This window comes from Stylophora pistillata, chromosome 3, assembly GCF_964205215.1.
Source record: "Stylophora pistillata chromosome 3, jaStyPist1.2, whole genome shotgun sequence".
Lineage (NCBI taxonomy): Eukaryota > Metazoa > Cnidaria > Anthozoa > Scleractinia > Pocilloporidae > Stylophora > Stylophora pistillata.
In genome coordinates, this window is record NC_142521.1 from 34370510 (window position 1) to 34508464 (window position 137955).

Genomic DNA, 137955 nt, shown 5'->3' on the forward strand with positions numbered 1-137955 from the left:
TGTAAATAGTGCTTCACCTGAGCCAAAGCCTTCCTTTCACGTGGTTTCAATTTATGCGACTCAAACGTTTTAGCATTTATTTCAACCAAAAGGGCCAGTGCTTCATCTGTAATAACCTTGATATTTCTCGGAGACGGGTCATAAGACCTATATTTTGCTCGTATTTCAGCTGGAGACACGTTCGGCTTGGTGGAGATTCTATTTGGATGAAGCCGGTAGTAGCTATCTTGTACTTTCTGGAGGAACTTGTCCAACCCTTTGGTAATGGCCTCCTCAGAGTAGGAACATCTCTCTGCTTTGTTGGAGATATTCTACCCGGGCATGATGCATCACCTTTGCTTAGGAGTACGATTCCAGCAATGAGGAAAGCCAGGCCAGTAATGGCCAGAAATCCTGTCAAAACCAGCAAGTAGACAGTGCGCATGGTCTGGCAGGGCGGAATACCTCTTAACCAAACAGAGTGTCACAGTAAGTGAGTATTCTGATAAGATAACAGAAATCCAGTGTCCAGTGATAAGGAAAATAAATATCTTCAGAATCCTAATGCATTTATTAACAATAATTTGTTTAGAATGTATTTCTGAATAAGACATACAGGCCTCTACTCATGGCCACCTTCAAAAGTAAGCCTAGGTCACCATGAAAAAAACTTGTGTTCTGGAAATTTCCTAAACTCATTCCTTTGGGAAATTCCTAAATGTTATGTGTGCATTTCCAGCGAAAGAATCAAGTAAAAACCCCAAAAGGACATTAAATTCAAGCTTATTCACTAGCGAAGGGTTATGATTAATTCTAAGCCTGGGATGTGCATTTCAAGAGTTTCGCTTGCTATATTCAAACATGTATTCAACTCTGATTATCAACTTGTTTACTCATCAGATACGATGAAATATATGAAGTTCATATGTTTTGAACTGCGGTATTAGATACGTATGATGAACGATCCTCGCAGTAGATAGCGCTATTAAAGCAATAGCGAAAATCAGACCTGAAAAAAATCAGGCCTGTACGGGATTCGAACCACTGACCTCTGCGATACTAGTGCAGCGCTCTACCAATTGAGCTAACAAGCCAACTGGGAGCAGGCCGTTAAGTTGATTCGTAATAAACCCGTGAAAGTGATAAATCAGATACAATGAAATATATGAAGTTCATATATTTTGAACTGAGGTATTAGATACGTATGATGCACGATCCTCGCAGTAGATAGCGCAGTTCAAAATATATGAACTTCATATATTTCATTGTATCTGATTTATCACTTTCACGGGTTTATTACGAATCAACTTAACGGCCTGCTCCCAGTTGGCTTGTTAGCTCAATTGGTAGAGCGCTGCACTAGTATCGCAGAGGTCAGTGGTTCGAATCCCGTACAGGCCTGATTTTTTTCAGGTCTGATTTTCGCTATTGCTTAAATAGCGCTATCTACTGCGAGGATCGTGCATCATATGTATCTACTACCGCAGTACAAATATATATGAACTTCATATATTTCATTGTATTACAAGTTAATCATGCGTGTTTCCTTCTAGTCACTTAATGTTATATACCGCTCTACACAAATGTGTATTGAGCCCTTTTTAACAGAGCTGGCTACAATTCACAACTAGTACTTACAAGTTATATATTGAATCCAAGATTAGTGGTTCTGAAGACAATAATGGTGCATTCTCATCTATATCCCTTGAAATCAGGAATATTGGATATCAACGACAAATGTCCCAGGTTAAACGCTACTGGCGACCAACTTGATGATGATGGTGATAATGTGGGTTACCTTTGTGACAACTGTCCAAAAGACTACAATGCCTTGCACAATGGAGACCAGGTACGGCCAGCAAGACCTTTTGCAGGACGCTTAGATCTCTTACTACCAAAATCGATAATTTTTCCGTTCCATTTGGATTCTGTAAAAACCATTTTATTTATTTTTTGAATGAGACGATAATGCGCTCACCTTCTCGAGTCTTTCGTAAGTCTGCACTGAACGATTACCTGGCAGACTTACTGGGTCAAATTTGCTCTAAATTGCTTACTCGCTGATATTTATAAAATCAAGCCAACAAAACTGTGTTATAGAGGCACCTCAACGGAATTTAGTCTTTGAGACGAATATAAAAGGCAATAGAAACTCCCAACCGTTTAATTTGCATGCCACGGCAAAACAAGCTGAGTTTATAGCACAACACTTCACTATCACTGCTATGGTTGATAGTATTCTTGTAATAAGAACCGAAATATCACGTTTAATTTTCTGTTACTTGTAATTTCTTTCTATACTTACAAGTAGGTAATCAGTTCTTCGGTGTTGTTATCTCATTATGTTTTGTAGTCTCAAGATATAACTATAGTTATGGTGCAATTCATCCTTTAGCCGGACAATAACGAAAACGGGTACGGAGATGTATACGTCACTACCATATCTTGCTCTTTTATCAAATCAAAACAAATAAAGTCCATGTTGCCTTGGGTCTGTACAGTAATAGATCATAGCAGACGACTGAATGTGACATGAACATATTTATCACACTCGAACGTGCCTTGTGTGCCACTTTTTTTTGTTCTTGCCTCCTCACATTTCCACGTCATCAATGAATCTATTTATTAAATATACTGTAACCGCCACGTGTCAGAACCGATTTGTCAAGGAGCTGAAATACAAATATTTAAGTCACAGTGAAGACGTCCACATAGGATCGGTATGTTTAGCCACATACATCAACGATGTCATCTTGTTTTCAGCACTCCCTGTGGGTGACGCATGCGTTGAAGATTATGATGGTGATGGTGTCCCGGATGTTGAAGACACTTTTCCCAATGTTAAACATATCAGCTAAACAAGCTTCCTGGATTATTTCACAATTGATTTGTACCCGGGACTAAGTGACCCCGTCCCGCAGTGGAAGGTGGCAAAAATTGTAAAGAAAAAAGTTTAAAAAAGTCTCGGTTGTGAGGTTTTACCTTTTTTTTTTCCTCTTTGTCTTTAAAGCTTTCTTCGCGTTGAAGGAAGGCACAATATATTTGCATAGGAAGACTGAAAAATGGTAATAACATTGATAACGCAAAAAGGCAAGCAATTAATGAAAGACATAGAAGAAAACATGGATGGCCAAGGAATAATTGTAAGATAGTATCATCAATAAGATTATCTCAATCGTTATCATTATTATTATCATCATTAACATTATCATAATCATAAAAGTCTTAGCTTGGATCAACCCTAACCCTAAGCAATAAAAAGAGAAAGAAAACTTTACATTTTCATAAAATGATTTTGTTCGTCTCTTTTTCCTCCTCAAAGATTTAAGATTATCTAGGCAATCACGGAATTCTCTCAGAATGACGCTGCAATAATTCCAAGCTGGATGATCTGACAGTTTCATTGAAGCTGTCATATGTGGGGAAGAATATTACAAAACATCATTATCTTTCTAAATTATCTATAATTTCCAGGGCGTCGATGTTGAGCACCTGACCGACACAAATCACCCAGGGATGCTCATATGTAAGTTCCTTGTCTGTCAATTCTCTTCTGGCACATTGTTCTTAGACAGCGTACAGTATATAAATTTTGGCGAGCACAATTTTAGGTTGGGATCTCGTTTGTATAATCGTAGTTTCTAAATTTGAATTGCACCTGGTGCCGCTTTTCACTCAGTAACCACTGTAAACAGCATTACCTAGTGTGCCTTCCTTCGAGTACCACCTCTAACTTTATTGTTGAAATATCTTAGGTTCTACACGCTACGGACCCGTTGATTATAGTGGAACAGTTTATGTCAAAGATCGCGAGAGTTCTGATTATTTGGGCGTGGTGTTTGGGTATCAGTCGAATCGAAAGTTCTATGTTGTGATGTGGAGAAGAGAAAACATCAACTTCGGCCAAGGTGATATCCACGCTGGTATAAAGGGACTGCAACTGAAGGTAAGAGTTAATAATTAATCCATAACTAAAATACAAACTGTCACCGTGATATAACGCAACACTACTCCCTTAGTAAAAAAATACTGCAACACTATTCAAAACGAAGCACTGAAATAGAAAAGGAAATTTCTTTCCATGGAATATCACAGCTTCTGAGTTCTGACTGATATGCAAAAGATTTTGAGACATTACGTTAGAATGCTTACATCAGAAAAAGGAAAAAAGATGATTCCATTGGCAACTTTATGGTATGTTTTATTCAACGCAAGCTCATTGGATATTTGTTAAATGCGACGATCTGAAAATCGGAAATTCTGGGTTCGAATCCGTTCATATTCCTTCTTTGTCTTACTCACTTGAAATAATGCTCGATGTGTCTCTTTGATTTCTTTGTTTCGTTCTTCCGTTATTATTTGGATGGATGTAATGGAGCTGTGAAGTGGTTAAATTTGGTTTGATTTTTAAGGCGTGTCTTATACATCTAGCTTGTAGATTCAAACACTGGATTAGGTCCAAACTTAGCGAAAGCATTGTGGTACTCAGGAGATACTCCAAATCAGGCAATTTTGATTTTTTTCTAGCATAAGGTATATCACTGGAACTTCCATAGAAAAAGAGAAGGGATTTGAATTGCAGTAACTACATGATTTTATTACGGGGTAGCAGAGTGAATAGACAGCCACGGCACAACTCACATTGAACTTACTGGTTGCATAGGCATCGACAAAATTGTTGGAATTTTCAGATACAAATGATTGAAAGGCTCTATATAAGGAGGTACAGTACTGATATCCTTCTATTTGTAATTTCTTGATGAATAGTACCGGTGTAGCTCTCACTGTGTTGAAGTTCATAATCAGTCTCTGACACATTTAAAAGTGTGGGTAATTCTGTCTGCATTTAAAATGATTGTCTGGTTAACTGAAACAAACATGAATACAACTGATTTCCAATGCTCATTATTGACACGAGATCATTAGCAGCACTGATTCCTCGTTTGTTATTGTAAATCAAAGAGCCTAAACTCATTGCAACAAATTGTTGTCCTGAATTTTTGTCCAAATATCAATTCACCAGCTTGGCTACATGGTGCCATTATTGTTTTGCTAAGGTCAATGTTCATTGGAGTAGGACCAGAATTTTTCTCAACATCTGAACTCAGTTGAAATTTACAACAGTTTGATGCGTGTGTCTGACTCATATAAAGACACAAGGGTCTGTTGCAAGAAAACATTGATAAATACCACCTTGCTCTATATTTCAATTTCATTATTCTCTGATATATCCTCACTGAACAATTCAACAAATACTTCTCATCATGTTTTGAAAATTTATTTAATCTTACCCTCTTCGTATTAAGCTTACACAATATTCTTTGTAACTCTTTTGACCTTCACATAACGACGTAGCCAAGAGGACTTCGGTATGTTTGGACGAATACGCTCACAAACAAATTCCTTCAGTTTTCTGTCCTTTCTTCTGAGACGTTACTGCAGTCTCGATCACGTCTAAATACACAGTTGTGTTTACATGTAAACGTAATATGACATGACTCGTTTGATATAGCGGGTTTCGCTTGATATTTCGCGATAAAGGTTCACTCGTAAAGGATCGCTCGTAAATTGATCTCTCGTAAAGTTCGCAGAACGACCCGTTCTCAAATCTACGGAGCCCTATAAGGGACACACATCTTTTTTTATTTTAATGCCACTTTCAGTGCCACTTTCAGTGCCACTTTCAGTGCCACTTTTAGTGCCACTTTTTGTGCCTGGGAACAACATGGCGGAGAGAGCGGAAACGCTGAAAACATGTAGCGATCTTTTGAAGGTAAGTTCGTGAATATTCATAATATCGTATGGTATCTTCATAAATATTCAAGTTCTAAGAGTTGGCTGAGCGGAGTGGAATGAGTTAATTGTTCTGCATGTAACGTTTAATAAACCTCCTTTAATACAATTAGCGGTGGCGACACTACATCAACACAACAAGATAGCCGACCCGATTTTCCCGCTCTCTTCCTTTTTGTCCTGGGGCGAGACTAGCCTCGTTTTCTAGCAACGTTTCATGCATTTCTGAATCACGTAGCTATTTGTTTCTGTCAACACTCGTGGTCACTGCGCGAACTGTACTTGTTGCGTTGCAGTAAGGATCAAATAAGCTAACCAAACCGTGCGAATGAAAACAAAATCAGCCCGTCTTGAAATGTATTAGGCGTCCCGCTTTCATTGTTGTATAAATTAATGTTGTGCTCACTTCCTTAACAAACATTTTGTGTATAATATCAGCAACTGCTGGTTTTGTGCCGTGCGGTATCAGTCAAATCTTGGGGCGTCCATCCCCCACAGGCAAACCACTTGGCATTTGAATAACTTCCCCCCCACCCCTCAAAAAAAACCAAAAAAAAAAGAAAATGGTCAATAATATTATTAATCCCGACTTTACTGCCATTTTACAAGTTACTCTTATTTTTTATCAATGGCCTGATTTTTTTCCGGCAGGTATGATTACTGTAATTTTTGGGGGCTTCCATTCCATTATGTATAATCCAAGCATAGTTGACAGATTTCTTCATTATTCTGCAGGTTGGTAATTTCTTACAAACACGAGAAGTGACGCAAGACATTGAAAGTCTTAAATATGAAAAGGTGAGTAATGCTTTGTCTGTGGGTATAAGAGGGATAGTTGTAACCGCAATAACAAATTGGCCACAATTTTCATGCTTCTAGCTTGTAGAGCAACCAGAATTCCGTTGGCAGGGTATGGGAATATATCCCTTGCCTTTTCTGCATTGGGGCTATAAGATATTCTTACTAGGTATTAAATGCTATTAATGCCCACAAAGAGAAATAGAATGGGCCATATATCACTGGAATGACTCTCTTCCTATATCATATATTAATACCTTTTTAAGTCATGAATGCATGCTTGATAGTGCCTGCTCACCAGCACAATTATTACCTTGTTTGCTTGCTTTCCTGCTGACATTAAAATAAATTATGCTTTCAGAAATACAAAAATAGTGTACTAGAATTGACCATTTAAGTTCAGTAATTCCTGCTCAATGTTGTAATCAATGGTAAACAATTGATTAATGTCTCCCTAATGAAATAGTAATAAAAATATTTTAAAGGTGGAAAGAAGACATTTAAAGGATACCATAGGTGGGTATACATAAAGTTAGAATACCAAATAATTATTTTCAATTAAAATGTCATTAGTATTGAAGGTAAGCAAACAAATAGTAAACCTCGGTCAATAATAATTTATTTAACCATCAAGTAACATTTTCAGATGGATGTGGAAGCCATAATGCAAGCAAAGGACAATTAGTTGTTCCATCTTGGACTTGACAAGAAAGGAGACATTCTGAGCTTGAGAAATTTTGTACAGAAATTGTCCAAAGAGTCCTCAAATGACGAGAAAAGATCTAAAAAAATGTCACGGTTGCATGAACTTATGGAAAATGGTAAACAGAAAAAAGGCCTTAAACAGCAAAAAGATGGGAAAGTTCTACCAAAGATGCGAAAGGTGCAACTAGGATGGCTGCATTTTGATGCCGAGAAGCAGAGTTTTGTTTCTGTGAGAATGGCCAAGGGAGGTGGTACACGAGAGGTTGAAATTGAGCTAAATGCAGACAAAGACGACATCATTGGCATTGCCAAATCCATATTTTTCACTGATGGTAACAGTAACTTTGGGCCTGAGCAGCTGATGACGTTTGGACTGGCCAATTTCCAGCACGAAGACATTTCAATAATAAAGGTTTCTGGTGTTCATTTGGCATTTACACTGCAGCGCTTTGTAGGTAAATGCAAGACGTCTAGAGTCAGGCTGTACTTGACTTGAGAGATCAACATTTTAGATGATGTGTCCCTTCTAAAACCAGCAGATCACATTGAAACAATATCTACCAGTAAACTAGAGAGAAAGGAAGCAGGCTTAAATGATGACGAGACCAAGTCACGGACACTGAATGATGAATGATGACGAGACCAAGTCACAGACACTGACAAGATTAGATGAACGGCAGAAAATCATTACTGAGCAAGCTGCTGCCTATGAAGAGTCATTGGCTACTGGCAAGGCTAAAAGGGAAAAGTTGACGAAAGAGGTAAAATTATGGTCTGTTAAACAATAGTATTCAGAGTGGCCTTCTGCTCATATCCAGAGACAACCTAGTATGTAATAATCATGGTATAGCTCTCCAGGAGCTACGATAACAACATTGACTCTCCATCCACTTTGTGTGACATTTCTTCAATGTTTTAACTGATTTTACAACCAGGTGGTTTGTTAAAACAAAGAAATGGGTTTGTTGTAAAAAATAACTCATTGCATCTAAGCCTGGAAAAAGGCTTGTTCATCATATCATTCTGTATTTCATTACTTTTTGTTCTGAAACTATGGCTTTCCACAAGGAGGATTGCTTAACCGTTGTACTGTGTTGATTCAGGTACAAGATGTACAGCGACAAAACAAGTTGCAGCAAGCCAGGCTCGTGAGGATACCTCAGGAGCCAAAGGAGAGTGAAGAAAGTATATCGGTAGCAATTAAAGTTCCCCATGTATCTCTGGGTATTGTGAGGCGCAATTTTCGTGAATCCGATTGCATGGCTTGTGTTTATGACTGGGTGGGCTCCTTGAGTATTATTCCTGAACACTTCCAACTATTAGACTATGCAGGAAGAATGTTGTTACCTTCACAGCCAGTAAAGCAAGCAAAAAACACTACACTGTACATGAGTGAGGCTATGTCAACACCACATCTTGACTTCCAGAAATCCACCCATTTTAATATTATTGATGTCTGGTTTTCTTGGGATTGCAGTTGGTAATAAGAATTTGTGACGAGGGTGAAGGGTTGTTTACACTTGCATACATACATACATGTATTAATTGACCACCTCCCCATGGGGCTTTTCAGGCCATTTTTACAACACTGTACCCCACCCATCCCACCCCAGGGGAGGACATCCCCCACACAGTAATCTCATGCGTGGGAAGTCAACGTCTCCTACCCCTTAACTCTGCAGGAGACGGGACCTACGGTTTATTCGTCCTTATCCGAGAAGACTAGAATCTATCCCTTTGTTTATATTATAGAAAGGTATCAAATTCCCCTCAGTTATTTTAAGACCATGAGTGTAACTGACACTCCGTTACAGTTTGAAATACGTACCCTGTTTTTAATCTCGACGATTCACTTGAACATAACACACAAAAAAAATACAGAATTAACAATGCGAACTTAAACCCAACGAAACTAAAATACAACGAAAGGAATACGAGAAACTACAGGAAAATACAAACGAAAGCGTAAATACTTACAAGATCTGTACGGCACTCCGGAATAACAACGACTGAATGAAAATTACAACTACGATGTTATATAGCGGATAAAGGCTAAAACAATAGACTAAACAAGGCTACACAATACTCAAAGGCGATTACATGAAACAACGCTGAAAAAATTAATTTACATTTTGACAGCACGAAAAAATACAAATAAATACAGAACTGAACTATCGAGACGAGAACTATTTACGCTAATTACAATTAACAAAGACGAATGACAGAACTGATAAAAAAAATAACCCTCGTGGTTACAATGAGTATTGGTTCGGCCGGGGCTTGAACCCTCGACCTCCCGCACAACACAATCCAGCACTCTAACCAGTTGAGCTAACGGGGGGGGGGGGGGGGGGCGGTCACTTAAGTATGTTATTTATAACCCTTCTTGTGACTCAGATCTGAATCCATTCTCAGACTTATTTTGTTTTGCTGAGTACATGCATGTTTATCTTTCAGTGTCATTGGTGGAAATTAACAAGAATCCCACGTTCAGCAACAGCTAACCAAGGTTTGTTACTTTTGCTGTGTTTTGACAATATATTAGACTTAGTTACAAGACAGATATAAACCTTAACAAAAAACTGACAGATGCATAGCACACAAGTTTTCTTTGTTTACACGACTGCCTGTTGTTTTGCCACATTTATGCAGATCTGAACTGCAGCAATCATTAGACAAGTGCTGAGGGTAATTGCCTTGAAGGTAACTAAAGAACACTTGTTTTTGCAGACTGGTGGAAGAAAGAGGACAGCTGATGGAGGACGCCTTTTTCGCCAACATTACCTGCCATTATTGCCAAGGCAACAGGTTAAATACAGCCAAAAAATTAAGCTGTCAGTAATGCGTATGCATTCTAATCTATATATCTAGATATCTATATACTTAGTTATAAATTTGCGTTTCCTTGGAAATTCATTTCCCATTGAAAAAATTTGACGAAAAATTTGTGACAGAACATCTCTTAAAAGCATTCAACGACTTAAAAACCTAATTTTCAATAGGTGATGAAAATAATTACAAAAATTACAAGTTAAACAAAACAATTCACAAGTATGGAGTCTGTTTAGATATTCAAATTAGGAATGTCAATCACAGTTAAGATTAGAGGGACTAAGAACAAATCATATGCCAATGTGTCTGGTTGTCTGTCGCCATAAATTGGGCAAAATGAGCAGTGGTGGAAGTAGTGGCAGCGGAAGCAGCGGTGCAAGCAGTGGCGGAAGTGATGGTAACGAAAACAACGGCGGAAGCAGTGGTGATAGCAGCAGTGGAAGTAGAGCAGCTGATGTCACTAAAAGGCTGAGGTACAAATTCAATTTTTAAAATATCTTGCTTTTACTTAGTATACTATAAAGCACAACCACAATCATAGAGAAATTAGGTTATTCAGCAGAAAGGTGTATCATACTTTACTGCCAGTGAATATTCTTACAGGTTTACCCTATTCTGTTTTGGGAAGGGGGGATAGTCCTTGGGTAGTGCTTGTTAAATTAAATGCATCTGACACGACCAATTCCCAATAAACAGAATATTCAATTTTTCATTGAATTTTTTTTTCTAGAATAACCAGTTATCAATGGGTTTTCTCATTTCTTAATTTTTCTTTGTAAACTTATTTCGTGTACCATGTCCTGTTCCTTGTTATAGAAGATAAACGATGAACCTCTCAGATTTAGTGGTACCTAAGTTCTTTAACTTTATCACCAGAACTTTAAGGGTGAAGCGATCGCTTGTCCTTCAAGACCTTCTAACAGAATTCCTTGATGGCGATATTATGACTTTCGAACTGAAGGTCATTATGGTAGACGGACACGGGAAACCCGAAAGAGAGGAAGACTTGAAAGGAATTTACCGAGACGCCCTGTCAAGTTTTTGGCAAGAATTCTTTGTTTCCTGTACGCTCGGAGAAAGGGGGAGGGTTCCTTCCATAAGGCACGATTTTTAGAGCGACACCTGGACTGCCATTGCACGCATTATCGTCAAAGGTTACGAAGATCTGGGGTATTTTCCAGTGATGCTAAGCAAAGCATTTGTGATCAGTACTATGCTTGGTGAAAAGGCAGTTTCTGATGACATTCTCCTTCACTCATTCAAACAATACCTTTCCAAAAGTGAAGAACAAGTTGTGTGCGAGGCATTGGGTAGACCCGTGGAGGAATGGGACAGTGACGACAAAGATGTTGAAGACCTTCTTGAACTGCTGGATCGCTTTGGAGGCAGAAGTCTTCCAACCAAAGAGAACATTAAGAGTCTGATACTAGAAGTAGCTCATAAGGAAATCATTCAAAAGCCACAATATGTGGTTGATTGCTGGCATTACATTTTTAGAGGGTCGCTGGCAGAGGGTACATTATCAACTCTAGAGGGAGTATGTAGTATTTACCAGTCGTTAGAGCCAACTACAAAGAAAGTGTTTGGCATGCTCTGTGCTTTACCGGGCACTAATGCAGAGCGCTCGGCGTTAGATTACTTGAAACGCTTCATAAGAGGATTAGAGATCTCACAACTTAAGTCCTTCTTAATGCTTACAACTGGAGCAGATGCCATGTGTGTTTCATGTATTAATGTTGATTTTACAAAACTAGAGGGATTGGGAAGGCGCCCAATCGCTCACACATGTGCTTGCGTTCTTGAATTGCCTTCTATTTATGATACTTATTCAGAGTTCCGCCCAGAGTTTACAAATGTTTTGGCCAAAGAAAAGGGGCAAAATGATATTATGCAATGATTTTGGTGTTAAACGTAGCTTGCTTTGTACTGCGTCTTCTTAACTTGCACATATTTATTGTTTTGTTAAGTTATTTTCCTTAGCGAACCTTAACATTAGAAAACCGAGACAGTCATCTGTCAGGTTGCATTGTTAACTGACGAAAGTCCAATAAAATTTATCGTGTTCAAATTGAATATAGTTATCTGCCATGGTGAAAAGATAGACAAACATTTACCTCCATGGGGTTAGATGTGCCACGGCCCGCTCTTGAAAGCGTCATCTGGAGATCTCAGCGAGACTTCACAGGTAACATAGCCCTGATTTTTAATTGTCAAGGCCCCGATTGTTCAAAGAGCGTATAACTCTATCCAGTGGATGATTCGCCAACCAGCGGATGAAGTGTGGAAGTTGTAATGCATTTATGTCAGCTGGACGGCGACTTACCCGCTCTTTGAACAACTAGGACCTGACCGCTCTAAAAACGACAATGATCTTGGCAATTGGTTCGAATTCTAAGGAAACATTGGTCAGACGAGCTATGAGAGCAGACCCACAACGCCCAATGCTTTGCCAACTTGTTCTAATATAATAAGTCATTCCCCCCAACGCCCAAACTCTTTACAGGAGAGGTGAGAGGAGAACGAAAAATAAGCAGGCACGGAGAGTATCGCCGCGGGGAGGTGGGATAGTCGTCAATCCTTCGGCAATCCGCGAGAAGACAGACTACGCGCGAACTGAGAAACTCGGTTAATGTTATGCTTGTGGTTAGCGGCATTACTTGTAATCGCCCTAATTGTCACTGGGTCGATAGCGTTTAAAGTCAGGGAGTTTCTTAAACTGTTATGAGATAAAGTCGAATTTCCCATCAAAAATTTGATGGTAAATTCGACTTTATCTCATAACAATGTATCCTTTAATCTAGGAGCCATTTCTTCTTTCCAAAATTATTTGTAGTCTTGGATTCATTTCTTTTATTCAACACATTGTAGGTAGTTAAAAACAGACTGAATTCTTTTTCTTAGGTTTTTTTATGTCTGACGTGGTTAACCCAACGTAAGGTATGTGGTTGACCACGAATATCATCTAACGGCTTGAATCCATACATTTAGACCAAAAATAAGAAATTAAGAGTAACTCTTCAGCTTGATTCAGTCGACTTCTGTAATTGAAAGTAAAAGTAATTTTAACCAACCAAAGTGCAGCGTCTAAGAATGTTCCGCAAGTGGAACACTCAAGTGACTTATTACGTAGCTCCCATGAGTTTCGAGTTATCTTAAGAACATTGCGCAATATGCCAATGCCTAAGCGCTGTAGATAACGTTCTGTGCTATTCTGTCAGACGCAGAGTCAATAACAACACTGAAAAAAAAGGATAGTTTGACTTCTTTCCATTACTTGACAGCTCATTAAGTTTTCGCGCTTAAGTGTGTCATCATTATAAGTCATCAATAAGGTCCAAGAGAGCAAAGTATAGTTGCGAAGCCTCGTAGATGGTAGTGGGCGTGTCTAGTCGCTCGTCTTCCATTATCATCTCTGCCAGATCCTTGAAGGCAGGACAACATCCTTTTGCTTGTGGTCGCGTTGCGCACATATCCTCTGCAATTTAAATTTCGTCTACATCGCTCGGGGTGCAATAACCTTGCGCACCTCTCAGCTCCGGAAGAAAGTAAAGGATATCTGACTTTCCAGAAGGGGATTCCAGATTGGCAGATGGTCTAATTCTATGAATATTGCACTCCAGGACAACTCTGGGTAGCTCTTCTTGCATCAAATCCATAAAACAGAATTTCAAGCACTCTCGATGTATAACGTTCTCATCATTGTAAAAATCAGAATCTCTTAAATTCTTAAAATACTCTATCCACCAGTCTGCGCATCCCTGTCTCAAACGTCCCCACCATGCTTCTATTCTTTGATTTGAGGTCAATTTTCCGTAGATAAAACTCTTTTCTCCGGTGAAATTATCCTCAGAGGACCTGCGAAAGAATCGTTGAATAGCTGCCACGTTCACATTCTCAGTTCCCCTGTCTCCCCGAATAATGCGTGCAGTAGCTTCTAACTGCCTAACACAGTCAAGATAAAACTGAGCTACTATTTTGGGGTCGTTATTTGAAGATGCTACCTCAAGCCAGAAGATTCTTCTACTGAAACCATCTATGGCACCGTGGACACAGAAACCAAAAGGTTTCAATTTTTCATAACCGTCAATATGCCATAAATAGTTTGGCCCTTTAGATCGGTAGACCCTTCTTCGAAGTCTATGCCTTTATCACTGTTCCACTCCATCAGGGTCAAAGACCTTCAATACATGCCGAACAACTTCTTTCATAGTAACCAGTCCGTGATGATTTACGAGTCTCTGGTGCATTGCTCTGTACCCAAGAAGACTACCGCTTCCCCTTAATTCCCCTTGCACTACCTGTACTATTTCATCTAGGTCGCTTTTAAAGCGACGTCTTCTACAACCCAGCCTCCTTAGAATCCTTTTCAAATGTCTCAGACTAATACATAAACCATGCACAATTGCAAGGAACAAAACAATTTCTTGAGCAGCAAATCCAAGGTTAAAGTATGTTTCAATTAGTTCGTCTCGAGCGAGAGCTTTACCTCTGGTTGCAGGGAAATAATTCGGTAGCACAGCCCTCGACGTTGTGCAAATAGTTGCTATAAGGAATATTGAGCAAACCTTCATAGCGACAGTGACTGTCGAACATATAGGGGAGGATAAAACAAGAACTGCTCGAGGAAGACGTTGGCGTAAAAGACATGAGTGGGGCGCCTGCAATTTGTACCACGCTGACAGTGAAAATCGCACTAAAAACAAAACCGTACTAAATGTAGCACCAAAAGTGGCACAAAAGGTAACACTAAAAGTGGCTGTAATAGTGGCACTAGAAGTGGAACTAAAAGTGGTACTAAAAGTGGCACTAAAAAAGTGGCACTAAAAGTGGCACTAAAAGTGGCACTAAAAGTGGCTCTAAAAGTGACACTAAAAGTGGCACTAAAAGTGGCACAAAAAGTGGCACTAAAAGTGGAACTAAAAGTGGCACTAAAATAAAAAAGATGTGTGTCCCTTATAGGGCTTCGTACAAATCGCCCCACAAGTTTTAGTGCGGTTCTACCGCAAACGGTGTGGCTTTGTATATACATTGGGCGTAATAGCCATCGAATTTCTTTCGGATACATCAAGCAAGGAATTGTGCACGAAGGCAGCCATTGCTTTCTTGCTTCAAACCATGCGCTCTACGGCTCATTCTACGCATGCGCCTACAATTTACGCATGCGCCTACAATTTACTCATGCACTGTAGTGGAACTGCGTTTTGTGATTGAACGCCAAAAAAAAAAAAAAAGAAACATAGCCGAATTTATACCTTCGGAAGCCCAAGTAATAAATAGCAGACTGACCAAGGCATTGCTATATTTTCTTTGCACCATTTTAATGAATAATCGAGATCCGATTAAAGGGACGCTGACCATGTTAACCTATAATTTGACGAATGATTTGCTGTTTGTTATTTAGTTTCACGGCCGTTAAAAAATAGATAAGTTAATAATTAAAAATAACAAAAGATGAAATAAAAAAAAGTCGATAGAAAACAAATGAAGCCGGGGACTCGATTGTTCCTCGAGGATCTCCGGGTAACTTCGGAGACCCTCGGAGAGTTTTCGGTTAATCATCGGAGTATATTCGGAGCTCGTACACTCTTCTGAAAATCATTGGAGTCGTTTTGAATTAAAAAAAACATTCGTTGAAATATTTCGGCGGAATTCCGGATTCCGGCTTTTCCATACTACCAATGCGAAACCTCGATGCCATTATTCGTGTTTCGAATTATGTTCGTCTTAATCCGGGTCTTCGAAGAGCTCGACCGCTGTGGTCTGGCGCGAGTGATAAATTAAGAGCCACTTACCATAAATATCAAGAATCCGTCGACAGTTGCAAAACTTCGTAATTCGTTTTATTTTTTCTAAAGGACCCTTTTAATGAACCTTTTCCGAAAATTATATCAAAAAGTTCTATCGTGTTTTTTTTTCTCCGAAAAATCGAAAATTTCGAAATACGCCTAAACGACCGTGGTCCCCTCCGTACAGCAATAATTATGCAACTTCGGCAACTTCGTACGCTACAGCGCGATTCAATTCCTCTTTTAAATTTTGTATGCTAGCAGATGGTCCGTTTTTCTCTGAGAAAATATTAATTTCTTGTTATTTTGTTGCGTTTAAGTCTGAATAGTAACCCGTTGAAATAACGCGTCTCTTTCGCAGAGGTAAAATGAAGGTCAACTTCAGTGGCCTATGAACAGGTCTGCCATATGTCGATCGGCTTTCCAATTTCGAATTTGGCTCATTGAAACAGTTGTGGACCCGTTCGCTGATCGCACAGTATATCGGGTAACAAATATAAGCCCGGCGAGGGTAGCCAGCGGCCTGCCGACTAGGGGAGCTAACTGGTTTGTTTGTTTGTCGACTGCAGGCCGCTGGCTATCCTCGCCGGGCTTATTTTTGTTACCCGACATACTGTGCGATCGGCGAACGGGTCCACAACTGTTTCAGCCAAATTCGAAATTGGAAAGCCGATCTATCTGGAGATAAAAGCATCGCTAGTGAAAGATCTGTGGGAGCAATTGGAAATCGAGTGAATGGAAATGGAACTGCAACATCTCTGCTTTGATTTTCTGGAGGAATCGAGACTGGTGGTAATTTTTTGGCGGAATTATTCGCTTCGAGCGACGGACACTTCTAAAATCGGTTTCCGGCCTTGTCGTTTTTTTAGCAGTTGAACACCAAAATAGCGCTAACTCGCCGAAAACGCTTCAAAAGGGCCTGAGACGCTGGTAATCAACAAAGAAAACAACAAGGCAACAAGGTAAGTCCAGTTTATTTCAAAACAAGACATTTTTTTCTCTCTTTTAAGGCAAACCGATAACATCCCATACAAACCTTTATAAATATAAAACGTTGCGCAACACTGTAAGGGGGTGTGGACAAAACCTGGCCTGGGCCATGGCCTACCCTGTGGCCTACCCTATGGCCTACCCTATGGCCCACCCTATGGCCTACCGGTGGTCAGATTTTTAAGAACATAAAAATAAAATCAGTAAGAGTCGAACGAATACGCTGGTGTACAATTATCTGTCTCTGAAAAGGGTCGCTAACACGATTTTCAACCTCCGAGGGAACGAAACACTGCAAATATCACAGCACTCAACCATAACGGTAGGTTAAGGGGGAGGGGAGAGGAGGGGCCAATATTGCATGGTCGCAGAGGATAAACAAAATGGCGGCTTTATGATGCAGGCTGTCAGTTGGTGGTAACATATAGTGGAGTGCTGGTGTAAAAATGTAATGAACGGCGTTATATTGGAGAGCATACATATCCAGGTAAGAAAACGCAAACATTAAGTGCCAGGCCAATTTTTCAAGTGCCCTCAAGTGCTGTAGAGTATTGAATTTGCAACGAGCACCCCGGGACACGCACGCATCGCCGTCGTAAACATTTCGCAAAGTTTACTTGCTTTTCTAAAGAAACGGCCAGTATTGCACTAATTTAAAAGGAGAGCTGATATGATGATGTTTGCCCAAAAGTTGCGTTTAACCGGCTCTGTTCCTCGATTTCCTTATTCTATTCTTTGTTTGCACGTGACGTCGGCATAAATTAAAAAACCGGGATCAGCCATAGGGGGAGGGGGGGATAACCACGCGTTACAATCCCTGTAACATAGCTGTCTGAATTGTAAGTTGAAGGTGTTACGCATATACTTGTCAATGTCATGCATTCTAAATAGCTGTCAATACTTGAAGTTGAAGTTTGAAGTTCATTAATTTGTTTAAGCAGGTTGATTAATTTGGCAGCTGTAATAGCTGATGTGGACCTGCTGTCCTAACCCACCCATCCCATCCCAGGGGAGGACATCCATCACACAGTAATCTCGTGTGTGGGAAATTAACGTCTCCTGCCCCAACCCTGTAGGAGACGGGACCTCCATTTATTCGTCCCTATCCGAGAAGACTAGAATATCTAACCATTTCTTGATGTTATAGAAAGGTAGCAAATTTTTCTCAATTATTTCAAGACCTTTAGTGTTGGTCCGGCCGGGGCTCGAACCCTCGACCTCCAGCGCTGTATCCATTGAGCTAACCGGGAGGCGGTTAGGTATGCCAATGTAGACTATTTTAAGACTTGTGCTGTAGTTTGGATTGTAAGACCTTTATTTTGTGTGAACGGTAAATTTTTTTTGTTGGATACTACACCGCCCACGTGCTTTGCGGAAGCCGGTATGATCGTTTTACAGTTTTAGTTTCCCCTCTTATCATACCACAACTCTGTGTTGTCTTTGGTTATTTTGAATTTGGTTGTGTTACAGGTATGAACAAGCAAGCAATTGACAAGTGGTTATTGTTTAAGCTTTCAAGGCTGTATGTTTCTTTTGTAATAAATATTTTCCAAACTTAGCGCATACGTATATAGTTTAGTTTGAGATTCAGATAATTACTGATACTTTTGGGATTGATGCTGTGTTTTCTAAATAGTGATAATAACAACACAAACTGGGGGATAACCACGCACATACTTTGCGGAAGCCGGTATTGTTTCGTTGGTAAAGACAAAGCCAGGTGAGTCTCTGGCTCCTATTGACAAAGCTGCCATGGTGTGCTATGCACTCACCAATTTATCAGAGTCCATGCATTGTACCATTTGATCGAGGTGAACTTACAACCAGTTTGATTCCAAGTACTTCATGTACGATTTTTCATATAGAGAACTTCAGTAATTCTCAAGTTGACAAAAACATAGCTTTAAGGTACACCATTGACAAGCAACATTTGTTTAGTTTGTGTCAAAGATGCTAGTCCTTAATAGATACCTATACGACAAGCAACCATAAAGTTCAGTTAGTATTTTGACAAAGAAAGGAGCACCCTCAAAGTAATATTTTGGTGGGTGTGGTACAATTGAATAACCTTGACATTTCAATCATGATTGCTCAGCTAATTTTTTTCTCTAAAAAGTTGCACAGATCTAGTTTCCTAAAGGCTCTTCTTTCAACTTCAAACATAACATATGATACATATTATCTTGCACAAATCATTGTGACAGCCAATTAATGTGCTGCCCTCCAGATCTTGTTGACAATAGCACCGCAGCCTTTCCTCTTCTTCATCACCAGATGATGTTGAAGAAGATAGGATGGCTGGAGCTTCACACCCTTGGCATGTATATTACTTCCCTACAATTTCAGGGAAAATGCACTTGCTTAAGAAATCAGATGAAACAGAGCATGCATTTTCCCAAAACTCTTGGTCAGGAAGAATTTCTGAACAAAGCGATCTACTGTTGTTCACATCACAAAATCACAATATTCAACCTCACAGATAAAGATCTGGACATGAACTTGGTAGTAGGCATGACTTTTGTCAAGATGAACTTTACCAAACTCATCTTTCTTTAAACAAAAGTTGGTTTGGCCAGCAGCCTCAGCGATTGTGGAATCCTTGGGTGCATATGGACATTTTATTCACACACACCCATCCCACAGCATTTGCTGTTAATAATCCCATCAGGAGAAGCTCTCAAGTATGGTCCCCTTGGATCAATATTGAGACCACTGTCAGAAATTGTCAAAGACTCATGGTCAGAAATTGTCAGACTGGTAAGCTTTGTGAGCCCTACCCTCGTTTTCACAACCCCACCTCGTGGCCGCAGTTGAAAACTTGTGGGCCTCAGGGTAGCATATGGACTTAACAAGACTCTTAGCAGGCTTAGCTGTATTTGTTTTGCAAGCAGTTTTTAGATTGGAAGCAGTAATACGACCTGCCTGCCTGCCATTTGGTACCAAACTTTAAATTGTGACTGCTTTCTAGTTGAAGCTTCTATTGCTCCACACTCATCAGGTGTAATCTCAAGCAATATTTGTTGACACTGCTGCAACAACTCTATGTACCGGTAATCTAACTGCAAACACTCTTCTCTAAAAAAAAGCTATTGGGCAAGGGCTTGGGTATATTAACGATTTATTTACAAGTATACTGCTCATTTAAAGGTGCAACAAGGCACAAGACTGCTGGATTTACTTTACAGCCAGAAATACTTCTAAAAATAGTTTTCTGCTCTTCTGGGTTTGGGTTAGGTGTCCTGGTTGTTCAGATCCCAGGGTTAGATCTAGTAGCCATAGGACTAACCAGTGTTTCTCCATCATCAATTCATGCTTCCTTCAGGCAGAGGTAAAATCCATCTCACTTACAGGTAATGGGGATTTCTTTCATATGACTAGAGAGAAGCCATTTGTTCTTTTCCTGTGTGCATGTGGTAGAATCTCTAATTCTAACACCAGCCTCCACAGGAAAAAGCTCTGCCCCAACATAAGACCACCCCTCACATAACCCTGCTATGCAATAGCAATGGGAAGCAATTACACTTCCATATTTTTCTGCCAGAAACCATGTTCAAAGTGGGATGTCCCGGGCTCTCTGTGAGCGATTCGCCAAGTGAGAGTACACAAAACGTCTTAATTCTAAGTCCAAAATTTAGATCCTTGAAATACGCCATATCACTCGCTAATGTGAGTACTATGAGTGATATGTGTTCTGAATTTGCAGCTGTCGTGTCAAGATTGACTAGATCGCTCTGACAAAGGGCTAACACTCGAAACGTCAGCTTTTTAACAATTAACGGTGGCCAATTTACAATTTCAACTCAGTTGAAGTAACCAAATTACCTAGTAAATCAAGAGTTGTTAGCCGAAGTCGATAAAAAATGAGTCCTTTAATTTGCTCTGTTTGCTTCTCTCCGAGATCATCAGAAAAAAAAGACACTACCGTGAGTAACTCTGACGAGCACAACAACTTCATTTGGGTTTTTGTAAGTAGTTCACAATATCTGGATATTGAACGTCCAGAAGGAGCTCGATGTTTTCGGAGAAGTCACTTTTTCTCAACGCATATCGGTCGAAGCCTTAAACAGTTATTTTTTCGTGGTACCTTGACTTCGTAGGACCCTCTAAACCCGCAAAGTAATCCGAATACTGAAGGTTCACATCGGGCACGCCTACGGAAGAAGCCATTTTGAAAGCTTAGTTATCCCCCAACATGGCGGCCGCGTATGACGTAGCAAATTTTTGTCGCGTGGTTGAAAATAAAGAATCAGAAGGTTAAGAAATTTTGATCGGAATGTGGCCGCTAAAACAGCAGAAGAAAGTGGTTGGTAAGACAGTACTCAGGAAAACGTTGAAAGATTTCCAACAATGCTATCCTTTTCAAATCACCGGTAGGTCATAGGGTAGGCCACAGGGTAGGCCACAGGGTAGGCCATGGCCTAGGCCAGGTTTTGTCCACACCCCTGTAAGGGTCACGTCCGCTTTTCTAGTAGTGAGCTTGGGCTGCCTGTGAAACGAAGACCGATCACGAACACGAAGACACATTACTAAAACACAATGACTCCGTGTGGTTTTCTCCGGCAAAGAATTCCGGTGTCTTGTTTCTGTATTGCTTTATTGTTTTCATTTTTTCGGTAATGGGTCTTCGTTTTCGTAATGGGTCTTCGTTTTCGTAGTGGGTCTTCGTTTTCGTAGGGGGTCTTCGTTTTCGTAATGAATCTTCGTTTTCGTAGAGGGTCTTGGGTCTTCGTTTTCGGGGTCTTCGTTTTCGTAACTACCGTAATATAATACTTTACACTTCACGCGTTTCTTCAAATTATTATACTGCCAGTACTACTGGCCCGTCTTCTCTATTCTGTTTCGCTATGCGAGCCAATTTGGTGTTGATATTCTCGAGGGTTTCCTCGGCTAAACTTACCACGCATATTACCCTGGAACAGCAGGCAGAATTCGAACGCTAGCTGCCTTTGATTTATAGTTCGCATTGCGTGACAGAATAACAAAGAAGGCGTTCTGTACAGGAAATGACTCTTGGGTTCTGTCAATAAATAATATGTCTACTGTATTCGTATCTAAAATAGATTCTGACGGTTGTTAAGCCTTCTCTGCTGGAAAATTCTCGTTAAAAAGTAAGCAATTCTTTTGGCTAATGCAGGGTCTTCGTTTTCGTAGTACGAAAACGAAGACCCTTTATTAAGAGCGGAAAATCCTTTGAAAGTACGATTGTAGACGTACCCTGAACACTAGTAATTGTTATTTCAGCTTTCGATATGTTAAGACAGTTCGCGCGTGATTTTTCTTGTTCCTTCTTCAGCCACCACTGCTTTCGGTTCTTGGATTTGTTTTTCTATGAAATGAGTCCAACTTCGGAACAGATCAATGTTTATCTTTGGTTCAAAGTGAGTAATGTTTCATTTGTGGCTTTCCTGAAATTGTAGTTTCTAGTATGGTAAAGCAGAATAGTTTGCATGCAAACTGTTTCTCTGGAGTAAGTTTGACTTTTAAGGTTGCTTGAGATAGATGTAAACATTGAAATTACCAGTTCATCAGAGTATACCCATTAAAACACTGAAAGCTTTCTCAATGGCACATCAAAGGTTAATTGGTAGCTGGCAAAATGGCACATCTTGCCAGTCAGTGCTTCTCTGGTGTTCGGAAGTGAGTATAATGTTTCATTTGTGGCTTTCCTGAAATTGAAATTTCTAGTATGGGAAACCTACGGTGCCCAGTAATACGGGTACCCAGTAAGGGACATCAGATGAAAAACTCTTTTTGTAACAAGCAGTGCTACTTATTTATCTGGCACTGCCACTTAATAAGTGGCAGTGCTACTTATTTATCTGGCACTGCCACTTATTTATCTGGCACTGCTACTTAATAAGTGGCAGTGCTACTTATTTATCTAGCACTGCCACTTATTTATCTGGCACTGCCACTTATTTATCTGGCACTGCCACTTAGAACTGGCACTGCTACTTACTAAGTGGCTTTGTAACCACCTGATTCGATGGCATGTACTTTGTCAAATTAGAATGGCGGGCGAGTCAGATGATCAGGATTTCGGAGTGGACGAGGTAAATGTATTTATTATATCATTCATTAGCATAACAATTTATCATTGTGTGGCATTTTGCGTTAGCATGACTGGCTGACCACACTTGCAACGTAAAGTGTTTCGTGACAAAAGTGAAGTGAACAAGAGGAGAGCCAGTTGAATGTTCTTCACGCATTGTTTTGCTTCTCCTCCGTTGCAGTGTTTCTTTCCTCATCTTTCTGGTAATCAGTAATAGATAAATCTAATCAGCTTGCTGTTGAGTTTAAAAGACAAATTAAAAACCCCAAGCATTTGATTTATTATGCATGCAGTAATCTCATCTCATTTCACATAACAACATATTATATGTTAAGTTAATAACATGCATGCCCAGTTCATCGAATTTCACTCGTGCAAATCTATAAACTAAGACTTACATGGCTTAAACGTCAAAGGTAAAGCATAGGACCGTTTGTACCTCAAACTGTGCCCAACAAGAACCAGGAAAGTATCTCAAAACTTAACGGTGTTTCTTTTTTAGCCTTTTTTTTTACAGCACTGCTCTAATGCATAATTAAGTACGATGATCTTCGTTAGATGTATTTCTTTACCAGCAGTTCAAATTTTTATTTAACTCCAATAGTATATGAATGTAGCGTGTACACTGTATACACACATTTGTGACAAATATTTTAGGACTGTAGTATGTAATACAATGGATTCAAATGAACAGCAATCAATAATGTCACTCTGTTTATTTAAAAGCATAAGCTAAGATTTTGCAGTGCTTTTCAGTGGTTTAGTTTTTGTTCGTCTGTACTCATTTTGTAGGTATGCCAGTTTTTGAGAGACCGTGTGATGTTTGGACCATGTTTGCAGAAGATAAAAGAAGAAAGGGTATGTTGAAGCTCATCTCTTTAAAGTTTTAAATTATTGACCTTCAATTGACCAATGATTTGACCCTTATTAAGGGAGATAGCGCAAAGTTCCCCTGATCAGTAACTTTGCATTAGAAAACAGAATTGAAATACATGACAGATGCCACATGGTTAGGAAGCTTTCAAAAATTAGAGAAAGAAGAATAATTCTAATGAACATTATTTAATTTTTTAAATCTCTCACTTTTCCCTTAGATGGATGGCAGGGCCATACAGTCAGCGTCAGATGAACAGTGTTGCTATGATAAGGCTTGCAACCAACATGACGTCACGCAAAGTCTAGTTCGGTACCAGTGCCGTGCAACAGTTTTAGGGAAACTGCGTTCAAAAATCGTCAAATTTTGTAGGTAAAGACTAAATTGAAGACAATAAAACTGCATGCTGCTTAAGGTAATATTGCACTATCAAAAACGCCCAAAAAAGTTTTCATGTCATAGGCACTTTAAAGATGTTGGTCTTGCTCTTAGGGACATTCTTACCCTGACGGCATATTGTCATAGCAAGCTCTGCTCGGGTGGAAGTGAGCAGGAAATTCTTAAGCATCAGCTCTATGGGAAACTTTTTGGAAAGAGGTCTAAAAGTGAAACAGAAAAATTACCTCTCAAGAAAAAGAGAACCCCTAATAATAGTGCAAGCAATGCAGCAAAGACCATCAAGATTTACCTCAGTTGGCAACACTACTTCGGTGATGAGGGACGTTTCAAACAGGTGCGCTTGTCTAAAGGAGGAGGAATTAGAGAAGGTTTTCCACCACTATCTGCGACATACATTACAATTTTACAACATGCTACAGCAACCTTCTTTCCAAAAGGCATCAGCCACCTTGGAACAGCAGAATATATGATAATGAATCTGGGAAACTTTCAAGGACATGAAATATGCGAGGAAGAGATCTCCACCTTCTCTGTAGAAGCTTATAAAGAAGTATACAACATGCCCAGGGTTAAGATTTAAGATATACCTTCTTACCAAGGAGAAGTCCAAGTAAGCCGACAATTGATGATGTTTATTTTCACTGTTGAATTTTGGTGTCTGTCAGTATGTTTTATTGTGAATGGATACTTTGCTTTTATGCATGTCTCTGTTGAGAAAATGAAACAAATCATCACTATAGCATGCCCTCCACCAAGTCCCTGGAACAATGATAAGGTCTGTTGGACGTTTTAGACCTGTCTTGTGCATATTAATTTTGGCAAGTCGTCACTGGCATTTGTAACAATGCAATGGAACCCTGCCCCACGGCCACCTCAGTAATACAGTCACCTCAGTATTATGGTCACTTTTTGTTTGCGGCTCAGAAAAACAGCCATACAGTTTCTTATAAATAACCCTTGTTAATGAGGTCACCCATTAATAAGGCTATAATTTTTTGGTCCACTAGTGAGCATATTAATGGGGTTCCACTATATTCCCAGAATTCAAGGTGCTTTCCAAAGGACTTGAAGGAAACCTAAGTGTTTAATTATCTCAGTGATGGTTACCACGAGATCGCTTGTACCAATCAGCCCTTCTCCCTGTCACCTGTCCTGTGCAGAGTCCTGGAGAGTATTGTCCACAAAAAGGTTGTCAGTTCTTCTGACTTTAAACAATACACTGTCTGCTCATCAAAGAAGAACAATAAGCTGTTGCATTGCACAGAAACTCTTGGAGTACTCTTTACCAGTCATTTTCATCATGGCTTTGACTACAAAAAGATTACAGGTGTTCTCTTGCTTGCGATCTTACATAGGTGGCAACTGAGTTATCATTTTACAGGCTGACATGCAGTTGTTGTTTGCATTCGGAAATTCTCTTCCAGAATACCATTTGATTTTTATTCTCCATAATCAAACCAGGAATTAAAAGGTCATTTACAAGCAACAAATTTATTTGCAATTTATGATTATTCATTATTACTTTGAAGCTGCTAGTATGCATTATATTTGACAGTACTACAGCATGCGTTACATGTCAGAATTTGATGTAGTAATTAATATAAGTATTGTTGTTCTTTTTTTCTCCTCGGGCAATGCATACCAACAGTTGACAACAAGTCACAGTCTAAACACGCAGTGATATCCAGCCACACTCTTACTACTTCCAGGGCCTCAAGGGTACCTCCTGAACCTGATGAGACAGAATCCAGGGTTGTAGTACATGTTCAACACCCAAGCTTAGGAGATGTTGAGAGGAAGTTTCACCAATCCAGTAGGATGATTGAAGTTTATGACTGAGTTGGTTCCCTTTCTGATGTTCCAAACTACTTCACTCTTTCTACTTCTTCCCAAGGAGAAGTGTTATATCCCAGTCATTTTGTCACCAATGCTGAACGTATCAAACTCTTTGTCCACCAAGAAGATGAACCTGTGAGACTGTTTGAGGATGAGAATGAAGTGTCATTCCTTGGATTTGGCCCAGTGACTAAAGACTGTGATGAAACAGTAATCGATGAAAAATCCACTCCAAATATGTTTTGCTGTGGAGACACAAATTTTTTACCAGATACAGCAAAAGCAATGCCATCAAAGATTATGACAGATGATGACAGGTAAAAAATTAATGAGGTTGCTTGTGTGTGTATTGTTGGAAGTCCAATTCCTACTCCATCCAAGGCATCCGCTGCCAAGATCCGTTTTTAATAGTTTTAGCTCATAAATATACCGTGTTGATAAAACTAGGGTATTATTTTTAAGGCTTGCTATCACACAACTTAAGACTTCATTTGTTTAAAAAAGAGGCTTAAGTCGTCCGTGTTTGAGCCTATTTAAACCTTACAAAGCTACACCTTGCATTCCCTTTACCCAAAAGTTTTTTGGATTTAAACAGTCCAGATTGTTTGGGTTTTGGAGCTAGCTGGAACAACAGTCTGATATAACATTGATCTGTACGGATTATTGCAAACTTACTGGATTGGTTTGTAATGGAATGAAAAATCGAATTACAGATTGCAAAATCCAGATTTTGATTGGTCAAAAGGAACGCAATCACAGTCTAGTTGCATCTGCTTTATTACCAAGGCAACACAATAACTCTCATGATTCAACCGAACAGTGCTATCACCTGAGAATTACTTTCATGAACATAGATGTTCATTTAACATCAGTCATACTTGATTTACCTAAGGTCATTTATGGACGAAGCTAATGATATGTGAAGATCTAAGGCCTCATTAGCAGTTCTTGGTGTACTAAGCCTCTCATCTTCCATTATGAGCCTCGCCAGTTTGGCAAAGTCCGTGCGTCGTTCATCAGATCTATTGGGATGCTGATTTACCATCTCTTGAATTTCTTCTATTTCATCCAAAATTACATGCTGTCCTCGGTTGCTATTTTGATAAAGTTCAGGCAAAAAATACAAAATGTCCGGTCGGCCTGAGGATGACTCATCGTTTGAACTAGGTCGAATCTTGTGCAAGTTCCAATGCATAGTCACCTGATCTAATTCGTCTTGAATTAACGGAATAAAAGCGAATTTTAAGTACTCAACTTGCACTGGATCATCATCTAAGTATATTTCTTGCTCTCTTAAATCTTTGAAAAAATTTATCCACCAATTAGTTTCAGTCTTCCACAGAAAGCTCCACCAGGCCTCTATTCTTTGGTTAGAGACGGAACGCCCGTAAAGGAAGCTTCTCTCATCTGCGAAAGAGTCATTGTGACTTTCCCTCAGATGTTGCTGAATGCGGGCAACAAATGCATCTACGGTACCACAATTTCCTCGAACAATAGTCGCGGTTCTTTCACGCAATCGGATGCGTTATAGGTAGAGATCTGCAATGATCCATGGGCAAAGCTGGAGCCACAAAATGCGACAGTTGTATCCATCAATTGCGCCATGTATGCACAACCCAAATGGTTTGAGTTTATCATAGCCATCTATATGCCATATAAAATCAGGACCTTTGGAACGATATTTTCGCCGCTGTAATCTTCGTCTTGACGGTGTCTCCACTCCATCTGGATCCAGGGCTTTCGAAATATGTCCAACGGTTTCTCTGTCAACCTGTAGATGATAATCAATTTGTAGTCTCTGGTGCATCTGTCTATAACCAATTGAGCTGCCAGAGCCGCTAAGTTCTTGTTCTATGGCTGCAAAGACATCCCAGTCATCACTAGGCCGACCTCCCCTCCCTAATGATCGTTGACGTTCGATTCTCTTTAAGTGCCTTAAACTCAAAAGTATACCATGTCTAAGAGCCAGAAAAGCTATGATCTCGATGTAATTGAAATTTAGATAAAAATATCTCTCGATAAGTTCTTCTCTGTCTTGCATCCCAGCAGTACATTCTACCGGAAGGTATCGAGAATTAATACAGTACGTAGAATTTACAAAAACGGTCAATAGAAGTAAAACCGTGGCTCTCTTCTGGAGATACATCTTGTCTGCCATGTTTTTTTACCATGTGGTTACAAAGGATGATTTAAATAGCAGTGCCGGATAAATAAGTGACAACTAGTGCCAGATAAATAAGTAGCACTGCCACTTATTAAGTGGCAGTGACAGATAAATAAGTGGCAGTCCCAGATAAAATAAGTAGCACTGCCACTTATTAAGTAGCGGTGCCAGATAAATAAGTGGCAGTGCCAGATAAATAAGTAGCACTGCCACTTAGTAAGTAGCAGTGCTAGATAAATAAGTGGCAGTGCCAGAAAAATAAGTGGCAGTGCCAGAAAAATAAGTGGCAGTGCTAGATAAATAAGTAGCACTGCTGTTACAAAAAGTGTTTTTCATCTGATGTCCCTTACTGGGCACCATAGAAACCAGAATAGTTTGAAAGGTTAATTGAGGTAGATAAACCTTGAAACTACTAGTTCATTGGAGCATATACCTATGGAAGCACATTGCATTGCAGTGTCGTGGGGACTTGTAGACAAGTCAGTGCATAGTGGAATTAAAAATTTATATAGCTTTGGTAGGGAGTGAGCCCTGCCAGTCTTGTGTGTGGTTTATTTCATTCAGGGGCAGAATTTGTCGTACCAGAATACCTCCTGTTTTTTTTTTTGTTTTGTTTTCTATTTGGGGTTGTGTTTCCATGCATTTCCCATAAATATCAATGCAATGACTGTGTATTTTACTGAAAAACTTAGTTATTGGGAGTTTACTGATGAATTATTATTGTTATTGGGAGCAGTATTGATGGGTGTGACTTCTATTTTTTAGGAACTGTGTAATTTGGGCACTAGCAAATGGTGGTGTAACCCAGTGTCTTCTTAGAGGCAACACACAGGCTGCGAAAAAAAAAAACCTACTGGCAGTGCTCCTTGAGCTGTTGCAAAGGGGCTGCTCTTAATGTGACACACTTGAGTGCAATGTAGCCCCATTTTTCTGGGTAATTACAGTGAGGATCCAACTATTTTGCTCTTTGAGGAAGGGGTTGGTGATTCATTTTGGCGAGGATTTTTCCCTAAACTTCTTGTTGGGTCATTATATTGGGTTGATGTGTAACCCAATGTTTCCTTTTTAACCTGATATATTAAGGGTCCACCCATGAGTGTATTAAACCTGAGTGATTTCCTAGAGCTGGTTTATCACTTATAGTGATGTATCTGGTCCACAAACATTGATGTCAAATTTCTTTTGATGTTCCATCAAATTTTTCCAACCCTTGAACAAAAGAAGTCATTGTTTCAAGAGCTAACCATGCGGTAAAGCAGTGAGAAAAATCACTATACGAGTTAGCGTCACTGTATCAAGGAAATCCAGTTCAGTTGAAAATATACCCATTTCGAGGGAGTAAAACCATCAAACAATTTTGGATTGTAGGTTGTCAAAGCACTTACAATTGATCTTCTAAAGGATTTGCAGCCAGCTAGTATTATTGGGAAGCAATACAGGGTACTTTTTGGCCAGGAATTCATGGCCTAAAATTTCGTCTGCAAAGTCTAAAAGAGACGAAACTTTGAAAACTGTCTTCATATACATTCTAATTGGAATTACGATAATTACGTTTCTCTGACATCGTCAGTAGAATTTGTTCGTTGCCTACCCCTAACGTAGCCTGTACTTTCAGAGTCGAGGACCAAATAGATTTTCACGCCATTATTTTAATGAAGTATCTTAGAATGGTTGTGTGAACGTTACCAATTTGTTGTGGCAACAAACATGATGGAGATGATAACATTTGATCCGCAGCAAAATATGAGTAACTTTACTTATGCTCTGATGGCAAAAAAGAGGAAAATTAGCGCAAATTTTCATATTTGCATGTCTTGAAAATAAGATCCAACATCACTGCAAACAACTCTTTTTGCCACATGTTTATTTGCATTTGCAGTTAAAGCCAAACTGCTTTCATTGCGAAGAAAGCAAAGTTGAGCAAATCCATATGAGAGTAATAGATTTAAATAAGTCGCAAATGTAAACAAAAGTTAGCAAACCAATACATTTACGCAACATTTGCTCACAAATTCTAATCAAGCAAATGTGCGAGTTTGCACCCACTTTACTCGCCAGTGCAAATTCAGTTCAAGTATGGTGCTCTAAATTTGCAATACATTTGCTCCGTTTGCAAACATGAATAAATCCATTTTTCGTCCAATGTATTTGTTAAGCGAATGTTTGACTATGTTAAAATTTATCTAGTTTGTTATTGCTCTTTCTATCTCAGCAATGTATATCAGTTAATCTCCAAAACCGTAGCCGTAAAACAAGTAGGCACAACACCATCCATATAGACTACGAGCAGTCCCTCCTTTAAGTCGAAGTCCTTCACGCGCGTCAAAAGGAATAATTTTAAGAAAAATTGATGTTAGCGCGCTACGAGGAACTCTGGGAGCGTATTTACATCATATCGTTCTGAATATGTAAAAATTAAGCTGGAGATCAGTGGTGGACTGTTTAAGGTGATTCATCAGAAAAGAAAAAGTTATCGAACAAATTTTTTTAAACTTTCCTTGAATGTTTTCTACCAATGTCTGTTCTTAAAACTACATTGAACTAGATAGGTCACTTTGTTGCTTTAGAGATATGATATGGGCCAATCTCACCTCTTTTAAGCCTGTGCAGGTACATATCACGAGCGACATTTCACCGATTCACGGTACATTTTGTGGTTGTTGGAAGCAAGCGTTTTAAAGCAAAACTTGAAATAAATACTTGATGGGTAGAAAGTCTTGAGCGATGGAATAATGAAATACATAAATCAATGCGTAAAAATGACGTAATTTCAAATGAAATCGACTGAAAACAACTCGAGTCGTTGCTTTCGTGGTTACAATGTACATCATCGAGTTTCGTGCACGCTCTTAACCCTTTTTTTCTCTCCAATAGATTTTTTTAAATTCTCAAATTGAAGAGGAACAAAAGACTATTGCACCTGTTTACTTCCTCCATCGCTTGAAATAAAACAATACCATGTTCTCGACTTGTGCGCGTGCTTATTTGCCTGATTAAGTGATTTTAATGTGCAGCACAGGATGTGCCGTGCAATACAGAAGAATCACTTATAAGTTTATTCAATTATATATTCATTCGTTCGTTCGATTGGAGGCTCGGAGTTGTAATACTTTGAATCATTGCCAACAGAGTGATTCATGATTACCAAATTTGTCACTTGCCTTTTTTATCGGAGATTTGCCTTGTCTTTATCATAACAACGTTGCACTATTGCCATAACCCCCCTTATCAGATCTTTTCACACAAAATGAATGAATAAATAAATACAGAATAAATCAATCAAAAATTAATAAGACATGTGTTAAAGTGGGCAGTGTTGTTTTCGGAAAGAACATCGCTGATTGACTAATCAGGCGATTCCGTAACACTTAAATTTTCCTAGGGTATGGTAGCCCTGCTCGTCATAGTTTCCTGGGACAAAATAACCTGTATCTCCAAACCTCAGCTGCATAACTGGAAGATGAATCTTGTTGGTAAGGAAACCACTATCTTCACGCCATTTTTGTCATTCACATCACAGTTATAGTACACTGGGCGGTGTGCTGAGCCACTTGGTTGTGCGCATGTGTTGTCCATTCCGCATGCGCACTTATGACTTCCGGGTGTTGCACCGCTCCAGTAGGTCATTTTCTCAAAATGGCGTGAGACCCAAAAGGCATCTTTCATTGAAGAACCAAAGCACTCGTTCTTTATGAACTGCTCGCACTGCTTGGAAATGTCCTCGAGGCTCACCAGCTGAGAAATGTTTGCTCCTTTGTAGTGTATGTCACGTGAATATGATCCCATTCCATCATATTCGTCTACCAGTGTCCGACTCTCGCTGTCGTGACTTATAACGGTCACACCAACACCGTTCTTGTCACTCATGTCACAGGTGACATTAAATGGCGGCAATCCTCCTTCGCCGTCAGGATCAATCAGGCATGATCCAAGTTTTGCAGTAGGATCGAGCCTTTTTAAGTCGCTGCACGATTTTGGAAGCGCTGAAGAGACTAAGAAATGAAAATTGCAATGAAGGGACTGATAACTCCCACAAAATTTTTGAGGTTGTTGTTGTTGTCAGACAAAAAGAGGCGCAGCAAGGGAGATCTGCACGACAATTTTGTTTTCGTCAACCCTCCATGTCCCCAGCGTTGATCAAATTTATTCTTATAAGGACATGGCATGCCAAATATAAACAGGTTTATTTTAGAGTTTTTTTTTTTTTTAACAGAATAAAGATAACTCTATATTAGCGCACGGGTTTATTACGAATCAACTTAACGGCCTGTTCCCAGTTGGCTTGTTAGCTCAATTGGTAGAGCGCTGCACTAGTATCGCAGAGGTTGATTTTCGCTATCATAAATAGCGCTCTCTACTGCCAGGATCGTCCATCATACGTATCTAATACCACAGTTCAAAATATATGAACTCCAAATATACATTGCAAAGAGTCTCCCCTCGTTCATGTTAAAACGTTACTCTATGAGAAGTTTCTGGTAAATCTCAAGCTATTTCAAGTTAATAAAACAAAAATGTGGTTTACGGAATTTTGATGATACAGACTAAAAAGTGGGAGTTAGATGTAAATTTCACGTCAGCACGGGTAATGAAATCAGTTGCCCCAAAATTTTATTACTGATTTTGGAAGTTAAGTGATGACTTTCACTGCCCATGTAGGAATAATGATCAGAAGTGGTTGGTCATCGGAGATATTGAGCCTAAAAATACCTTATTTTTGGACTTTGTCAAAACCAGAAAAAATCGTCTTTACTTAAAGGAGATGTAAGGGAAGAAATGAAATGAAAAAATTAAAAAGCTCAATTTTCTTAAACCCTGATAGATATAGAACATAACCCAGTTGATTGAATTTGTTGATGGCTTTTCGACTTGTCACAGCAGCAAACGGAGTTAGTTTATTAATTATGCAAAAAATGCAGGAAAAGGAGGTTTTCTTAGGGGGACCCTGAATCTCCTAGGAAATTATATATTTTGACCTGTTATTTTTAGACATTTGTTAACTCATGATACTTAGCATCTGTGCCAAGTTTGAGCCAAATCGGTAATTTGAGCTTTATCGGTTATGCCCGGTTTTCTCGTGGACACGCTCTTAAAAACTGAAATAAGGAAAGTTGTCGTCTTGTATATCAGCTACCACATTCAATGCTTCTTGGGAAAATGAAAATAAATGAGCAAGCACAAAGAAATTTGCTCAAGTGATGCTTCGAGAGTTGAGTAAAGGAAAAAAGCATATTTTCTGTCTGTGAAATGCGTTTGTATGTTTTCTTCTTTTTTTTTTTTCCTGAAGTGTTCGAGCCATCACCCTTAAGCAAAAGATTCTCCTCCGAAAAAATTCTTGCTTGCACTCGACAGTTGCCGAGTACGATTTAAACCATCCGATGAGAAGGTCCCGGAGGATAACCAACAGTAGCCCCTTTGTCTTAAAACGAATCAAACCATAACAACAGGGAAAGTTTGAGGAAGACTACAGAAGGAGTGGCGCCACTGCAATTAACTTTTGCTTAAATCGTTTACACAACAGTGACGACAGACCACAAATTACTTGCGTCTCAGTTTATTTCATTTAATTGGAACGGTCTTTTGAAAGTTTGAAATTTGATGCTCTTTTTTTTTAACAAAATTGAAAACTTGGCATATCCACCCATTCAAAATATTAACTCTTGCATGCGTAGCATGTCTATGTTTTTTTAAGATGCATGCTTTCCCCAGACCGAAAGACCAGTAACTCAAAGTGTCCCATCTCAACCCACCCATCCAAACTGTTGACTTTTGCATGCGAAGTATGCCTATGTTTTCTAAGATGCATGCTTTACCCAGACTCCTAAGGCCGTGGGTACGCCTTGAAATTTACATATCCCCATAATACTGGTTCCTTCGCTTGGCATACCCACGAGTAAAAAGTACATATCATGTTGTCACAGCCGTCACAATTAAATTTTACCAAATTCAGCACTAACCGGTACAATTTTTTCCATCACCTCGGTATGCACATTTGTAGGTGCAGGTATAACTTCCGTCAGTGTTAGTACACAGGGCGTGCACGTGGCAGTCGTTGGCGTAGTTAGCACACTCATCTATATCTGAACAATAAAAAAGAATTGAGAGCTTACCAAATTGAAAATAAGTATGTATCATCTCAGGAAATTGTGTAGTTTCGTCGACTGACTGGATTCTGCCTAAGAGGCCCATAACAGACAACCTCGTTCAGTCCCATCTTATTTGAGTCCTGTAAAATACTGAAAGCTAGTCTTCAATGTAACATCACGTAAAAGATATTTACCTTTTTCGCAATTTTCTCCCGTGTAACCAGCTTGACACATGCAAATGTATCTCTTATCTGTAAATCCACTAAAACAGGTTGCACCATGGAGACAGGGGTTACTAGAACATGGATTCTAAAGAGATATAAAAACATTTTGAGCGATGCATAGTCTAGTAAAATCAAAATGGATAGAAGAGTATTTTATCGTATAAACTGCGGTTTTCAACAAGGATTTCCAGCCCTGAGAAAAGTTGTAACCACACATATGTAAAATTGCGACAATTTTACGTATGTTTGATATCACCAATGAGCTGATAGCACGTCACTCGCCTTTTTCGTCGCTCTGTCAAGCTGATGAATGACTGGAAATGCGTTCATTATTCTCAATTAAGGATTAATGTATCATTCTTTATGTATTAAAGCTGTAATTTTATACCGTAGTGGCCCAGTAGAGAAAGTCCTTTTTCGGTTTGAGATCATCAGGATGTTGGGTGTGGTCAGAGTCACTACGCTGGCAGATCCTCATGCTGTCGTTTTTCGATAGACCGATGTTCACCGACACATAAGAGCTGTCCTGGAGGCACTGGTGTCTACAATCATCGTTTAGCTCCATTTCCGTGGTTAAGTTAATTTCTTTAATGACGTGATCCTGCAAAGCGAGACTTCCAATCGGCTTCAAAAAATTTAGACTTCGGCAACCAAAAACTGAAAATAATTTGATTCAAAATGAACAGTGTTATTAAAACTACAGATAAACAAAACAACTATTTGGTGGGGAAATATGCGGCACTAATACTCATCCTCGGACATTCCCTGTTTCGCGATGTGAACAGTGAACTTCGAGGAACAGATAATGTCCAGTGACAGTTACACGACATGTGCGAGCATAGTTTCTCACCAAATGGACACCATTGTGGTTATTATCCTCAAAATATTTCGTAACTTGTAGGAAAAATGTTTACGAACAGGTTGATACCGTTTATTGCGTGGGATACTCACTTTTCAGTGTTCTCTGGTACACTTTATGGAAAATAAACATGTCCCCTCTTCTGTAACACTTAAATAAAGTTGTTACTTACTTACTTACTTACTATCGAAGTGAGCGTCAAGTTTGGGGAATAGCACTCGAGGTATATCCTCGAATATTCCCAGTTGCAGTCGGGGCTGATTTGGTCGTGTGATTCGTTTAGACCCGACAATACTGCGCGAACAGAAATAGTTGATGGATTATAATAAACAATTATTCGCAGAAGTTTTGGAGAATATCCACTGACACTGAGGTAAAAAGTTGTTTAAGCATATATCAAAACAGTGGGATAATATAGCACAAAAAATATAATTTTAACTTATCTATTCCAGCAACGATTATGATATCTTCGGGCGCATTCCCGAGCGAGCTACTTGGAGGTGAATGGCAAAGGATATTCGATGTTTGATCCTTTAGTATCTGACTAACACCAATCGGTAAAAAACTGGAGCACGGCTATTGAATTTCTAGCCATCTGATTGGCTGAACTGAGCCATGTTATGGGCTTTTATAACCCTTCCATTAATCTTGGCGCGATTTTATTGGTTACTTTACGTCACGTGCTACAAAATCAAAGGACAGTTATCACGCAATAACCCCCGTTCGCGTCGATATTTGTCCTACGACTTTTTCCGTGAAAAAGAAACATAGTCAACACAAGAGTTTCAACTTTTCCGTTCTCCTATTTACAGGGAAGGAAACCAAACTGTTTTTTTTTTTTTATTTGCTTGCTTGCGTCAGCCACGCGCATTCGCCATCAGATCAGCACTGGCTTTTTTACTGTGTTTACGCGCAGATTAATTGCACTGTGAAAATTAATGGGAGGGTTATAAAATAAATAAACCCCGTTCTGGCTTGCTGGTATGTCAGGCTGATAATGTCCTCAAAATTTCATATTTGCCCTCGAAGCTTCGCTTCTCGGCCAAATATTCATTTTTCGGAAAATCTCTCAGCCGCGGACATTATCAGCCGACATACCAGCCGCCATAAGGGGTTTATTTACTAAATAACCTACGTGCTCTCAACTCATAACCTAACTTCGACAAATATGGTCAATGAATTCGTCAGCGAAGTCAAAGAAAAGGTGTGTGGGTGACCTGTGAAGCAATGGCGGAGAAAATCGTTTTGCTCGAGAGCTTACAAGTAAAAAAATAACAGAACTACAATAGAACACGTGAGTCCCAGATCATCGAGGAGAAAGACAATAGATTCTATAGTGAAATATTTCAACGTGCGTAACGGAAATTTAGGTCGTTTTTATTTGCTAATATGATTCGTAAACTCTTTCACACGTCCGCGAGAAAACAAACAACTTGCCGAATATGAGATCATCATAACCTCAAATTCGGCAAGCTTGAGCAGAATAATTGATAAATTTTGGCTAAACGCCGAAGGATCAATCCAGATATCCCATGATAGTCAGTAGGCACTAGTTTTCATTTTCACACAACAACTCAGAGTGTCAAGCGATGAGCACTGGCTGGTTATGTCATGAAATTTTAAAAACAAACAATTTCTGTCAAAAGAGTTCCGCTATATCAAACGAGAGCCCGCTGTCATCGACTGTTATGCTCCGTTTGAGGGTTGGCCTTGGTTTTGCTTCTAGTCAGTTTGAGTCATGCCGAGGAAACTGGGATACAAGTTCGGCTGGATGGACCACTTAGTTGGATACAGATTTTATTTTACCTACAGTGGTCAGGAAATGGTCGGGAAAAAAAGATTCGTTAAAGAAAGATTCGTCAAGGTGAGAAAGTCTGGGAATTTCACTTCAAGTCAGGAAAAAAAATTTTTCCGAGAAGTTAGGGAATTTTTTTTTTTTGTTAATTCACGTACTTTTCTGGGTTTTTATAGACATGAAATTTAAACAAACTAAATTGGGTTTCAGTGAATAAAAATAAGGTCTTATTGGGAGCACATGCGCTTAGTGGCTCTTCATCTATCAAATTCAAGATTTAACCGTAACTTAGAAAAGGTACGTACATAAAAATGTTCTGGATTTTCTAAATGTTGTTTTGTCAAGCGAGGACTATCAGCTAATTTGCCTTGCATGAGACTTACTAATAGCATAAATGGAGGTCATTACTTGAGCTAATTATGGAATTTGTAAATTTGGTCTAAGAAGTTTTACATTTGTCAAGGAATTCATAAAGCCATGACTGTAGCAACCATGTTGAATATACTTCTGTCTCAAAGCTAACTAAAAAACGTTATCTGTTATACAAAGTGTCATCATATCACGTTATTTTTTCGGATTTTCTAGGCTTTTTGTCTGTTCAAATTTGTTAACAATTCAGAACTGATAACAATGACTTGAACACGCGATAAATTTGCATAAACGGTGGAAGACTTTTGAAAAATTACAATTTACGCACCGCGGGTTTAAAAACATTTGAATCACTGATGTAAACGACGATTAAATAATCAAATGGGAAACTGAGGTAATAATTCGTGAACGTTAGTACTAAAATTTTCAAAACGTTCGTGCCTACACGTTTTTAAATATTTGTCATCTAATTCATAGCTGGTTGTTTGGAAATGAAAAGGAAACTCCTCCACAATTTGTTGAAATGAAATTTCTTAGTGATAAAAATGAAATAGAGATATTGTCATCTGTCTGCTGAAGTGTCAAAAAACAACATCAACGAGACGTTTCGATCAAAACTGGACTTTCGCATCTCTAAAAAACTATGGCCTGGCAACGTATCTAAGCTAGTTTCTCTTCAGAAAAGCGCAGTATCCATGTCATCCTTAACTGCATTTCAGTTTTCTACAAGTTTTCAGGAAATAGTGGAATATCTTTCTCTGTTTGTGAAAATGTTTTTTACTTCCGAAAACGCTTCCTTCTTCATAGTTCTTCTACATTTGAAAGAAACACATTTCTTTAACTATAATAAATTATGATAGACAATTCAAAGGCCGAAAGCACTCGGAAATTACGGGAGACCAACATTTTCGGCATTCGTTTTCATACCTGTTTTCTCCGATGAAGTTTATTTTTGCATTCCCAATGCTTAATGTGACAAATGACGCTCACTATACTAAACTTAAGTTCTCAACTTGTTATCAAATATTTATCATCCCTTGCAGGATTGCAGGATTCAATCAATTTTTCTTGTAAATATGTTCACCTTACGGATAAAGTTGAAGTTTCCTAATAAACCAACTTGAAAGTGTTATAAATATTTCATCTTAGCTCGAGCAGCTGGCAAGACATAATTCGTTAAGCAAGAAATTATAGCCGAAGTGTGGAGTTTAATCATGAATTCCGGTCACAGGTTTTTTATTTCTTCATCTATCGTTTTCTCTCACTTCACTGATTTAAAAGTTCTGATGGTTCACAAGTTTAAACACTTCAAGAGCAGATCCTTTACAGTTCCTTTAAAATTTGCTCGTGATGAAAATAAATTACAAAGCTTGGATTCGTGCGCTGACGTGTCATACAGCAACAGCGTTCGATCATAAATTACAAGGATTTTAATGAAATATCGTGTGTTGTTTTGTATGACACTGCCAGAAAAAGTAAAGGGAAGTTTTTTGAAGTGGATAGGCTTATTGAGAAGAGGAAAGTTGGGATCATTCAAGGTTTCCGGGAAACGAGCCCAAAAGCCCCTGATCAAAAACGACCTCGATTCCTCGTTTTGCCAAGCTTCGACATACGAGCCTCGTTTTTCCAATCGAGCCTCGATTTTTCAATCGTGCCTCGATTTTGCAATCGAGCCTCGATTTTGCAATCGTGCCTCGATTTTCCAATCGAGCCTCGATTTTCCAATCGAGCCTCGATTTTCCAATCGAGCCTCGATTTTCCAATCGAGCCTCGATTTTCCAATTGAGCCTCGATTTTCCAATCGAGCCTCGATTTTGCAATCGTGCCTCGATTTGGGAAGGAGCCTGGGGCGAGCGAGAGCGGTCATGTTCTGGAAAAATTGTCGAGTTTAATTTGTGAACTCGGGAAGTTTTCGAGGAAAGAAATAAAGAAAAAAGGGAGAAAGAAAGAAGGAGAGTAAGAAAGAGAAAAAGAATGAAACACCATATTCTGGTCGAACTGCAAATTTCCTAAAATTCCAGAGATTATGTGGTTCGCGCCATACGAAAAAGACAAGAAATAAAAAAACAAGAAAATAACAAGATCAATGAGAGTTCTTATCAGTTAAAGAAAAAATTATAGTCTGCCTTTCGTAGACATTCCATCTTTTTTTTAAAAAAAAAAAAAAAGCGAAAAGAATGCGAACGAGAAATAGCCCGGCATCAAAACTGGATTTTTGGGTGGTCACTAACACTTCGCCTTTTTTTTTCTTTTTTCCACAGTTTAGGTATATTTGAGTGATTCAGCTTTCTTTCAGTTTTCGTTCATCTTTCTTTCCTTCGTTTATCATTAACACAGTACGTTTCATTTTATAGTTCAACAACTAAAAGAAGTCGTGAAGCTCTATTTCATGCTATCATTATTGTTATTTCTTTCGTGGCACAGATTAAAAACAACGTTGGGGTTTAGCTTTAATAGCATTAGTATAACGTAATGTGTTTGCAGATCTGTTTTCTTTTCTCCTAAATCTTTAGGTTATAGCAGCATCCTTTTCCGATCGCGTGTCGCTAAAGTGCCTTCTACAAGAACCTTCTACAGTCCTCCAACCCACGGTAAGTTCTTCTACAAGCTCCAAGCAATCTTGGACGATCTTTGGTTGAAAATATTCAACATTATGATCATGGATGACTTTGACTCCAATATCAAAACAAGTATGGGGAAGCGCTTGTTAAAAGTGGCTACACATTTTGGTTTAGAGAATGTGATTGAAGAACCGAGTGGGATTACGGAATCTTCAAACACAACCATAGACCTGATCTTTACATCCAACAAATCCAAGGTGAAACTTGCAAGCGGTCATGACCCAGGGATTTCTGATCTCCATCTTGAATATGCTTTGGTGAATTTGCGAAGGCAAAAGTCAAGTCCTGTGATTAAATAAGTGACTTATTTTAAGAGCCTTAACTCTGACCATCTCAGACAGGACCTCGATACATCACCCTGGAGTATTTGTGGAACTTTTGATGATGTGGGTTATGTTGCTTGGGCCTGTGAGTATTTGTATAAATACATAATGAATGAGCGTTTAAAATCCTGTAAAGTAAAGGTTCGCACCAATGGACTGAAGTGGATGAATAGCAATATCATCAAGGAGATGAATAGGAGATATGTCTTGTTAAGAAAAGTTCAAAGGAACCCAAGTGATACAGATGCATGGAAACGGTATAGCAAAAAACGTAATCTTGTAACTAAGATCACGAGAGAAGCTGAAGCTGAATATTGGAAAGTTAAATTTTAAAGTGCAAAGAGCTCAGGTGACTTTTGGAGGTTGGTACGCCGGTGAAATGCATGGCAAATCAAAAGGCAATGTGAGTGCAATTAAAAATGAGGATGGAATTATTACAATAAATTTTAAACACAAGGCTAACAGTTTCAATGACTTCTTCTCTAAAGTTGGTGAGAGGCTTGCAAATGATATTCTAACAGATACCAGTGGTAATGAACATCAGCACATTTACCAAATTACACCTACTATTGAGCCAGTACAACTTAATGTCCACAAGATTAAAAGGGTGATCGATAAAAGAGTTAAGCCTGGAAAAGAATGTGGCCCTTACAACATTACCTCAAGGGGACTCAAACTTGAAGGAGATGCTGTAGCAGTTAGCCTGTCTTATGTGATGGAAGTAAGTTTAAAATCCCCAATTTACCCTCCTCGATGGAAGCTGAGTAAAGGGAAAGCTGTACCCAAAAAGTTACATAGCTCTTAAAGAGGTGACTTTAGGCCTATTTCTCTATTGTTTATTCCTAGCAAAGTGTACGAGGGCATAACAGGAGATTCCATTGACTGCCATTTTAATAAGTCCAACAAAAGCCAGTGGATTTTTAAAACTGGCAGGTCAACAGAACTCTTAATGCTGCACCTGACTGAAGTTTGGAGACACGAACTGGATAAAAACAAAACTGTGGGGGTACTGTTTATAGACTTTAAAAAAGGCATTTGATTACATTTGTCATAACACGATGGCCCTCAAACTCCAAGCCTTTAGATTATCAGGGAACCAAAACAATCTGATTGAAAATTACTTATCTGAGAGAAAACAGTTTGTTGAGGTTAAGGGGCAAAGATCTAATGAAGTGACCGTCAAGTTTGGCGTACCCCAGGGACAGTACTTGGCCCCAGGCTTTTTAGTATTTACGTCGATGATCTGCCTGAAGTGCCTAGTTGTGGAAAGATGGAAATGTTTACTGATGACACAACTCTATATTGTATAGGCAATTCCATTGATGATGTCAGCCTTAAGATCCAAACTTATTTAACTGATATAGCTAAGTGGTGTAGCAGGAACGTTTAACAATTCATCCCGATAAAACTGAGGTTATGCTTCTTACCCGTAATGCTTTCATTGGTCCTTTAAGACCAGTCAAACTGGTTGGTCATGCCATTAACTTTGACAACAAGTCATACTATCTTGGGTTTATGATTTACAAGAAGTTAAGCTTGGACCCCACATCAAAGATCTATCAATATCTATGGTCAAGAAGGTAAAGCAACTGCGCAGGTTCAAAAGCCCTCTCTCTCATATCTTGGAGTCCATATATTTTAAGGGAATTTTACCAAGCATCACTTATGGAATTTTTTGTATGGGGTAAGCAAAGTTAGGTGTTTTAGAGAAAATTCACCTGAGGGCTGCCAAGGTTATCTTCAAACAACACGGAGGTACTAATTCCCAATCAGTGATACCGTCTTCTTAGAAATCCATAAGTTATTTCTATAAGATGAGGCTCCTTTCTCTGACACACAAAGCTTTTTATGGGATCAATCCTGAGCAGGTTGTAACAATTATTAGGAAAAGTCCAAATATACGAAATATGAGGGACAATTTAAAACTAACTCTGGAGCTACCAAACTCTAATGTTGGAAGACTGTCTTTTAGACATAGGTCTGCAATAGCGTGGAATTCTTTGCCTCGTTCAGTTAAGAACGTAGAGGATAATAAGAGATTTAAGAACAAACTCCGTTCTCTTTCAACAATTATTGAAAAGATATCTTTTAATCAAACTGCTCTAGTTGGCAACAAGGATTTGGTAAATTGTAAATATTTTTAGGAATTTTATCTTACTACCTCTATTGAAATTTATGCTAAGATTATAAACCAGTTTGAATCACTACTCACATTTTAATTTATGCTAGGATTTTTCTACTTTTTTTTGTAATTACTTTACTTAAATAGAAGCTAGATTTGTCGTAGGTCCACATCAGCTTAATGCTGCCAGTAACCAACCTGCGTTACCAAATAAATTATCTATGTATGTATGTAGGTATGTATCAACTATTGTGTTTTCACACTTGTGTTCTCGTCTCTTGAGTATTAAGGCTCTAGAAGAATCCTTTTTCAATTTATTGATCTTGCAGCATGCCGCTAAATTGCCTTTTGTAAGATTTGTTTCGCAAAACAGTATTTTATACACAAAGTTTTTGTCACTATCACCTAATGTTTTTCTCACTTGAGTTCCTTTTCCTTGAGTCTTTAGGCTCTAGCAGAATCTTTCAGTTTCAATGTATTGATCTTGCAGCGTGCCGCTAAAGTGCCTTTTGTATGATTAATTTTTGTTGGAAAACAGTATTTTGAATGCACAAAGCCTTTGTTACTATGACCCATTGTGTTTTCTCACTTAAGTTCTTTTTCCTTGAGTCTTTAGGCTCTGGCAGAATCCTTTTTCAATTTATTGATTTTGCCACTAAAGAAGACAGTAATTTTAAATAAACAAATCTTTGAAATAGGTCGATCTGCAAACTTCCTTAGGTTATAGCAGCATCCTTTTCCGAGTTATTGATTTTGCAGCGTGTCGCTAAGTTCCTTTTGTAAGATTTGTTTTTGAAAACAGTAGTTTTTAAAACAAAAAGCCTTTGTTACTATCAACTCGTGTGTTTCCACACTTCTGTTCTTTTCCCTTGAGTATTTAGGCTGTAGCAAAATCCTTTTCAATTTATTGATCTTGCAGCGTGCCGCTAAAGTGCCTTTTGTAAGATAAATTTGTGTTGGAAAACAGTATTTTTTAATACACAAAGCCTTTGTTACTATCACCTAGTGTGCTTTCTCACTTGAGTTCTTTTTCCTTGAGTCTTAATTAAGGCTCTTTCAGACTCCTTTTTCAATTTATTGATTTTGCCTCTAAAGGGCCTTTTGTAGCTTTTATTTTGGAAGACAGTATTTTTCAATAAACGAATCTTTGTTTTAGCATCATTTTTTTTTGGGGGGCTTGAGTCCTAAGGCTCTTCCAGAACCCTTTATCAATTCGCACTTTGGCGGCATACTTTCAATTCTGTTTGCCGCTAAAGTGCCTTTTGTAATATTTATCTTTTCATTGTTAATTAATTAAAAGCTTTGTTGTTATTACTTTGTGTGTTTGGAGACCTATGTTAATAAAGACATGTCTGTTTCAATTCATTTTTTTAGCATCTTGTCACTACTGTGCCATTTTAGTCTCCCATTTCCCTCTTCATTTTGAGGACACCGTTTCTTTAGGAAAACTGAAGACTGACCTTATATTATCAGCATCTTTTTTTTGCTCGAGTCTCTAAGCACTAGCAGAATCCTTTCTCTCTTATTTAAAAGCTTGCCGCTAAAGCGCCTATTGTAATTGTTATCTTTTCAAAGCAGCATATTTTAATTAAAAGCTTTATTATTACTTGTTGTGTTTGCAGATCTACGATTATAAAGACAATTCTTTTTCAATTCATTGTTTTAGTATTGTGTCCCCAGTGCCTTTTTAACTTAAACAATTGTTTTCAAAATTAGGTTTTCTCTGGCAGGGGTACACACCTAAGAAGCAGAATCCGCGTGGGCCAATTTGAAGGCTCCAATTAAGGCACGGCGTGGCATAGCACGTGATGACCTTCAGTCGTACCTTGATGATAGGATGTGGAGGCAATGGCGAGGTCTAGATAATGTGATTGGTAATTTTTTGCCTGTTTAAGCCTCGCAATATAGTAACTACGTAATTTAGGTTAATTTAGTTTTTGAGGCCAGGAACAAGGCGATAAAGAGTACAGTGGAATTCCGATTTCTTAAACTTCTAATAAACATAAGAGCAAGTTAAATCAATCAAAGTCATCAAAGGCTGCGAAAAAATCGGACAAAGAATTCAGTGCAGTTCGTCTTGGGGTAAAGAAACCACTTTCGGTAAAGTTATCGGGAGGCTCGAGAATTTGAAGGATCGGGGAATATACAAATGCCTCAGAAACTACTTTCAGAAAATTATTCTACCTAATAAATTATAATCACCAAACTCAAACTCCTTGAAATTTGTTGTGATAGCAGGCTAGCTCCTGAATCGCGAGTGTGTGATTAATTTTTTAATTTTCATTTTTTTTTGTAATGCCTGTCTCATTGACTGGTCCTTAGCCTAGTATTTTATCAGCACTTTGAGTACTACTCAAGGGGTGGGAAGACGATGGCTATGCTATCACTGTTTTACCTGTTTTAAAACGACTTTACAAAGCAAGGCAAAAACTGCAGAAATCACCAAAAACCACGTCGGACATACTAGGAGTGACTAAGTTTTGTCATTCTCATGTTTAACATGTTCGTATTTCGGAATACTTAGTGTTGTAAATCGACCATATTTCGTTCCCCATTCCTTATAACGCATTCAAATTCTCAACGGTTCCTCGAATAACTTAACACCGGGTCACACAACGGGTGACGTTTCCATGAAATAATAATACATTTCTCCTCTAGACGTGAGCTTTACTACTTTGGACGCCCATGTCCCAACTGTCTTCTTTTTCCAAACCCCTGCGGTTTCTTTTTGTTGCGCACTCCGTGAACACACTTAAACCCTTAACTAACGCAACTTCTAGAGTAGTTTGGAAAAGTTTCGAGTATTTCTATCGCTCTTAACCTTTACTATATACAATAGTGATGTGATAGCGGAAATAGTGTTTTAGTATAACATCCCACTGGGGCCCCCCTCCCTTCCGACAATGAAGTTGATTGGTATCAGCTTTCTTATTCATTTTATTGAGCGATGGCTGGTTGATTTTTCCACCTCCCACCTTCTTCCTTTTCCAAACCACTGCCAGCGGTTTTTTCTTCTTTTGCGTAATCGAAATGTAAGGAATAAAGAGCTGTGCGAATAGACTTAAACCCCTAACTAACGCCACTTCTTGAGTGGTTCGGGAAGGCTCAAAACCTTTACTTTACACAAAAGTGATGTGTAATAGCGGAAATAGTCTTTTGGTATATTACTCCACTGGGCCCCCCCAACAATGAAGTTGATTGGTTTCGGTTTTCTTATTCACGTGCCGGACTCGTGCTTTTAAGGCAGAACAAAAAAGGGCCTGTTCGTTTGGATTTCATCAATAAATCACTTGACTGAATTGACCAAGGATATACTAACATGGGAGATTCAGGCGATTCCTGCTCTGGAAGCGATTGCGGGTCACCTCAGCCGATAGGAAAGTCAACGAGTAAAGTGTTCGTATGGCTGAAGGGAAAGGCGAAGTGTACACCGCGTGGAAATCCGTGGGTACTGCTGAATCGCGAGGGTAGAGTGAAAGACATTAAAATTGGAGGCAACTATTCGAGTGCAAAGATAAAAGAGCTGGTCAAGGAAAATTTTGCTGGACTTGCGGCTGTTGACTTGGATAGGTAGGTTAAGTACCAAAGCACTTCATCCCGCATGCAGGTTGTTTGAATTGAATACTAAATGTAAACTCAGAAGTGTGTGGTCACGTAAAACCCAGGTAGAGCAAAACAATTCAAATTTTAGCCACGCGACAAAGGATTCAAAATTTACCACTTATACTTTAGCTATTTGCTTCGGATCATTCATTAAAACCAAAGTATGAGCAGTGAACTTGCTACGAATGTAAGGCCTGCAATGGAGTTAAATGTGCACGTAATATATAAAAACAGCACCTTTTATAACACGTGTAAGGTTGGGCCGAAATTTAGCCTGATCCACCCCATTTAGAGTCATTTCACGCAACGTCATCAAAATTAAAAAAGAAAGGAATTATCAGTCGTTACTCGAAGACTTACATTTAAACGGATTTTCAGTTTGATCAGAATACTTATCGCTCTAAACTACGCACAGATCTGAATCTTACCGAGACTGTTTCGATATTTAACTTTTTTTATCTCTTCTATTCTTGACTTTACCTGTGCAATGGTTACACAGTGAAAACAGGCAATTGGTAAAATTATTTAAGGAAAGCAGGAATCTCAACTAGAATTTCCAGATTGACAGGAGGCTAATCATTGAGGCAGGCGGAGTGGGTAAAGGAGTAGAGGGGAATATGGACTGGAATAATACATGCCAAACAAGTCTAGAAACTTATCATTGATCATCTCTATTTAGATTTGCCCCATACTTTATTTACTATTTAGTGAATTGAAATGTTATTTCATATAGCCACTGTAAACTGTACGTAGTGTCGATGTTGAACTTTCCTTTCCATAGAATTCGTCTATACAAGTCTACGAGCCGTGGGAGCAAAATGGAAAAAGTTTACAGAGGCATACCAGACGCCAAGGAAATATTTAGAATTTATGGCAAGGGGAGTTCCAATTCCAGGCGCATATACATGGTTTTGCAACACCCGAGAAATGGAGGTTAGTGTAAACTTTAATAATCAATCAAGGGTTTGTGTCATTGCAGTCAGCACCAAAAGATCGCATTGAGTGCATACACATCTGTGTCATGTGACCCATAAGTAAAGATAGTAAAAGCCAATTTTGGCAAAGCCACAAGATAACTGTGCTGCAAAGGCTGGTCTTTAGCAAATTTGCATGTTGACATGAATATAACTGTAGTGGAGTAAAATATATGGCTGCAGTACCCACAAATGCCTGTTCGAATTGCAATAACAGCGTTCTGGAAATAACAGCCTCCTTGAAGTGGAAATACATTTTCGCTGCAACTAAAAAGAAAATCACCAGTGGTCTTTGAAAGACAAAAGCAACAACATAACCCAATTAATCTGCTGAGAAATAAAAACTTTGATATTTAAATTCTGACTTTTCCAATATTTACCCTTTTAATGTTCATTACCATTGATTGGCCGACTGGCAATAAGGATCTTTGCCTCTTAAAAATTTTCAATATTTGTTTGTCATAGATTTATCAATAAAAAACAAGTAATTCTTGCATCTTTCCACTATTTTAATGGTAATTCAAATGGCTGATTTAAATTCTTTGTTTTATTTCTCATCTCAGGATCTAACCCTAACCCTGAGTCCATACCAACACCAGGAGTTACCAATCCCAACCATCCTTCTCTCTCTCTTCAAATGAATCTCACTTCCAATGCTGCCTCCCTCCATTCTTCCACAAACCAATCACAAGCCTTCCTTCCTTCTGCTCAGCCCAATCCCAAGTGTGACAAACTCAGTCATCCAGCCAGGGACTTCCAGTGATGAAGCAAGGGTGGCAAGTGGTGTTGTTCATCCTACATTGTCCCCTCGATTAACTATGCTACAAGTGAATGTAAGTGTTTGATTGATTTCCACACTAGTTATAAACTTAGTTAATGTTTTTTATTCAATCTTCCATTTGCATCTTGACTGGAAGCAGGTGACCCATCTGCCTGTATATGATTATGATGTGACACAATTCAAAACTGTGTTGTGTTTTTTTTTGAACAGATGGTGTTTCTGCTTTTGATGACATGGCTACCAGTGACCTCGACAGGAGCTATTTAGCTAGTAACCCAGTAAATGTTGACTCAGGTAATACCATGGTGAATGATTAAAGAGCATCAAAATGCTGGTTTTTTTATTTTTCCTCTATGACCCCCCCCCCCCCAAAAAAAAAAGATCATGATCTTTGGCTATTGCAGACCAAAAACCCAATCCTGATTGGAATATCTAATAGTTATCTCCGGGGTGGGTAAGGATATTTTCTGAAAAAAGCATGCACATTACACTAGAAATCAAGTTTAAAACTGCAGATAGTTTACATAGATGATTTCAAATTGTATCATGTAATACCATTTATAAGACAAATTTACAGAGCACTATTAAAAGCCAGTGTTTTAAGTCTTAACACTGAGAAAGTGCCCTAACAAAGTAAGCCAAGTCAGATTTACACATTAGGTATGATGTAAATCAACAATATTTATGTGAGACTGATCAAGAAATTAAATCAAAAAGGAGGAAATTTTTACACCATATATTTTTTTACATTTATTATAGCATGTCATTTAACTGGCATAGAACAGTGGGAAACAGGTATGTTTCTATAAAATGGATTAAAAAACAGATACACTTAAAAAAGCCAAAGTGGGATTAGCTTGAACATAATTTTATTTACTCAATAATTTAATTGAAAAACAAGAGAGATGAACAATTGGGTCTCCTGTTGATGAAGAATAGGATAATCTTCAGTATTATGGTAGAGTACAGTGTGATATAGACAGATACACTGACTGACTCGTGCAGTTTTGTAGCATGAAGTAATGCACAATAAGTAATGTTCTTGAAATTCATTCAATTTTGTGCCATTACATTTAAGCTGGGGTTGTAGAAGAGGATATGAGTTCCTTAGGAGTTCTGGATCTGAATACTCGAGGTATGTTGGAAATATTGTCAATAATTCAATAATATTTTCAATAATTTATGAGTTCCTTAGGAGTTCTGGATCTGAATAATCAAGGTATGTTGGAATTATTGTCAATAATTTAATGCAATTACATGCAGGGCTCTCCCTGGATGATGACATTAGATAAATTTCCACCAGATACAAAACAATATTCATGCCAAAAGTAGCATTTGAACCTAAAATAGAAAGCTTAACCTTGCTTATACCCTATGTAGTTGTCTGATTCATATTTCAAACTTCAGCAAGAGTTGGGGAATGGAAACAAAACAAAAAAAAAACAACAACCCTTAGAAGATTTTGGCACAGGTCCTTAATGGTGACAGTTCAATTGAACACCGTTACTATTTGTCAATAATAATATTGCATAAAACAAATAACAAAAGTGCTAGAAATCTGGAATTGGAGTCTAAAATATACTTGTCATTTCAAGAAGGAAAATGGAAGAAGAGTTTGGAAAAAACCCAACCCTTAGAAGATTTTGACACAGATGTCCTTAAAGGATGACAGTTTGATTGAATACCACTACTATTTGTAGACCACAATATAATAATTTTGTAGTGCAATGGAGTGTGGACAGAGCATGGGATGTGCTTTACTGTGAACAAGTGTTGATGGAGGTGGCATCAGCCCATGAGGATATTCTCCTACCAATCTTTTTGAACTTAACATATGAGGAGGTTTGTGTTAAATAGCGATGTTATGTTTGCCCGGATGGCTTGCAATTTTCAAGGAAACTGTTGTAAATAAATACAGTTAGCATGCCTAGGTGTCAATGTGTTGAGTTAATGAGAAGTAAAATATATTAGCAGTCACATTTGAAATAAAAATAGCCTGTAAACTTTTGTGAAGCCACATTTGTCATATGTCAATTTCACTTGCTGAGGAACAGACCCATTTGGAAAAGTATACTACAGTTACTGTCTGTCAACTTTAATTTCTCTAGGTGACATATAGTCCTAATGCATGCATTGCAACAATGCACTGTGTTGCATCATAACACCAAAAGAAATAACATTAAATCTAACTCTACTTTAATTTATAAATTTGTGTATCTAGATGTGTCACCAGGCCAGGTCTGACCAGAGAAGCATGGTTATGGTGATCCTACAAGAAGGTGACAACATACCTGATGTGATAAGGTGACTATCAATAGTTAATAAAAGGTTATTTTTATCTCTAAAAGCAGGCTGCACTCTGCAGAAACAGCTTCCGATTACACTAAGTCACAGTGACAAAATAAATAATAGTTAATTTTTCATAATAGTTAATTTTTCTTATTGAGAGACATATGCATGAACCGTGCCTTTAAACTTTTCTGTGTATATAACTTAAAAACACATGGAGACATCAAAAGTGACCATGCTTACCTGGTGCAATGTGTACCCACATGACAATTTTTTTGTACATAGAAGGTTACTCCAACTGACTGGTTTCTGTGTTTTCAAACATAAATTACATTCAACAACAAACATATGAAACATATGTGTGAACTGCGGTTATGAGACGTATATGAGAACGATCCTTCGCAGTAAAGCACTATTTGAGCAATAGTGAAAATCAGACCTGAAAAAAATTTCAGGCCTGTACGGGACTCGAACCACTGCGAAGGATCGTTCTCATATACGTCTCATAACCGCAGTTCACACATATGTTTCATATGTTTGTTGTTGTTTGATTTATCATCTACGGGTTTATATCGAATTAATTTGATGGCCTGCTCCCAGTTGGCTTGTTAGCTCAATTGGTAGAGCGCTGCACTAGTATCGCAGAGGTCAGTGGTTCGAGTCCCGTACAGGCCTGAAATTTTTTTCAGGTCTGATTTTCACTATTGCTCAAATAGTGCTTTACTGCGAAGGATCGTTCTCATATACATAAATTACATTATAAGATGCAATGAATATATAAAGTTCATATATTTTTGAACTGCGGTATTAGATACGTGTGATGTGCGATCCTCGCAGTAGATAGCGCTACTGCGAGGATTGCGCTACTGCAAGGATCGCACATCACACGTATCTAATACCGCAGTTCAAAAATATATGAAATTTATATATTCATTGCATCTCATTTATCACTTTCACGGGTTTATTACGAATCAACTTAACGGCCTGCTCCCAGTTGGCTTGTTAGCTCAATTGGTAGAGCGCTGCACTAGTATCGCAGAGGTCAGTGGTTTGAGTCCCGTACAGGCCTGATTTTTTTCAGGTCTGATTTTCGCTATTGCATAAATAGCGCTATCTACTGCGAGGATCGCACATCACACGTAAATTACATTATAATTTGAAATACAAACATCACGCACAAACATCACTCACAAACATCACAAAGGGTATTCAAGATTTTTAATATCCACTGTATGATGCATGCATGCTATATTTCACATTAAGTAGTAAATAATTTTAATTAGTAATCAAATATGTTTATCTCTCTCTTAAATCATCAGGATTCTGAGAATTCTACATGGAGTCAATCATGGAAACTTATACTTTTGGATAACTAAAGAAAAATCCAGATCTGGGAGAGAAGGTATTGAATTACTATCCGTGTTTTGGATGTTTACTAAGATACGAGACAAAAAGGTCAAAGTTAAAAAAGTTTCCTAAGTCTTAATGGCTAAACATCAAGATTGTAATGTAATTCTCACACTTTACTAATATTTAAAAATGGATACATCTGAAGTACTGATATTGTGTACTGTAAAGAGTGTGTGCATAGATATGTTTCTTCATTATTAAGGGATGTTGACATCTCCTGTTCCCTTCCAGGATGTACTTATAATAGGGTGTTTTACTTTCTGTAGTACTGAGCATATCAAAATATCCTCTTATCTTCTAGTCTATGTTGTGTTTCCTTATGCTATATTTAGTGCCCCATAACAACCTCTACGCTCCAATAATAGATGCAATAATGCCCATAATTGTCAATGTTCTCAAACTCTTCTTACCATTTTATGTTATTTTTTATGACAGTGAAAAGAAAATTTGGAAGTGCTGGGTCCGATTTACTCATAATGGCACCCACAACTTCTCAGCCTATCCTCATAGAGCGCTTTTGTGGTGAGCATTTTAAGAATGTAAATAGCCTCAAAATACAATTTGTTGAAAAGGTTGGTAAATGTTAATGAAAGGAATTTTATATTGATAATAGTAATAAGCTTTTCTTGGCAAATAACGTTCAGTTTGGAATGTTTGAAAAGGATCCCATGCCTGCAAGTCAGTCTGTACTCATTCAATTTTAATGTCATCACTATGTGTAGGCACAAGTCAAAACAGACAATAAACATAAGGAAGTTTGAGGAAAAACTCCCATCGCTTTAAAAGCGCTTCCCTTACCTTAAGTCTTATATTAATTTAAAGATAATGTACTCTTTAATTTTAAGGTTGACTTGCAGTCATGTACAATATCCCAAGCCATCATCAGGCACCAGTATACTACCTACATACCAGTTTGACCTTGCATAAATGTTGCCACTTTTTGGTAAATTGTTTTAATATGTCTTTTTGGCCCCTTTTTAAAAATTGAACATCATAGGTTAATATTGATCTGATTTGACTTAAAGATGGCTGGAAACAAAATTGTTGTATTTTGGATTCTTATAACAAGGAGACAACCTAAAATTGGCAACAAAGGAAGATGTGGTGGATGCAGTAAAAAGGGCAGCAGATGCTGTGGATGCATTCACAAGGGAATGGTAAGAGGTCTTTAATATTCGATAAGATAAAGGTAGAAATAATTATTTCCAGCTTGTTACCCATTGACAACCTTATGATCTTACAGAAAATTTTCATAAACTCATATAGCTCAAGTCTGATGTGTTATTCATACATCAGATACTAAGCTGTTTCAAACAATGTCTTGTTCGCAATTAACAAACATTAAAAAACCCTAGGTGTATGCAAATTATGTGGTTAATATGTTTTGATTATCCAGACAGATGCAGCAAATCAAAGTGAACACTGGTGAGATTCACCATAAGTTATTCATTGTTTCCAATAGGGAGAGGTTAGAGCAGGATCGTTCACCTAAGAAGGAGCAGGAGAGTGCATTGCAAAAGGCAATAGAGGATGACAAGGTAAATAGCTTTTCCCAAATACTTACATAGCACAAATAATGCCAATATCAATTATGTCAATCGTGGCATGATTACCTGTTGGAAATAAACAAAAATAAAGAACACATTAGGAGAAAGTCAGGCAATGAAATGAGGATTATTTTTAGAAGGCTTCCTTTAAGACTTCAGGAGCCAAAACAAGCACCAGCCATCAAAGTATGGCCCAAGTTTCAGAGACATATCCCCAAACAGGAAAGGAAATGAGTGAAATGAAGTGATTCAACATAAATAATACTTGTTACCAAAAAAACTGCTATAATTACCACTTTCTCTTTTAAGACTTAGCAGCAGAAATTTCAAGATCTTTTTTCTACATTATCAAAGAAATATTACTGAGGTTGTCATGTATTTATTCTGTCAGATTAAAGAATCAAGCAAGATAAGGAAAGCCCGACAAGCCAGAGTTACAGATGTCAGTCGGGAAGAAAAAAAAAGAGAAAGTGAAAATCATCCTCCGCCACTCAAACGGCAAGGAAGAGCGCCAGTTCATCAAAGGTGCCTTCTTCCAGGTACATATAAACAATGATACAAATTATTAAACTGTAAATAGCACTTTGGTAAAATTATGTAGACATACAGTGATTGGCAGATAGCTTTTTACAAAAAGAAATCTAACCTTTTTTCCTGTTTAAATGATGTAGGAAGTATATGACTGGGCAGGCTCCAACAATGCTCTCCCATTACACTTCTCTATCCAAAGAGGTAGGGAAGTGGTAAAACATGGAGACCTCTTGGAGAGACCAGAGGTGCTTCATATTCATGAGAGAGTAAGTAAATAATAATATTGCATAAAACAAATAACAACTACAGTACTAGAAATCTGGAGTTGGAGTCTAAAATATACTTGTGTTATTTCAAGAAGGCAAATGGAATGCCTTTGGTGAATTCAAATTTGTTCAAAATACCCTTTTAATCCTGATTTTTAGAGGTGGTGGAAAAAATATGGCAAATGATATGCTATCTCCTGGTATTTCTTAGCACACAAAATTAATCATTATGAGATACATAATACAAGTATGAATTTTGAGGGGATTTTTGCTTGCATATTCACCAATGTGCCTGTATGAGGTTTGAAAGTCACAGTTGTAAAGTGTTCAAACAGCTACCCTGGTAAATACTGTGGAATTTATGTATTAAACCTTATCTTTGATTCTGTTAACTTGTTTTTTTTTTTTTTTTAATCCAGGATGAGGCAGAGATTAAATCCCTTCTGGGATCAGAGGTTAGAAAAAAGTGAATACACATAGTAACAACTTATCTTTGAATGTATGATACAACACCACATATTAAGTAAAGTGTATGCTCGGACTGGTCAATTTGCTGCAAATTATCTGCCTATGAGTGTGTGACATGAAGCAAAATGGCACAAGTGATCAAAACAGAAAAAAAGAATGTGTATTATTGAAGAAGTAAACTGGAAAGCTCTTATCACCATAGCCAGTCTTTAGTATAAACCGTTTCTTTCTCCACACAGCCTAATTTTTCAGTTTGATTATTATTAAAAGACAAAATCATCTTTTTTGACTATTCATTTTGTATACCCAGGTTGAAAGTTTGGGTTATGACCTGAGGTTTATTCATAGAGTTAAGCATAAATTTTGAAATTGTTAATGGTAAGGAAATAAGAAATGTTAATTCTGGGTCACATGATGGCTTTCCTCATTTTGCCTGCAGGTGACATTCCAAGGAAATATTCCCGATTTGCAGTTGGAGGGTGACCCTTCATCCACAATACTAGGTGAGGAATACAAATATTATGTATTAAACTAGTAATTACCAAAAAATGAAAAAAACAATGTAAAGAATAAAAATGAAGTACCTTCAAATGATACTGAACATGCATGAAAAGCAGACCCAGTCTTAGCAAAGGTAATGCAACCCAACAAGAAAATTACAGGTAATCTGCCTTGCTCAGTGATAATAAGCAGAAAATAAGGACAAACATTAGGACTACATGATGTTCCTAAAAACAGAGATAACATCTTTCTTTAAAAAATTTCAGAAGAAATTGCCTTAATGCCAAAAATCAACACTGGTCATATGTTAAGTTATGTGTTGAGGGCTTATTAATTTCATATTTGTTACCTGATAAACAATGAGAGTCGCCACACAATTCTGTAATTTACTGGATAAATCATCATCACCTGTATTACTTGAGCAATTATAGTAAAATATAGGTATATTAAATTGTGTATTTTTACATACTGAGACTAGTTCTCCTCCTGACAGATGAAGATTCGAACACAAGCAAAACAAATGAGGTAAGGGAAGTAGTGCACATTAAAATGTCACGTAAAATTATTGGTAGTATGCTACATTATGAAAACCCTACCATAACATATTGCATTGTATGTTCCATAGATCATTGACCAAAAAAAGTTGACTTAAACTTAAAAAACTCGCATGTCCCTTGGGACGAGGTTCTTTGTGGGCCGTGACACTTAGGCAGACTGACGGGTCCCTTGGGACAAGGTTCTTCGTGAGCCGCGACACTTGGGGCAGACTGAAAGGTCCCTTGGGACGAGGTTCTTCGTGAGCCGCGACACTTGGGGCAGACTTAAAGGTCCCTTGGGACGAGGTTCTTCGTGAGCCGCAACACTTGGGGCAGACTGACGGGTCCCTTGGGACAAGGTTCTTTGCGAGAAGCATTATTTTGTGCAGACTTACTTAATGATCTTCATGTGATCTAGTTCTCATTTTAACCAAAATAATTTAAGATATGTCAATATACATACAACTGAACAAAATGAACTGTCATGGCTTCCTCCTGCATAACACTAACATCAACACCTGACCAAATAATATTAACAACAGCAAGGTGGAACAACTGACAGTATCTATTATCACTATAGTTTTAAATAAGGGTCATGCTATAATGTAAACAACTTATCAACCTAAATAACTAAGTAAATAGAGATCATGTTAGTAACATCATTTTCCAAGTGTGTTTAGTAAAGGTATTGAATGCCCTATTTTAATTTGCCATTGAAATATGAGGTCATGTAATTAGATTAGTTCATGTACATTTCATTAGTGACTATTTAATTTTATAATACCATATCTATGTTATAATAGTCATGGTTATAAAGGAAAGTAAGAGATTGAGGCAGTGGCATCTTGGTTTTTGCCATTGTCCCTTGTTGTTAAAAGTAAGTTACACGTGACTCTTGTGGATGGCATACTTCCCTTTACTTTTTATCTTGTTTCAGGAACCACTACCAGGTACATCTGGAATTATTTTTGCACAAGCAGGTGAGAAGCATATTATCTAATAAGTAAAATAACCAGTATTTTACCAACCAGTAAGGATACTGATTTTAATGTTGGTAAAAGTGGCCATCTCTGATGATAGTTGATCCACTGGCATCCTACTGCATTTTAGAGGATAACATGGCATAAGGATGTCATTAGAGCTACAAAAGAATTTAATCAGAAGGTTGAACAAAATGATTAGACTCTATTAGAAGATATTGAAAGAACATGGAAATGTATATTCTTGACCTGGAGACCATGGATTATGGAAATTTCCTACTGACCCTTTTAACTAAGGCCCCTACTTAACCTGGCAATCTATAAAGCATTTCCCTCCAAACTGGGACAATATAATTATCAGAGAAATATATGATTGTGAGTCAACAGCAAGAAAAAGAAAATTACTGGTCAGCCTACAATGTCTAAAATTATAACTTTTTCCCCAGAAGAAGGACAAGAAATAGAGGAAAGTTGTGTAGACATCAACAAGGAGGAGAAGAAAGTAGAAGAGAAAAAGGAGCAAAAGAAAGAAGAGGAAGTGAGGGAGCACACAGAAGAAGAGAAAAAGAGGGAACATAAAGATGAAGAGGGGAACGAACATGTTAAACATGAAAGGAAAAGGAAAAAGAAGGACAGGAGAACAACCTCAAAAAGAAAAAAGCCAATGGTGGAAAATCACCCAGAATGTTAAAAGTTTAAAAAGACTTTAAAAGGACCCTTGTCAGCCACACCTTTGTTTCTGTTTACCTGTGGATGTTTTCATATTTTATTTCATGTAGAGCAGATCCAAATATAAAAATGTACAATCAAACTGCTTAGGGTAATTTAAAAGACTTCCAGAAACACAACTTGGGACAATGCAATAAAATTTCACTTTCCCATACATTTCACATATTTTCATGGTCATCAAAAATGGTAGAGGCTGGCTAGAGTCCTTCAAAATTTGTTCAATAGAGGCTGCTATAAAGCAACAAGTTAAAAATGTTCTTTGTTTTGATGATAAACAACAAGTGTAGAGCCCAAAACTTCAGTTCCTAATGTAAATATGGTTGGTGTTATAAGGAACTAAAAGTGTTCAGTTTAGAATTTAGTCAAAGTGGGTCATATGTATTGCATGACATTTTATATTGGGTCATTTGAAAAACAAATGGTCTGGGTCAAACTATGATCTTCAAACTTCCAAGAACTGACATCATTCAAACCATCACCAGTATGTCAGAGTCTTTATGCTTTTCAAGGTTTTAGTTGTTTATTGTGGTAAACAATTCATCATAAAGTGGAATCCTTATTTTAAAAAATTACAGACCAATCTTGAATATACGATGTCAAAAAACAGCAAAATATATTTTTCATTTCATGCTTTCTGACCCCAAGTAACTGATTCAACTTCAAATCATGTTTTCAGGTTCAACTGCCATTCTCTTTTGCTTGAAAAACACTAAGCTTTTGTCCTTGTTTCATAACAAAACATAAACACAAGAACAAAGACAACAAATGAAGCATCAAACGATCAGTAAATCAACATATGCAAAATGTCTAAGTAGGCTCATACTAAAATTGTACTCATACCCACGTAATCTGAAATGCTAGTCATCTTAATATTGTGCCCTCATCTAAGGATAGTAAGCACATTTTTTTTTTTTTTTTTGGTTTTCTTTAATTATTGCCAGCTGCTTTGGAAGTACTTAATATATATGAGGTAACTTGCTTTTTGTTTGTTTCTTTGTTTTTTAGTCTGTTTTTACATCAGTAAGAGTCCACAACCATTTCATTTAGTGTCAGAATAGAATATTCCAAATAAATGAAACAAAAACATGAACTAGATCGAATACTGGAACTAGTTATGATTTGAATTTAATAGTTGATGTTGCACATGCAATATAGAAGACTTCTAAAAGAGTGCAAAAATTTAGGCTTCTATGAAACTATAAACCTTAACCACAACCATGCTTACTTTACTGAAAGGTGTGAAATTGGCTTCCTTGGGTGAGAGCACAGTGATTTAATATCTAGAGTAGGGACCCCTTGGCTTAATTCTTGCCTTGCACTGAAGAGTAGGCAAAGTTAAAATTACATTATACAGTACATACATATATATGTATATATAAAAAATTGTGGCAAGAAGTTAAAACTTGTTCATATTTTGAAGATGATCCATAAGCATGCAAACCAAAAAAATGTCCCTAGTTAGTCACACCTTTATTTTAATTTACCCGTGGATATTTTGATATTTTATTTCATGTAGAGCAGGTTCAACTTAAACAACAAACATGGCAGATTTGATGTTAAGTTTATTATTTACTATGGTAAAATCAACTTGTATTTATTAAATTAATAGGTATTAAAATATTCAATTCAGTTACTAATATCAAAAATGTCTTGCTTTTTTTTTTTAGTCATGATCGCAGATAAGGATTAAGGTTTTTTTTTCAGTCAATAAAGTGCGCTAGGTCAGGCTATATGAAAATTAAGGTCAGCTCAACAAGCACTTGATTATTTTGTTAAAAGTGAACTGTTGCAGTTGTGTCATAGCTTTTACAGTTGATTAGTTTGGTGGATCTATTACAAAGTTAATATTTAACATTTTAGGAATCTTATTTGTTCTGAACTATCAAATTAATTCATAAGAATTAATTTCTTTTAACTTAATTGTCAAGTCCATGTTAATCTTACTAGTCAAAATTTAATTTGGTTATATCAACTAAGTTGAAATTATAAATTAGCCACTGTACTTTAGAGAGTCAAAAAGCTGAAGTTTCAAGTATTGGCCCTTAACTCTGACAAAGGGTTAATGCTCAAAACGTCAGCTTTTTGAATCTTCAGGGTGGCCAGTTTACAATTTCATCTTAATTAATCTACCCCTACTGACACAGCACCACAGTTTCTTTAAAAACCTCCAACGTTCATTCATTTGTGAACATTTAGTCAATTTTGATTTAAAATAGATTCCTCTGCTATAAAAAATATCACAGTATGATTGTGTTTCACAAAATTATCTGAATAGAATGAGTGAAACACAAAATTGGATAACAAATTTAGCTTCAAAAAAATTATAGTATCCCACCACACTTTCACATGTTCCATGAAATGCTGCTGAGCTATTATGGTCTTGGAAAAGGGACATAAGTATAGTTAACATTATTCTTCTTACCATTTGTTTGCAAGATGAGAAAATTTTGCTTTTGTCTTTTTCCATTCCCACTAATATGAATGTCAGCTGGTAGCTATGCATACGCGTGACTGTCTTGAATTCTGGTGCCGGAATGTTAGTTTTACTCATCCTCTACTCAGCCTTTTTTGTCCAAACCATTTTAACATTTCCTAAGAGTTATGTTCCTTTTTTGGCTAAAAATGACCAATTAAAATAGGAACGCGAAAATCTATCGAGCTTACGTAACCGAAAACTATGAAGCAGCAAGTAGGAACAAACACCCTCCGGTAAAACAATGTACCAGAAGAAACCAATGCTTACCTTAGGACCATTTCCTCCATCTCTTTAGCAGTGTACAAATATTCTTTCTCCCTCTCGCGTTCTTTTTAAAATTTCAAAAAAGTCCTGAGTTTGCGACGACAAGTTTGCCAGAACATGACCACTCTCACTCGCCCCAGGCTCCCTCCCGTATTTAGCCTCGATTAGAAAATCGAGCCTCGATTGGAAAATCGAGGCACGATTGGAAAATCGAGGCTCGATTGGAAAATCGAGGCTCGATTGGAAAATCGAGGCTCGATTGCAAAATCGAGGCACGATTGCAAAATCGAGGCTCGATTGGATAATCGAGGCTCGTATGTCGAAGCTTGGCAAAACGAGGAATCGTGGTCGTTTTTGATCAGGTGCTTTTGGGCTCGTTTCCCGGAAACCGTGAATGATCCAAATAACTTAAGTCCATAGCACAAAGTTTCCTACACTGAAGCGAATGCAATGTAGTCTGATCTGAAAGGAGAGCAAAGACACGGCGCATGGATTTTAAGATAGTTAATCTGGATCACATTTGGTATCTGGGCAACCGAGCTCGGTGTATGTTCACCGTACTCGAATAGCGATTCGAGTACCAGTTCAAACCAACCTCGGATCAACGAGCTCGAAATGCGGTCAATTCTATTCGAGCTCGATCCAACTATATCGTGCTCGATCAAAAAGACGAGCTCGACAAACTCAATCTGTTCTAATCGAGCTCGGTTTCTTATCGAGCTCGGTTTGCCTCGATTTCTATCGTCCTCGGTTTGCCTTGCGGTGTTGGTTTCATATCGAGCTCGATTTCTGATCGAGCTCGGTTTGGTATCGAGCTGAGTTTAATCTTCTTTCAGCAATTGAGAGGTAATCTGGTACCAAGACTTGGGAGGGAGCATGGGACGAGCGAGAATGGCCATAATTCTGGCAAACTTATTGAGTTTAGTTCGTTAATTTGGGACTTTGTAGAAGTATGTTTTCGGTGGAATTCGAAAGAGAAAACACAACAGGAGCAAATAATGATTTATTTCTGCAAAGGAGACGAAGGGAAGGACACTAAGGTGATTACTGGCTCTTTCTACTACATTGTTTTAGGGGAGGGTGTAGCTACTCGCTGGTTCATAGTTTTTAATAACGTTTTGTTCAGTTTCAAACTTAAGCTCAATCCCGGAGTGAACATTTCTCGGTTATTTTTAATCTCAGTACTGTAACAAGAAACTGTTTCTCTCCATTTTTCCAACCCTGAGTTTACCACACAAAAAAGTATACATAACAGCATGCAGCAATACAAACAATCTATTTTTATTGTAGAAGCTCAATACACTTTAGTGTTTCTGTTTTAATTGGTCATTTGTAGCTAGGAAAAGGAACACAAATCCTATGTAACATTAAAGTGTTTTGGAGAATATGGCCAAAAAAGTCTGAAAAGAAATGTCTGCATTGAGTTGAGATTGATTGAGAAACCATGTTCTTTATTACCTAAATAACGGTAGCTAATGCAGATTAGAAAAATACTTTATGAGAACTGTATCAGGCTAGGTTTTAAGCATATATGGTGAACAATAATATTCGGTTGTAAGTTGTATTATTTTTATAAATAAGCCATGAAGGTGAACACTAACATTCGGTTGTAAGTTATATTAGTTTGATAAATAAGCCATGAAGGTGGGAAGACCAAAATATTTGCATAAAACAGTCAAAACAAATAAACAAACAAACAAGTAAACTAACAAGCTGTTCCAGCAAGGATGACAAATGGTATTGTGTAGCAGTTTGTACTGTAACCAATGAATTTCAGTATTATCATATTTTTAGTGATTAAGGCATAGTAAAGGCAGGTCTTAATAACTATTTCTAGCGTTTGTTAATTTGGCTTTTCGGTGATGGTTTGCACTTAAAACAAAACAAAACAGCCACACTTCTTCTTAGCTGTCTGCAGATATCTACAGTAAAGGAAATGGACTAAAACAAAGAGTTATAATTCATCTCTTGCAAACAAACAGTAAGAAGAATAATATCAAAATAATATACTTAATATATACATCATCGGAGACCATGGTGGATTTACAACATTTCATGAAAGTTAAGAAAGTTTGGCAGGCTACTATAATTGTTAAAAGCTAACTTTTGAAATATAAAATTAATATACAGTTGAAGTTGTGTTTGTTTGACTCATTCTATTCAGATATTGCATAACACAAATCGCACTGATATTATTGATACCAGTGAGAGAAATTCATCTTTGAATCCAGATTAAATGTTAACTAAATAAATGCAGATTTGATTATTTTGTTCAAAAGTGAGTAATTTTTAGGAAATAGTTTGTTAATTGAGAACAAAGAGGTGTCACTAACAGGTCTAATTCAGTTAAGAATGTTTCCACAGATCCACTGATCTAATCAAGTGTAGAAGCTATTACACAACTGCAACAGTTCACTTTCAACAAAATAATCAATGCTTGTCAATATAACCTTAGCTATTAAACCTGTAGCCTGACCTAGCCCTCTGTATAGACTGCAAAAACCATACTCTTAATTTGCGATCATGAGTGAAGAGGTAGCTGCAGTCTTGACATGAAAGTAATGGAAAGCTGATGTTAAAGTAAAATTAATGTTGTTTATTTGTTCCTACTCTAAGGAAGCACTCACTCCTTCTACTACATCCAGGATCTCGCGCCCCTGTAGCCGATCACTGTGGCGCACCACTTGCTGCCTTCTCCTTATTATGAAGTGTCCTGGCAGGTCATCATGAGATCCTGCCCAGTCGTAGACTTCCTGCATAGTTACATAGACAAAATATTTGTATCATTTACATGCTAAGTAACAGCTGGAGTTGTGGTCACCATGGTACTGTTATGGCAGTGGCTTTTGTCAGAGTTCAATGCACTCAGGATCATGACCCAGCCATAAGGAAAATCCATGAGTGTATAAGTGAACATCTGCGTTTGCCCCTTATTGAGACCTTGCTTAGGGGATTGCCTAATTTAGTCAAGTGAATTAATAAAACTTGCAAATGGTAATAATTTCAACTGTAATCAGTTGTAATATGTGCAGGTGTATAAATAATTATAAGTACTCCAATGTACCTGGAAAAAAGCATTTGACCTAAACCGCCTGCCAATTTTCTTGTTACCGGTGCAGCGGAGGATAATTTTGGTGTACTCCTCGCCTGGTAGAGGAGATTTCACCCTTTCTTTCCTCTTCTGTCTGACCTATCAAAAATAAAAAAATTCAAACATTTCTTAATGTAAAATAGTAAAAGGATTTTTCTACTAACACCCCTCTCCTCCATCTGGAAATTCCAACTGGAAGTAGTTCTCAGTGAAATCACCCTTGCTGTTGATTAAACCTGGTTTTTATCTGATTGAACCTCAGCCAAGTGTTTTCAAGATTTAATAATTGTAATTCAACTGCAAAAGTTTGACTCACAAAAGCCTGTAATATGTCTAGTTGAATCTAAGTTGTGATTTGTCCCTCCTCTAAGTTCTTGTACTCTCCTTTGGAAATTCAGTTGAATTAAGTTCCTTTCCTGTTTGGTTGACACAGGTGACAAAATAAGTAAACTGATGTATTTACTTAATTTTCCATGAAAATGATGCCTTAAGGTTATACTTCTGCTGCATCTCCTTCATCTTTCCTTTTATTTTCTTTTCTTTTCCCATCTGTCCTCGGTTCTCGCCAGAGGGCAAGTTGTTCCCTGTGTAAACAGAGTAACATGGTTAATGTGAAGTATCTAACAGTTTTGTGGTGCATTACTCTGTAAGATTTCATTAATAGTTATTATACAACAAAATTATTACCTTTCCAACACAAGTGATTGGATCATCATGGTTACCCTTTCACACACACTTCCGAGGCCAGTGTTGTTTGCATCCGATGCTAAGAATGATTCAAGAGAGTTTTAATTATAGACCAAATTTATTCTGGATATTCACTTTATGCAAAGTCTCCCATGAAAATAAGTTTGACATTCCTGCTCCTAGGCTGCATGACATAATTTAACTGCAATCATCAAAAATAAGGCTTATACAAATATTTGATAGTAGAAGACAGAGGATGAAATTTGCTTAACAATGAAAAAAAAAACGGCATTCGTAGGCATTTGCAGATTGTACTCATTTTTATGGCAGTTTTGGTTCATCATCACCAAATATGTTGTTGTCCTAAAAGCCACTGAAAAAAGTGATTTAATGAAATATCTGATCTGAAATAATCTCTTAACCAGGTTATTACCTTGTATGCGTTCTACAAATACTGGATTTTGACGAGGAGAGGGCACCAAGAAGATGATCTGGTCCTCATTCAGTCTTCCATGTACGTATAGCGCAAGGATTGTTTCATGAAAACAAAATGTGATCCTGAAATTAGAGTCATATTGCCACTTATGGGTAGTTGAGTTTTTATTTTTTTTGATAATTTAATCACTTGGAAGTGAATTGTAAGCTACACTTTAAGCAGTTTCACATTGTGTGTAGCTGGTTAAAGGCCAGAAGTGGTAATTTAATTAGCTTTTAGCAATAGTGTACCTAATTAATAAACTTAATGAAATGAATTGTTAAGCCTTAGGTTTTGACTATACAGATAATGAACTCTTTGACCCTACCTTTCCTTCCTTCTTCTGATGAGGTTTCAGCTCCCCAATAGAGCCATTCTGCCTCATTGATGGAACCAGCCACCATCATCCTTTGAAGAGCCCTTGCCAAAATAGTAATAACAAATGGAGGATTTCATTTTCGTGCATTAGTGATCAATGTCAATGTAAGCAGCCCTAGTAAAATTCTCTTTAACCACTTGGCCTGTTACAGGCCTGCCTGCCTGGTCTATCTTATTTGTACAGATTATCAGTACCTCAGCATGTCCACCCTTAGATCATTTTGGCCATTTGGGTTCAGAAGGACAGCTACTATTGGGGGCCTAGCCTCTCCTGCTTGCCAGTATAACTATACCCAAAAAAACCATATAATGCAATGATCAGTCAATTTTTAAATGGTTAAAAAATAAACGAACATAATGTTTTTTGTCATTTGACAGGAATTAATTTAAAATCCATTTAAGTGCTCTATTCCAGAGATAAATTAGGAATTTGGTATAAATTTAATTATGAATAAATCAGAATTGAATATTGGCCTTTAAGATCACCACAATTGCATTATAGTCTATAATTAATGTACTTGATTCTTTTTAATAATTGCATTTAGTGACCTCCTCAAAAGAATGATTCAGGAGTGGCAGCATGGGCAGTTCAACGTTGTTGCAAGCTAACTCCAGTATGTTCTCGCACCTCCAAACCTCACTAGTTCTGCTTGGAGCATTGTAGGGAGCTCCTAAAATAAAAGTTAATAATAATTGGTGATCAAGTGTCCAGAAGGAAACACAACTGGATGAGTGTTGTAAGAGAGGTGCAGTAGGTTTTAATGAAATCTATTATAAAGCATGTTAAACATACTTAGAAATTAAAGTCTTATCTATGTGTAAGTGAACTTCAAAACCATGCCAAAAAAATTTGCATTTAGTAAATAAAACTTTATCGGATGAGTGCCACACATTGTAAACAAAATGAAAATACAAAGTTAAATACCCAGTTGATAGGTTCATGTTCTCAAACTCATGCTCTAGTTTACGACATATTTTGCACTCTGAAAAGAGTTCTGCAAATAAACTGGTTTCACTTCATTAAGGCAATTTAACTGTGTACAGTGTATCATTTGGCATGACTGTAATTGCAGTTGTATTTTTACATGTGACTCCTGACTTTTCACTTTGGATCTAGCTTGTATATTTGAGTGTAGTGTGAATATAATGTCACATGTGCTTTTTTTCCTTTCATAAATATATGACCCAGTTGCTTGCAATGTGCTGGAAAGATCAGTTGTGAACATTTCCTTCATTTTGTAGATAATAATCCTTCAATTTAATTGTGTACAGTGTATCATTTGGCGTGTAGTTGCAGTTGTATTATTACATGTTCTGACTTTTCACTTTGGTGGTTGATTCCGTCAAATGGACGTTCATGTCCTTCCTTTTTACAATTTTTTTGCACCCAGGTACTTGGCACATTAAAGCTTTCTCTGGGCATTGGTGAAGATGTAGGTTGATGTTCCTTCTAAAATTCAAAGAGGTATGTGATAGTTCAAGATCTTCCATTTTTACTGGTGTTATATATTCAAACAGTTGATGTGATAAAAAAAAAAAGTGAAAAAGAAAAAGTGGGAAAAGCGTGACACCCTTAGGGTGGTTCTGTAGACAAATTGACTTTGATGTAAACTTTGGGGAGATCTAGAGCAGGGCGGCGTAGCTAGCATGAGGCAAGACGAGGCAATTGCCTCGTCTTAACTTTGGCCTTTTTAATTTTTTTCTTAAAGATTGACTTTTCTTAACAAAAATGCCACGGAAAATCCTTAAAATAGCATTTCTAAACCTCTAGATTTGAAAGTTTTCTGGGGGGCATGCCCCCAGACCCCGCTAGCGGCTCGCGCCTTCGGCGCTCGAAACTTGCCTCGTCTTGTCCTGAAATCTGGCTACAGCCCTGTAGAGGGGATGGTTGGGGGGGGGGATGGGGGACTTAAAGTCATTTGGGAGTATCACTTTGCCCTTCCCCTAGATCCCCATTGAATGATAGGCATTATATCTGTTTCTCAAATCGTTTCTTGATCATGAAATATAACTCTTCTCTTTCAGTTATATTTGAGGAATGCAGCTGAGTCACAACGTTCCGTAATGTGTGACACCAGACACAAATTAGGACTGCCCGTGATCTTAGATTTGAACGGAGAAAATACAGGGATACTGCTATTCATGTTAAAAATTTCCTCACTTAAAACTATTGCCAACACTAAAACATCGCAATGCTCAATTATCCGAATCAGTGCAACGTACCGTGGTAATGACGCTCCACATCTCAAGGGGCATAGAGCTGCAGAATCTCTGCACAAAGATCTACGGTGGAATTGTAGTTTTTCCCTCGTTACGCGCAGTTGGCATCCTGAACATGCGATCCTTTCTTTAGGGCAAGCATGTGCTGTCATTTCTTCCCGTGCCGCTACGTGCTGGCATCCTTCGTTGGGGCACCTCTCTCGTACTTTTGGGCAATGTTTTAGATGATCGTTGGCATCGCTATAGTTTCCCTTCCACTGGCAGCCTTGGCTGTTACATTTAACAGGCAAATCTCGGGTGGCCTTGTCCATCGTCACATTGATCTTCAGCTCTTCTTTTCGAAACTTTGCCCGACACTGGGGACATACCGGTGTGACTTTCGATTCCGCCCAAGTTTCCATGCAATTTTGGCAGCCAGAGTGCCCACAGGCAAGGGTAACGGGCCTTAACACGATGTTATAACTGAAAAGGAAAATGGCAATATAGTCGCACTGGAAATGCGACGGCGATATGAAAGCCGGCAATGATATTCAACTCACCAAATACAGCATTCCAGATCCACTTTTCGCAGAAAAGTTAATTCGTTGGACTTGGAAACCACTTCGGCCTTTTGATGAGACATTTCTATGGAATAAGGATCTTCGATAACTGTCTTTAACATTAAAGTCTCCTTGTTAGTGTAAGCTGCTCAAATAGCCTCTAATTACGAGAGTGTGATGTTATTTTTAAAGTCAACATTTCCGTTGCGGTGTCAATAAATTAATTTCCTTTGTTTAGGTTCCGGTATTGACGGTAGTGGGTACGCTTATTATTGAATTCTTCAGTCAGGTCGTGAATTTAATGGAATGCTTTGTCTAGTTGGCTCAGCCCTTAATATTTATGTCCTTTCATAAAGGGGTTCCCTAGTATCTTACCTTAACCTACTCCATCAGCGAGGTCTGTCCTTTGTAATAATGACATTCTCACGGAGGGGATGCCACGCTAAAGGCTCGAAAGAGTTTCATTCGCGAGCGCGCTTTATCTGGTTTTGAAGTGACATCATCAAAATTAGAAAATAAGGAATTACCCTTTTGATGAGGCATTTTACAAAGTTTGGGATCTTCGGTCACGGCCTGAAACGGTAAAGTTTCCTTGTTAGTATAAGCTGCTCAAATAACCTCAGATTACAAGCAGAGTATGCTAAGATTTTCGAAGGTCATTTTTACCTTTGTGCGGTTAATAAATTCATTTCCTTTGTTCAAGTTCTGGTATTGGCAGTAATTGGTACATTTATCGTCAAATAATTCAGCAAGGTCTTGAATTTAATGTATTACTTTGTTTAGTCGGTTTACCCCCTTTTTATTGAGGTCGTCACGTAAAGGGGTTTCCCAGTTTATTGCCAAGTCCCTTAGGACCTTTCTGAGAACCACAGTGATGTGATGAGATTTTCTCCATAAAAGGTTATTGGTTATAATTAACCCACTCCATTATCAATGCCTTTCCTTTGTAATAATGACGTTCTCACGAAGGGGATGCCACGCTGAAGGCTAGAAAGAGTTTCAGTCGCAGGCGCGCTTTGTCTGGTTTTGAAGATTAATCTTTTTAAATTTTTCTGTATGAAAGGGTGTTTCGTCTTTTGACAAAGCAAGATTGAATTTCAAAGGTTTCGCGCGACGCGACATTAAAATGGCGGCCAGTAATGATGTCACGTAGGTTAAAAATGTGACATCCGCTTAGGCATTATTTACACGGGGGAAGGGAGGGTACATGTTCCCTTGATCCCTTAATCATTTTGGATTTCATTACTTTTTCCCCATTAACAAAACCCCTTGTTCCCAAAAATGTTTTTAGCTCATGTTCCCTTGATCCCGAAAATTTTTGTATTGTTCCCTTTATCCCCAAAAATTTTTATCGTTGTTCCCCATATTTGTTTTATATTTTAGAGGCTCGGAAAGTTAAAAAAAAATTATTATTGAAAGTAGATCGATTTTCGCTTGTTCCCAACAATCTACTCAAGAGTTCCCTTGTTCCGTGAAAGTAATTTGATAAATGTTCCAGTTCCCTTGTTCCTAAAACCCCTGGGAGGGGCTCCTTAATGTTCGGACCGGACGGCAAAATATTTGGCTGACGGTCACGAGACACGGACCTTTGTGCACTCGGTCCAAGCGTCATTACCTCGAACCAAATAGTTTCCTATCCGGCCCTCCCACTCAGTAAGTACAAAGTACTGATTTAGTTTTCGATTCTGGAGGCACGGCTTGTTTGTTGTAGTGTAGTAGTAGTACTAGCAGCAGCAGCAGCAGCAGCAGCAGCAGCAGCAGTAGTAGTAGTAGCAGTAGCAGTAGCAGTAGCAGTAGCAGTAGCAGTAGCAGTACTAGTAGTACTAGCAGCAGCAGCAGCAGCAGCAGCAGTAGTAGTAGTAGTAGTAGTAGTAGTAGTAGTAGTAGTAGCAGTAGCAGTAGCAGTAGCAGTAGCAGTAGCAGTAGCAGTAGCAGGATTCGTAATAAACCCATGATGATAAATCAGATACAATGAATATATGAAGTTCATATATTTTGAACTGCGGTTGTAGATACGTATGATGCATGATCCTCGCAGTAGAGAGCTCTATTTATGCAATAGCGAAAATCAGACCTGAAAAAAATCATGCCTTTACGGGATTCGAACCACTGACCTCTGCGATACTAGTGCAGCGCTCTCTCAATTGAGCTAAAAAGCCAACTGGGATAGGACCGCGTCATGACCTCGAACCAAATAGTTTCCTATCCAGTAAGTACATAGTACTGATTTAGTTTTCGATTCTGGAGGCACGGCTTGTTTGTAGTAGTAGTAGAAGTAGTAGCAGCAGCAGCAGCAGCAGCAGCAGCAGTAGTAGTAGTAGTAGTAGTAGTAGTAGTAGTAGTAGTAGTAGTAGCAGTAGCAGTAGCAGTAGCAGTAGCAGTAGCATTCGTAATAAACCCATGATGATAAATCAGATACAATGAATATATGAAGTTCATATATTTTGAACTGCGGTTGTAGATACGTATGATGCATGATCCTCGCAGTAGAGAGCTCTATGCAATAGCAAAAATCAGACCTGAAAAAAAGTCAGGCCTGAAAGGGATTCGAACCACTGACATCTGCGAGACTAGTGCAGCGCTCTACCAATTGAGCTAACAAGCCAACTGGGAGCAGGCCGTTAAGTTGATTCGTAATAAACCCGTGATGATAAATCATACAATGAATATATGAATTTCATATATTTTGAACTGCGGTTGTAGATACGTATGATGCACGATCCTCGCAGTAGAGAGCGCTATTTATGCAATAGCGAAAATCAGACCTGAAAAAAATCATGCCTTTACGGGATTCGAACCACTGACCTCTGCGATACTAGTGCAGCGCTCGATCAATTGAGCTAACAAGCCAACTGGGATAGGACCGTTAAGTAAATATATGAAGTTCATATATTTTAAATAAATTTTAGGCGACCGGTATCGTGAAAAAATGTTATTGTGCCAGCCTTTGCGCGCATAGTTCCATGTCTTAGCGGCAAAATAACGAAATGACTTAAGACCATGCTTGGTACTGTTAATCTTAGGTAAGGAAAGCTTGTTATTGCCTCTTAAATTGTAATCATTCCTCCTTTGTTGAACTAAGTCAGCAATAGGTCTGGGAGCCTTATTTTGAAAGCAGTTATCGACCGTTAGCAACATGTCTTGAGTCCTCCGACGACTCTTCAGTGTCGTATTCAAGGCGATACAATCGAGCAATTCTTCATATGAAATAACCTTATCTTTATATACATATCTAAGCGCACGTTGATTTACCCTTTGCATTTTCGTTGTATTCCTTTCCCCACAGTGGTGCCATATCTGGCTACAATAATCAAAGTGAGGTAAAATAAATGCGCGATAAAGTGCTTCCTTGGTTTTAAGAGGCAGGATATTTTTGAGCCTATTTAAAGCATTAACCTGACCCGCCATCTTTCTACAGATTGATGCTACATGAGCATCAAATTTCAGCTTGTCATCCGATGTTACACCTAATAATTTTATCTCACTGGAAATAGGTATTGGCCTCCCTGCGCATTCTAACTGGAAATCCCAATCAGTGTTTCATCAGTTAATCAGCTAACAGCAAATCAGCTAACACCAAACCCTGATCTTTGTATGGATTTGCTACCATCCCATTCTATCGAAACCATTGTGTTGTACTGGCTAAGTCTCGGTTTAAGGCTTCCTCCAATGCTCGGGGATCATGCTTTGATAAATAGAGTTTAGTGTCGTCTGCATAACTAAGAAGTCTACAATTCTCAACCGCGAGTATGAGGTCATTCATGAAGATGTTAAACAATAGCGGTCCTAGTAATGACCCTTGTGGTACTCCGGTATGCACACCCATCCACGTGGAGAAAGTATTCCTCAGTAACCCGTTGATATCGGGAAGATAAATAACTCCGTAAAAGTGAAACGGAATTTTTTTCAAGTCCACAAAAATTAACTTTGTCAAGGAGCAGATCGTGGAGTAGGCAATCAAACGCCTTGCTAAGGTCGATCGCTACCGTTGCAATAATGTTGTGCTTGTCAAGTTCAGATCTCCAGTCCTCTGTTAAGGCTAAAAGAGCCGTGGGACAACTGTGAAATTTGCGATAAGCAAACAAATACTCATGAAAGATTGATTCAAAATGCTCAGTCAACTGCATGTTGCGCCCTATAGTTTCCTCAATGAAAGCTTCTTTTTTTTTTTACAACTTATTTTCTACATGGTCCAACAAGGTTGCAGCTTTAAACCTCACCATGTTTAAATATTGTATATGCATTGTATTGTAACTTATCTGGGGGAAAATGAAACGCAATACACTTCGTCGAGAGAAAAATATCATGATACTAACAAACATAAACAGTTTTTTCAATAATACCGGCACCTGATACCCAGAGCTCTAGCGGGTGTCCTGTCCTGAATCATCGAAGTAAATTTATTCTGGTGTTTGTAAGCTAGAGACATCTGAGCTCGCAAAGAAAGCCTCCGACTTAAAATCTTATAGCGCGTTACCACTCGCGTTGCATGCAAACTTATTGGAATTAAAGAAAGTGTTCACTCAAGAAAAGAGTTCAACTTTGGAACACCAGCATGGCCGCCGTTGTATTATTTTGGAACACCAATAAGCGATTGGGTTGGGGAGAGTTTATCATCCTTCTAAGTTACTACTGTGTTTAGCGATCAATACTAAAAGGCTTCTTGTTGTTGTATTCATAGCACTTCTGGCGTGGGAACGGGCAGCTGATGAAACGCTCGCGGCAGACACAGAGGAGACATCTTGTTATCATCAACGGGTTTTTAGACTTGAAAAGCAATTTTACAAACTCAGTGGAACCAGGGGAAACATAAAGGCTGCAAAAGGTTCGGGATGACAGCAAACTAAACTGCAGAGACGTTGAGCAACCAAGGGTTCCATTAAATGGTTTACACGTGAGAAACAAGTTCATAAACTTTGATCTTTAACCTTTTTCTCTTAAAATGATCCTTTCTTCAAATATATCTGTGCAAATTTTATTCATTTTTGTTATCTTGGCTAACTCTGAGCATACGCCTCTATGGGCAAAACTCATTAAATGCCCTTCAGGAGCAATCCATAGCTCTGCGCTAATTTGAGAAACTTGTTGTTTTTAAGAATAGTGTGCCTTAAAACCAATTACAGCAATGGCATAGCTTTTCAGGCTGACAATATATTGTCATCAGGCACTAAAAAATGTATTTCGTACCTTTTAAAATAGTCAGCTAAGCTTATTCACCGTTACATTCGGGCAAGGAGCAGAGTCATCCAACTTTAAAAGAATTTCAACTTTTCGTTATACACCCTTATTTAAGGAAGTATATTTTCGTTCATTAGCTTTAGCCGAGAGTCTATGACCTAGATCACGGTCTCTTGGCTTGAGCTTAATCACCAATTTAATTTTTGAGAGCTATGGTATAACTACTGTGATTTGCATGGAAGACTTCACTGTGATTCGAGATGGCATTTTCCTGAATATCCTTTGTATTCAAGACTTACTCGTGCTCGGTCAGAAAAACCTTTTGCTCGCATGACCATTCGAAACCGCACTCACCACGACACGAAAAAAATATATATCCCTTCCCATTAGACCCCTACACCATACCGTGGAGTTCTGTAAGTAACAACCCCCCCGTAATTTTCGGATTTAGCAAGCAAAGGAGGCTGTTAGTTTTGGGCGGCCGTTTCTTTCAGGAAGCTGTCATATTCGGGTCATTAAAAACCGTCGTTTCTAACGAAGCGAACACGTAACACATGAAATTAAAAGTTCCATTGATATGTGTTACTAACCACTCACATCAGAACAAAGCAGCTTGTACGGTATGGAAATAACTTGAAAGGAACTATAAATTTTGGTACCGTAGGGGGACAGTTATGGACACATTGTATAGCAGTGTAACTAATTACATGGAATCATTTGACTCTGCTGTCAGACAGCTTAAATAAATTTTCGAAATAAAATCACAAATAACTTTACGTCGTTCAGTCTCGCAGTCATCAGCATTCGCTTGAGATCAGAGAGTTTCTAACCTATAAATCTGGAAGGCCTTATTTCAAAAACAAAGGAAAAAAAACTAAAAGCAAGAAATTTCCAGTCCCTTCGGGAAACAGTTATTTTCGGGGAAGCCGTTTCCTTTAGGATTCCGCGTTATCTTCATATCCAGCTCGTTTTTTAAGTTCCTCCTAAGGCCATCCATCGAGGAACAGCGCTTTGGATATGACCTTATGTAAACGTACAAGGAGGCTACATTTGCTTTTTTAGATTTTATTAAACATGGAATAGTCGTAAGTATAACATTTAACATTTACTGGAATAATGAATATCATAATTTAATTGAGCGACAATGAAAAGCAAATTTATTAGTTAGTGAGGAAATGAACAAACGCAGTCTTTTGTAATATTATTTTACATTTGTCTTTTCCATTGGTCAAAGGAAAGATGCGAAAACGTAATAAAATCAAATTTAACATGGGAATCTCGCTCGAATTATAAACATGTTATGATATGTCGCCAACATTATTTTTGGTCCACCTACACTCAAATTCTGCATGAACTCTTCATGCGAAAATCTAGAGCAGCTGAAAGGTTAGTTTTTCTTGACAGGAACGGAATTCTAAGAGAGCGCTTTTGGAAAAAAATTAAAAGGGTTTAAAGCACTGGCGGATTTCCAACTACAAATTTTAGCGATTATAACTTCTGGCAAACTTTGAACTTAAAAAACTCTGCTTCTGTTTTGGTGATTGTTATCATACAAAATCATCTTTCTAAACACGATGTTCATAAACTTCCATCAGTCGGTTATGTCTTTAAAATTTTCGCTAAATCGCATAGAAAGCAGCTAAGGTAAAAAATTTTTAAAAGATGTAGTAGAAGAAAAATGTTTCTTTACGATTTTTTTCAAGGTTAAGTATCAGCCGTGGCCTTAAAACTAACAAATTAAAGTGCTGCGTCGGTAATTGCATACTGAAGGGGCAAAATTTCTAGAAAATTTTGCATAATTTGCCTGTGAGGCCCCCCTCTCCACTGACGCCACATCTGTTCGTCCAGGTATGATTGAAGATCTTCTTTTTTCATACCTCTTCTTATTTTTTGCCCCAACTTAAGATTATTCCAGCAGGACTCTACCTCCTGAGTGTGGACGCCAGTAACAGGATCAACGAAGTGTCGGGCATGTACGACAATTCGGTGCGCGGCGACGTTGTTTATACGGTGTTCCATACCTCTGTATGAGGCCCAGTCATCGGTGTAGACTTCTGTTTCTGGTCGGATACACTTCGAGATTATGGGATCCAGTGTCGCGATATCCCGCCTCTCTACAACTTGGAAGTAACCACGAGCTGGACTAAAGTCGGTAGTGACTATGCCAAATACCCAAGCATCTCTGGCTGCTCTCCTTCCTCGGTTAAACTGAAAAAGAGGCGAACGGATTTGCTACTGCACAGAAAGTCTTAAGAACACATAACAATGCCTTTTAGTATAATTTCAGAGCTGAGCAAAGAGTTTCCAGCAATCTGATTGGTCGAGCGGTTCCTTATATGACGCAATATAAACCGCTCCACGCGGTTTATATAAAATGCTAAAATAAAATGTTAATAAATGTTACTAAAATGTTATGATTTTAGAAATTTCTCTGTTGTTCAGCTCTGAAATTATACTAAAACAATTATTCGCCTCAGGTTCGGTCAATATTGTCGAATAATCCCCTCGACTTCGTCTCGGGGATTATTCGACGATATTCACCTCGCCTTCGGCGAATAATTGTTAAATAGCTGAGCATTCTCCTTTACCGTTTTGATAAATGAAACTGGTGTTAGGTTTACTTTGCGTTTGATTATATTAGTCCATTAGCCCGGCGGTTACCCCAGTTAAATAACTTAGAATACTTCTACTCCCATTGGAAGGAATGCATGTTAGGCCACTAAGCATAACGTCAAAATGTTTGGTAACCAAGCGATGTGTGATCATGTTTGGTCACCAATCATCTTCCGGCTAAACAACTTGGGATCATCTCTGCATTATGTGCGCGCGCTACATATAAAATCTCGCGCGTGCAGTTGACGCGCACTTACGCGGATGATAATCTAATCATGCTGAACGTTATGAGTTATGTTGTATCAATACTTTCGCTTTTGCTTGTTTGATATTGTAATTTTTAGGTTAAAATCAAAGTCAGTTGGCTCATTTTTTACACTTACGTAGGTAAGGAAAAATAAGAAAGCTGTAGAAAGCAATAGTGGCGAAGGAGATTTTTTCTGCTTGTCATCTGACCAACAGAATTTTTCTACCCGAAAGATTTTGAATATTCTTGCGTACAGAATGAGGATATTTTACCTCACTGTTCTTTCAATACAGCACCAGTAACCAATTAGGGGACCAAGTGAATGTTACATGGTCGCCTTAGTAACGGAATTTCAGGGAAAAAAAAAAAAACTAATTAACACTGGTTCGATCAGTCAAACTGTATTTAGGTTATAATTTGTAGAGTTTGTTTTGAGCCAACTTAGATTTCCTCTAGAATCTTCGATAAACTAGTGAAGGTTCACTTCGCTTTCTTCTTAGTGTTTCTTGGAGTTCTTGGCTTTCATTTTTCGTTCTTACCTTAGCTTTGTGATTGAACTTGCTCTCGTCACACTTAACGGCGGCTCCTGGTCCTCCAAATGGTATGAAAGGCCTCTCGTCCAGATCTCTGGAACACACATCTTGCAGCCGTCGGTATATTTTTGACACCAGGCCTGGGTTGAGGTTTAATCTCCGCGCTGTTTGTCGCTGGAATCTTCATAGACAAAATGGTGGATTGCAAGGAGCAGCGTTCCCAGTGGTACGCGGGGAAACTCTTCAAAAAAACTATTGGTACGCAAGCTTCTTTTCTTTTTACAGCTGCTGCAGCGCCTATTAATAGGGAAAAAGAAGAAGACGTAATTCGAAATGTATACGGGCATAACAGACCTTCCCACTGGATATGATTCGTGTTGGAGTGGAACATAAATGGCCGTATTTTTATAAGCAACACTGCGATTACCCTGTACAAAGTTCTGCAGATAGATTTTTCCTTAATACCAATCACGAGAGATTGGAGGGAGACAATAGAATGAACGAGGTAAGACAGACTGTAGAACCTTTATTGACTTACCAAAGGTGTCCATCAACATGATTTCTGTTCCTCTGTATCAGGACCATGTCCTCGTTACATTGGGCACACCGAAGCGTATCGGCCAGCAGAGACCGCCGTTGAAGCCATTGAATCAAGTTAATACGGGGACCCCGTTGCAGATCTATAAATTCATTTAGATTCATGACTTCTCAATTACGAGAGCGTGATTCACAGTCAACGCGAAGTTCAACTAACACACTGTTAGAGCAGCTTTTTTGGGGCTCGTCATCGGCGCAAGACCTGCGAAATTCACAAGTCACAAAAAAACAAAGAACGCAAATCCGAAACAAAGATCTCAACACAGTGAGGAACAGGAAAACAATAGCTCCAAAGGAAAGTAAAAAGTTATCACACCTTGTTTTGTATCATCTTTTGACTTACTCATTAAAGTTACAAAGCAAAGCGGAAAACAACCCAAATTCCTTCCGCGAGACTCTAAATGCAGCCGTTATTCCAAAAAAACAAGTAAAAAAAAAAAAAAAGGAAAAAGAAAAACGCACAAAAAAGACAAAAAGATCGTACTTTCTTTCCGACAAGCTACTACATCGAATAAGTTAAAAAAAAAAATTCAAAAATAGACGAAACTCTTTTTCTGTTGGTTGATCGGCTTTTCACCTTCGTGGCAAACGGGAAACATTGATCGTGTGTTGGCTGCGAACTAGCCTGTGTGCAGGCGTCTACTGTTTCCCTTTCCTTCTGGGAGGAAAATACAGTCACGCAAGCCAGCCGCGAACAGGCACCTTGTGAAACGCGCGCTTATTAAGATTATATAAACCGCGATGTTTGGCGGAACGACCGGTTACCGATGCATCATGCATCGAGCGTTTTGCTAGTACGATTTATAGGCCAGAACGAACGACTGCTTAAAGAGTCGCCTGAAGACTGCCATATGTCGTTACAGTTTTCAGCACAGTTATTAAGCGATTTCACTCACTTACTTGCGATAAAAATCTTTTGTATTTGTCTCCTTTAAAACACGCCTTACCGAAAACCACAAAAGGCGTTCAAGTTACTAATTAAGTGGCATCAATTCTCTACATTTTCGCACATTGACTTCACGCTTTCGAAGCGTTGCCACACACGGATTACTCGTTGGTTCATGTAGTTCTTCGTTGGTAATATACAAAGCAAGATCGTTAATATGAGCCACGCGACTCGTTCCCTATCAAGAACTTTTGTCCTTTTGGATAAAAGGTTAACTGCTGTACCAAGCAAAGCTGAGTTGGGAAGAATGGTGACTGCGGGAAAAGTAAGAGATATCTCATTCACCAAGAGCCAGGACGCAGATGCCATCGGCACCAACCTGACCGCCGCTTTTCCATACCTGGCGGGGAAAGACTTATCAAGGTACGCATAGTTCTTCACAGTACTCTATTAAAAATGGTTTGTAAATAGCAGTCGCATTAAGTAAAATACCGTGGGTTCGGTTAAGAGTAAGCACCTTTCTTGTGAACGACAAAAACGCGCAATGGGAATACCTCTCGTTTAGCAGGAACACAACAGCTTTCTCGGCTTAAATTATTACAATTGCTGCTTGCAGTATAACCAAGGCATAGGATGGCCAGCAAATTAGTGAGGAAAAGGCCTAAAACCGGTTAAAGAAACAACACAGAATTTAAGATTTCCAAATCATATATTTGACACTTTTAATGGAACAGAAGTTTACTAATAATAGATTGCAGCTAACTCGTTCCACAGTCGTCTTCTTGCGAGGCTCGAATGGTGAGATGGGTGGGACCCTTTGCTGACATTGCCCGTCATACCTAATCTTTGCTGATGTTGTATTTTAACACTGTACTAGTACCTCCGAAATGTAAAAAGAATTACTTTGACCCATTTAAATATCTCCTTGTGTCATCATTCCACTGTTATGCCACTCAAGTTATACTGACCGCTCAGACTGAATTTACAGTTTCTATCCCTTTTCTTTTCCTTACACAGTCTTGAAGTTATTAAATCTTATGCTCGTGGCCATGCCATGATGAAGGTAGCCGACGGCCTTCTCAGTGGTGCCCAGATCTTAGAGCACTTTGGCGGAAATCGAAAGAAGAGAGTATTTTTGTACCTTCCTCCCGGTAGTTCTTTAACTGCTATTTACATAATTATTATAATAACTATGGTCTATGAGCTACATGAAATGATTAAGTCATACTTTGAATACTAATACAAAAGGCTGGACCATGCATGGTTTTGATATAAAACACACAAGTAAGTGACAACAGCAGAAAAGTCAAAAAGTCAAAAAGCAAAAGAAAAATCAGCCACGAGTGAGTGTTTCTCCCTACACTTCTTCACACGCTCCAGGCACTTCTTTTTGTAGTTCATAACCCAAGAAGGTTCTTTCGAGCCATTGATATTATTTGATCTGCGAAAAAGTTTACATTTCATTTCTATAGAAAGTGGCTCATGACTTCAAGCAATTTTGTTGAGTACATTGCTCATAAAATTGTGATAGAAATTATGTATTTTCATAAGTTTCCCTCTTAAATAGCATAGCTACTCCTTCAATTCCTTATCCTGGAGATATGCTTCTTTTAATAAGCCTTTTTCCTTTTGGCTTGCAAAAAATGCAAGCTGAACTGTGGCCTTGCAGCAGCCTGCGGGGTAATGGTGCAGAGTTTCCATCTTCACACAAGGAAAGCAAATTTTGATTCCTGTATTGAAGGCATGCCATATTCATCAATTAATAAGCATGGGGCCAAAGAATATCTGAGTTTCAAACCAATGAAGCAATGCAATACAATACTGGAATAACTACTGACATCTGACGTAAAAAAAACACAATTATTATTTAGTAGTTATTTCTGATGATGTTATTTCAATTCATCCACAGCCAATGCTTTTAATGCCAACATCCAAGCAAATACTGATTCAGCCTCTTCTAATGGATGTGAGTTGACTTAACATTCCATAAACATGCAAACAACAACCCAATGAAGCTAATTAATACAATACTGGAATAACTATTGACATCTGACGTAAAAAAACACAATTATTACAGCTACCTCTGATATTGTTAGTTCGATTCATCCACAGCCAATGCTGTTAATTCCAACAGCCAAGCAAGAACCAGTTCAGCCTCTTCTAGTGGATGTAAGTTAACTTAACTTTCCATCTGACATAAAAAACACAATTATTATTCAATAACTCTTTCTGATGTTGTTATTTCAATTCATTCACAGCCAATACTGTTCATTCCAACTACCAAACAAATACTAGTTCAGCCTCTTCTAGTGGATGTGAGTTCATTTAACACCCCATTAACATGCAAACAACAACCCAGTGAAGCTATTATTTTAATACAATATACCTGAATAACTATTGGCATCTGACTTAAAGACCACAATTATTATAGTTACCTCTGATGTTATTACTTTATTTCATCCACAGCCAATGCTGTTTATTCCCACAGCCAAGCAAATACTAGTTCAGCCTCTTCTAGTGGATGTAAGTTAACTTAACATTCCATAAACATACAAATAACAACCCAATAAAGCTAATTAATACAATACTGGTCAGGAATAGCTATTGACATCTGACATAGAAAACACAATTATTACAACTACCTCTGATGTTATTGTTTTTATTCACCAACAGCCAATGCATTTCATTCAAACAGCCAAGCAAATACTAGTTCAGCCTCTTCCAGTGGATGTAAGTTGACTTACCGTAACATTCCATAACCACGCAAACAACTATGGACATCAATTGCTGAGGACCATTCCATTTAATAGACATGCACCCCTAATTAATCAGAAAAGTCACAATTTATACCCAAAGAAAAAATATCAAAGGCCAACTGATGCCCCACCACCTCAGAAATAACACAATATAACGTTCTTAGCCCCTTTAAAGAAAGATCAATTTATATCCCAACCTTTCAGGAAATAATTATTATAAAGATAAAAGATGCCACCATAGCAACCCCACCACCCCCAAAATTTTATTTTCTTTCATCCACAGCCCAAGACAATCCCATTGATAATTGATGGAGGGTTAAAGCGGGTCTCTATTTACCTTCTACTTTCATAAGCAGATAAGAGAGGTGGGGCCTGTAGAGTTCCCAGCTTTACAGGAAGAAAACTAGAATCACTTTTCCTTGATTTCAATGCCTGAATCATACAGCCATTGACTGCTATTATTGACCACTTACCTTTGATCTTAACATCCACAGCCAACATTGCAGCCTCTTCAACTGCCACTCTTGTGACTAATGCAAGGTCTGGAAGGCCAATAATGACCCCAGCTGTGCCAAGCTTACATCTTCCAACAAGTATAAATGGATGTGAGTTAAACATTAAATAATGTTAGGGCAGTTGCAGTAAAACAAAAGCAACTAACCTCATCGACATAGGGTAAACAGACTTTTCGAGTATTGTTATGAGCTATTGCAGTTTGAGCATTTGACATATTAGTCCAGTGTGAAATGTTGAAAAGTTGCTTAGATGAATTGATAAAATGAGAAATGACTTTGTTCTTCAATTAGTAAATTTGCAAACACAAACTAACAGAGTACAATTGAAGGAAAGGACATATTGAGTCCAGATCTGCATATTCAAAAGGCCACACTTAAGTCAGTTAAATTTTCTTACACCAGAATAGATTTTGGGAGGCAATGTGACCAGGCAAATTAATTCTTGGGCAATTGATGTATGATTCCATCCCCAGCTAAAAGTGTTTGCATAGTGGGGTGAAGTTCACTGGTAAAACAAAATTGAACAAAATTTTTCAATAACACACTATTTCAACATAAAAATTGCTTAGAAAAAATTAACTATCGATGGAACTCTCTCACAGGTGTGGTGGCCGCATGGCTGAGTGGTTAAGTGTTCTAGATTTGAAATCTAGTGGTCCTTGGTTCCACTCCCCTAGCTATCTGGATTTGTTCTCTGTAGTTTGTGAGCTGAACCCCTTAACCCCATAGTGTAAATACTAAGCCAAATGGTCAGCCTCCTACCAGTTAGGGTTCCTAATAGTTTATGCTTTACCTCTGAAATTTGTTTATTTATGTACAGCACAACAGCAAAACAATTCAAGCTCGAGAAGGCCTCTAATTACCCCAGCTATATCCAGTTTATCACTACCTTCAACTGGATGTGAGTTAAATATAATAAAAAATGAACTATCAACACATTAACCAAAGATAAATACTTGAAGTAGTGTGAACAAGCTTTTTTTTCGACAAATAAAGAAAGCTAGCAATTTCTCAGGCCACCAGTTTGAGCATCTTACATATTAGTCTCAAACTTGAGTATTTCATCCAGGAAAAATCATGTTATCTATTTATTTTTCTTGAAAGTTGTAACTTTTGTCATCTCCCACACCTCCCAAAAGAAGTTCCAATAAGGAACCTTGTTGGGTTGGTTTAGAAAAAAAAAGGAGAAAAAAACTGGTTATGATGACCACAAGATAGAAATACATTTTAACCCAGCAGAGAAACATCAGCCTATAGAATATTACCGTCTAAAAGATCAGATATCATCAGTGTCAACAAAGTGTCCATTATTTCCTCACAATTCATCAAGACTTAGGGGAGGTGGGGCCCATAGAGTTTCAAGCTTTATGTCAAGAAATCCATTATTCCTTGATATCAACACCTGAATCAAGTGACTAATGACTCCTATCATAGACTACTTACCTCTGAAGTTATCACTTCAATCATCCATAGTCAATGCTGCATCCCCATCAATGGCAACTCTTGTAACCAATGCAAGTTCCAGACAGCCAACAGTGACTCCAGCTGTATCCAGCTTATCTCTACCAACAAATGGACGTGAGTTAAACATAGCAATGATTTCACAACAAATACTGAAAACCCCCAAAAAAATTTGAACCAAGAAATTGTCAGTGGTCACTTGCAAAGTAAAAATCCAAAAGACAAAATTAATGCTTATGTGTGAGTGGTGTAAGTTTTGCTTTACGTATTTTCTCCCAAAAAAGTTAACAATTTTAGAACTGACTGGTAATAATTCTTAAATGCTGTTGTGTATTTAGAAAGGGATTTTTGTCTGACAATATGATTTTCAATCGACATAAATTTAGCATTCTTAAGTTACATTATTTTGCCTGAGGTGGTAAGATAATTATTGCAACAATTTTGTGCAATTAGCTTTAACAAATTTCTACATGTACTTTTTTTTAAGGAGAAACTAGAAGGTACATTACCCAGTTGGCCAGAAACTCAATCAGGACTGGTGAGCTTTCCAACTTTACCCACAAATTTATATTCTATATTCTTTGTGAGATAGAAAAGAAAAAAAGGATGCCAGTGATTGAACAAAGAATGAATGATCATTAGACAGACTTTCACACACAGTGTGTAGCATTTACTGAGCTAAATGTTTAGTATTTTGTTTTGTCTTCTACATTTAGATGAACATGAACTCCAAATTGATGACTCAGATGGTAAGATTATAGACTATGAATCTGGTTGTGATGTTTTAAATGTGGCTTTACAAATAACACTTGCCAATTCAATTGGATATAATCATAAAATTTTCATAAGGGGTTCCAAGGGAGATTTTTAAGACAAAAATTTTGAAAGGAGCTGAGAAAACACATTTAACAAAGAAAGGAAACTTCAACATAGGGAATGGCATAAAAATGACCACTATATGCAATGAGATTAAAAGGCAAAGAACTTCTTTCTTCCGTGGTGTACAGATTGGTAGCCTTAAGACATAACATAGTACTAAGTGACCTTGCTTACCTCAAACTCCACATAGTTTAGTGGTTATAGCATCCTTCCAGAGTGCAAATGGTAACAAGCTCTGCTGTCATCAGGAATCAGATTTTTTCTTTGTCCCATGCTGCTAACGATGAATATACTTACATTCAAAGATATGATACAAAAAGTAATGTATTTTCACTGAACTTCACTTTTAACACAACACTGTTTGTCAACCTACCACAGATGAGGAATTGCTACAGAGTCCTTTTAGAGACAATGGAGACACTAACATAATTATACCTTCTCCCCAAGGTAAGTGTGAAAATCAAATCAAAAAATCTGTTTATTACCAGAATGAGGTTATTTTTATTTTATTCCCCACCTGAATCTCCAAAAAGAGGTGCCCAAGTAACAGTCAGGCTGTAACCACAATAATTTACAATGATGTTCCCTTACATTTTCATGCAAGTGCCCCAGAAACAGGCAAGGCAAAGGAGAACCAGACCTGCGGTAACTTCAACCACGACAAGGCCAACTAGTTGTAGCACGTCAGGTAATATTTATAAAGTAAGAGTAAGTTAATAACTACATCTTGGGAGTCAAAGGGATAAACATTATAAACTTGGCTTAGTGAAATGCATTTGTGCAACTCCATGAATACAAAGGCTAGAAAATTATGTTTACACAAATGCAAGTGAAATAAACTCTTGATCTAGTATACATTTCAATTCAAGGTAGAAGACTTGCTGTTCAGAATAGAAAAAAGAATGCCAGTTTTTACCAAAGTAAATGCATGTGGAGGAGACTGGTCCCAATGTGAGGACATCATTGTCACCTGCCTCTTACATATTTTTCAAAGCTGATTTGAAAATGGTCCAAAATCCTATGTTTGTGTCATGATTTACCCGAAAACAAAGTGACAAGTAAATTGAGTGGACAATTCAAATATACCTCTGAGTGGCTCGAAAGCAGTGATATCACTGTTTCTCAGGGTTCCATGGCTCACCATTTTATGGAGATGGAATGCAAGGTATGATGATACTATTATGACTTTTGTTTGAATTCTTTTTCTCTTTTTATTTTTCTTTGTTTTCTTTGGGGGGGGGGAGGGTGTTTAAATTACTAAATATTTATTTCTTCTTCATCATTTATAGCCAAGATCTGTGGTTATATATAACATCCCAAAATCTCATTGTTTCAACAGTTGGAACAGTTAGAGAAGACCTCTCTTTACATGGTATAAGAGGTAAAGTAATTCAAGTGTAATCTGTGATTGTTTTAAAGACAAAAAGAAGATGAAGTTGCCCCAGAGAGCTGATTGAAGGATTATTATCAACAAAATGATGGAACTGTTCAAAACTGATCTTTTCAGCACATAATATGCACTTGATCAAATATCCATAACAGGAAAAAAGCATATGTGAAATTATATTTGCACTACACTCAAATATACAGATTAGATCCAAAGTGAAAAGTCAGGACATGTAAAAATGAAAGTGAAACTACGCACCAAATGATACACTGTACACAATTAAATTGAAGGATTATTATCTACAAAATGAAGGAAATGTTCACAACTGATCTTTCCAGCACATTGCATGCAACTGGGTCATATATTTATGAAAGGAAAAAAAGCACATGTGACAGCATATTCACACTACACTCAAATATACAAGCTAGATCCAAAGTGAAAAGTCAGGAGTCACATGTAAAAATACAACTGCAATTACATGCGAAATGATACACTGTACACAGTTAAATTGCCTTAATGAAGTGAAACCAGTTTATTTGCAGAACTCTTTTCAGAGTGCAAAATATGTTGTAAACTAGAGCATGAGTTTGAGAACATGAACCTATCAACTGGGTATTTAACTTTGTATTTTCATTTTGTTTACAATGTGTGGTACTCATCCGATACAGTCTTACTTACTAAATGCAAATTGTTTTGGCATTGTTTTGAAGTTCACTTACACATAGATAATACTTTAATTTCTAAGTATGTTTAACATGCTTTATAATACATTTAATTAACACCTACTGCACCTCTCTTACAACCCTCAACCAGTTCTGTTTCCTTCTGGACACTTGATTAACAATTATTATTTACTTTTATTTTAGGGGCTCCCTGCAATGCTCCAAGCAGAACCAGTGAGGTTTGGAGGTGCGAGAACATGCTGGAGTTAGCTTGCAACAATGTTGAACTATCCATGCTGCCACTCCTGAGTCATTCTTTTGAAGAGGTGACTAAATGCAATTATTAAAAAGAATCTTGTACATTAATTATAGACTATAATGCAATTGTGGTGATCTTAAAGTCCAATATTCAATTCTGATTTATTCAACATTAAATTTATACCAAATTCCTAATTTATCTCTGGAATAGAGCACTTAATTGGATTGTAAATTAATTCCTGTCAAATGACAAAAAACATTATGTTCATTTATTTTTTAACCATTTAAAAATTGACTAATCATTCCATTATATGTTTTTTTTGGGTATAGTTATGCTGGCAAGCACGAGAGGCTAGGCGCCCAATAGTAGCTGTCCTTCTGAACCCAAATGGCCAAAATGATCTAAGAGAGGACACGCTGAGGTACTGATAATCTGTACAAATAACATAAACCAGGCAGGCAGGCCTGTAACAGGCCAAGTGGTTAAAGAGAGTTTTACTAGGGCTGCTTACATTGACATTGATCACTAATGCATGAAAATGAAATTCTCCATTTGTTATTACTATTTTGGCAAGGGCTCTTCAAAGGATGATGGTGGCTGGTTCCATCAATGAGGCAGAATGGCTCTATTGGGGAGCTGAAACCTCATCAGAAGAGGGAAGGAAAGGTAGGGTCAAAGAGTTCATTATCTGTATAGTCAAAACCTAAGGCTTATCAATTCATTTCATTATGTTTATTAATTAGGTACAGTATTGCTAAAAGCTAATTAAGTTACCACTTCTGGCCTTTAACCAACTACACACAACTCTTAAATGTGAAACTGCTTAAAGTGTAGCTTAAAATTCACTTCTAAGTGATTAAATTAACAAAAAAAAAACTCAACTACCCATAAATGCTTTTTTCCAGGTACATTGGAGTACTTATAATTATTTATACACCTGGAATGCCACAGTTTTGCACATATTACAACTGATTACAGTTGAAATTATTACCATTTGCAAGTTTTATTAATTCACTTGACTAAATTAAGCAATCCCCCAAGCAAGGTCTCAATAAGGGGCAAAAGCAGATGTTCACTTATACACTCATGGATTTTCCTTATGGCTGGGTCATGATCCTGAGTGCATTGAACTCTGACAAAAGCCACTGCCATAACAGTACCATGGTGACCACAATTCCAGCTGTTACTCAGCATGTAAATGATACAAATATTTTGTCTATGTAACTATGCAGGAAGTCTACGACTGGGCAGGATCTCATGATGACCTGCCAGGACACTTCATAATAAGGAGAAGGCAGCAAGTGGTGCGCCACAGTGATCGGCTACAGGGGCACGAGATCCTGGATGTTGTAGAAGGAGTGAGCGCTTCCTTAAAGTAGGAAGAAATAAACAACATTTACTTTAACATCAGCTTTCCATTACTTTCATGTCAAGACTGCAGCTACCTCTTCACTCATTCTTTGACTATAAAGTAAAATCTCTTTTTCTCTTGAAATTTATCACAGGAAGAAGAGCAGATAACTTCATCACTGCAATCGCAGGTAGGGAATGTAAGGTTCATGTAGCTTGTGCAGTCTCTAAATAGCACAATTGGTTTAATTAGAGAATTGGCTAAACAAGGAGCGTGACTTTCTTAACTTAACTTGTCCAAGTGCAGTGTTGTAATCTAGTGTACCATTTTGTTGCTTATTTTTAAAAAGTATGTTTAAAGGAACTAAATTTTGATTATATCAGAATTGGCTCAAAGAAAGTAAATTTGTCATTACAATAGTTTCCAATGACACTGAACATAACCATCTAACAAAAACGAAACTTAAAACACTTCGACAAGTTCCTCTCCAACAGAGCAGAGCTCAAAGAATGTATGGCAATGTCTACTGGAGCTAACAGCTCAAGCATAATTTCCATTTCTCTTAATGGATCCTTGGTAGAAAGAGCCAACCCTATGCTGTCCCTAAGCAACTCCTCCTTTCTCCCATACTTTGGCAAAATAGTGCATTCCTTTTAATGTAAACGAAATATTTATAGTGTACAAAGTGTTTTCAAATTGTAAATTGAATTAATGAAGGGTGGTGTGATGCTCAAAGGAACAATGTTTATTTTAATTATGATATTTACACATAACTCCTTTGAGCACCACACTTCCCTTCCCTTATTTTACTTGCAGGTGTCCTTCCGAGGGAATTTTCCAGCAGAAAATGACAACCTCTCTGTGACTTTAGTAGGTAAGAAAAACTTGATTTTTATTAACCTATCAAAGAAATAACATTCTTCGTCCAACAACGAAAATGCATCCAGAAATATTAACATCCCCAGGTAATACATGGTTCATGATATCGCAGTGGCCCAATAAAGATTATTTTGTTTGAATACTCGAGAAATCAGGGTTTCAGCTAAACATAAATATTGTGAACAACAAACACAGAGAACCAAGTAACTCAATATTTTGTGTATGATCATAGATGTAGGCCAAGCTGTGGGAGATGTGGAGAGAAAAGAAGGGGCTAAGGGAGGAGATGAAGAAGAAAAGCAGGAAAAAGAAAAGGAAGAGAATAAAGGAGTAAGTAACAAAGAAGAAACCATGGACAATGGAGATAAAGGAGGCAATGGAGGAATACCAGCTGGAGCAGTAGAAAAAGAACATGAGGAGGAAATGCAAGAAGGAGAGATGGAAATTGAAGGAAAACAAGGAGGTACAAAGAAAAGAAGGAGGGACAAGAGGACAACAGCCAAAAGAAAAAAGGCAAAAAAGGAGCCTGCAACATAAGAGAAATTTGGTGAGATTATGAGTACACAGAGTGTAAAAGTGTAATACAGATAACTGCTGAAGCACTTAAAACAAATTTAAACTCTTAATGTGATGTGTGCAACAGTAAAAAGCTTCCTATCAAAAGTCTGTCTAGGAAACACGAGAATAGCAAAAATGGATTAGGTACATAGGCTAGTAAAAGTCAGTTTTTATCCCTGAAATCAAACATGCTAACAACAGAATTACAATTACTATAAATTGTGGAACAATGTTATGATTTGCAAATATTTTTATTGATTTTTTTTTTTTTTGAAGGATTCTGATGGCACCTGAAAGTGAGAACAATAAAAATGGCAGACTCGATATTACTAACATTTATTATTTGCAACCTCAACTTGTCAACTTGTTAATGTCATTAACAGGTCATAAAATGTTCAGTTCAGTTAAAAAAAAAGTGAACTACCACATTTTTATTATGTCTAACTGTACCGCCAAAAAATGTCTTGCTAGTGTTTTTTGTAATGATCGCAAATTAAGAGCATGGTTTTTTCAGTCTATGCAGAGGGCTAGGTCAGGCTACAGGTTTCATAGCTAAGGTTATATCGACAAGCATTGATTATTTTGTTAAAAGTGAACTGTTGCAGTTGTGTAATAGCTTCTACACTTGATTAGATCAGTGGATCTATGGAAACACTCTTAACTGAATTAGACCTGTTAATGACAGAAACCTCTTTGTTGTCAATTAACAAACTATTTCCTAAAAATTAATCACTTTTGAACAAAATAATCAATTCTGCGTTTATTTAGTTAACATTTAATCTGGATTCAAAGATGTATTTCTCTCACTGGTATCAATAATATTAGTGTGATTTGTGTTCTGCAATATCTGAATAGAATAAGTCAAACAAACACAACTTCAACTGTATATTAATTTTATATTTCAAAATTTAGCTTTTAACAATTATAGTAGCCTGCCAAACCTTACGTTTCATGAAAATTAATGTTGTAAATCCACCATGGTCTCTGATAATGTATATATTAAGTATATGATTTTGATATTATTCTTCTTACTATTTGTTTGCAAGAGATGAAAAAAAATAACTCTTTGTTTTAGTCCATTTCCTTTACTGTAGATATCTGCAGACAGCTAAAAAGAAGTGTGGCTGTTTTGTTTTTTCTTGAGTGCAAACCATCACTGAAAAGCCAAATTAACAAACGCTAGAAATAGTTATTAAGAAGACCTGCCTTTGCTATGCCTTAACCACTAAAAATATGAAAATACTGAGATTCATTGGTTACAGTACAAACTGCTACACAATACCATTTGTCATCCTTGCAGGAAAAGCTTGTTAGTTTACTTGTTTGTTTGTTTGTTTTGATTGTTTTATGAAAATATTTTGGTCTTACCACCTTCATGGCTTATTTATCAAACTAATATAACTTACAACCGAATGTTAGTGTTCACCTTCATGGCTTATTTATAAAAATAATACAACTTACAACCGAATATTATTGTTCGCCATATATGCTTAAAACCTAGCCTGATATAGTTCTCATAAAGTATTTTTCTAATCTGCATTAGCAACCGTTATGGTTTCTCAATCAATCTCGACTCAATGCAGACATTTCTTTTCAGATTTTTTTGGCCATATTCTCCAAAACACTTTAATGTTACATAGGATTTGGGTTCCTTTTCCTAGCTACAAATGACCAATTAAAACAGAAGCACTAAAGTGTATTGAGCTTCTACAATAAAATTAGATTGTTTGTATTGTTGCATGCTGTTATGTATACTTTGTGTGGTAAACACAGGGTTGGAAAAATGGAGGGAAAAAGTTTCTTGTTACAGTACTGAGATTAAAAATAACCGAGAAATGTTCACTCCGGGATTGAGCTTAAGTTTGAAACTGAACAAAACGTTATTAAAAACTATGAACCAGCGAGTAGCAACACCCTCCCCTAAAACAATGCAGTAGAAAGAGCCAGTGCTCACCTTAGTGTCCTTCCCTTCATCTCCTTAGCAGAATTAAATCATTATTTGCTCCTGTTGTGTTTTCTCTTTCGAATTCCACCGAAAACATATTTCTACAAAGTCCCAAATTAACGAACTAAACTCAACAAGTTTGCCAGAATCATGGCCATTCTCGCTCGTCCCATGCTCCCTCCCAAGTCTTGGTACCAGATTACCTCTCATTTGCTGAAAGAAGATTAAACTGAGCTCGATACCAAACCGAGCTCGTTCAGAAATCGAGCTCGATATGAAACCAATATCGCGAGGCAAACCGAGCTCGATAAGAAACCGAGCTCGATTAGAACAGATGGAGTTTGTCGAGCTCGTCTTTTTGATCGAGCACGATATAGTTGGATCGAGCTCGAACAGAATTGACCGCATTTCGAGCTCGTTGATCCGAGGTTGGTTTGAACTGGTACTCGAATCGCTCTTCGAGTACGGTGAACATGAACCGAGCTCAGTTGCCCAGATACCAAATGTGATCCGTTAATCTCTAGCCGTATGAAATTGCGCAACGAGCGGAACGGGACAAACACGTGAACGAAGCTCGAGACGAAAGATAGCCGAACGACGTACGATCGATATACTTCTTTGTTTTCTCTGTTCGTGAGCGGGCGGTATTATACAAATCCTGAGATATGATTGGTTCCGAGAGTGGGGAGTATTCTCCCATACGGCCCGCGCTTAGCCGGCGGTCTCCGTTTCGTGTCAGGAAGCTGAGCAGAAAATCTCTAGCCTCGTTGAAATTTTTCTTTAATATATCTCGTACTACCGGCTGGGTAGCATTTTTAAGTAAAGACTTCGGACACGACCTTTTGCCGATAAATAACATTAATTTTCTCTTCTTTCTCCCCCTCTCAAATCACTTTAGTGATCAGCATTTGTAATTGACAAATTCTTCTCAAAAAGTTCAAACGAGAGGTATTCGCGATTAACATTTACATTAATCTAGGTGGTTCTCATTCATTTAAGCGGCATACTAGCAGCTTTCAAGTGTACCCCCGCCTTAACAACGAGTGCGCTAGCACGATATTTCAGTTTGATCTTCACGAATCGATTGTAAGAAAAGGCGGCAAAATCAGTGGTGTGTTGGCCACTCTGTTAGTTGGATGAAATAGGTGAAGAAAGAAAGATCGTGAAAAGAAACTTTGGCAAAGAAAATTTACAATTTCTTTTCTTTTGAAACTTTACGAACTATTCAAACAGGCCCTGCATTAGGCTTCCGCGCCTACTGCTTGAATACTTAATTTTAGGGAAATGCGCTCTCGACTCGTGATTATAAACCACGGATAAAGTTTATTTCAAGAACTTGTGAAACAAATCATATCAAAATATGGAAAGGGGATGACTGCGCAACAGCCTTTTTGAAACTTACTGTACATTATTGTAACCTAATCATTGGCAATATTTATTTTCTCCGCAAAGATAATCTTTGTTACATATATATAAATATATATTGCTCGGGTTGTTTTATTTGGACCAAATATTTTGTGGAAAATGGTGAAGTTAGTGGAAAAAGACCATTCTCACATCGTTAAATATCGGAACACGTTTGTAGATTGGCGTGATAACAAGCTTACGTTAGCATCATTGAACGTATTCCTCGATACAAAATTGATGGTCTCAAATTGGTCCCAATAAAAGAAGGCGACAAAGTTTAGTAAACGCAATCGATGTAAGATCTTAAATAAAAAGTATTCAAATTGGTCCGAGAAGAAGCTTGATTGAATATGGTTGTGAAAGTAAGAGAGGCTGAACGGCAATCTCGTGAACAGTGATATAGAAAACCCTCTTTCTAAACATGGTAGCATAAGACGTTGCTAAAAAAATAAGAAGCCATTCCGTGTTGGGTTTTAGAATTCATGGAAAAGTTTGCGGTAAGTGCAAGACTTCAGGCCACTGTATCACAAATTTATCAATGATTGAAGTTCTAAAGCGAAAACATGTGGTGGATTCATTTTCTCGGTTAGAGGGGATTTAACAATGTAACCTGTGGTGTGGCTTTTTTTTTTTTTTTTGCTATGCGTGCTTGTAGATAGCTATAATTACTTTTATTGTTAAGTCTTCCTCCTCTTCAATTGGCCCTAAGTCTTGTTTAGCCCCGATGACTTGATCTTCTACAAGGGTTTTGCATTCTGCATCGAATACTCTCACTCCACCATCCTTGGCTAACAAAACAAATCTGAAGAAAAAGGAAGATTAACTAGGATTAGAGATTTGATAAAATTCTGCTGTGTTAGATATCGCTAGTAAACAGTAAATAAATGTGAAAAGTTACAAGTGCAGTTTGTTTAGATCAACAATGTAAATTGAAAGATGCCTGGACTGTCAGTGCTAAGATGCTCATGAATAACAAGTTGCTTTATCGTACCACTGTTTTAACCAATAGCACTCAGGGTGGGAGTGCCTTTTAACCTTCATACCTTGTTTGAACTGTGATCGGCGAAGAGCCAAACATTGCAGCTAGAAACAGCCTACTTTTGCCAGAGGTCCTTTTCCAAAGGCACCGAAATGTGTGACTTCCAAAACCAAACAATGGACTCGAAATATCCTTTGGAATTCCGATTAATGACTTCGGCACTGTCCATCGGAAGCACTTTCGCTTGGACAATTCCCTTTTCACTGCAACTTGAGACTGCAAGCAGTGATAATAATGATAATATTAATCATAATCGTAATGATAATAATAATAAAAAAAAAAGGACAAAGGCAAAGGAGAAGGAAGCAAGAGCGAAAAACCAAATTCAACCTGGATGAAAAGTGTCGTAAGTCTTCGTGAAAACGAATCTTGTCAAAAGGTGATCAATAAAACTTTTAAACTTGGCGGGAAATGTCCGTTTCGGCCGGCCACAGTATAACAACAGATCGGAGTTTTAAATATTGCTTCACTATGATGAAGGTTTTCCATAATTCCGTTGCACGAAAACGCCATTGCAAATATAGTACCATTTTGTCTTGCATACCTCTGTTGTTTCGCTTTTGCCCAGCCTCGTTTTAGCTGATCCTTTTACTATTATTTTAACCTCTGGCATACCAGCGGATATTGATTTAATACTTGGTGACTGTGGGCCGATTAGGTACCTCACTAACCTTATCATATATCGCGCGCTGAAGATTTTCAACTCGACTCTTTAGTAATGCTTGATGACTTTCTTGGTACTGTTCGTGGTGGACAATTTCCATTCCCAATTGGTAGTAGTTGTGACATCCTGCCACGCTGCATTTTATCATTCTTTTCGGACATGCGTCCAAATGAAGGTGAACATGAGACCTAAAATAGGCAAACATGGATCGTACGTTATCGGGCTTAGGGAATTTTTTAACTGTTTCCGGGCTAATCCTCTGAAATGAGACCAAGAAAAAAATTTGAAATCAAATTCTAACCTAACTGGGCCCCACTACTAAGGAAAAACCGGGCATTGGTCGTATTGATTAATTGTAATTTTTCCATGCCCATTCCCCTTTAACCAAAGAACGAATATTTTTTTTCAATCACTTTTAATAGCAAGAACTGGATGATTACTAACCTGGGAAAATTATGGCCACAATTTAATGGACATGGTCCGGGCTTTTCTTGACACGTTGGTTCGTGCAGATCTAGCTTACACCTCTCTACTTCTGCAGTACAGTGCTTACAAGGTACTTTCTCTTTAGGACAGATCTTTAAGTGATGCTGAATCGAATCTCGGAGATGTGATCCAGCGCAGCCATTGGGGCATTCCATAAGGAGGAATGAGCAGATCTCTTGATGTCTCTCTTTACAGCCATGCTCACCGACCCACGTGCACCCAACGTTTGTGCATTGAACAGTCAATTTGGATATGACTGAGCAGAGTGGTATGCTGATATTCAACGTCTGCTCGTTGATTTTCGCTCGACATACTGCACAAGCCTTTTCCCTCCCACCTCCTGACTGAGTGGAAATGAGCTGCTGCAAACATTCCTGGCATCCACTGTGTCCGCACAATAGGGACACGGGTCTGTTCATCAGCTCCTTGCTAAGAGGTAAAACAAGATTCCCTCAAAAGTGGCTAGAGGGCAAAAATACCAGAACTCATTTACAGCTTTCGAAAGGCATTAGGCGATCCTGCCGTAAAGATTTATCAACACACAACTGGCATCAGACCGCATCTAGCATAGTATGTTGTATACGTCTCGCAATACGGACCCACGCGGCATAAATGCTTAAAATACCTTACCGTGGGCGCAAGCGTTACTTACAATGAGTAATAGCCGAATAAAATGTTTTCAGGAGACTTCATGAAGTTGACAATCTGACAAACTACAATCAAAAGTTCTCCCGAAAAATAATAATTTAAAAACCAGACCCAGGAATAAAAACTAACCACTTCTACGAGGGAAGAGAATTAATTTTTACGACTTTAGGCGCAATTTAGGCCTGCGCTTCTAGGGTTACTGTGCTTTCTTCACCCGGACCAAAAGTTAAGTTCTCGGAAAAGGAATTGGTTGGGAACGTCGAAGGAAAATGAAACCAACCTATAAATTTTAATCGTAAATGAGCTAGAACCAGCGCCAAATAAACAAGCCATAAGAATCATAGTTTAAACTCTTCTAAAGGTTTGGATAGAAATTATTATTTACTTCTACTGAATAATTTGTACCGAATGCATTTAAAATTCGCTGAAGCGTTGAGTTCAGGACGTGGTTGCCATAAAATTTGTATTGGCGCTTCGGCTAAACTTAGGAATACTCGGCCTCTTAATATGCGTCTTTAAATAGCTGCTCCCGTAGTAGCTAAATTAAATAGAACCTACACATTCAAATACATATTCTTCGTTCTTCAGTAAACCGAAATTCAAATTGCTAGCGAGTGAACTGACAAATTCAAATATACAATCTTCGTTCTAAAATCGAACCAACATAGAGAGTGCGGGAGCACTAGTATAACTGCCATATCTTTCAATTATTCTTCGACATCGGGGACGCAAGACTTTGGGAGCGCTGGTATAACTGCCCTCTATTTTAATTATTCTTAGACTTCCAGAGCACGGCACTGTGGGTGTGCTAGTTTAACTGCCTTATCTTAAATTATCATTCGACTTCGGGAGCACTACCTTAACTGCCCTATCTTTGAATTATTTTTCGACGTAGGGAGCACGAGAGCAATCGATTTGTTAACGTTCAAAAGTGGCCGGTTATTCTGAAGTTGCTACGGGGCTTCTCCTGAGCGCTTGATCCGTGTTCTCTTTTTTGCCGAACTCTTCTCTTTAATATCGCCAGTTATTCTTCTTTCGCATTAAAAGTTGACGGGTGACAAGGAAAAGTTCCTAATTCTCCTCAAACAGTGCCGAGGTTTTGTAATCGATAAAAGTAAACCTTACCATATCGGGCAGATTAATTGACTGTCGATGTTAGCATTGGGTAAAAGCTCGCAGTTGAAGTGGCTCAATCCAGACATGTTGGCAAACAACAGAGGAATGAAGAATCACTTTCAACTATTAAAATATCCTGTCACTTTAACTGAAAGAGACTCCAGGGAAGTAGGTCTCCAGAGGTCAATAAGAAATAGGTCTCCAGAGAAAACCTAATTTTGAAAACAATTGTTTAAGTTAAAAAGGCACTGGGGACACAATACTAAAACAATGAATTGAAAAAGAATTGTCTTTATAATCGTAGGTCTGCAAACACAACAAGTAATAATAAAGCTTTTAATTAAAATATGCTGTTTTGAAAAGATAACGGTTACAATAGGCGCTTTAGCGGCAAGCTTTTAAATAAAAAAGAAAGGATTCTGCTAGTGCTTAGAGACTCGAGCAAAAAAAAGATGCTGATAATATATGGTCAGTCTTCAGTTTTCCTAAAGAAACGGAGTCCTCAAAATAAAGAGGGAAATGGGAGACTAAAATGGCACTGTAGTGACAAGATGCTAAAACAATGAATTGAAACAGACATGTCTTTATTAACATAGGTCTCCAAACACACAAAGTAATAACAACAAAGCTTTTAATTAATTAACAATGAAAAGATAAATATTACAAAAGGCACTTTAGCGGCAAACAGAATTGAAAGGATGCCGCCAAAGTGCGAATTGATAAAGGGTTCTGGAAGAGCCTTAGGACTCAAGCCCCAAAAAAAGAAATGATGCTAAAACAAAGATTCGTTTATTGAAAAATACTGTCTTCCAAAATAAAAGCTACTAAAGGCCCTTTAGAGGCAAAATCAATAAATTGAAAAAGGAGTCTGAAAGAGCCTTAATTAAGACTCAAGGAAAAAGAACTCAAGTGAGAAAGCACACTAGGTGATAGTAACAAAGGCTTTGTGTATTAAAAAATACTGTTTTCCAACACAAATTTATCTTACAAAAGGCACTTAAGCGGCACGCTGCAAGATCAATAAATTGAAAAGGATTTTGCTACAGCCTAAATACTCAAGGGAAAAGAACAGAAGTGTGAAAACACACGAGTTGATAGTAACAAAGGCTTTTTGTTTTAAAAACTACTGTTTTCAAAAACAAATCTTACAAAAGGAATTTAGCGACACGCTGCAAAATCAATAACTCGGAAAAGGATGCTGCTATAACCTAAGGAAGTTTGCAGATCGACCTATTTCAAAGATTTGTTTATTTAAAATTACTGTCTTCTTTAGTGGCAAAATCAATAAATTGAAAAAGGATTCTGCCAGAGCCTAAAGACTCAAGGAAAAAGAACTTAAGTGAGAAAACACAATGGGTCATAGTAACAAAGGCTTTGTGCATTCAAAATACTATTTTCCAACAAAAATTAATCATACAAAAGGCACTTTAGCGGCACGCTGCAAGATCAATACATTGAAACTGAAGGATTCTACTAGAGCCTAAAGACTCAAGGAAAAGGAACTCAAGTGAGAAAAAACAATAGGTGATAGTGACAAAAACTTTGTGTATAAAATACTGTTTTCCGAAACAAATCTTACAAAAGGCAATTTAGCGGCATGCTGCAAGATCAATAAATTGAAAAAGGATTCTTCTAGAGCCTTAATACTCAAGAGACGAGAACACAAGTGTGAAAACACAATAGTTGATACATACCTACATACATACATAGATAACTTATTTGGTAACGCAGGTTGGTTACTGGCAGCATTAAGCTGATGTGGACCTGCGACAAATCTAGCTTCTATTTAAGTAAAGTAATTACAAAAAAAAGTAGAAAAATCCTAGCATAAATTAAAATGTGACTAGTGATTCAAACTGGTTTATAATCCTAGCATAAATTTCAATAGAGGTAGTAAGATAAAATTCCTAAAAATATTTACAATTTACCAAATCCTTGTTGCCAACTAGAGCAGTTTGATTAAAAGATATCTTTTCAATAATTGTTGAAAGAGAACGGAGTTTGTTCTTAAATCTCTTATTATCCTCTACGTTCTTAACTGAACGAGGCAAAGAATTCCACGCTATTGCAGACCTATCTCTAAAAGAAAGTCTTCCAACATTAGAGTTTGGTAGCTCCAGAGTTAGTTTTAAATTGTCCCTCATATTTCGTATATTGGACTTTTCCTAATAATTGTTACAACCTGCTAAGGATTGATCCCATAAAAAGCTTTGTGTGTCAGAGAAAGGAGCCTCATCTTATAGAAATAACTTATGGATTTCTAAGAAGACGGTATCACTGATTGGGAATTAGTACCTCCGTGTTGTTTGAAGATAACCTTGGCAGCCCTCAGGTGAATTTTCTCTAAAACACCTAACTTTGCTTACCCCATACAAAAAATTCCATAAGTGATGCTTGGTAAAATTCCCTTAAAATATACGGACTCCAAGATATGAGAGAGAGGGCTTTTGAACCTGCACAGTTGCTTTACCTTCTTGACCATAGATAATGATAGATCTTTGATGTGGGGTCCAAGCTTAACTTCTTGTAAATCATAAACCCAAGATAGTATGACTTGTTGACAAAGTTAATGGCATGACCAACCAGTTGGACCAATGAAAGCATCACGGGTAAGAAGCATAACCTCAGTTTTATCGGGATGAATTGTTAAACGTTCCTGCTACACCACTTTGCTATATCAGTTAAATAAGTTTGGATCTTAAGGCTGACATCATCAATGGAATTGCCTATACAATATAGAGTTGTGTCATCAGTAAACATTTCCATCTTTCCACAACTAGGCACTTCAGGCAGATCATCGACGTAAATACTAAAAAGCCTGGGGCCAAGTACTGTCCCTGGGGTACGCCAAACTTGACGGTCACTTCATTAGATCTTTGCCCCTTAACCTCAACAAACTGTTTTCTCTCAGATAAGTAATTTTCAATCAGATTGTTTTGGTTCCTTGATAATCTAAAGGCTTCGAGTTTGAGGGCCATCGTGTTATGACAAATGTAATCAAATGCCTTTTTAAAGTCTATAAACAGTACCCCCACAGTTTTGTTTTTATCCAGTTCGTGTCTCCAAACTTCAGTCAGGTGCAGCATTAAGAGTTCTGTTGACCTGCCAGTTTTAAAAATCCACTGGCTTTTGTTGGACTTGTTAAAATGGCAGTCAATGGAATCTCCTGTTATGCCCTCGTACACTTTGCTAGGAATAAACAATAGAGAAATAGGCCTAAAGTCACCTCTTTTAGAGCTATGTAACTTTTTGGGTACAGCTTTCCCTTTACTCAGCTTCCATCGAGGAGGGTAAATTGGGGATTTTAAACTTACTTCCATTACATAAGACAGGCCAACTGCCACAGCATCTCCTTCAAGTTTGAGTACCCTTGAGGTAATGTTGTAAGGGCCACATTCTTTTCCAGGCTTAACTCTTTTATCGATAACCCTTTTAATCTTGTGGACATTAAGTTGTACTGGCTCAATAGTAGGTGTAATTTGGTAAATGTGCTGATGTTCATTACCACTGGTATCTGTTAGAATATCATTTGCAAGCCTCTCACCAACTTTAGAGAAGAAGTCATTGAAACTGTCAGCCTTGTGTTTAAAATTTATTGTAATAATTCTATCCTCATTTTTAATTGCACTCACATTGCCTTTTGATTTGCCTTGCATTTCACCGGAAAAGGATGCTGCTATAACCTAAAGATTTAGGAGAAAAGAAACAAATATCTGCAAACACATTACGTTATACTAACAAATGCTATTAAAGCTAAACCCCAACGTTGTTTTTAATCTGTGCCACGAAAGAAATAATAATAATGATAGCATGAAATAGAGCTTCACGACTTCTTTTAGTTGTTAAACTATAAAATGAAACGTACTGTGTTAATGATAAACGAAGGAAAGAAAGATGAACGAAAACTGAAAGAAAGCTGAATCACTCAAATATACCTAAACTGTGGAAAAAAGAAAAAAAAAAGGCGAAGTGTTAGTGACCACCCAAAAATCCAGTTTCGATGCCGGGCTACTTCTCGTTCACATTCTTTTCGCTTTTTTTTTTTTTAAAAAAAGATGGAATGTCTACGAAAGGCAGACTATAATTTTTTCTTTAACTGATAAGAACTCTCATTGATCTTGGTATTTTCTTGTTTTTTCCTTTCTTGTCTTTTTCGTATGGCGCGAACCACATAATCTCTGGAATTTTAGGAAATTTGCAGTTCGACCAGAATATGGTGTTTCATTCTTTTTCTCTTTCTTACTCTCCTTCTTTCTTTCACCCTTTTTTCTTTATTTCTTTCCTCGAAAACTTCCCGAGTTCACAAATTAAACTCGACAATTTTTCCAGAACATGACCGCTCTCGCTCGCCCCAGGCTCCCTCCCAAATCGAGGCACGATTGGAAAATCGAGGCTCGTTTGGAAAATCGAGGCTCGATTGGAAAATCGAGGCTCGATTGGAAAATCGAGGCTCGATTGGAAAATCGAGGCACGATTGCAAAATCGAGGCTCGATTGCAAAATCGAGGCACGATTGAAAAATCGAGGCTCGATTGGAAAAACGAGGCTCGTATGTCGAAGCTTGGCAAAACGAGGAATCGTGGTCGTTTTTGATCAGGGGCTTTTGGGCTCGTTTCCCGGAAACCGTGAATGATCCGAGATTTCAAGTTAAGGACATAACCATTCATTCCAAAACAAATTCTTTTAATTGATAGTTTGAATTTTCCCTTTGGGTATCATAAATATATTTGCATACTGATAATAATAATAAATGTTACGGAGGCAAATCCTGGGAGCTTAAGCTACTTGAGGTAATATTCAATTTTCACGTAAAATAATGACATTCTAAGAGCTCTTGACAGTGTGATTATGATGTACAGATTCGGCTTCGTTAGCCAAGCAAAGGGATGGTTTTATTGTTGAATACGAGTTTGACTTAAGCTTTTAATTATTTATTACTTTAAAGAGTATTCCCAAACATTGTGTAGTTGCATTAGCAAACTAAAAAAAGTTACAATGGCTACTCTTGAGGAGTAGCTATTCTCTGGGAATAAAAAATTAACTGCTTCGCTGTTTTATTTGACATATTATAAACCCTAGTCTGAGCTCACTCATCTTTTGTACAAAGATTCAAGGAGTGTTTTAAGCATGTCAACTTTAAAGAAACATGTTTACACCTGGCTGATAAATACTGGATCAATTTCAAACAAAATTCCGATGTAATATTAAAATAAAAAAGTTGTAAAATGCTAGTTTAAAAAAATTAAAAAAAAAATCAGCGTCAGAGTGCAAACCTGTTTTACTTCCTTGCTGAAACCGGCTTCAAATCTTTATTGATAGATTCAACATATCAAAAAGTGGTCCGTGAGCCCAATATACTTACAATCTACTAATACATCACCCCACCAACAGAGTATCAGCACCATCAAATCACCTGCAAGTTTCTTCAAATTTAATCAACGCCACTTCCTCGCTAGTTTCAATAACAAAAGAAGTTCATTGTTTTGGGAAAAAATTCAAAAAGCCCTGTGTGTTTAGTTGAAAACATTTTTTGGGCTTCTTGTTTTCCAAAAATTCGTTCCTATTCCTTTGAATATATTTAATTTTGTCTATTGTAAGATGATATGATAGCATTGAATAGAAACTTTCGCGTTAAACTCCATCTGAAAACCTTAGGATAAAGATGTTTTTTAATCTGGGAGAGTAACATAAGCTAAGATAAAATTTAATTAACTAGATAAATAATTAAGGATGAGAAGAATACTCGCGAAAACTATACATTGTTCAATAAAGCACTCCATATCATCACGATATACGGAGTGACTCCAATAGCGCTAGCCAGCTTAGATTTCCTTAGAAATATTACATTAAAATAAAAACAAGCAAGCACAGCGAAACAGTAACCGATACACTTTTAGAAAATTTTGGTTCTGTTTCACCATTTTCTGTCGATATGTCTATCTTCTGTCTATTTTCTGATGTCTTAGTCACCTTAATTTGGAATGGTTAAACTATCAACTTGTTTTTCTTAGACTTAAACTTTTCAAACTCTTCGTTGCTTCAATAGCAAGCCATGCCACTGTTCCGCTGCGACCTTAAACTCACTCTACTTATCATTGCATTGTTGAAATATATACAAATTAATCGAATGGAGCCTTACACTGCTGTAAAAAGTAAAATGTTTGATAAATCCGAGCTTTCGCCGATCAACGGCATCATCAGCGATAAGAAAATATTCCGGGAGCGCTATATTATATATATGTGTGTAAAAAGACGGTATGTGGTGAAGTGTGTGAAAGACGTGACTATGTGTGAAAGCTGTAGAAATAAACCGTGAATGGAACATAATAAAAGCTGTAATAATGGACCGTCTAAACAAAGGGTGTAAAAGATATCTAGCGCTCCCGGAATATTATCTTATCCCCGATGATGCCGTTGATCGGCGAAAGCTCAGATTTATGAAACATTTTACTTTTTACAGCAGTATAAGGCTTCATTCGATTAATTTGTATTTATTTTAAATGTTTACCAATTGGTAAATCTCTTTTTTCAGTCAGTTATCTTTTTGAAATATGAATTTCATCAAATAATTACGGAAGCTTCTGAATTGGATTACTCATATATATCTTTCATGTTTAATTTTTCTTTTGTTTCTTCTTGGTTTTAGAATTCATGTTTACTGATTAGGGTTGAAAACACAAATTCAGAGAATTGTGACATTGTTAATTTTTAATCTCATCCTCTGTAAGACAGACGTTGTGCACTCCACTATTTAGATGCAGACGTTCTTTGTTTTCTTGGATTTAGTTTATCGAGACGTTAAGAGAAAAATCGTTAATTTAAAGTTGAGCGATATCGCGTGGTTAATAAAGTGGTTAATTTTTAATGGCATCTTTTCTATGACAGATGTTGGGCCGCCCACCCCCTGTCTTGTTGGATCTAGTTTATTGAGATTCCACTAGCAATATCTTTAGTTTTAGCTTCTCTATCGAAGCAGTAACTTCAGTATTTTTTATCTTGCTATATAGGACCTCTTTAGCCGGATTACACAAAACGCTGTTTAGTCCTATTCGGCGTCTCTACTCGAATTTCGCAAGCTCCTGTGAAGGATCTGAAAAGTGCTTCACATACGGTAGGTACACTCTGAGGATCTATATTATTGTGAAAAGTTTCCAACGGTAATGGTGCGCTGACTTTGGCTGCACCAGCCAGCGAGTATTCCTTAAAATCTTCATTGTCTTATTACCCGCGTTTTGGCAATAAAATGATAAATCCCAATCTAAGCCTTTAGCATTGAGTTTATTTCAATCAAATATTTGTTACTTCATTATTTCATTAGAAAACCATGCTGCTGTGTTATTCTGTCCTGTTCATCGTCATATGGCACGTACAGCTAAGCCAAGCCAGTGAGCAGTGCCGTCGCTCCACATATTCAGAGTATGGTCACCATCTTTCCGGTCACGTTGTTTCAACTCAAAAAACTTCCACTATTAGTGAGTGTGTGATGATCTGTTCGAGCGAGTCTCGCTGCAAGAGTTTGAACTTCCGTATAAAAGATAAGTCATGTGATTTGAATGATGCAAACAAACATGCTCACCCAAGCGATTTTGGTCCGAAGGAAGGATCAGTTTATATGAATAAGGTATGACCTTGACGAATTCTATAAAAAGAAAATGAAAGTGTGATTTGTCCCTCTAGCTCAGCCTTTTCTCCAAACTTTGGAGAAAAATTCGCTTTCGTTTAGGCCTCTTTGCTTCGTGATGACGACCAACTAGTAAATATATAGTCTCCTAAATAGCCGACAATATCGTAGTTTATTTATAAGAATCATTTGTGTTATCGACTAACCGTAGTGTTTGGATGGTTGCTAGTTAAAATACGACGTGGCCCATAGAGTTTCTAAATTTGTAATAATGAAATAAAGTAAACAGAAAAGGACATGCATAAAACAAATGAAAAATGAGAAGCTCAAGCATTCTGGCCAGTAACTATCTATAACATATGATCTACAGGTTGATGAATTCAAGTCTTGCTCGGAAATTCTCAATAAGTGGCCTGATGCGGAAAGCGGCTACTACTGGATAGATATTGGGAGTAGAAAGGAAGACGTCTACTGTGATATGGAAAAACATGGTAGGTACAAAAGGATAAAATCGAAAGCAATAAGTCAATTTCAAAAAGAATAAGAAAGATGGTGAAGTTTTGAGCTCGGTAAAGAAATAGAGAAAGATCTTGTTCGTTTTTTCATGAGCGTGAGACAAAGGAAAACTTTTGAGTTCCCATTAGAAATCCAACCCAGTGAGTAAATTGTTTAGAAAAATATCAAATTCTGCCTCTGATGAGAAAGAATAGGTATACGCTATTTTGCTGCTTTTTCTCATCAGCAGTGTTCTTTTGGTTGTAATAAAGGGTAATGCAGTGAGGTTGAACCATCTCTTTCATAACGAACGGCCAGCCTCGGTTCCTTTTCAATCTCCCGTATCCGATATTTAAGCTTTAGTTGTCTCGCATATGTATATGTATTTCAATTGAACTTTTTTCTCTTCTCTTAGTACAAGAAATGTTTTCAGCGAGGCTACCTTCAAACTTCTTAAGCTTAAAGTAGTGAAAGTTCTTGTTAATTTTCTTGGAGAATTTATCACCGAGGATGCGTCCTTTCTGTATACTTGCTACAGTTTTCTTAGCTGAGGTTTATACTTACCGAACAAAGACAACGAAAAGGCTAATTTGAAGACATCAATTACATTATAAAGGACATTTGACTACACGAGCAACAACATACTTTATTTTGTCATTCGCCAGGCGGTGGATGGACCTTAGTTGCGGGTATCAGCTCAAAAAACAACGATCATCTTCAAAGCGTATCCAATAACTGCATCAACGACTCGCTGTGTGTTCCCTTTACTGACCAGGATCAAGGTAGAAAACTGAGCGACAGTGACATACATGAGTTAGCTAGGACAGAAGGTAAATTTGAGAAAAATGCATTACAATAAGAAAAATGAGAGTAATATTAATAGGTAGAAAATATATTCTTTTTTGCATGTCAGTCAAATGTACATGTAATTTTATGTCTTCCTAGGGACCTTTAGGGTCGATGTGCTAAAAAGTGATCGCACCCTCTCGCATACAGTATTTTATCAGGTAAATGACTAATACCTATTCATTTACTTTTTTATTCAACCATCTATTCTTTTTAATTCACTTTTCATTTACTAATCTATAGAACGATAGAATGATCAGTATTTTTTTATCAATCCTCTGGTCATGCGCATCACAAAAATCTATTTCATTGTAATGCAAACATGTCATAAGGGCGTGATTATAGCTTCATAGAATGTTGGCTCCACTTCGCGAGGAAAGATTAAAAAGGTTGTCCACGTTGACATCGGCTGCAGGCACGTTCGTGGCTGAGCATACCGATGCGGGAAAGGCAGATCCACGGGAAGTATCTACAGAGAAAGGTGGTGTCAGGAGTGAAGGTGGAGGCGGCGCGGGCTTTCCTCCTCTGACGCTTGTCTTTAAGTACCTCACGTCTATCCTTCTCAAATTGAGCAGTGGCTTGGCTGATTGTGTGGCACCAGGTACCACGGTCTGTAGCCAGGTCAGGCCACTCTTTGTGATCGATGTTGCAGGTGCTGAGTGACTTCTTTAGGCTGTCCTTGAACCTCTTCTTTGGAGCCCCTCTCTCACGATGTCCGGTTGAGAGTTCACCATATATGACAATCTTAGCTAGGCGGTGGTCTTCCATTCGGGAAACATGACCAGCCCATCGGAGCTGGTGCTTCAGGATCATAGCTTCAATACTGAGAATCTCGGCCTGCTCCAGGACTTCGACATTGGTGTTGAAGTCACACCAGTGGATGTTGAGGATGGTGCGCGGGCAACGCTGATGGAGGCGCTCGAGTAGGCAGATGTGGCTACGGTAAGTTACCCATGTCTCAGAGCCGTAGAGAAGGGTGATGAGAACGACAGCCCTGTAGACGCGGATCTTTGTTTTTGCTTTTCAGGCTCTTGTTGTTCCAGACTCGTTTGCATAGTCTGGCGAAAGAACTATATGCCTTTGCCAGTCTGTTGTCTATTTCCTTGTCCATCTTAGCGTCAGATGAGATGGTGCAGCCCAAGTAGGTAAACTGCTGGATTGATTTCAGTTCTGTGTCGCCTATGCTGATGCGGGGAGGGCGGTATTCTACCTGAGGGGCAGGCTGGTGAAGGACCTCTGTCATTTTAGGCTGACCTTAAGGCCAAACAGCTGCGAGCCATCCGTAAACAATGATGTAATGGGCTGAATAGCTCGATCAGTGTGAGTACCAAGGGCAGCGTCGTCCGCTAAGAGAAGATCTCGTATGAGCCTCACCTGAGTCTTTGTGTGAGCACGGAGTCGCCGTAGATTGAATAGACTACTATCCAGACGGTACCTGATGTACACCCCTTCGTCAACATCCAAGTCCACAGTAATGAATAAAGGCTGATAGTTTCTAAAGAAACTGTTTGGGGCTGCGTCGGTGGGGTTAACCAAACAAATTGAATACATCAACAAAGTTGAAAAGGTAAATTGGCCACTGCTACGATTATAAAACCTGACGTTTCGAGCGTTAGCCCTTCGTCGGAGCGAATAGAGGAATTTTGGGTTTTGTGTGCTTTGAAAGGCAGAAAAAGAGCTACGTGATTGGTGAGAACATGGCAACGAGAAATACTCGAATAAATTAGTGGAATGAAAAGCGTTCGTTGATACCTGTGGGATTTAGACAGCCGGTTTGAAAGATGAGCTTTTGTTCAAGAGTTTTCTGGCTTTCCGTGCTACCTAAGTCTAAGGAAAGACCGCAGATTGCCATGTGTTGCTTAGAATGGTTAGGTAAATTAAAATGTCTAGCGACTGGTTTCGATGTGTCCTTGTCATTCCTCTCCACGTCGCGAAGGTGTTCTCGGCCTCGGTCACCTAGTATTCTGCATGTTTCGCCGATGTAAATCTTTTTGGAATAAGTGCAAGTTATACAATAGATTAAATTGGCGGAGGTGCACGTGAAGTGATCAGTGATCTTAATGGAGCGTTTAGGTCCCGATATTTTATCAGTGTTGTGAATGAAAGGACACGTTTTTCATCGTGCACGAGCTCATTTAAAAGTGCCTGGTTGGTCATTAGTCTGAAAAGAACTTCTGACCAAAAAATCTCCTATGTTTTTATCGCGTTTGAATGAAATGAGCGGAGGCTGCGAAAAGGCAGTGCTTGTCTCTGGATCGTTTGGAAGTAACTTAGAGTTTTTAAGAATGATGGATTTAACTGAGTGGTTGTCAGGGTGAAACGTGAGAGTGAATGGAATGCGGTCGGAATCTTCCTCTTGTGACGTTTGTAGTGCTGAATGTCGATCAATAAGTTGGGCGTGGTGGTAACCCGCTTGAACGACAGAATCAGGGTAACCACGTTTATCGAAAGACTGGCACATTGACTCTGATTTGTGGTGGAAATCAGAGTCATCACTACATAAAGGACAAAGACTTTGAAACTGAGAAAAAGGAATGGAATTCTTAACGTGAGATGGATGCGAAGACGAATACATCAAGTAATTATGAGAGTCTGTAGGTTTGTAATACACACTAGTGCATAAACCGTTGCCTTCAATTGAAACTTTGATGTCTAAAAAGGATAAGGCATTGTCAGGAATTTCCCAGGTGTATTTCAGAGCCGGGTGAAAAGAATTGACTGCGGTTATGAATTGAGTCAGCTCCTCTCTGGTAAAGGAGGTGGCGCCGATACAGTCGTCGCTGTAACGACCGTAGAGTTCAGGTATAAAGCCGTTGTATTGGCTGAAAAATTGGTGTTCGACAAAACCTAAAAAAAGATTGGTATAGCTAGGTCCCATTTTGGTACCCATGGCTACACCATTGGTTTGTTTGAAAAAGTTGTCCCCGAATGAAAAACAATTGAGTGTGAGCACTAGTTCGGCTGAGCGTAGTAGTGTTTTAGATTTAGGTTCCTCAACAGTACCTTGATCAAATAATTGTTTAAGGGCCAGAAGACCTTCGCCATTAGGAATGACAGTGTAAAGAGACGCAATATCCATGGTGAAGAGAAGTTTGTTTTGGCCAAGGAAATTAAAGGCGCGAAAAATTTGAAGAGCTTGTAGGCTGTCTTTCATATACAATGGTAAATTTTTGACGATGGGAGCCATAATTTTGTCTAGATAGCTGGAGATAAGTTCGGAAGGGCAACTGCAAGCCGAGACAATGGGCCAACCCGGGTTTTTAGGTTTGTGAATTTTAGGTAAAAATTAGTCCACAGTAACTTGCTTGAGCATCATGCTGAAGAATATGCTGAAGAGGGTCGGTGCCAGGACACAATCCTGCTTCACGCCGTTGGAGATAGGAAAGGGTTCGTAAAGGTCACCATTGAGTCTGACCTGGCCGCGTTGGTTCTCATGGAGCTGGATAACAATCTGTAGAAATCTGGGGGACAGTCAAGACGTTTGAGAATAAGCCATAGACCAGACCTACTCGCACTGTCAAAGGCTTTTGTAAAGTCAACAAAAGTGACATAGAGTCCTTTTTTTTGTTCACGGCACTTTTCCTGGAGTTGGCGGAGGACAAACACCATGTCCATCGTGCCTCTATTGGCTCTGAAGCCACACCAGATCTCGGCGATATTTTCTTCGGCGATGGTTGGTACGAGCCTGTAAAGCAGGATCCTGGCAAGTATTTTGCCAGCGACGGAGAGTAGTGTGATGCCAAGGTAATTGGAGCACTCAGACTTTACACCCTTGTTCTTGTACAGTATTATGATAGTAGCATCACGAAGATCTTGTGGCAGCTTGCCCTGCTCCTAGCAACAGACGAGGAGAACGTGAAGTTTGTTAAGGAGCGCCGGACCCCCATTCTTCCAGATCTCTGGTGGAATGCCGTCAGCTCCTGCTTCTTTGCGACTCGTGAGTTGATTTATGACTACATTCAGTTTATCAAGGGTGGGTTGTTCATCGAGCTCCTCTTTGAGTGAGAGTTGAGGAACACGATCAATGGGAGAGGCCTGCACAGTGGGGTTAGCACTGAGGAGGGTTTGGAAGTGTTCGGACCGGTGAGCGAGGATGCTGATGTTATCAGCGCCTCGTAAAGACCTCTATAGTCACCCGCGTCAGCACACAGCTTAGTTTTCATACATAGCCAGGTGGTCCCACCAATCGTTCTTTATCCCTCTGAGTCTGCGCTGTCGAGCACTACATGCACATCGAAAGTTAGCCCTCACCTCAGGACAGGTCGGTTGTGCTAGGTGGGCTTGATGAGCTGCCCTCTTATTTGCTAGTAAGTCCTGGATCTCCGTTTCATTTTCATCAAACCAGTACTGGTTCTTCTTCTTTGAGTGCCAAAGAACTTCTTCAGATTTTTTCAGGATGGTCGATTTCAGGTTCTCCCATAGGTTGTCAGGGGTGAGGTCAACAGCTTGGGGGAGTTCGTCAAGTTTCAGCAGCAGGTGTGCCTGGAACTTGGCTTTCACCTCCTCACGGCACAGACTGCTGACGTTAAGTTTCTTCACAGGGATACCTATCTTCCTTGGTTTGGGTTTGAACTACAGTTTGAGCTTGCAGCGTACCAAACGGTGGTCAGTGTGGCACTCAGCACGGAGCATCACTCTAGTGTGTAGAACGTCTTTCAGGTCTCTCCGGTGCACGAGCACGTAGTCAAGTAGATGCCAGTGTTTTGAACGAGGGTGCATCCAGGTTGGTTTTAGGCTGTCTTTTTGTTGGAAGACTGTGTTGTACAGAGATCGAGCAAGAGGCGCCCGTTGTTGTTACAGTTTCCAATGCCGTGTCTTCCGAGGACTCCTTTCCAAGCTCCGGAGTCCTTTCCAAGTCTTGCATTAAAGTCGCCAGCAATGAGGACCTTGGCGACTGAGCCTTCCATAGCTGACGAGCCCCACCTGCCCGGAGCAAGCCTGGTTATACTGCACCAGGCACCCGCAGTCATCCTTTCCTTTTAGTTGGAAATCCAGGGGGCACCACGAAGAGGTTGGAGTAGGACTCGAGGTCTGCGCCACTCAGAGGATGTCTTAGGCCCAGCCATGATGCTCAACCATAACCGGCATCCAGTGACTATGTGGACCTCCATTTGCCCCCCAAATGGGGCTTCATAGAATACTTTATGTTTAAACATAAAGGTAACAGCTAAAGGATAATACATGGGTGCGCGTAGAAATGGAATTTCTCTTTGAGTGTTGAACTTGATAGCTTGTGACAGAGCGTAACAAACGAATGAGATAGCAAGTAAATCTGGAAAGAGACATATCGTACCGACAAGCATCCATGTATTACATTGTGCGATGAGGTTCAAGATAAAAAAAAAAAAATGTGTTGAGTCGTTGCGAAATCAAACTAATGGCTTGGCTTTCAACTCACAACATTTTCAGTCATCGACTTTTTCCGTACTGTTGGAAGAAATTAGCTCAGGCACACGTCCAAATCGGGCGGTTGCAAATCTTCCAGTTGTCCTTTTCGTTCTTAACCGCGAGAAATACCATTGCCAAGGCAGAGTGACTTTTGGACTTTCTTTTGCTTTTTTGCTTTTTTCTTTTTTTGTATTCTTCCGCATTCAGAAAATTCTGAACGCAATTGTAAGTGAGTGATACGAACTTGTCAGTGTTGTTAGCAGCCAAAATCGAAAAAAAATTTGGAAAACAACATTAAATTAAAAATGCTGAAGCCATTCATTCATCAACTTGATAGATTGGCGCGAAGGCAAGTGACGTGTAAGCAGCTGACTGACCATATCAAACTCAGTCAAAAATCATTGTAATTTTACAATTGCGCTCCTACGGCTTTTCTCCTTCGGCTTTTCTCTTTTTCCCCTTTCCTTTTCTTTTCTTTTCTTGAAGTTCTTGTAAAGCTCCACTGTTTAATAAATTATTTATAAAATCGTCATGCTTGTACCATAACATAGTCTTTCTTTCTTTTTCTTTTTAAGATACCCAGTGGACCAAACAAATTCGACTCAGCATGCCGCCAGGGAAAGCAAGTTACTTAGTTATTTTGTGCTTGTTTAACTTGGCTGCTGTATTTCAAGCAGCAACCCTAATGGACATTCCTAGAGTAGAGAGGAGGCCACTTTAACGAAGCTTTTAGTTGTTTACTAAAATAAGAGAACGTGATGACTTCAACAGAATGAGTTTGGCGCCCGCTGCACACAGAGTTGGTCAACCGATATGGCCAAAGCTTGATTCATTAGGTCCATTGATAAGAGATCTTGACACCACGTGCATGTTGCCCATCTTAACTTGCGATAAAGTGATGCTATCAATGTCAGCGTTCAGTCATGCAGCAAGTAAATCTGAAACCACAAACTATGTTGGATTCTGGGGACTTTCTCAGGACAACATGGCTCAACAGTCTGAATTTGTTTCTCAGCCTAGGACCCAGAAGGATTAGATGAACGTGAAAAATATTTTCTTCTTTGATTTCAGTTGTCCACGAATTATCATATCACATTCCCATCCCTACTATTGGGAGACTAACAACTGCACAAGCACTGCCGTGGGATATCGCATTTCTCCCGGGTGTCCAAGTGGTGAGTAAAGATTTATTAAAAACATTTAAAAAAGAAAAAACCGGTTAGACTTGTGGAAGTTTGCCGATCTTGTATTTACATAATAATTTCCGAATAAAACCACATCTTTCATCCCGGTGGAACAGACGATAGCCCAGAGCGGAGAATCCTTTTGGGGTATCCTATTTTTTTAGTCTTGCAGGTATCCGCAGGGACAAAGGGCATCTTCTAAGGCTTTAAGAACAGCCAAACTAAAAGCCAAGAAAGCGTGACAAGCACCTGAGGAAGTAGCATCTGCTTTTAAGTTTGATTCTGAATTGCTGGAAGGATGTGCAAGTTTCTTTTGCGTCAATTTTAGGGTGAAGTTGAGCGTTCACTTGAAAATTGCTGAATTTGGCTTATTGACCTCAGAAAATGAATCATAATTTATCAAAATGCAATTATGAGCCTGCTTATTTTTAATAGATAACCAGTCTTACACTCATCCTGCTATTTTATCTTTTTTTCCCTTTTAGTTTTTGATGGACATGATAACGGTGAGTGCAATAATACCAACTGGTTGTCGTCCAAGTACGGTGAGTACTAATCTCCAAAACTAATTGAAAGCAAGTGATGATGTATATTCTTTTAAGGGTGCTTTCTTGGCTCCTTCGACTTCTTTTTGTAAAAAAAAACAAAAACAAAAACAAACACGAAACAAGACATCAAATCGAGAAAGAAGACACCAGATCGGGTTTTTTAACACTGGCTGAGTTAGCTTTGGTCTCTTTGATCAGTTTTTTTTTCATTTATAAATTTGTTTTATTTTTTGCCTTTTTTTGTTTTTGTTGTTGGTTTTGTTTTGTTTTAATTTAGCGTTAAAAAGATCGACATAGCACAGGGCTAGGATGGGAAGGGAAGGAATCGCAGGGCACTTAATTAAAAACTTAAATATGGGAAAATGCCTTTGTAAATTGCTAATAACTCCTCTCCACTATTTCCATTCTTTTGTATGACATGATGACCGTAAATTTTTTGCGGCACCCCTGTAAAATGAAGCAATGCCATTGCCTGCCTTTGGAAGATGTTAATGTATCACTCATTCTGATTGTGTAGGGAGAGCTCCATTCAGTTATTGTTTTTAAGTATTCAATGGTTAACTGATATCATTTGAAGGTTGATATGCGCAAGGTTCGGTTGATATGCGCAAGGTATGGCATTGAAGAATCAAAGGTCAGACTTGAGACAGCTGTGTTGCTTAGCAAAGGTCTTACTTGATAGTTATTCATTTCATCCCTAACAGCCGACGAACGGGCACTATATGGCCACCCATGCCCTGAGGAGCCAGACCATGACAGTCGTGGGATATATAGAAACCGTACAGGAAGGCTGTACGTCAAGTAAACAGTTCACAGAACAAAGAATCTTTAATATAAAATTGAAACTCACTGTAATTAACACCACCATACTAGAAATCAATTATTCCTCACTCGGAGCTCAGAAAGACTAAACCCCTTTCCTCAAATCATTATTTTAAAAACTCAATTCCAATTCTAGTAAACAACTTCTGCGGGAATGTCGATTGAAGTTAAAATTGGCAGAGTAATAGTTTATGTCCAGAAAAGATGTGGTCCAACGAAGCCTTAAGCTTGTAAGAAGTAAAGTAAATAAATAACTAAACAGTTACCTCTTTTTATTGTTTTTTTCGTCAAGATCCGCTTCATACGCATGAACTTAAAGGGTCTATGGATCAACCGAAAAGATGTATTTATAATAATCAACACTTGTTATAATTACTTTCGGATTTAAATGTTGACTCCTGAATCTATTGGTGATTTTAATCGGTACACTATCTGTTAAAAAAATTACACAAAAAATATCAGTAAAAACGGTTTTAACTGCTAATGATGCAACATAATTAGAATCGATACCTTTCAAATTACAACCGAATCAGTATGATTTCCCCGCTCAAAACGAGAGTCTACAAGTTCTTTTCTTGCACGGCTACCACCTGCCCATGGTAAGGTGCAGTGAAGCTCGCATCCGAGTATGTGTACACCATGAGTTTGCACCTAAGATTCCTATCGCAAACAAATGGAATTTTCAAAGTACATGTTTGCACATTACCCTCACCCTTCCCTTCTACTTTCGTATCGGCCATATTTTTTTCTGGCAATGCAGTTGGCCGCACATGCTAAGAGTATCATCTTCTGCAGTTTGTCGCACGGTCTTAACACAAATTTTTTGCAGCTTGATGAGTAACTATTTTAAAAATTTGTAAGTATGGGGTTAGGCTGCGCATGCTTGCTAAAGCGCAGAAGAGCGCACCATGCCGAAAACAGCAGGCCGCATGTATTATGATTGATTACTGATTCACACCCAAAGGATTTTGGTCAGAGGAAAGGTTCGGTTGATATGCGCAAGGTATGGCATTGAAGAATCATATAGAAGGAAAAAAATGACGATTATCTCTCAATATATCTCGAAGCATCTTGATAATTATTTCTTAATTCAATGATATTATGTAAACAACAAAAACTCTGTCCACACTATCCGTTTGGGTTTAAAAAGGAAGCTACTAATTTCCGCTTAGAATAATGAAATTTTAAGAGCTCTTAATTGTGTGATCATAATTGACAAATTCGGCTTTGTTCGCCAAATAAAGAAATGATTTTATTGTTGAATACAACGTCGTCTTACGTTTTGACTTTTCAGTAGTACTTAAAAGAGTATTTCCAAGCATTATTTTGTTGCATTAGCGAACTCAAGGAAAGTTATAATGGCTACTCTTGAGGTTGTTAGGAATAAACAATGAACTGCTTCGTTATTTTAATTGACAAATTATAAATCGTCGTCTGGGCTCACTGATCTTTTGTAAAAAGAATGTCTTAAGCATGGCAAGTTTAAAGACATTGTAAAGTATACTGTTAGACACCTAAATTATGAATATTGGATCTGTTCCTGAAAAAAGTCCAGTGTGGTATTTAAATAAAAGGTGTAAAATAGTGGTTTTAAAAAGAAAAAACCTCAACGTCGAAATGCAATTTTTGTTTTCACTTTCTTGCTTATATCCGCTTTAGTTCTTTATCGATAAATTGAACATAGGGAAAACTGGTACATGAGCCTAACATACCTGCAATCTTCTAATCCATCCACCCACTGACAGAAACCCTGCAAGTTTCTGCAAATACAATCAACGCCACTTCCTCGCTAGTTTCGATAACAAAAACGGTTCATTGATTTGGAATACACTCAAACCGCATTGGCCGGATGTGCTTAGTTGAAAACATCTTTTGGGCTTCCTATTTTCCAATAATTCGTGCCTGTTCCTTTGAATATGTTTTATTTTGTCCTTTTTAAGGTCATAGAATCGCATTGCTGCAAAACAAACCTTTCAGCTAAGGTTTTCTTTTTTTTTTTTTTTTTTTTTTCTATCAAGCTGCACCCATTCCTGAATCTATTTTTTCTTCTATCATTAAATTTTTCACGGAGACTTTCACATTCAACCCTATTCGAAAACCTTTCTACACTTTCTTTGTGCAATGGTGGGGATAAATATAGAATTTTTCAAGCCCGGAGAGAAACATGACATAAGATAGAATTTGAATTAACAAAATAAATAATTAAGGAGAGGAAAGTACGTGACAATTGTAGATTGTTCAATAAAGCACTCCATATCATCTCCATATACGTAGTGACTCCAATAGCGCTAGGCAGCTGAGACTTGAAAATAGTGAATAAAAATAAAAAAACAAGCAAGCAAACCGGAAAAGTAGCCTACACGCTGTTAGAAAAATTGCACTGTCACGGAAAGAAAGACACAAGGCTAATTATTACTACAGGTTCCGTTTGTCTATTTGTCTGTCTATCTGTCTATTTTCTGTCTATTTCTTGTTGTTTTCCGTTGAAGATAATGGATCATTTATCAATCAGTCACCTGAAATGGGAATGCATATGGTTAAATTACCAACTTGTTTTTCTTAGAATTAAACTTTTAAAACTCTTCGTTGCTTCAATAGCCAGCCATAGCCACTGTCACGCTACGACCTTAAACTCGCTCTACTTGTCTGGAAGGCAGTTCTCTTTGACAAGAATATTCGATTTGACCGAAAACGTGTTGCTATTTCGGTTTTTGTTAAAGTGCACATGACTCGAAATTTTACCCTTACATTAAAAAATATATGTTAAGAGAAGTACTTCAGCGAAAAAACGTAAGTCACAACGTTTCAAGAACACATTTTAAAATGGGATTAAAGTTGGCATTTTTTCTGCAAAATATGGGACAAGAGCCTGGGAACGAATCATAGAGCTGTCACGTCATCGGTTGTGTTGGAAATGTTGTTCCCAGTGACCAAGCCGTTGTTTTGAGTTATTCTACTTGTCGTTTACGAGCTAAATATGTCGGAAACCGATCACAGCGATCAAGGGTTCTCTTGTACATCACCTGAGGATGATGTAGAATCGTTCTCAAGTTCTGAAGAAGTCAGTCCAGGTATCAAGGGCGAGATAGTCGCTTACCAAGACGAACATTGGCGAACTCCGATGAGAGTGACAGCAACGGACAAGAAGAGGAATGACGAGGATGAAGATGGCTTATCTTCTGCCACTTAATCGCGAAGATTTGAGAAAACGGAACCCACCAGTACGTGATAAGGGTGTCTTACCTTGTTCTAATGTACCCCGTTTGTATACGCTAAAGCTAAAACGAAACATGATGGTGAAATTACAACCAACCTTAGGGATGCTCTTGCATCCGGCCTTTCAACTGCACTCGGAAAATTAGCTTTTATTTTTTTTTACTTGAGAACGAGATAAGCTCACCATGGTTTTATCTTTCATCAGGTGTTCCTTTATCCAGTGCAGTGATGCTATGCTGGTATCAGCTCGCAAGTTTAGGTGCTGCATGGAGGTGGACTCTGCACGTGGAAAACTTACATTTGATGGAAGTATTGAACGGATATCGTGCATCACACATACCGGAGACAATTGGCACCGTTACTTCGGGACAGAAATGGGAAAACGTGCCGCCGCAGAAATGGCATCTCAGAAAACGAGTGAATACAATTTGTTTACATAACAGCAAGATGTACAATTGGTAAATAATTTTCTGTCAGCCTCTGTATTCAAGACTGTCCTGGATCTTTCTTGTCTATATGCAATACAAATCATGTTGATTTTCTCACAGTAAATTATGTCTTCAAACCTTTATCGCAGATTTCTTAGAGCTACGGCCTACAGGTGGCTGGTTCGATGGATCTTCAGCTACTTGGGCTGGGAGAATAATAGGCCTTTGCCAGCATGTGTCAACCACAATATCAGATCTAAATATGGGTCCCACAGCGCAACTGGATAGACATCAGCAGAAGAAAGGAACTGAGATGTAATCATTATTTTCCTATTATTTTCAATAGAATTTTACAAATAAATTTAAATTGAGTTGCTCCACAATGATCTCCTTATTTTTGCTTAGCTTAGTACACTCAGTAATTTAGGCTGCAGTAAATCCTTCATGGGGGAGGGGAACAGTTTACTCTCCTATATGGGCTATATCATGATGCACCACTGGATAGGGTAAGGTTTTCAATCTCTCCACCCTATGTAGGGTCTTAGAGTGCGGAATGTTTTTTTTTGTTTTTCTCGTTCAATCAATCATTAGGGTGTCCTTTTGTGTTGTCGCTGCTTCTCATCGTTCGTTGGTATTTTTTGGCTGCTCAGTTAGCTTCTGTTGTTTCTATGTCACTTATCTTCGTTATATATTTTCTTTCGTAATATAGGCGCTAATTGCACTTTAAGTTAGCTAGTCGTTTTCGAATATATAAATTAGTTTTTCTCAAGTTCAGAGCTTAGTCTTCCGTTAGTCATACAGTAGTTCGCTTTCAGCACTTACTCCAGTTCATCGTATTTTCGCCTTTTGGCAGTTTATATTCGTCCAGCAGTTTCGTCTAGCAGTTTCGTAGAAATCGTAACAATGTAAGTATTGTCATTTCAAGTTCATTCAGTTCGTTCAGTGTATTTCTTTCTTGTTACTTTTATTAGTCAATTGTTGTAATTTCGTATTCATTTATTGTTTTAAGTTTCAACCCACATAACGTCACCATCATTCGTACCGAATAAATAAGTCTTTATCATCGTGGTGTTGTGAGGTTACGATTACTGCAGTTACACCCTGCACGGGGTAAATAATTTCAAGCGCGGCTGTCCTAATTAGGGTCTGACAGGGTACCGCTGCAAGACTCACTGAGTATGATGTTTATCTGTATTTATTTAGAAGGCATTAATTTATTTTTCAGAACAATATTGTTGTCAGTACCTTTAAGTTGCCCTATCAGCATTATAACACAACTGCATGTTGACAGAAATTCAGTACGTCCTGATGACAGGAAGAAACAATGTGTGTTTCAGGGTTTCAACAACCCAATGGCACCTTATACCTAAACATGGGTCAAGTGCCCCCCCCCCCCGCCCCTAGCCCTGGCCAAAAATGCACAGAAGACTTTCAATGCTAGCAATTGCAAATTTTGGGTCCCTAACATTTAAATGTGAACTTTTCAAAACAATAACAAACAATATGCCTAGTGCTCAAAAATTTGCTATGATGACAATTATTCATGCTCTTTCCATGTTAGACATCCATTAGCGTGTGCCAGTGGTTACGTCGATGTCCTGGTTTTTTGCATTTGCTGCGAGTGTAGGTCATTTTCTTTGCTGGAGGTTCTTTTTCAGCAACTTTATTTTGTGAAGACTACATGGAATCTTGTTCAGCAACTAATTAAGTAAATAGTAAAAAATAATAACAAAAAAGGTGTCTGTTTGCATTTCCATCCTCATGATTTGTAACTTTGCAACAAATAATGCGTTCTTGTTTTTTTGCTAGCTCTGCCACCAATTAATCTTGGCTATAATTAGTCAAATATAGCTGGCAATGCAGATTGCTTTATCCCTCACATCGCAATACCAACTGAATGTCAAGCAAATAAAATGAGAGCAAATATTTCCAACAAGTAAAATCACTACACAAGTTTCACAGTCGGCGAGGGAGAACAAATGTGTTGTTTAAGACCTCTCTGACCACCTGAGAAACGTGATAACTTTGTGTACCGATTATTAAATAAGAGCAGTAATATCAAGATCGATCGAATTCACCAAAGTAAACATTAACCGCCTCCCGGTTAGCTCAATGGATATAGTGCTGGACTGTAGTGCGGGAGGTCGAGGGTTCGAGCCCCGGCCGGACCAACACTCAAGGTCTTAAAATAATTGAGAAGAATTTGCTACCTTTCTATAACATCAAGAAATGGTTAGATATTCTAGTCTTCTCGGATAGGAACGAATAAATGGAGGTCCCGTCTCCTCCAGGCCTGGGGCAGGAGACGTTAATTTCCCACACACGAGGTTACTGTGTGATGGATGTCCTCCCTGGGGTGGATGGGTGGGTTAGGACAGCAGGTCCACATCAGCTATTACAGCTGCCAATTAATCAACCTGCTTAAACAAATAAATGAACGAAAAATGATCAGTAGACATGTCGATTGCCATTAATTATAAATTATTGGAATATAACGTACCCTCCGCAGTCCTCTATCTGTCCCTTCTGGGCCATTCTCTTGCCTGACTGCCACATCGATCGTTGGTAATGCTGCCTTCAAAAGCCTTCGAAAGCTCGGCTGATTTCTAATGCTGGTATTTCGACAAACTGCTGTCTGGCGAGAAATGCACAGAACACAACACTGAGGTCTACGATGACTTAAAACCTGGCCGATGTTTATGGGCGAATTTCGTCCATTTCCTTCTTAAAATTTTATTAGAAGGAAAAAGATGCATTTATTTGCCTGGGGTTTGACTTGAATTCATACAGCTGACTAACCCGGGGCCACAGCTACACAAGATTTCCCGGACACTCTTTGAGTTCACTTATCCGCCATGTTCCCGGGCGCAATCTACACAACTGATGACGTCACAGAGGAATTTTGGCCGCGCGGGAATTGTCGCACAGTTTTGGGGAAAATGCTCTACTTTGAGCCGGCGGGAAAACTACTAAAGCGCTCCCAGGAAGGTTCTAATACCATAATTTGATGAAGTAATACCTGAACTTTAATAATAAGAAATAAAAATGGGGGGGGGGGGGGGGGGTGGGAAATTTCGAGTCATGTGCACTTTAACATATTTATTTTAAATGTTTGCCAATTGGAATATCTCTCTTTTAGTTAATTATTTTTTCTTTCAATGTGAATTTCATCAAATAATTACGGAAAATTCTCAATTTGATTACTCATATCGATCTTCCCTGTTTCATTTCTGTTTTATCAATCGTCTTGGGTTTAGTTTTCATGTTTACTGGCTAGAGTTGAAAATAAACAAAGTTGTGCAATTTCGCGTGGTTGATGACATTGTTAATTAGCAATGACATCTTTAGTATGACGTATGTTGGGCCGTCCACTGTTTAGAAACAGACTGTTCTTTGTGTTGTTGGATTTAGTTTATTGAGACGTTAAGAGCAACATTGTTAATTTTAGCTTCTCTTTCAAAGAAGTAGCCTTCGTATTGTTATCTTGTTACAAAGGACCTCAAAAGCTGGATTACACAAGCCGTTGTTAAGTCCTGCTCGCGGTCTGTACTCGAATTTCGCAAGCTCCTGTGGAAGATCTCAAGTGTCTCACATACGGTAGGTACACTTTGAGCAACTATATTATTTTGAGAACTTTCCAACAGTCGTGGCTGGCTGAGTTTGGCTGCGCCAGCCAGCGAGCATTCCTTAAAATTTTCTTCACGGTCTAAGCTTGTAGCATTGCTTACATTTCAATCAAGCATTTATTTCCTCGTCATTTCATTAGAAAACCATGTTGCTTTGTTATTTTGTCACGTTCATCGTCATATAGCACGTACAGCCAAGCCAAGCTATGAAGCAGTGGCGTCGGTCCACATATTCAGAGTATGGTCATCACCTTTCCGGTCACGTTTCTTCGACACGAAAAACTCCCAGTATTAACGAGTGCGTGTTGATCTGTTCGAGCGAACCTCGCTGCAAGAGTATAAACTTCCGTTAAAAGACAAGTCATGTGATTTGAATGATGCAAACAAACATACTCACCCAGGGGATTTTGGTCCGAAGGAAGCATCAGTTTATATGGACAAGGTATGGCACTGACGAATTTTTTAAAAGAAAATAAAAGTGAGATTTCTTCTCTGGTTCAACCTTTTGTCAAAAATTTGAGAAAAAATACACTTCCGTTTTCAGCTTCGTTGTTTCAGGACATAAGCTTGCAGGACTTGCTTCTAACATAACCTTGCAGGACTTGCATTAAGCACCGTGACTATGCTATGCGTTCAAAGTCTTTCAAAGGATGTTAGTACACATTGACGCAGTGTAGATCGAATATCTGAACAGGTTCCATCAACAATAAACTTCGGTAATCCTTCTCGAATAAGACTAATCTTATTCTTAAAAATGAATTGAACTGATCAGCTAAACCAGCATCAGATATTGCATGTATGATATTAGCGTTCAGAAGGTTGTTGATGGCTTGAAAAAGAACCCGCTGGTTTCCACAGTTATTCTCAGTAAGAGAGCAAAAATAAATTCCTTTGGTATTACGAACCAAATCATTAGCTAATCAACACTGATCCATATACAAACGATTGCTGACGTCACTCCTGGTGGTACTCCATTTTCTGCTTCCAGTTTTCTTCTCAACTTTTTCGTCGATCTCATCTCCTCAGTAAACCTGGGCGCACGCAGGTGAAGAGTAACAGGCTTGTAAACAATAGATGCCTAAGGGTCACTTAATGAACTAAGAGTAGAATCGTAACGGTGGACAGACACAAATTATCAGTGGTGACCGAAAACAACTCAAAGTTACTTTTACTCGTATTTATCAAGTGGTTGTTTCAGAATTGTTAGGGTTTAGACTCTCATCACTTAATAGAAGGCAACGAAACACCTCTTCGCATCACATCTATGTCTGTGTCTTTTCAGGAACCTTTAGGGTTGATGTGTTACGAAGTGATGGCATTTTCCTGCATACAGTATTTTATCAGGTAAATGTCTATTACTCATCCATCTGAACATTAATCCTTGATATTTTACTCTTGGACTTATCTTTTTCCAAATTATAGACTGCTTCGTTTATTCATTGATAATTCTGTCTATTATGCGTACCTGAAAAAAGATTTTTTTTAATTTGATGTCAACTTCAGCATGTCATTTCATTCAAAATGAGATTATGAATAAAAGTGCCGAGGCTGGAAGGGGTTCAAATTCATTCAAACCCAATACATTAACCTCTAAATTGAACAAAAAATTTCTCATAAGAAGAATAAAATCACTTGGAATATTGCAAACAATATCAACCAAAACGCCCTCCACAAATCTCTCCTCCTTTCCCTTGGTGAAAGAGCAACATGTCGAGAGTAAGAACATGAATCGGCGAGTGGTTATTTATGAAGATGAAAAAGTTAAATAAGGTAAACATGACCATACCGTAAGATAGTCTCGCTTTTTCTTTCCTTTAAGATACCTAGTGGGTCAAACAGATTCAACTCAGGATGCCATCGGGGAAAGTAAGTGAACTACTTTTTTTTTTTTTTTTCCATTAATCGTGTAGATCGCTACGCATCATTTTTGTCTATTTTTTTCTTGTGCAGTAGTAAATAATTCCAAGTTCATTTAATCAAATCTTAACTAAAGCTTAAGGTAATCTATTTACAAAAGTATTCTATAGGAGTCCCAATCAATTGTACAGATTGATGGGGACTCCCAAGCGTTTCTAAAGTTAGACAACGAAAGTCGGAAGTAGTCGCACGCAATTCTGTTTTTGGTCTCGCTGAGGGCATAGCGAATTATACCCTCAGGGGGGTCATTCCCATTGTGGATGGTAGATTTATTTCGAAATTTCCACATGCCGTACAGAATTGTCTTAATTAGAAAGCGGGCAATACGATTCTGTTTTGGACTAGCGGGAATCCAACGAAAAAAGAAAACATAGGTACAGGATGGGAGAAATCTAGTTCCAAGGATAGAGGAGATAATAGGGGAAAAGTGGGTCCATACAGATTTCACACGGGGCCATTGAGAAAACAGTGATCTATAGTTTCTTTACGGGAACAGAACGCGCACTTATCTGAGTCGATATATCCCCTATTTTTTAGAGAATCGCGGACCTTAATAGCGCGAAGTACAATTTTCCAGAGTAGGTCTTTCTTATAATTTTCAGAAAAGTCATCTCGCACTAAATTCCAAAATTTGTCAAGATTAAAGTCAATCGGAAGGAAGGGAGTCCAAAAGCGATGAAGAATTGGAGATGTGGAGTTTTCCTTCAGGAGAGTTCGATAACATTTCTTGGAAGAAAATTCAAAATCGCACCACTCCGTGCGGGAGAGAATCCCACGTAGAGTGGTGAGCGCCGAGAGAACATTCTCATAATAGGGCGTCAAGATCTGTGTACTCGGGGTGGAGTTATCTCGAAGAGAGCTCCACTCCGAGCGACAGGAGGCAAGCCTAGAGCCTAGAAAATATCTGGCCAAATAAAAGGATTTTGATTCGCGATCATCTAGATTGGAAATTACTGAGGCTAATTTAAGAGGTTTACCTTTGATCAGGAAATTCAAAATGCCGAGACCACCACTGCTAAGAGACTGGTGGCAGGACCCTCGGCTAACCGTTTCAATTCGACAACCCCAGACAAATGGCCAGATTAAAGCGTTCACCTTAGAAATTACCCATTTTGGGACACACAAAACTGTAGAGAGATATAGGAGCTTGCTAATTCCGAGGGTGTTAACGATGAGTGATCGGCCGACAAGAGAAAGAGAGTAGGATTTCCATAAATTTAGATGTTTTTCTAATTTCTCTAGTTTTGGTTACAATAAATATATGAAGTTCATATATTTTGAACTGCGGTATTAGATACGTATGATGCACGATCCTCGCAGTAGAGAGCGCCATTTATGCAATAGCGAAAATCAGACCTGAAAAAAATCAGACCTGAAAAAAATCAGGCCTGTACGGGATTCGAACCACTGACCTCTGCGATACTAGTGCAGCGCTCTACCAATTGAGCTAACAAGCCAACTGGGAGCAGGCCGTTAAGTTGATCCGTAATAAACCCGTGATGATAAATCAGATACAATGAATATATGAAGTTCATATATTTTTTTTCAGGTCTGATTTTCGCTATTGCATAAATAGCGCTCTCTACTGCGAGGATCGTGCATCATACGTTTCTCTAGTTTTGGCTGCCAGTTATCTAATTCAGTATCGCGGCCGAAAACAACACCTAGAATTCTAATTTTAGTCACCCATTTGAGGCCAAGTGGTTGGTCATCGCGCGTACGCCACGCCCCCAACCACATGGCCTCTGTTTTCGTGAGGTTAAGGCGTGTCCCAGAGCCACGCTCGTAAATATTAGTCATGTTGAATAGAACTTGCAGAGAGCGATAAGATTTCACTATACAGGTCGTATCGTCAGCATAATTTCCAACTTTATAGCGGAGACCATGTGCACCCGGAAGGAGAAAGCCTTCGATTGCGGGATTATTTCGGATTTTGCATGCGAGAGTTTCAACGGACAAAACATAGAGCAGGGGAGACAGGGAATCCCTCTGTCTTACCCCACGAGACAAAGGAATCGCATCGGTTAGCCATTCATTAACAATAACACGCATATTGGTCCCATTATATAAAGTGTTGATCCAAAAACAAAAAGACGGGCCAAAACAAAAACGGGGTAAGAGGCTTTGCAGAAAGGTGCGATTAACGCGATCGAAGGCTTTCTCTTGATCTAAACTGAGCAAAATGCCGGTTTCATTCGTGCGGTCGATGTAATCTAAGATATCTCTAGGTAAATGTAAGTTTGAAGTAATTTTGCGTCCGGGCACAGAACAAGTTTGATCAGGGTCAACGATGTATTCCAGAACTTTAGAGAGTCGAAGAGAGAGAACTTTTGAGCATAACTTATAATCAACGTTTAAGAGGGAAATCGGACGCCAATTTTTCAGATTCTTACGATCTCCTTTCTTAAAAATAAAGCGCGTGTTGCTCATCTTCATGGAATCACACATCTCTCCGGTTTGGTAGCATGCATTTAAGACTCGACATAAATGTGGAGCTAAACGATCCCAAAATCTAGCGTACAATTCAACCGAAAGGCCATCAGGGCGTGGCGATTTATTCCTATTCATATTTTTCATAGCGAGAGTAAGTTCGTCAAGCGTGATCTCGCCTTCACAAGATGACGCCTGATCAAAAGTTAATTTCCGTGATAGAGAAGATAAAAGGTCTTCTTGAAAAGCAGCATCTATAGGTTCTTCGGAAAAGAGCTGAGCGTAGAAATCGATATGAGCTTTTTCAATCTCTTCTTGGGAGGAGACTTCGATACCGGTAGAATCATAAACCGAAGAGATGTGGGATCGTTGAGCTTTAATTCTTTGTAAATTAAAAAAGTACCGACTGGGGCGTTCGCCTTTCTCTAGCCATTCTGCTCTACTACGAATAATGATTCCTTCGACTTGTTTAGTTCGAAGGGCTTTCAAACGACATTCGGTGTCAGAAATTAAAGGGATAACGGAATTGTCTCCGTCAACTAAACTTTGACGATGATGGATCAATTTGTTCGTCAAAATCGCCTGCTCTCTTTGCAATTGTCTTCGCTTTTTAAGGGAAAAGGAGATCGTTTTTTTCTTTAATAGACTGTTTTAAAAACTCTCACCAATCTTGGAGACACGGAAAACAAGATAAAAAACGTACATGATCATCAATTAGTTTCTCTATAGCAGCGCAAAAGTCCTTATCGTTCAAAAGAGAGTTGATCAAACACCGAACGACTGGTCCCCGTTTTACAGCGGTGGGAATATCAAAAGTAAGAAAAACAAAATCGTGGTCTGATATCGAACAAGGGCGAATGTCACACATAACATTGTGTGACAATAAATCTTTCGAAATCAAAAACTTGTCAAGTCTACTCCCAATTGACCGTGTGGAATTAGTCCACGTAAATTCTCTTGATCTTGGATGCAAATCTCGCCAAACATCTGAAAGCGCGAAATCCCTTTTTAAAGATACGTAGTCTTTGTGTGTAGAGATATTCCCACCAAAATTTATCAAGATCGTTGTCGTAACAATTAAAATCTCCTCCGATGATAGTCGCAGAGGAGGGAATGAAAAATTCATGAATCGAAACAAAAAAAATTTTCCGTTCGGTAGGATTGATAGGAGCGTAGATATTGACTAGATTAATATCAAAGTCGTTGCACCTGATCAAACGATTGCATTTTCGGCAGGTTGGGTTCTGACCGTTGTATTTAATAAAAATCTGGTACTTCCCAAAACAGAGAAAGCTGGAGATGGGATTAATGATACGGACTCTGTAATGTCGGAGACCATTATAAATGTTGGTCGCGTACGAGTGTTTTCCTCGGCGATAATGAATGACTTCACAGTAGAGCATAAGGCGTTTAATTATTGCAAGTTCAGACAGTTCGAAAGGAGCGTCGTAGATAGTTAGGAAAGTGAGCGGTTTGTCGATGTCTTGAAGGGCGAAAGGTTCGGAATCAATGTTGAGAGAATTTAGGCGTAGGAACTGTTCTTTGGCGGCAATAGATTTGAAGGTGATCACAACTTCACCGTTGAGTTAACGTTGTAAACACTGAATGTCGGTCGGAGAGACTACACTCGGCAAAAGCATCAAATACAGCACGTGCGCTTGCATTCTTGTTTGGCATAAAGAAGGCAGATTTCGGCCTCTGAGGCATGCTGGTTTTGGGAAACCGTATTTGTGGCGGTCTTGTTTCACTTGTAATATCAGAAGTGCGAGCAGCTCTTGAAGCGTAAGAGTCGCCATTAACGGTTGAGCGGTCTTGAACATTTTCGTTGCCAATCCTTATCATTTCTTCAAGTCCATCCACATTCATTGTTAAATCCATTATCATACACAAAGTAAAAGTAGAAGAGAGGGCACAGAGGGCAAACTAACCTGAAAAATCTCGGATTCCGTATATCACGCTTTGACCAGGCAGTAGCGACAAAAGCACGAGAAGCTCTTTACTGTTTCAGTCTTCTGGGCCTCATCAGTGCAGTGCTGATGCCAGGATGGGGGAGAGCCGAGACGGTCACCCCAAACGACCCATATATATATATATATATATATATATATTTGAGTCAGTTTGCTAGACATAACGTCTCGTAGTCACGTTCGACGCACTAAAAACTACTATAAAACGAATACAAGAATTGTAAAAACGTGTAAAATGGTATATAAAAAGTCACTTGTAAAAATGTAGCGGAATTCCAAATCGATTTCGATCAATTACGATCCTCATCAGTAGTACTCCGCCATGTTTAAAATACTCATAAATAATTGTTCATATAAGTGACTCTGAAATGTCCACACTTCTTCCAGGCTTCATGTAAGCGGTCATGATGTATCAATCACAGCTCGTGGGATTTGAAAAAAGTTCCATTCGTTCTTGGAGTTCATAAGCGAGTCTTCGTTCACATTATTTATCCTCACTCCTTCAGTTATTTGTCTCAGCATCGCGTCATTGTGATAAACCCCCGTCACATCCATTCGGAACTGCTTTACCTCTCTATTGTGTTTCTCTTTACAGTGTTTCCACAATGCAGATCGTTCTTCCTTATTGTTAAGTGATTTCGTATGCTCTTTCCCTCTGGTATACGCGCTCCTGGCTGTTTCCCCTACGTATACGCTGTTACACTGGATACACTTAATCTCATACGTCACACTTTCTCTATCACACGGTCCTTTTCCACCTGTGCTACACACTGGGCAGTCTTCTCGTCCACACTGTCGCGGTTTAAATGGGTCGGACTTTTGGAGTAGTCGTTTAATGGCGATTCCGGCTTTCTCCACCACTTTAATATTGAAACCTTGCTGCTTTATTTCTGTCTGGTATTCCTTCCGTAACCGTGAGTTGGGCGTAGCTGGTACAAAAATTACTGATTCATTCCCGCCGCGTTTGTACCAGTTGGATTTCCTTTCGCTCTTTTCCTTTTCTCGTTCCACCTTTCTCCACTCCTTGGGTCGATGTAACGGTCTTTCTCCTTTTCGCTCAGCTCTTTGTCTCGCTCTAAAAGCTTTGAGGGCCGAATCTACAACCTCATATCTGAATTTCTTGCTGTACCCCGAGTATTGCATTCTCAGGACCATCTCGTTAACATTCTCTACTACTCGTTCCCATGGTAACAATCTGCTACAGTTAAGTAAGACCCGAAGGACTTCTTGGGTCAGGACTGTTCTCTTTGTACTCCAGCTTACGGCAGACCTAGCATGTATGACTGTCTTAGAAGCCATGCTCTTGGAATAAAACTCATACATGATCACTGAGGCTGAGGGAAAGCCTCAGCCTCAGTGATCATGTATGAGTTTTATTCCAAGAGCATGGCTTCTAAGACAGTCATACATGCTAGGTCTGCCGTAAGCTGGAGTACAAAGAGAACAGTCCTGACCCAAGAAGTCCTTCGGGTCTTACTTAACTGTAGCAGATTGTTACCATGGGAACGAGTAGTAGAGAATGTTAACGAGATGGTCCTGAGAATGCAATACTCGGGGTACAGCAAGAAATTCAGATATGAGGTTGTAGATTCGGCCCTCAAAGCTTTTAGAGCGAGACAAAGAGCTGAGCGAAAAGGAGAAAGACCGTTACATCGACCCAAGGAGTGGAGAAAGGTGGAACGAGAAAAGGAAAAGAGCGAAAGGAAATCCAACTGGTACAAACGCGGCGGGAATGAATCAGTAATTTTTGTACCAGCTACGCCCAACTCACGGTTACGGAAGGAATACCAGACAGAAATAAAGCAGCAAGGTTTCAATATTAAAGTGGTGGAGAAAGCCGGAATCGCCATTAAACGACTACTCCAAAAGTCCGACCCATTTAAACCGCGACAGTGTGGACGAGAAGACTGCCCAGTGTGTAGCACAGGTGGAAAAGGACCGTGTGATAGAGAAAGTGTGACGTATGAGATTAAGTGTATCCAGTGTAACAGCGTATACGTAGGGGAAACAGCCAGGAGCGCGTATACCAGAGGGAAAGAGCATACGAAATCACTTAACAATAAGGAAGAACGATCTGCATTGTGGAAACACTGTAAAGAGAAACACAATAGAGAGGTAAAGCAGTTCCGAATGGATGTGACGGGGGTTTATCACAATGACGCGATGCTGAGACAAATAACTGAAGGAGTGAGGATAAATAATGTGAACGAAGACTCGCTTATGAACTCCAAGAACGAATGGAACTTTTTTCAAATCCCACGAGCTGTGATTGATACACCATGACCGCTTACATGAAGCCTGGAAGAAGTGTGGACATTTCAGAGTCACTTATATGAACAATTATTTATGAGTATTTTAAACATGGCGGAGTACTACTGATGAGGATCGTAATTGATCGAAATCGATTTGGAATTCCGCTACATTTTTACAAGTGACTTTTTATATACCATTTTACACGTTTTTACAATTCTTGTATTCGTTTTATAGTAGTTTTTAGTGCGTCGAACGTGACTACGAGACGTTATGTCTAGCAAACTGACTCAATTATCGAACACGTTCCTGGCCTCGGCCCACAAAATTTCATCACAATATATATATATATATATATATATATATATATATATATATATAAAGTGTGACTTGATTTTCGTAGAACAGTGCTCAATACATATATATATATATATATATATATATATATAAAGTGTGACTTGATTTTCGTAGAACAGTGCTCAGTACATAGAAGTAGAGCGAAGTATATATTGTGGGAGGAAAAAGACAAGTAAACTACAAGTTCATCCCTACAAGCCTGTTTCGTGGTCGCCCACAGATGAGTGGGCGACCACGACCACAGTGGAATCTGTTAAATATATATCTGTTAAATATAACTAACTGCAGACAGTACTGTTTCGGCCTTCTGGGCCTCATCAGTGCAGTGCTAATGCTAGGATGGAGGAGAACCAATATGGTCACCCCAAACGATCCACCCTTTGTGGTATCGTCTAAGCCATGCCAGAGTGCTCAAACTAGAGTACACTAGCGAGCATGCGCAATTGCAGAGCAATGGCTCATCCTAGTTAGAGTGCTCAAGTCACACTTTATATATATATATATATCTGTTAAATATATATATATATATAAAGTGTGACTTGATTTTCGTAGAACAGTGCTCAATACATAGAAGTAGAGCGAAGTATATATTGTGGGAGGAAAAAGACAAGTAAACTACAAGATGAACTTGTAGTTTACTTGTCTTTTTCCTCCCACAATATATATATATATCTCAAAAAAGAAACAAAAACTTTGAGTTTAAATTTATAAGACATGTTTCACCATTCTCATGTCATCTTCAGTTACAAATGAGCATTTAACGGTTGTACATTTGAATTTATATTAAGGCACGTTACAAATTACGTGTCAGGGCTTACGTTACATTTGAAAGTTAAAAACGCGAAAAATGTAAATAGCGCGCGCTTGACTAGATCATAAAAAATAAAATAATAATAATAAATAAACAAATAAAATAATAATAATAATAACAATAAAAATAATTGTTACGTGTTCGAATGTTTTGAGGAAAGTTTGTTCGGCACTAAACTGAACGCAGGGTTGTCGGAACAACAACAAGAAGATTTATTCGAAAATGAACGTAATTTCCACAAGTTAGAACTCTAAGCAACTCGTACTCGACAAACTTACACGGCCTCCGCCAACTTGAATAAATACAGCTCTTGTCACGCTTGACTAAACACGGCTAACCCCAACTCTGTTCGCTTGTGAAAGATTAGTTGAAACTTCGCTAGGACTCGTCTACTTATATACTCTTACAATAAGCTTCTAGAATTCTCTAAATTAGTAATAGTTCTAATTATAGAAGGATTACAAAATACACCGATTTAGAAACGCTCACGTACGAACCTAAAAATAAACAAACAACGAACTCTCGCGAAGCCTCTAGAATGTAGCGCTAGTCACGCAATACTATTTTTCGTAACATAACCCCCTTCTAGAAGAAATTTCCTAAATTTATCCTAAGTAAGAAAAATTGCGAAATAAGGTGCAGTTCAATGTTAGCAAACTTAATCCTCTACACGACTCAAGTAATCTGCTCCAACGTTCTCTGAGCCTTTAATGGCTTCAACTCTGAATGAATAGCTTTGCAAAAACATAGCCCAACGCATAAGGCGTCCGTTGTTAAACTTAGCACTGTTCATATACTTTAAGGGTTCATGGTCCGTCTGAAGAACAAAAGAAACTCCGTACAGATAGAGATGAAATCTCTTGATACTCCATACAATTGCTAGACATTCCTTCTCAATTGTAGAATAGTTCCTTTCTGCACCTGTCAATTTCTTGCTTGCGTAGCAAACAGGGAATAACTTCTCATTATGTTTCTGCATTAATACTGCACCGATTCCACTGTTGGAGGCGTCCGTCCTTAAGAAATAGGTTTTAGCTGGATCGGGGAGCCGTAGAATAGGCTCGCTTGTTAGGTAAGACTTGATTGTTCGGTAGGCTTTCTCTTGGGCTTCACTCCACTCAACTTTATTAGGTTGGCCTTTCCGCGTAAGGTCAGATAAGGGCGCTGCAATCGCTGCAAAGTTGGGAATAAAATCTCTGTAGTATCCTGCTAGACCCATAAATGATCGCACCTGTTTCTTTGTGCTTGGTCTTGGGGCATCTTTAATTTTCTCCACATTATCCTGATGTAGACCAATCATTCCTTGCTCTAGTCGGTGGCCTAGGAGATCCACACTGTTTACACCGAATAGGCACTTAGTAGGTCTAATAGTGAACCCCGCTTGTACAAGGCGTAAAAATAGCTCTCTTAGGGCTTCAATATGTTCTTCCCACGTACGGGTGTGAACCAATATATCATCCCAATAGAAATCAACGTTGGCTAAATCTTTTAGCAACTTCTTCATTGCACGCTTCAGTGTTGCTGCAGAGTTGATCATTCCGAACGGCATCTTCAGGAACTCGTACGATCCATCGGGTGTTACGAACGCCGTTTTCTGTATGTCCTCTTCCGGTATTTTTATCTGCCAATATCCCTTGCTTAGGTCAATTTTTGAGTAGAACTTGTCTCCACTAAGCTTCTGAAACAAATGTTCGGCGGTTGGCATAGGTTCGGGGTCAAATACAGTTAGTTTGTTTAGTTTCCGATAATCAACGCACACACGGTTTGTGTTGTCTTTTTTCTTCACTACTACCACAGGTGATGCATACGGAGAACTGGACTCTCTAATAACTCCCATTTTGATCATGTCGATAATATCTCTTCTCAGCGACTCTCTGATGCTGTAAGGCACTGGGTAAGGTCTTGATCTAACCGGTTCGTCTGAAACGAGTTTGATATGATGCTGAACGAGATCTGTAGCGCCTGGTGCTTCAGTGAACAAATTCGCGAACTGTTTAGCCAGATCCGTAAATTCATTGCGTTGCTCATTCGTCAGATTTGGTCCGGTTTTAACATCCTCGATCGATTCTTTTGCTACATATCCACCAAGCTCTAAGAAATCAATGTTTTCTTCTTCTGCTTCATCTGCTTCAACTGCACAGTTGACAGCATCGTCTACACACGAAGCGCCTACCCCACCAACTAATGCTCCTTCGGTTGTGGTCTCCTCTCGCTCAAAATACTTTTTAAGTAGATTAGCGTGGTAAACTTTCTCCTTGCCTTTTACTTTCACCTTGTAGTCATTGAGACCTACCACAGAACTAACTTCAAAGGGGCCCTTCCACTGCATAAGTAGCTTGTTGTGGTCGGTAGGTAGCAGTATAAGCACTTTCTCACCTGACTGGAACTTCCTAACTTTGGCCTTTCGGTCGTAATAGTGCTTTCCTTTCTGCTGGGCTTTCTCCAGTTCGCTATGGGCGAGTTTAAGAGTATCTTCTAACTTCTCTCGTAATTCGAAAACGTATTGGTAACTGTTCTTTACCTCAGGCTCGTCAACTTCTTTCGTCCACAGCTGTTTGAGTATAGCCATTGGTCCCCTGACAGCTCTTCCATATAACAACTCAAACGGTGAAAAACCGGTGGACTCTTGGGGAACTTCACGATAAGCGAACAATAGCGGATTTATATAGCGATGCCACTGCCTTGGCTGCTCACTACACAGTCTCTTCAACATAGACTTCATTGTTCCATTGAACTTCTCCGTTAAGCCGTTACACATCGGGTGATAGGGTGTTGTTGTAAGCTGTTTAATGCTGAGTAGACGGGTGACTTCTCTCATGCAGTCAGAAACAAACTGCGTACCGAGATCACTCAAGATTTCTTCGGGTATTCCTAGACGGCTGAAAATATCTACCAGTGCCTCTGCTACAGTCTCTGTGTCAATGTTCTTTAGCGGCACAGCCTCTGGGTAGCGAGTCGAAAAATCTACCAGTGTCAATATATATCTGTGTCCTTCTTCACTCGGGGGACTTATAGGGCCAACAAGATCTATTGCTACTCTCTTAAAGGGTTTATCAATCAATGGCATCTTCTCTAACGGTACTTTTGGTACTGATCCTTTACTTACGGTTTTCTGACAAACGTCACAGGACTTGCAAAATCGAGTCACGTCACCTTGAATTCCAGGCCAGTAAAACGCACTCTGGATCTTGTCCGTTGTTTTCTTTATACCCATGTGTCCGCCCATGATCGATCCGTGAGCTACTTGCATTATGGAGCGTCTCAACTTTCCAGGTACCATAACTTGTTTAAGTGGCTTACCACCATTTACATAGGGATGCTGGTACAAGCGGTACAGTACTCCGGATTTTTCTTCAAAGGAAATCTCCGCCTGACCCTTCACTAGTACACCGTCTCGATCCCAATACTTACGTAGGCTCTCATCTTCTCGCTGCATCTGTTTGAGCTTCTCTTTATCCACAATAGGGTTTTCACGGGTACTAGGCACTCTCAAAGTGGTGCTTTCATCCTTTTTCTTAGCTTGACTTCGGGTCGTTACCGCACAAGCCTCTTGCCAACTGGGATCTGGATTTTGTGCGTCCCTTGCATCACGTACATTACCAATAATTAGGTCGTAGATAGGATCTGAAAGGCACTGCGCTTCTACATGACCCTTGAGATAAGGCGTATCAACATAAATTCTTGCTATAGGCACTTTCCTCGCTGTGTTGTCTATAAGCAGCATGACGTTAAAATCTCCGGTGAACTGATCCTCGCTAACAAGGTTCTTCCTGACTACAACTCCACTGCAACCGGTATCTCTTAAAACGTCAACAGTCTTCTCTCCTACTCTGCCTTTTACAACTGGCATCTTACTTCTTACTCCAGATAAGGGTTCAACACAGGCATTACTTAGCAACGGGACTTTCTTGCCACAGGCCAACAGAAGCTGATCATTTAGAATACACGACTTAACTTCCTCAGGGGTAGCGTTAAGATCTGGTGACTTAACCAAACAGCCAGCACTAACTTGACCACGTTGCACAAGATTACTATCTTTACCTTGATTTCCTGACTTCCGTCCACTCGATCGACAGTTCCTCGCCTCATGACCTCGCCTGCCACATAGGAAACACTTTCTTACTAGAGCTGGACAGTTAATCGCTTTGTGTCCGTGGGCATTACATTTGTAACACTGGGGAGCTGTTGTCTCACTCTGTGAATTCTTTGTTTCCTCCGTTTTGGATGGCCTCTTGGTCGCGGAACTAAACAACTGCTTTCCATGTGCTTCCAAGTATTGATCGGCGATTTTCGCTATCTGGTCAAGCGTTTCAGGGGCTCTTTCACGAAGGTGAATAGCTAACTCCTTTGGGCAGGAGTCAATAAACTGTTCTTCCACAATTAAGTCTTTCAGGCCTTCAAAGGACTGTTCAGTGTGTGACAGTTGCAGCCACCGCAACAAGTATCTCTCCAGCCGCACTATAAACTGTTCTGGACTCTCATCGACTTCCGGCTTCGATGTTCTAAATTTACGGCGATATCCGTCCTCCGTAAGGTCATATCTCTTCATCAAGGCTAGCTTCACCCGGTCATAATCTTGGGCTGCCTCCTCAGATAACCGCGAATAAACTTCTAGTGCACGTCCAGACAAAAGAGCACTAAGTTTCGAAGCCCATCCTGTTTTCTCCCACTTAGCTGTCGCTGCAAATCTCTCAAATCTCTGTAAATAAGCATCCAAGTCGTCCTTGCCATCGATGAATGAGGGAAGCTTGGGTGCCTTGGCCCTATCCTCTCTTACTTCAGGACGCCCGTCAGCATTCTGCACGGCCAAACGTGCAATCTCCAACTCGTGTTCTCTTTTTGCCGCTTCAATACTCTCTCTCTGTTTCAACAGCTCGGCTTCCATCTCCAATTTTCTTAGTTCGCGTTCTTGTCGCCTAGTTTCTCTCTCTTCGTCTTCTTTTCTTTTATTCTCTTCAAGCATTCGACGTCTCTCTTCCTTTTCTTCTTCTCTCTCTTCCCGTTCCCTTCTTCGTTCTTCTTCAAGCAGTCTGCGTTTCTCTTCTTTTTCTTCCTCGTCTCTCACAAACTCAAGGAGCTTTTCTCCTTCCAAACCAAATTCTTTTCCCATCTGCAAAAGCTTTTCCATTTCCAAAGCGGTGTTTCACAGCAAAACCACAATACACTCTCTTGTACAGTTCTTCTTACTTTTTCTGTAACTCCTTCTTGAATTGTCCTTTCCTGGTTTCTGTAGTCGGTAAACAAATGAATTCCTCTCCCGGACAGGCCCCCAATGTTACGTGTTCGAATGTTTTGAGGAAAGTTTGTTCGGCACTAAACTGAACGCAGGGTTGTCGGAACAACAACAAGAAGATTTATTCGAAAATGAACGTAATTTCCACAAGTTAGAACTCTAAGCAACTCGTACTCGACAAACTTACACGGCCTCCGCCAACTTGAATAAATACAGCTCTTGTCACGCTTGACTAAACACGGCTAACCCCAACTCTGTTCGCTTGTGAAAGATTAGTTGAAACTTCGCTAGGACTCGTCTACTTATATACTCTTACAATAAGCTTCTAGAATTCTCTAAATTAGTAATAGTTCTAATTATAGAAGGATTACAAAATACACCGATTTAGAAACGCTCACGTACGAACCTAAAAATAAACAAACAACGAACTCTCGCGAAGCCTCTAGAATGTAGCGCTAGTCACGCAATACTATTTTTCGTAACAATAATAATAAAATAAAAGACCAAGGAACAACATAATTAAAAGGAAAGAGACAATTCTAGATGTTTCAATTGCTGATCAAGAATGGGCTTTTCCCACTTAATATGCAATGCCTCTTTGATCTTAATTTTAGTATTTTGAAGCGGCAGAGTCTAAGATCGTGAAGCATTCAGTATCATAAGAGTCAAGACGGGCCCTTGGGGGTCTCACATATAGGCATCAGCGATCACAGTTTAGTTTACGTTTTTCGTAAAGTTTCTATTGAATCGACAACGAATAAGCATACTACCCTGAGATACAGGAAATTTAAGAATTTTAACTCTGATCGCTTTCGTAACGATATAGGTCAACAGGATTGGAGTCGCATCGAAAGCTATTCTGATCCTAACTTAATGTGGGCTGCATGGAAACAACTATTCCTGGAATGTGTAAACAAGCATGCCCCACTTCATGTAAAACAGGCGCGCGCCTCAAAGTCACCTTGGATTACACCTTACTTAAAGAAACGAATGCATGACAGGGATATTCTTAAATTGAAAGCATCACGTTCTAAGGATGCTAATGACTGGCTACAATTTAAAAAATGTCGCAACCTAGTTAATAACGAAATTAAAAATGCAAAAGAGCTCTATTATAAAAGAGCATTAGATGAAAACGAAGGCAATTCGTGCCAGACCTGGAGGATTGTAAATGAGCTCATGTCGAGGAAAACTAATAATTGTTCCATAAAAGAAATCAAAAGCAACGGTAACTCTATTTACGGCCCTCCTGAGCTGGCCGATGCCTTCAACAATCACTTTTCTTCTATTGGACCCAAGCTTGCTAGCCAGATTTATTCTAATAATGGTCCATCACACCTACATTACCTTGAGGGAACCGACAAACGTTTTGAGTTAAAATGTATTAATCCTTCTAAAGTGTTCTCACTTTTGTCTAAGCTTTGTAAATCGAAAGCCACAGGCTCAGATATGATATCTTCGCGACTTCTTAGGGAGTGCGCCGATCTGATAGCTGATCCATTGTGTTCTATTTTTAATCAGTCCATCAGATCAGGTGTTTTCCCTCAGGAATGGAAATGCGCAAAGGTTATCCCACTTTTCAAAGAGGGAGATCACTCCGACTTAAACAATTATCGCCCAATTTCTATCGTCCCTATAGTAGCTAAGGTGTTTGAGCGTATCATTTACGACCAGGTTTACGGTTATCTCACTGAAAACAGTTTGATTTCCAGCCAGCAATCTGGTTTTCGTTCGCTCCATTCAACATCACGACCTATCCAATGTTAACACATGGCTCACTGCAAACAAATTGACTCTAAATTCATCTAAAACTGAATTCATGTTAATTGGATCGCGGCAAAGGATACGTACCTACGATTCTTCCCCTAAACTAATCATAGGAGGTGACATAATTAAACAAGTTAGTTCAGTCAAATCTCTGGTTGTACATATAGACGAAAACCTTTCATGGAATATGCACATTGAAAAAATAGCCAAGAAGATCGCATCGGGCATTGGAGCAATTAAACGTTGTAGGCCTTTTGTTAATCGAACTACGCTTGAGTCCGTTTTCAATGTCTTAGTTCAACCGTACTTTAATTACTGCAGCGAGGTCTGGGGGCATTGTAACAAGGGTCTTTCGAATAAGCTCCAAAAGTTGCAAAACCGAGCTGCCCGTATTCTGACCTTCTCCAGTTATGACACAAGCGCTGATCCTCTTTTTGTGCAACTTAACTGGAGACGGTTAGATACTCAGCGACAAATACAAGTGGCCACCATGGTCTATAAATCTATACATGGTCTTGCGCCCGACTATCTTGGTTCTCTTTTCACTAAATATGATCCTCCATATAATCTAAGGAACTCTGAAAACAAACTAGCTGTTCCATTGCCCCGCACCAATTTCCTGAAAAATAGCTGTAGCTATAACGGTGCGGTTATCTGGAATAGCTTGTCCCCTGAATTGCGGCAAGCAAAATCACTTCAATCCTTTCGAAATGGTTGTCGCAATTTCTTCGCCTGAATCGAAAAAACGCACACGGCATCTATGTAAAGCAGAATTTCTTTATTTTTTTCTATTTCACTTTTAAATTTTAGATCATGTTTATATAGATTAAAGTAGATTGTAACTGCAATAATAGATTGTAATAATATTATTATTTTATCTGATAGATTTACCGTGTCTAAATAAAAATAAAGTTCAAGTTCAAGTTCAAGTTATTGCAGGTGCTCGTAAATATGCGAAGTTTTGTCCGACAAGAGGTGCGTACGAACTCGTGTACAAATGTGGCGAGTGGTCTCACCAATATAACTGACATTACAGCCAGCAAACGAAAATTTATATACGACACGCGAACGCAGACCCAGCAGTACTGAATCTTTCACGCTGAACATGTTTCTGAGTTTAAACGTACTGAAGACTAACTCAACATCTAAATCAGCTCTACAATAACGTTTGAGTAGTTGTCTTAACTTAGTCTGAGCGATTTTCGAAAACCGACCAACATAGGGAAGTTTATAATAGTGCGAAGAAGGTTTACCGGACTTAGAAGAGGCGTTCTGCCCAGTAGGAGAAGGATTATTTTTCTTCGCTATATACCTGTAAATGATCTTGTCTATGACCCAAGATGGAAAACAATTTTTCCGTAGCAAGAAAATAAGTTTCTTGGCATCCAGATGAAAACCAACCCATGAATTATTGATCTTATATGCTCGACTTATATTTCGAGAGCATATAAGATCAATAATTAAACATCAAGGCAGGTATCGCTCACAAGCAAACCTATTTCCTCCACTGACCGTGTACCACTTGTAATAACTTACAACCCAGCACTGCCAAACATCCACAAAATCCTCAAGTAGCACCATCAAATACTCTTGACATCGTCCAACACATAGGCCATATGCAAAGAAACACCT

The 137955-nt window shown here is 38.6% G+C and overlaps 9 protein-coding genes, 3 long non-coding RNA genes and 5 pseudogenes across 20 annotated transcripts in view; 8 read left to right on the forward strand and 9 right to left on the reverse strand.

Moving 5' to 3' along the window:
* Positions 1–518, reverse strand: part of LOC148735762 (uncharacterized) — a 3663-nt pseudogene extending 3145 nt beyond the window's left edge. The window contains exon 1 of the transcript XR_015998266.1: positions 1–518. This exon is cut by the window's left edge and continues 320 nt beyond it. The product of XR_015998266.1 is annotated as an uncharacterized LOC148735762 (transcript).
* A 2227-nt stretch (positions 519–2745) lies between these two features.
* Positions 2746–4506, forward strand: LOC148735763 (cartilage oligomeric matrix protein-like). The gene is made up of 4 exons (XM_088752996.1): positions 2746–3122; positions 3454–3505; positions 3735–3925; positions 4411–4506. The coding sequence occupies exons 1-4, from the start codon at positions 3042–3044 to the stop codon at positions 4504–4506; spliced, it is 420 nt and encodes a 139-aa protein (XP_088609122.1). The 5' UTR covers positions 2746–3041.
* A 22421-nt stretch (positions 4507–26927) lies between these two features.
* LOC148735764 (uncharacterized) lies at positions 26928–27934 on the reverse strand (annotated as a pseudogene).
* A 3623-nt stretch (positions 27935–31557) lies between these two features.
* LOC148735765 (neurexin-4-like) lies at positions 31558–32863 on the reverse strand (annotated as a pseudogene).
* Positions 32864–45906: 13043 nt separating this feature from the next.
* Positions 45907–47391, forward strand: LOC148735766 (uncharacterized). Its single transcript, XM_088754020.1, has 2 exons — positions 45907–46177; positions 46992–47391. Exons 1-2 carry the CDS (start codon positions 45927–45929, stop codon positions 47146–47148), a joined length of 408 nt encoding a protein of 135 aa, XP_088610146.1. The 5' UTR covers positions 45907–45926; the 3' UTR covers positions 47149–47391.
* A 4923-nt stretch (positions 47392–52314) lies between these two features.
* On the forward strand, positions 52315–58868 carry LOC148735767 (uncharacterized; annotated as a pseudogene). The gene is made up of 10 exons (XR_015998627.1): positions 52315–52342; positions 52734–52821; positions 53127–53202; positions 53603–53750; positions 53883–54008; positions 54428–54463; positions 54916–54979; positions 55471–55502; positions 56451–56493; positions 56940–58868. The product of XR_015998627.1 is annotated as an uncharacterized LOC148735767 (transcript).
* Positions 58869–60815: 1947 nt separating this feature from the next.
* Positions 60816–68054, forward strand: LOC148735768 (uncharacterized). Its single transcript, XR_015999164.1, has 5 exons — positions 60816–61002; positions 64166–64254; positions 65139–65339; positions 65985–66058; positions 66619–68054. It is a non-coding gene; the product is annotated as an uncharacterized LOC148735768 (long non-coding RNA).
* On the reverse strand, positions 62006–64304 carry LOC148735769 (uncharacterized). The gene is made up of 5 exons (XM_088754787.1): positions 64174–64304; positions 63741–63819; positions 63553–63637; positions 63027–63152; positions 62006–62715 (listed from the first exon to the last, which is right to left on the reverse strand). Exons 2-5 carry the CDS (start codon positions 63767–63769, stop codon positions 62569–62571), a joined length of 387 nt encoding a protein of 128 aa, XP_088610913.1. The 5' UTR covers positions 63770–63819; positions 64174–64304; the 3' UTR covers positions 62006–62568.
* Positions 65899–67435, reverse strand: LOC148735770 (TNF receptor-associated factor 5-like). Its single transcript, XM_088752997.1, has 3 exons — positions 67353–67435; positions 66817–67275; positions 65899–66043 (listed from the first exon to the last, which is right to left on the reverse strand). The coding sequence occupies exons 1-3, from the start codon at positions 67433–67435 to the stop codon at positions 65899–65901; spliced, it is 687 nt and encodes a 228-aa protein (XP_088609123.1).
* A 5525-nt stretch (positions 68055–73579) lies between the features above and the next one.
* LOC148735771 (uncharacterized) lies at positions 73580–82669 on the reverse strand (annotated as a pseudogene). Its single transcript, XR_015998702.1, has 7 exons — positions 82648–82669; positions 82121–82239; positions 80636–80745; positions 79488–79597; positions 76462–79136; positions 75930–76220; positions 73580–74738 (listed from the first exon to the last, which is right to left on the reverse strand). The product of XR_015998702.1 is annotated as an uncharacterized LOC148735771 (transcript).
* On the forward strand, positions 79640–80623 carry LOC148735772 (uncharacterized). Its single transcript, XR_015998703.1, has 4 exons — positions 79640–79721; positions 79873–79929; positions 80080–80136; positions 80446–80623. It is a non-coding gene; the product is annotated as an uncharacterized LOC148735772 (long non-coding RNA).
* LOC148735773 (uncharacterized) lies at positions 82139–86112 on the forward strand. Of its 3 annotated transcripts, XM_088753276.1 has the most exons (9): positions 82149–82255; positions 82626–82887; positions 83396–83464; positions 83622–83705; positions 84144–84182; positions 84312–84398; positions 85271–85392; positions 85655–85746; positions 85900–86112. In XM_088753276.1, the coding sequence occupies exons 2-9, from the start codon at positions 82821–82823 to the stop codon at positions 86030–86032; spliced, it is 693 nt and encodes a 230-aa protein (XP_088609402.1). In that variant the 5' UTR covers positions 82149–82255; positions 82626–82820; the 3' UTR covers positions 86033–86112. The 3 variants fall into 3 exon arrangements, with proteins under 3 accessions (XP_088609401.1, XP_088609403.1, XP_088609402.1); XM_088753275.1 differs by lacking the exon at positions 82626–82887 and having other exon boundaries at positions 82139–82255; XM_088753277.1 differs by lacking the exon at positions 82626–82887 and having other exon boundaries at positions 82139–82255; positions 84357–84398.
* A 102-nt stretch (positions 86113–86214) lies between these two features.
* On the forward strand, positions 86215–89845 carry LOC148735774 (uncharacterized). 2 transcript variants are annotated; one of them, XM_088753279.1, is made up of 6 exons: positions 86215–86230; positions 86558–86683; positions 86831–86866; positions 87413–87550; positions 87788–88102; positions 88390–89845. In XM_088753279.1, exons 4-5 carry the CDS (start codon positions 87418–87420, stop codon positions 88090–88092), a joined length of 438 nt encoding a protein of 145 aa, XP_088609405.1. In that variant the 5' UTR covers positions 86215–86230; positions 86558–86683; positions 86831–86866; positions 87413–87417; the 3' UTR covers positions 88093–88102; positions 88390–89845. The 2 variants fall into 2 exon arrangements, with proteins under 2 accessions (XP_088609405.1, XP_088609404.1); XM_088753278.1 differs by lacking the exon at positions 86215–86230 and having other exon boundaries at positions 86291–86683; positions 87493–87550.
* Positions 89846–91432: 1587 nt separating this feature from the next.
* Positions 91433–95541, reverse strand: LOC148735775 (TNF receptor-associated factor 2-like). The gene is made up of 5 exons (XM_088753274.1): positions 95428–95541; positions 93613–94083; positions 93176–93356; positions 92509–92720; positions 91433–92267 (listed from the first exon to the last, which is right to left on the reverse strand). Exons 1-5 carry the CDS (start codon positions 95502–95504, stop codon positions 92105–92107), a joined length of 1104 nt encoding a protein of 367 aa, XP_088609400.1. The 5' UTR covers positions 95505–95541; the 3' UTR covers positions 91433–92104.
* Positions 95542–95981: 440 nt separating this feature from the next.
* On the reverse strand, positions 95982–101337 carry LOC148735776 (uncharacterized). Its single transcript, XR_015999368.1, has 2 exons — positions 99051–101337; positions 95982–98607 (listed from the first exon to the last, which is right to left on the reverse strand). It is a non-coding gene; the product is annotated as an uncharacterized LOC148735776 (long non-coding RNA).
* Positions 101338–102302: 965 nt separating this feature from the next.
* LOC148735777 (uncharacterized) lies at positions 102303–116348 on the forward strand. Of its 3 annotated transcripts, none has more exons than XM_088752030.1 (10): positions 102303–102528; positions 102736–103038; positions 103409–103529; positions 104199–104363; positions 104479–104540; positions 110343–110389; positions 110839–110942; positions 111437–111457; positions 112204–115995; positions 116115–116348. In XM_088752030.1, the coding sequence occupies exons 2-9, from the start codon at positions 102742–102744 to the stop codon at positions 112302–112304; spliced, it is 918 nt and encodes a 305-aa protein (XP_088608156.1). In that variant the 5' UTR covers positions 102303–102528; positions 102736–102741; the 3' UTR covers positions 112305–115995; positions 116115–116348. The 3 variants fall into 3 exon arrangements, with proteins under 3 accessions (XP_088608156.1, XP_088608157.1, XP_088608155.1); XM_088752029.1 differs by having other exon boundaries at positions 102309–102528; positions 111437–111496; XM_088752031.1 differs by lacking the exon at positions 116115–116348 and having other exon boundaries at positions 102305–102528; positions 110839–111280; positions 111437–111496; positions 112204–112282.
* Positions 116349–129981: 13633 nt separating this feature from the next.
* LOC148735778 (uncharacterized) lies at positions 129982–135045 on the reverse strand. The gene has a single exon (XM_088752998.1). The coding sequence runs from the start codon at positions 134449–134451 to the stop codon at positions 129982–129984; it is 4470 nt and encodes a 1489-aa protein (XP_088609124.1). The 5' UTR covers positions 134452–135045.
* Between the last annotated feature and the right edge of the window lie 2910 nt (positions 135046–137955).

Excerpts from the sequence above, each read along its gene's own strand:
- LOC148735766 (XM_088754020.1), top strand. The coding sequence starts at position 45,927 with ATGGGAGATTCAGGCGATTCCTGCTCTGGAAGCGATTGCGGGTCACCT. Across the intron at positions 46,178-46,991 it reads GCGGCTGTTGACTTGGATAG|AATTCGTCTATACAAGTCTA; the intron begins GTAGGTTAAGTA and ends TCCTTTCCATAG.
- LOC148735775 (XM_088753274.1), bottom strand. The coding sequence starts at position 95,504 with ATGTCTGGATTGAGCCACTTCAACTGCGAGCTTTTACCCAATGCTAAC. Across the intron at positions 93,357-93,612 it reads TGTGGCCATAATTTTCCCAG|GTCTCATGTTCACCTTCATT; the intron begins GTTAGTAATCAT and ends TGCCTATTTTAG. Across the intron at positions 92,268-92,508 it reads CCGATCACAGTTCAAACAAG|ATTTGTTTTGTTAGCCAAGG; the intron begins GTATGAAGGTTA and ends CTTTTTCTTCAG.
- LOC148735763 (XM_088752996.1), top strand. The coding sequence starts at position 3,042 with ATGGTAATAACATTGATAACGCAAAAAGGCAAGCAATTAATGAAAGAC. Across the intron at positions 3,123-3,453 it reads TGGATGGCCAAGGAATAATT|GGCGTCGATGTTGAGCACCT; the intron begins GTAAGATAGTAT and ends TATAATTTCCAG. Across the intron at positions 3,506-3,734 it reads TCACCCAGGGATGCTCATAT|GTTCTACACGCTACGGACCC; the intron begins GTAAGTTCCTTG and ends GAAATATCTTAG.
- LOC148735773 (XM_088753275.1), top strand. The coding sequence starts at position 82,171 with ATGGCAACTCTTGTAACCAATGCAAGTTCCAGACAGCCAACAGTGACT. Across the intron at positions 82,256-83,395 it reads ATCTCTACCAACAAATGGAC|ATGAGGAATTGCTACAGAGT; the intron begins GTGAGTTAAACA and ends AACCTACCACAG. Across the intron at positions 83,706-84,143 it reads AACTAGTTGTAGCACGTCAG|GGTTCCATGGCTCACCATTT; the intron begins GTAATATTTATA and ends ACTGTTTCTCAG.
- LOC148735769 (XM_088754787.1), bottom strand. The coding sequence starts at position 63,769 with ATGATGATCCAATCACTTGTGTTGGAAAG. Across the intron at positions 63,638-63,740 it reads CAATCACTTGTGTTGGAAAG|GGAACAACTTGCCCTCTGGC; the intron begins GTAATAATTTTG and ends CTGTTTACACAG. Across the intron at positions 63,153-63,552 it reads ATGAAGGAGATGCAGCAGAA|GTCAGACAGAAGAGGAAAGA; the intron begins GTATAACCTTAA and ends TATTTTTGATAG.
- LOC148735774 (XM_088753278.1), top strand. The coding sequence starts at position 86,552 with ATGCAGGAAGTCTACGACTGGGCAGGATCTCATGATGACCTGCCAGGA. Across the intron at positions 86,684-86,830 it reads TCCTGGATGTTGTAGAAGGA|GAAGAAGAGCAGATAACTTC; the intron begins GTGAGCGCTTCC and ends AATTTATCACAG. Across the intron at positions 86,867-87,492 it reads CTTCATCACTGCAATCGCAG|GTGTCCTTCCGAGGGAATTT; the intron begins GTAGGGAATGTA and ends TTTTACTTGCAG.
- LOC148735777 (XM_088752029.1), top strand. The coding sequence starts at position 102,742 with ATGCTGCTGTGTTATTCTGTCCTGTTCATCGTCATATGGCACGTACAG. Across the intron at positions 103,530-104,198 it reads CTGTGATATGGAAAAACATG|GCGGTGGATGGACCTTAGTT; the intron begins GTAGGTACAAAA and ends GTCATTCGCCAG. Across the intron at positions 111,497-112,203 it reads CTGGTTGTCGTCCAAGTACG|CCGACGAACGGGCACTATAT; the intron begins GTGAGTACTAAT and ends CATCCCTAACAG.
- LOC148735778 (XM_088752998.1), bottom strand. The coding sequence starts at position 134,451 with ATGGAAAAGCTTTTGCAGATGGGAAAAGAATTTGGTTTGGAAGGAGAA.
- LOC148735770 (XM_088752997.1), bottom strand. The coding sequence starts at position 67,435 with ATGTCTCATCAAAAGGCCGAAGTGGTTTCCAAGTCCAACGAATTAACT. Across the intron at positions 67,276-67,352 it reads GATCTGGAATGCTGTATTTG|TTATAACATCGTGTTAAGGC; the intron begins GTGAGTTGAATA and ends TTTCCTTTTCAG. Across the intron at positions 66,044-66,816 it reads TGTGGAGCGTCATTACCACG|AAGGAACATCAACCTACATC; the intron begins GTACGTTGCACT and ends TTTGAATTTTAG.